General features: G+C 39.9%; 2 protein-coding genes across 3 annotated transcripts; one reads left to right on the forward strand and one right to left on the reverse strand.

The window, feature by feature from the left end:
* Positions 1 to 15,485: 15,485 nt before the first annotated feature.
* On the forward strand, positions 15,486 to 90,041 carry LOC114644497 (bestrophin-2-like). The gene is made up of 9 exons (XM_028792582.2): positions 15,486 to 15,676; positions 16,536 to 16,630; positions 64,267 to 64,500; positions 64,856 to 65,010; positions 82,509 to 82,586; positions 82,989 to 83,141; positions 83,287 to 83,367; positions 86,960 to 87,111; positions 89,216 to 90,041. The coding sequence occupies exons 1-9, from the start codon at positions 15,525 to 15,527 to the stop codon at positions 90,039 to 90,041; spliced, it is 1,926 nt and encodes a 641-aa protein (XP_028648415.1). The 5' UTR covers positions 15,486 to 15,524.
* Positions 90,042 to 90,957: 916 nt separating this feature from the next.
* Positions 90,958 to 104,253, reverse strand: fth1a (ferritin, heavy polypeptide 1a). 2 transcript variants are annotated; one of them, XM_028792584.2, is made up of 5 exons: positions 104,003 to 104,253; positions 102,988 to 103,115; positions 102,492 to 102,638; positions 102,131 to 102,256; positions 90,958 to 91,351 (listed from the first exon to the last, which is right to left on the reverse strand). In XM_028792584.2, exons 2-5 carry the CDS (start codon positions 103,087 to 103,089, stop codon positions 91,193 to 91,195), a joined length of 534 nt encoding a protein of 177 aa, XP_028648417.1. In that variant the 5' UTR covers positions 103,090 to 103,115; positions 104,003 to 104,253; the 3' UTR covers positions 90,958 to 91,192. The 2 variants fall into 2 exon arrangements, with proteins under 2 accessions (XP_028648417.1, XP_028648418.1); XM_028792585.2 differs by lacking the exon at positions 104,003 to 104,253 and having other exon boundaries at positions 102,988 to 103,158.
* Positions 104,254 to 121,722: the final 17,469 nt, after the last annotated feature.

A 121,722-nucleotide genomic window follows, 5' to 3' on the forward strand; every position in this document is an offset into this window, starting at 1 on the left:
AAATTGGCCATCTAGCTCTGTAAAGAGGATTACTTGTTTTTTGTTTTGTATATTGTTTTTACCCCATTTTTTTGACAACCATTGTACTCCAAACCTGACCAGCTGAAATTGCAAAAGGAGTAGTAGGCCAAAGAACATATCCACTACTGATGACAGAAGAATCCTCTTTCTGGTAAAGAAAAGGCCCCAACCACCCATCCGTCAAATCAGAAACTGTCTTCAGGAGGGAAGATGTGGATGTGTCAGAGACTACTATCCACAGAATACTTCCTGAACAGAAATACAGAGGCCACACTGCAAAATGCAAACCACTAGTTAGCCACAAGAACAGGATGTACTTCAAAGAGCCTGCAGTATTCCAGAAAAAGGTCAAAAGTGTGGAGACAAAAGGATCTCCCCAAGATACAAAACATACCACCTCATCTATTAAACAAGGTGGTTGGGGTGTTACAGTTTGGGCATGTACTGTATAGCTACCACAGGTATTGCCACACTTATTTTCATTGATGTAACTGCTGATGGCAATTGCTCAGTGAATTCAGAGTTGTACAGAAACATCTGCTCAAGTTCCAGAAAAAGCCTCCGACCGCTTTGGATGTTGCTTCATCTTACAACAACATGATGATCCCAAATATGCTTGTAAGGCAACACAGGAGTTTTTCAAAGCTCGAAAATTGAAAATTGTTGAATGGTTAAGTCACTCACCCGATTTAAATCCAACTGAGCGTGCCTTCTATATGCTGAAGAGAAGACTTAAAGGGACAGGCCCCTAAAACAAACAGGAGTGGAAGATGGCTGCATTAGAGGCTTGGCAGACCATCGCCAGAAAAGATACACAGCACCTGGTGATGCATATGAATCGCAGACTTCAAGCAGTCATTGCATGCAAAGGATAAGCAACAAAGTGCTAATTTTGACTGCTTTCAAATAACAACCATTGCTGTGTCAGAAATAATGGAAATGGGGGGAGCATGTACAAAAAAATCTTGTCACATATACATGGTATACCTGAAACATATGCACATACCATTAAATTTTGCAATGTGCACTTTAAACACGTCCAAATTGTTGATTTGCAATTTTAAACTGTGGAGCTTAAAATTAAGGAAAATGTCTTTGTCCAAAATGTTATGGAAGGCACTGTACCTTGACAAAACAATATAAAATCAGTACTGTATTACTATAAAGCAAAATTAATAAAACACATCAAAAGTAGAAAATGTAATTGAAATGCATTTTTATTTATATTTTATTAATTTTAATTAAAAGTAAATAGCAATCCGCACAATTAAATCAAACTTAGCAAAACCAAAATTCAACCCCCACCAAAAAGAAAGAGCAGAGCCAGACAACAGAGTCAATCTTTAAATTAGCAAGAAGGGAAGAGTATAATTTTTGCCGATATAGAAGCATATTCTAAAATGTTGATTAGATGCTGCCATATTTTTAAAATGTTTTGAACAGATCCTCTGAATGAGAATTTATATATATAAATATATATAGAACATCAGTTACCCAATGACTTAAAAGTGGTGGGGAGGGATTCTTCCAGTTGAGCAAGATAAGTCTACGGGCTAGACTGGCTGAGGTAAAGGCAATTACGATTTGTTTGTCCTTCTCCACTTACAGCCCATCTGCCCTGCCGGCTGTGATGGCTACCCCGTGGAATTTTATAAAAGACTTTCAAATAAGTTAGCTCATTACATATATAAAAGCTAGAGACAGCAAAATTCAACCTCACACTTTTTGCCAAGTATTACCATATTTTTCGCTCCATAAGATGCACTTTTTTCCCCAAAAGTGGGTGGAAATGTCTGTGCGTCTTATGGAGCAAATATTGCATCACAGACCGTGATGTGTATTACCTGACCTGACTCAGATGATGACGAGGGTTCTGTATCGGAGAAAGAATGCACGTCGCACTTTTGCCATCGCTGCACTTTGTATATGTACACGGGAAGCTCTGTAGTCTACTTGTGACTTTACGTTGTAGGAAGATAAGTAAATAAATCAAGGTAAATAGGTAATAACATTCGATCTGGCTCTTATATACAAAGTACAGAGACTGCAGCTTCCACCTGCAGCTATAGACTCTTCAGTACGCGAGTGACTCTCCACGCTAGTGTTTAGATCTGGACGGTGTGTGTGCCCAAAAAGGAAGTCTGACTGCATTCTCGTACCATTGCTTACGAACTGAAATGTCAGCGTGCACTTTTCGTGGCATTACATGTGTATTTTTTGAGCATGCCCGTGTCGATCAAGCACAGGAAGCTCTGCAGTCTACTTGTGACTTTACGCTGTAGGAAGTAATTAAATCAAGGTAAATAACATTTTATCTGGCTTTTATGTAAGTAACATATAAATGTTAATGTTTTGGGTACATGCACCGTCCAGATCTAAACACTAACGTGGAGAGTCGCTTGCATACTGAAGAGTCTATAGCGGCAGGTGGAAGCTTCCATTAGCAATGCCTTAGATGGAACTGAAGATAGTATCATATATGAAGATAGTGAAGAAAGTGATATCAGTGATTGTGAATACCTGAGCTTCATAAATTCTGACAACTAGCGATGGAGTTCTTGTTGGTTTTTTTTTTTTTTTTTTTTTTTTTTTTAGAAAACTAGAAGAGTGCCTGAACCTTAAAGTCTCTGCTCATTTGTTAATGACAGTGAGATGATGGTTCTTAATACCGCTGTTGACTTTACATGGTTGAAATATTATTCTGCTATATTTTATTAAATATATTAGTACATCATTTGGTTCAGAATATTTTTTTTTCTTGTTTTCCTCCTCTAAACCTAGGTGTGTCTTATGGTCAGGTGCAATTGTATCCGGCTGCAGGTCGCAGACTCGGCCTTCCACGCCCCCGGCCTTCCACGCCTCCTGCCTTACACACCACGCCCCCAGCATTCGCGTCCGTCCTCTGTAACATCGCTTTCGTTGAAAAACTAGTAACGTTGATTTACCATGTAACCCTAAAAGACGATATTAATATGACTTCCTGCAATCACGAGGCAAGAATCCGAGTTTCTCTTTATGGTATTCCTGTCGTGTTTACTTAAAAAACAGTTTTATAATTTATGAGTCAGGATTCGATTGTTAACAGAAAGAGGGCATAACATATTTTTAGATTAAGGAAACCCCATACTAAATTTGAATGTGGATGCTCTAACTACTATTATAGTGAATTCTATCATTCAAAATATTTGAAATTATTTTTATGGTACTTTTGTACTAAACGGCATGTCTGACATTATTTCTGGAACCTCGTTCAATAAAGGAAAATTCCGTTAATGACATTAATTTATTATATTACAAAATAAATGATGATCAATAACACAACAAAGCAATCAACAGGCATGAAAATAAAGGTCTAAACTTTCGAGTTCAAAAGAAACTTTTAAAATTGTTTATATTGAACAATTTTTTAAATGATCCAGCTTACTAATACAGTTCATACCTTCATTTCCATTGTTTGTCTTGAATTGTGTTTTCTTAATTTTGTTCTTCGCTGCTGCTATAATGTTGATAAATTTCAAGTGGAGTTATTAAACTTTCAAATGTTTACCTGTTTTTTAATTTTAATGCATAATTGTTCTCCCTGGGACCCTAACTTATAAATATGTACTTATCAAAAAAAGTGAAGCAATCTCTCAAATTGCTTAATAGATATTATATCGTTTGTTTTTCTAAAGAAATGCAAACATTTGCATTATTGAAAGTTGCACTTCCATAAACCGTCGTTTTTATTTATTTTGGAACTGAACTAACAGATTTTAAACTTAACTTTAAAAATGTTTCGTTTGGGTCGATACAATAATTACAAATAAATTTTTTAGTGATTTTAAATCATTTAATCGCCATATACCATTTTTTGTATTAGGAATTTGTCATTTATTGCATACCCCAACTTACTCTCCAAACGGAGATTTACTTTTTTGTAAATAGGATTACTGTTATTAGGTCATCGGTCTCACTGCCTGCTCAGGATTCTTCCCATAGTGTGTTCAGCTGTCTTTGACCACTTTGTGCCTGCGTGTGTCATCGTCTCTGTTGTCTGATTTGGTGTAACGCCTGAATCTTACAAAGTGCCCCCTGGTCAGTGTCCCCTCTTGATTAGTTAATGGTTTTTTTGATTCTGTCAGACCAGGTATTGTTACCTTAATAAATGCTAGCTTGATTTCTGGTTGTGTTCCTGCTGCCTTGAAACACGCTGTGGTGCAGAAACGTATTATAAAAAACAAAATAAGGACCCTCTAATGTGTCAAATTTCAGGCCAATTTCTAAACTGCCTTTTTTATCTAAAGTCTTTGAAAAAGTTGTCCTACCTCAAACATTTCTAGATGAAAATAGTATTCTGGAAAAATTCCAATCCAGATACAGATGTTCTTGCAGCACTGAAACATCCTTGTTAAAGGTTAACAGTGACCTCTTCCCAATTACTAATCCTGGAGATTCTGCCATTCTTGTACTGCTAGATCTTACCTCAGCTTTTGATGCTGTGGATCTTATGATTCTTATATCCTGCCTTGAACAGTATGTAGTCATCCAAGGTAATGCCCTGAAATGGTTTAAATCTTATCTAAGAAATAGGAATGTTTCTATTCATTTGGGTGAGTTCTCATCCTCTGTAGCTCCTCTTACTTGTGGGGTTCCATCCTTGGACCAGCTATCTTTCTGATAGGCATGTTACCTTTAGGCTCCATTGTTAACAAGTCTGGCTTCTCTATACTGATGACACTTAAATATATTTGCCACTAAAATCAAAGCGAGAAAATACAGACCCTCCATGTGTGCTTGAATGATATTAAAACCTGGATGGCAATGCATCTTCTTAAACTAAATGATAATAAAACTGTGATCATGGTGTTCAAGAGTTAAGAAAGTTTGACTGTCTCTGATATTGCTCTTGGACCCCTTTCCATATACGTATCATAAAGCTTCAGTTAGCCCAGGTGTGATCTGTGACAGCTCATTCAAACTCGACAAACAGATAAATTGTGAAGTTAAATGAAGCTTTTTCCAGCTGAGACTTTAAGGTAAAGGCTTTTCTTTCTTTCTGTGATCTTGAAAATGCCATCCAAGCTTTTACAGCATCTCGTTTGGACTATTGCAGTTCTTTGTATGTAGGTATTGGTCAAGCCCTGTTACGACGCCTACAACTATTCCACAACTTTGCTGTTCGCTTATTGAAGGCTCTCGTAAGTGTGCCCATATTTCACCAATACTGACCTCACTTCACTGGCTTCTGGTCCATTTCAGAATTGATTTTAAAATTCTATTTCTTGTTTTGAAATGTTTGAGTGGATCAGCCCCATCTTGCCTCTTGGAGCCTCTTCACTTGTATGTGCCAACAAGATCCCTGTGGTCTACTAGCCCGATGCTCTTAGTTGTGCAGAGGTCGAGGCTGAAGCAAAGGAGGAATCGGGTGTTTGTGGTGGCTACTCCTTTTTCTCTGGAATGGCTCTCCTTATTATATTAGGTCTGCTCCATCACAGGCCATTTTTAAGTCATTATTAAAGTCTTATTTCTTCTTGCTACCATTTGACCCTCCAAAAGGTTGACATGTTTTGTATATGTTGGCTCATGTACATTCAGGATTATAAATATGTATATATGGGTATTTTAAGTTTATCTTTTATGTAATGGCTGGTTATTCTTGCAGTTTTGTGATGTGTACATACGTTATATTTGAACTGCTTCTTTTACCCTTTCTTGTACAGCACATTGGTTCAGTTCTGGCTGCTGTTGTAAATGTGGTTTATAAATAAATATTGCCTTGCCCTGCTTTATAAAACATTATTTTAATACATAACACTAAGACAATGGACTGTAAAGATGAAGTTGGTTTGCAACATTTATTACAAAAAAGTTAAAGAATATATAAAATATAGAACAAGAATTGTAGGTTGTAACCGAACAATGAGGGACATGTATGTTTGTTACATTTTTTCACAAAACTCAGTCATTTTCCTTTTTCCTCTCACGTTAATCTAAAACCAGATGCATGTCTTCCATATGTGAAAAAAATATGTCTAAAGACATATTCCCTCTCCTCTTCTTCTGGAAATTCAGATAGCAAATCAAATTTCTGAAGGGCCTCCTCAGTGTCGTCTTTGTCCATTGACAGTAATGCAGGGAGTGAGATTCGCCCTCTGAACACAGAAATGTTCTCAGCACACCACTTCTGTGCCTCGGTGAAATGTTGAAGGATTCCATGCTGCTGTAATACATTATATTAAAAAAGAAAGAAAGAAAATAATTTAAATGGTCATCATAAAGCTCATAGCCTTTTCCTCCACATTTACAAGGAATGTAAGGAAAGTAAAAAAAAAATAATTTACAGTTAATTTAATTTATTATACATTATTAACATTACTGCTTTCGATCACAGATTCTACAAGTCTTCAATGTTTCTTACAATACACTATTATTAATACAGCACACAATGCATTTCAAATGTTTTAAGGCCTTTAAGAGTTGTACTAGTACTACAGTTTGTCAGAAGATATAAAACAAGCTTTTAGTCTTTTGGGCTTTGACTCCTACTGCTTAACGATTAACAGTCGGCATCTGAGACAAGCATTAAGTCTTTTTATACATTTTATTCACTATACCACAGGCATTGTAAACCAGCATCAACAAAATGTAATTTATCTTTCTTATGGAAGTTTATAAAATGATGTGTCTCTACCTGCTCATCAGTGCCCTGTGCTGGATGTTGGAGAAGGGACGCTGATGTTTCTTCTAAAAGAAAAAATCTGAAATCTGCAGAATGCAGTGCTATGGAACAGAATAGCAAGACATTTGTTCATTTCAGATGTAGTGCCAAGTCTTTACTCTGTCTTCTCATTAATGGCTCAATAAAGTCTAAACCTAAAAACATAGAAAATAATATTTACCTAAGGAAATGTTAAAAAAAGAACCAAAAGAATAAGCACAATAAATGACCCTGTCCTGGCTGTTCATTGTTTCTGTACCTTCTAATTTTTTGTTTGGTTCTTGGCCTTCATTTAGAAAGGCGTTTGCTCGCTCAGTCCGATGTGAGCAGTTACTTCAGTGATTTGAAAAAGAAGCACTAAGTTTATAATGGTAAACATTTGGACTATTTGTCTTTGATTTACAATATGGCTAAGTATATTTGCCACATTACCGCAGAACTAAATTAGAGTTATTAAAGGAAATTTAAATTTCATTTACCCCTTGGTGCTGGAGTTCTCAAGTAACATTCTACACCAGCTCTTCCACAAAGCCAGCATGTCATTCTAAAGAGGACTGAGCAGAGTCACGTTGTTAAAAGGAGTTTAATGTTACAAAAATATTTATGCAAACCATTATAAACATACATTTAAATGATCTGGATTTTGAAAGGTAGGCGTTTCTGGAACTTCAAAACCACTATGGACAGTATGTTGAAATAAAAAAAAAAACAAATATAATAATATAAGTTAAACATAACACAAATATCCAACACAAATTGTAGAAGATGACAAAAATGGGAACCAGAAACCAGATATAATCCTCCCTCTACAAATACTACAATGAAAGAAGAGAGGACTAAAGTTGAGACACAACTCATTAAAATTGAAGGGGGCCTCGAGGATGAAATACAGAGACACCACAAAATGGTCCTTTGGAAACCTGGACACAACATTAAATATAGACATACAAAAAATGATAGTTACAATATGAAATGGACATACCATCAACATGGAAATTCCACAGCCATGGCTATTCATTTGGCTTGGAAGGCCCTAATACATCCATCCATCCATTATCCAACCCGCTATATATCCTAACTACAGGGTCACGGGGGTCTGCTGGAGCCAATCCCAGCCCACCGCAGGGCGCACACACCAACACACCAACCACACACTAGGGAGGCCCTAATACAAGGGGTAAAAAAATGTAATCAAAGAAAAATATTAAATACTGACATACAATAAACTGTTGACAATGACTTTTAAACAAAAACAAGAATGGAATTGGCCACTTGGGACACACCCTGTGTTACATCTGTAAATAGTAAAACCTGCCAAACAACAGAAAATGCTCAGCTTTTTAACCTGTATTTAAAAAAGTTCCAGTTCAGAAATGTAAACGTCAGTATTGTTTGCAAGCACACACTCTTAGCATACATACACTACCTGCATACTTGACAATGTGGCCTTCATGACTCTGAAAGTGATGTAGCAGGATGCTGTAGTCTCTGTGCTTTTTACAAAGGGGGCACTTGGATTCATTTGGATATTTAATCAATGTTATCAAAGTTGTTTTTATATTCTCTGCCTTTATGGAGAAATGTGACTGTGGAAATCAAGACAAAAATAATATGTAATACTAATTTGGCAGAAAGCGCTAACGTGCTTTTATAAATAGCTAACTTAACTAAGTTAAGATAAGATATTTAACATACGTTAATGACGACGATAAACATAAATACCTTTCATATTGTACACTAACATTGCAGATTCTCTACATAACATCTCATAAATAAGTGTAAAAGTTAATACAGATGAAATAATACAGTAAATATTAAAAAGAAATAATACAAGAGGTAAAAAATAATTAAAACGATATGCCTAAAAATAGGATATGTCAGTAATGACGATAAACAGAGAACACTTGGATTCGCTATACAGTATATAATCGTACATCTCATTAGTTTTGTTTAATTGATCTAAAGTTTCTTTAAATATACTGAGCTTTTTATTCTGTGAGTCCATACCTGGTTTTGTTGTGCCATTGTTCCGTGTCGGAAAACGTTTTCAGCTCCTTTTCTTTTTCGAATTGGAAAAACTGTACAGCAGCTCTTCTTCTCTTTCTACGGACTATAGGCGGTTGTGGGGCGGACTGTGGAAGGCAGGAGGCGTGGAAGGCCAAGTCTGCGACCTGCAGCCGGACCCTTCTCGTCAGGTGCGTCATATGGAGCAAAAAATACAGCAATTATCGTCTTTCCTAAGAAAAATAAGGATTTACTACAATGTGCATCATACAGACCAGTCCAACTCCTGAATAATGACGTTAATATACTCTCCAAGGTTCTAACTAGAAGGACTGAGAAAGTGTTTCCTTCTCTAATATCACAAGACCAAACCGTTTTTTTAAAGACAGACACTTGGCTTCTAATCTTCGACGTTTAATATAATATTTTCACCCATTAAATCTAACACCTCAGAGATCTTACTATCTTTTGATACCAGAAAAAGCTTATGACGTGGTTGAATGAGATTATCTATTCACCACATTGCACAAATTTGGTATCAGCATAAACATATGTGCATGGATCACCTACTCTGTACTAGTTAAGAAGCCTTAGTTCATATTAATGTCATTATTTCAGACTACAATGCGGTACTTGACAAGGATGTTCCCCGTCACCATTGCTCTTTGCCATCGCCATTGGCTGTTCACTTTTGAAATGCATCAGAGATAAAGGGGATTATTAGAGAAGTCCTTGAACAGAAAATATCACTATATGCAGATGATACGGTACTGTATATATCTGACCCACAAAATTCCATGCCAGCACTAGCAGATTTTCAAGATATCTGGACTCAATATTAATTTCAGTTTCACTGCTTTTTCCAGTGAACTTTGCAGCACACAATACTAAACTGGACACCTTTTCCATTTATCTCAGCAGATCAGTTTAAATATATAGAGGTAAATATGAGAAGTAAATATAAAGCTCTTTTTCAACAAACTTTTGCTGTCTGCATGGAAAAAATGAAACAAGATGTGAATAGATGGTCCACCCTCCATCTCACATTAGCAGGGAGACTCAACACTATTAAGAAGAACATCCTTCCCAAGCTTCCTTTTCTATTTCAAACCATCCCCATATATATTAACAGATCATTTTTTAAGAAATTAGATTCAATCATAAACTCATTTATTTGGAATTTTAGACATCCACACACCCAAAGTGCAACTTTACAATGACATAAAGCAGGAGAGGGCATGGCACTACATAACTTTCAGTTTTATTACTGGGCAGAAAATGTCCAGTGGCCTCATGCATAAAGCCATGTGTAGAATTCGCACTATAACAAGACGTAAGCACAAAAGCTGAAATGTGCTTATGCACAGAAAAATCCAGATGCAGGAATCTGTGCATACGCAAACTTCCACATTCTTCCGCAACATAAATCCCGATCATAGTGAAAGTAACGCTCGTGCACACGCCCGCTGTCCCACCCCAACTCCTCCCAGAATTACGCCTCTTTGAATATGCAAATCAATATAAATAGCCCTTAAGCTCAGTGTTCTTTGAAAAGACAATGGGAAAATGGAAGAATTTCAGTGAATACCAAGTGGAGGCAAGGAAAAACGTACAATTTGTTGGTTTAAACAGTGATATAAACAACAAACGGAAGCTAATCGACTAACATAGCGTGTCGGAGAAACTCGAAAGCTCAAGTTCACAAAGTCGCACAGTGCCCGAAATAAAAAAGAAATTGCCAGATATCAAAGTCGCCGTGAAAAGGCGAGACGTAGCCCACCATCTGAGTGTTATATGAAAGCTTATTAGGGTACTGAGAAAAAAAAGGCACACAGAGGGGAAAAAGCACGAAAATGTCAACCTCAATCTCGAAATTTCCACTTTAATTACGTAGTTAATTTTGTCATTAAAGTAGAACATCATAAACTTCATCATAAAATCGTTTAATTAACCAGTTTCTCAAATCACATCGTAATTAAAGTAGCACGTTAAATGCTTTGTTTTGTATGTGTTCTTCTATGTACTCTATGTGTGTGAATCACTACGTGCTTCTTAAGCCGGCTTTCTCTTCCTCCGACAGGACACAGAATCCATTACATTCGTGATATTACAGCTCTCTGAATAACTAAAATACTGAGATGTATACGTAATATCATTTTCATGATGATAGGAGTTAAAGCACGTTATTAAACATGGGAATGCGGTGGCGCCGCGATTGTGCGCGACCTTCGATTAAATAATTTATTGCAGCAGTACTCAGGGGCGGCTCTAGGCTCGTGGCGGCCCTGGGCAGAGAAAGAATCAATGGCCCCTTCACCCGCCAATGTCAATTTGGTATCTTATGCACAACAGATGGCCATGTCCGTTGCGGACACTGCATAGCTGCCTCGTGCTCATGACACAAGCGTTTAACTTTTGCCGAAATTTGTCGTGGCATTTTTAGCTGTATCGTTATTTTCTCTTTCTGTTTTATATTCAATATATATTGGCGTGGCGGCCCCTGGGATTTGGCGGCCCTGTGCAGGTGCACAGTTTGCACATGCCTAAGGCTGCCCCTGCAGTACTGTCTCTTTCAAACGTACTAACCTTCAATTCCTGTCCTTCTTTTTCTTTCTCCAAGTAACCGATCGCCACACAATCAGCTCTGTAATAGACGTTAAGCCATCAGTAAGCTTATAACGCCGATTCTTCAAAACTTTTAAGGAACATTAAAATATCTTTGCAGGACATGTTTAATTATTCTATCGTTCACGCCTGTCCCAGTGAAGCATAGGCTACAGTGCTTATTATCTGTATAATATAATAAACATATTTTGCTGCATTTCATGTTAAAAATGATATCGTCATCATATGTAAATACGCACTTTATAAAGTGGCTCAGGTTGTGCAATATTATAACTGTAGTGCAAGTTTACAGTGAGGTGATTGTACTTATAAGTCCAAACAGTTCTACAAGGAGCAGTTGATAGACTGATTGAGTGTGTTTATAGTTCTTGGGATGAAACTCTTTCCGAACCGCGAGGTCCGTACAGGAAAGGTTTGAAGCTTTTGCCGTGTGAGAAGCAGTTCAAATAGGAAGCATGGCTGAGGAAGCGTGTGCTTGATGCTGTATACAGTACCGATAATTCTCTTTCCCATCAGCTGCTCCGAGTGGTGCAGTGAGAGTAATATGGAAAAAGATGATCTGCTATGACAACCCCTAACGGGAGCAACTGAAAGAAGAAGAAGGTGCAGTGAGAGTAACAACATTAAAGCAGTTATGGTATTTGGAATAGTTTGACCATTCCGTGAACCATTATATTGTTACTGGTTAATTACAATCAGATGCATTAAACTAATAAACAATATGAGGTTAATTTCAGTGTATTTATAAAGCCGCGTCAGGGATGTGGATCTGAAAAAGAATGATAAACCACACACGAACAGTAGCACTGCTTTGACGCTGGGTGCCGCTAGTCTGCAAAACCGAGCTGAGAACTTGCATACGACAGGGTATGAGGTACCGTGGAAATGTGTGTGGCTTTACGCCAAGTTTAGGTTTTATACATCGCGATTTGAATGTGGAAACATTTTTACGTAACACTTCTGTGCGTACGCACCGTTTATACATGAGGCCCCAGGTATTTATTGCCTGTATATCGACACAGTTAGATGGACATGTACAAGCCTGGTCTACCATAGACTTAAAATATTGCAGTACTACTTTATATTCCTTGTTCTCTGTTCCAGTAAATACAAACTATTGTCAATATACTAATAATCCAATTGCCTTTCATCCACTCAGAATGTGGAACCAATGTAGGAAGTGTTTTAGGATAGAGATGCTTTTATCTGTTGCACCTCTACATGATATATGTATGTATGTATGTGTATATATGTATGTATGTGTATATACAGTGCATCCGGAAAGTATTCACAGTGCATCACGTTTTCCACATTTTGTTATGTTACAGCCTTATTCCAAAATGGATTAAATTCATTTTTTTTCCTCAGAATTCTACACACAACACCCCATAATGACAACGTGAAAAAAGTTTACTTGAAGTTTTTGCAACTTTATTAAAAATAAAAAAACTGAGAAATCACATGTACATAAGTATTCACAGCCTTTGCTCAATACTTTGTCGATGCACCTTTGGCAGCAATTACAGCCACAAGTCTTTTTGAATATGATGCCACAAGCTTGGCACACCTATCCTTGGCCAGTTTCTCCCATTCCTCTTTGCAGTACCTCTCAATCTCCATCAGGTTGGATGGGAAGATCTCTCCAGAGATGTTCAATCGGATTCAAGTCTGGGCTCTGGCTGGGCCACTCAAGGACATTCACAGAGTTGTCCTGAAGCCACTCCTTTGATATCTTGGCTGCGTGCTTAGGGTCGTTGTCCTGCTGAAAGATGAACCGTCGCCCCAGTCTGAGGTCAAGAGCACTCGGGAGCAGGTTTTCATCCAGGATGTCTCTGTACATTGCTGCAGTCATCTTTCCCTTTATCCTGACTAGTCTCCCAGTCCCTGCTGCTGAAAAACATTCCCACAGCATGATGCTGCCACCACCCATGCTTCACTGTAGGGATGGTATTGGCCTGGTGATGAGCGGTGCCTGGTTTCCTCCAAACATGACGCCTGGCATTCACATCAAAGAGTTCAATCTTTGTCTCATCAGACCAGAGAATTTTCTTTCTCATGGTCTGAGAGTCCTTCAGGTGCCTTTTGGCAAACTCCAGGCGGGCTGCCAAGTGCCTTTTATTAAGGAGTGGCTTCCGTCTGGCCACTCTACCATACAGGCCTGATTGGTGGATTGCTGCAGAGATGGTTGTGTTTCTGGAAGGTTCTCCTCTCTCCACAGAGGACCTCTGGAGCTCTGACAGAGAGACCATCAGGTTCTTGCTTACCTCCCTGACTAAGGCCCTTCTCCCCCGATCGCACAGTTTAGGTGGACGGCCAGCTCTAGAAGGGTTCTGGTGGTTTTGAACTACTTCCACTTATGGATGATGGAGGCCACTGTGCTCACTGGGACCTTCAAAGCAGCAGAAATGTTTCTGTAACCTTCTCCAGATTTGTGCCTCGAGACAATCCTGTCTCGGAGGTCTACAGACCATTCCTTTGACCTCATGCTTGGTTTGTGCTCTGACATGAACTGTCAACTGTGGGACCTTATATAGACAGGTGTGTGCCTTTCCAAATCATGTCCAATCAACTGAATTTACCACAGGTGGACGCCAATTAAGCTGCAGAAACATCTCAAGGATGATCAGGGGAAACAGGATGCACCTGAGCTCAATTTTGAGCTTCATGGCAAAGGCTGTGAATACTTATGTACCTGTGCTTTCTCAATTTTTTTATTTTTAATGAATTTGCAAAAATCTCAAGTAAACTTTTTTCACGTTGTCATTATGGGGTGTTGTGTGTAGAATTCTGAGGAAAAAAATGAATTTAATCCATTTTGGAGTAAGGCTGTAACATAACAAAATGTGGAAAAAGTGATACGCTGTGAATACTTTCCGGAAGCACTGTATATGTGACATTTATCCTGATTCTATCATGTGATGCTCATAAGAGTAGGACTGAGTTATTAACTCAATTTATGTGCCATTTTTTTCTTATTTATTACAGCATTAGCCCAAAGTGGCAATTTCTTAGTATAACCAATTTTCCTTATTAAAAAAACAAACCTGAAAAAAGCCTAGGCAATGGAAAATAAAAGTTTTTCTTCTGGTTCAGACAGTAACTCCATTGACACCTACAGAATGTTTATTAGAATGTTCTTTCTCTCACTCTTACTGAGTTTAATTTTCCTAGCTCTGCGTTCCTCATCAGCTTTAAAACATAAGCCATATTACAGAATGTAAACAACCAGATTTGCATAGGGATTAGAAGGAACTGTACCATACAGTATCACAAGATTAATGGATCAGGTGACTCCAAGGGGTTGCCCTTGTGCTTCCTGAACAAGTCTTTTTGTGCTTTACTGAAATCACCTTCTATGCATCTGGAAATGTTCCTGCCAACATCTCTCTTAGGTCATGGGGCAAAATTCAACATATCCACTACCAAATGGTGGACAACACCCATCTAAAAGGTAAATATCAGATTTCAGAGGCTTCAGGGTCAAAGATCTAAATGAATGGATTGAATCCTTTAAAGCTGATGAGATGAACATTATCCTGGACTTACTAGGGGTAATCTTTGTGTTGATGATGACAACTGACTGGTAAGGTTTCAACAGAAACATTGTATAACACAAGTCACAAGAGACTTAATTTCCCCATTGCTGTTCCCCCTAATCATGAGTTATGTTTTGTCAATTAGGACAGTGAGAATAAGTCGTTTTGTTCCAGAAAACGTTGAGATAATTGTATAGTACATTGCATTTTTTGATAGTGAATTGTCAGAGAATATTTTGTAAATATCCTGAGTATAATATTTTAATAGATTTACAAGGCTAGACAAAGTGGTGGCAACCACAAGGTGTGTTTCTATTCATATGGACACTATAATAAATCCAAACAATACAATATTAACAGAGCAAAATATACATACTTGCACAGCTACTATACCTGAGGCCAGTTATAACTGTGATTAAGAACGAAGCTGTTCCTTTGTCTTTGTAGCTGTCTCTACATCATGTCCTTGAGGTGTTTCATTCTAGGTTTGAATTTGATTTGTTTTAATGAACTCTTTCATTGAATGCTTATTGTTTCTTATGGACATTACCAGATTATGCCATGTTTGTTTAAATAAAAATTGTTTTTCAAGGGTGTAATACTTTAATAATACAGTTGAAAAGTGGATCACTTCTGAAATGACCATCACGTACACTCGACATGTGGCTAATGCACGTCTCGGGACATTTTCTCGACTGTTGCTTCACTGGAGAGGAAGCATCTACAAGCTGCTATATCGTGAACTTCTTATCTTTATCACCCTCTACTGCATCCTCAGTGCTTTCTATAGGTAAGCAGACATTATATGATAGTATACTTTGCAAAAAAATTAAATCAGTGGTGGTGCAGAGGCATTATTTTAGTGTTCTTGGTGGTCTGCTTCAAATGTCAACTTGTTAGAGTCTTTGTTGTGTTTAAATGTTACCTTTTCCATATGGACCTTTTTCTGGCTAGTACTGTCTCCTTATGAACCTAAAAATGTATGGGTTTGGTTAACTGGCAACTCTAAATTGGACTTGTACGTGTGTGCTCTTTAGTACGCCCTGGACAGACTGACATTTCATTCAGAGATGCTTCCTGTCTTGTCCCAGCTAAACACCCTTCTATATCAGAGACACTTATTTTGATCAGACAAGAACCTTATCAAGCACAGTACAGACAGAAAGTGATGTAAGGTAGTAAATAACAATGGACAGGATGCCAAACATGACTATGTACATGAGAGCAGAAAAGAAATGATTTTTATAATGTGCTCATTGAGGCATGCAATGACATAGAAAGCGCATGAAAAAACAAACATACAGAAATGCCAAATGCTGCAAAAATGTGTTGCAAACATGCCCAGAAACTGACTCCTCATTTTTCATTGCCAAGTCTTCTTTTTTGAAGAAAGCTCTAAAATACACTGAATTAAGAGTTTGGAACAAGTATACTCTATTAAAATGACTGACCCTTTGCCATTGTTTCTGTGATTTCTGTTTGACATTTTATTTACATTGTTATTGAAACAGATCATGGTGCAAAGGGTCAGGTAAATGGATCCTGTCAGTCCAATTCCTGCAATGTTGGTGAAGTTGGCTTTAATAAGCTTTTACAGAGTAGACACTGAATTTAACATTCTGTTTGCTTCCACATTGATGTCTCCTTAGGGTAATTTTGTCAGAAGAGCAGAAGAGAATGTTTGAAAAACTTTCCATTTACTGCAACCAGTATGCAGAACTTATTCCAGTCTCCTTTGTCTTAGGTGAGAACAAGCTAAATTATTACACATTCAAATGTGTAACACTTGTGTAAGAATTTCAGCTGACAGCAAGTTATTTGGCACATGCTTGCCCAATAATAACCAGACTTAATTATAACTTGTGTAGGATTTTTAGGTTGATTGAAGTCTATGAGTGTATTTTATTAATATTGGAATTATGTCCAGGTGTACAGATTAATTTACTATAAAGCTTCCATAGCATATCTATTATGAGTAACTATCTTTTCCCTTCATCTGAAACCACTACTTCTGGTGTTTGTCACAGCGGTAGCATGCCAAGCTGGTCAGCCCAGACTGCCTTGTCCCCAGCTACAGATTCCAACTCTTCCAGTGGAATTCCTAGACATTCCCAAGCTAACTGAGAAACACAATCTCTGCAGATCTGTGTATCTTGGTTCCATTGTAGCCAAAAAGTGACCTTGGCTTGGAGTTTAAAGCTGCATCATGGCAGGAAGAATAATGACTCAAGAGTCCAAAGTACAGTTTGGGAAAAGGCTCACCTGTAGAAAGAAAGTAAAAGGGTTAAGATGGGGTTTTAGTAATGGAGTGCCTTGAGGTGCTCATAAGACTTTTCTTCAAGGCTGCTGTATAAGGACCAATACATTCATTTGTTTGGGGTCACCTCAGAAAGAAAATGCCTGACATGACCTTCAACGCAAAGTCAAACCAGTGGTACCCAAGGATTCTCTGAAGAGACACAGTACCGAAGGAGTCCAGTTTTCTTCTCAGGTCACTGGATTGCATCCTTATCTCACAACCATATAGCAAAACGGGAAGCAGCAGGGCTCTAAAGAGTTGGACCTTAGTCCTTTTGCAAAGATATTGGGAGCGTCACACACCCTTTTCCAGTGACTTCATAACCCCCCCCAGGAGCGGAAAAATCTCTTAGGAGATGAGTGACAGGAGAAGTTAGGAGAATAGGGAAGTTTTGAGTAGGGAATTAGGAGACAATAAGCAGGAGTGTGTGCGGTATACAGAAAGAAAGAACATGAGTGTCAGGAGATAAATTGGTAGAGAAAGCTTTCTTTTGTTGTTATGGAAGTGTGCTCCATAACCCAGATAATGAAGTATAAGACAGGGCACTGTTTGTTACAGAACGAAGACTCTTGTACCTCTGTTTTGTATTTGCTTATTACATTGGTCGTTACAATATTATATGAATTAATCTTGTTGATACTAGTTATATTTTGTTAATAGTTTTGTTTTGTAAATAAATATGACTATTTGCTAAACTAATCCACTGTATATCATTTTAAAGGTAGCTGTTCTGTTATCTGTCTTTTCTATTAATAGTCATGGCCTCTGTCCTGACCCCCGATGGATAATTGAGGTTTTACTGTATATACTGTACTTATAAATGACATCAAAACTTCACAACACACTGAAGCGCAAATTGGAACTCATGATGATGTTTTAGTTTTCTGATGCTAATGCTAAAGCTGCGTAGTAAAAATAATAATAAAAATAACAATCATAGAAATAGTAGAAGAAGAAGAAGGAAATTATATAAAGGTAGGTTACCTAAGTTGCATGTAATTGTTGCCAATTTGCTACAGCATCAAGAATAATACTGTAATGAGCACCAAGATACAGGCACAGAGTAAGAGTAAGACTGATTACGAGCATGTTTATTTAACGATGACTGCTACAAGGACTGCTCTTGCGTTGGGCCCTATACATGCTGGGATGGACTCTAACTTCCCCATGACTCTGGTCAGAATGAAGCGGGTTTAGAAAATGGATGAATGGGTTATTCACAGCCATGCTTTCAGAAGAATCACCTTCTCGCAGTTATGGCTATGGAAAAATAACATCTCATAATAGCCATAGCTGTTCTTGCACTGTTTCTCAAGTCACATTCACTCTTCTAGTGTTCCGATCATTTTCCACTGTAACGTGCTGTGCCTCCTTCAGTGATTTCCTCCTTATATCATGCAATGTTCTATTTGTGCCCCAGGAGTCTCCACCTGCCTTCTTAAACCTTCGCAGGTTTGTAAAATTGAATGTTTCAGGAATTCGTGGAATGCAGAGTTCAGTGTACCTGTGTACAATTTTGCTTTCAATAACCATCCTGTAATGCATATCTTCAGGGTAATATGCTGCTGGCTACTACAATACAGTTTGCACCCATGACCACCTGTGTTTTGATACTGTGATATCGCTTACGATTCACATATGTGAGCTCATCCACATGTGGGGCAGTGATCTTGATGTGCATGCAGATTTGCAAGAATGCAACTTCCTTTAATACTACCTTATATAGAGTTGTGGGCAAATGTATAAGTCTACATATTACCTCACATGTTGTAATGGGTATTCAAAGTTGGGTTCCCAATTCTCCCTATTGCAAAGCAGCACGTCACATGTAATGTAACACTTCCATTTTGTCTGACAGTATGTGGCTTCTCCTCATAGATGGAGTGGTCACATGATATACAAGATTTGTTACCATTCCACCTTTGGCAAATCAATATCTTTATATCAATTCTTTATTGTCCAGGGTTTCCACTTTTTTTTGTGACAGACGGTACATCCTTACACTTAGTGCTTCAAAATAATATTTGACTCATGCAAATAAAAATGAATCAATCAGCTACACCTTTAATACAATTTAACAATTACAGTTATACCAAAGAATGAAAGTACTGATGAAATATTGATACAGTTGTCAAATGAGCTCCCTTCTGTAGATATTATTTTAAAAAATTCATCGCACTCTTAGAAGCTTCTACATTTAACAGTTGTGTTGTGGGCAGCAGATGAACAAATGTGAGAAACACTGTTTATATATAAAAAAAGTATTCTCTGATAAAAGAGACCATACCTCCTGTAGATGGGAAAGAACCATAAGCCCCTTTCTTTCAAGAAAGTACAGCGTGTACTGTATGTTTGAGTAGTTTGTCCTAATAAATTCCACAATGAAGAGCAAGGAACATTAATGTTGGTGTTGGCACTGATGCAGATTAAATTTACATATCAGTTTGTACTTCTTGACAAAATAGAAGGGCAGCAGTGAAATGTAATCAATATTCAAAATGTCATATGAACTATGCATTTAATAAAGATTTGAATACCTACAGTGTCCTCCGTAATGTTCTGGACAAAGGCACAGTGCTCCACAGTTTAAAGTACAAATAAAACAATTCAGATGTGATTAAATTGCAAACCACTAGTTAGCCACAAAAACAGGATGGCCAGATTACAGTTTGTGAAAAAGTACTTCAAAGAGCCTGCAGAATTCTGGAAAAATGTCTTGTGGACATGCGAGACAAAGATAAACCTGCATCAGAGTGATGGCAAGAGCAAAGTGTAGAGAAGAAATGGTGGGGGGTGTTATTGCTATCCATGTATGGCTGCCACATATACTGGCACATTTCTCTTCAATGAAGATGTAACTGCAGAAAAGGCAGTTGCACAATGAATTCTGAAGTGTATAGAAACATCTTATCTGCTCAAGTTCCAAGAAATGTCTTGAAACTCATTGGGCGGCGCTTAATCCTACAACAAGATAAGATACCAGATATACTGCTAAGGCAACACAGGAGTTTTACAAAGCTAAAAAATGGAAAACTCTTGAATCGCTAAGCCAGTCACTCAATTTAAATCCAATTGAAGTGCCTGCAAGTGTAAAGGTTTAATTCCATTAAAATAATACTTTTGTCATGTTGAATCAAGTATTTTCATGCTCTGTGCCTTGGAGTTCTTAGTAATCTTCAAAGAACTTTTTTTTTGGGGCACATGCCATTTCCTCCATTTATTTATTCACTGTGGCTTATTCACTAGGGTGTTTGTATCCTTTTACACTCTTATTACCCAGACTGGATAAAACCAAAGTTACAGCTTGACCTTGGAATTGTTTCTACTAAATGAATATAACTAATGTTGAACTATTGTTAAACTACGGCCAATTCTAATTGGAGGAGAGATAAACAATGTCACATACAGTATTACCAAGGAGCATAAAAAATATACAAATTATGGCCAATGGAGACAGTGAAGACATTTCTATAAGAAATAATTTCTATAGTAATTAAGGGACATGTTCTGAGTACATTTATTTAGATGTTTCATATTTTTATAATACTATTATATAATATTAATCATGATATTATTAATAATACTAGGGGGCTCTGCCCCCTGCTCGCTTCACTCACACACCCCCGGATTTGGTTTACCGGATATACAATTTAAAGAGATTGTTATTTTCATGGGAATTGTTACATATGCATTATTTTCACTTTTACTTTAAAATTTTAGTAAAAACAATACTTGTCCTTTATTTCTGGTCCCAGGCGTGGTTACATCTCTTTCTCGCAGGACGTATAACGCTTGCCAACAGCAATCCAACAACTGGTAGGTTAGATATCTTTGGACTTGTTTTAAATGATGTCTCGCTGCCTTGTCTCATGTGACGTTGTAAAAACAATACTTGTCCTTTATTTCTGGCTCTGGGCGTGGTTAAATCTCTTTCTTGCAGGACGTATAACACTGCTCGCATTGTCAAGGAGGGGGGGGGTTGGGGGGTTGGTGGTTCAGTGGTTTGGGGAGCAGTTGAACGCATGCTAAGGAGGAGCCGTCAGATCATCTGCTGCTGTCGCACTGCCCATTGATCATTTTAAAGCCTGTACAGCAGCTGCCCTTTTGCCACTTTGCGTCTCTGCCGCTCGTGTTGTGAAGGGGGGAGGGGTGGTTTAGGGTGACTGAACGCACACAAGGAAAAGCGGTCGGATCATCTGCTGGGTTTCTGCTGCTGGCAAGCTGCGTGTTTTGCTTGTTGCTTGTCATTGTTTTAAAGCAAGTTAGGTATTTGTATCATGCCGTTTTTTTGAGCCTTTTGAATTCCACTGCTTTCATTATCTCTAACCTGCTCAACATGTGTATAGCGCCAATGTTTTTGAATGTCTTTATGAAATTCTACTTTGTTTTTAACTCATTCTCTTTTAATTCTGAGCCCGATTGGACGTGCTTTTTTTTCAATTCCACTTGTTCCGGGCTGATTATTACTTTCCTTATTTTCTGAATTTGCACCGATTACTCTTTTTCTTTTTTGCATTTTTTTCTCTCCAACGCTTTTGGGTCTGTTTTCTCCACACTGCTCTTTCTTCTTCGCTTAGTCGTCGACGTTTCATCTATAATGTATTGTCCTTATACGCTTTATATGCGCTGGGAGCCCTGGATCTGTGTGTGCTCAAAGCCTTTACACAACTGAGTGTTTTGCTGCTGGTAGTCTTATTTGATATTGGTTGTAGGTAGGGTGTGTCTAGGAAGAATCTTATATTCTATGTCCCTGCGAGATGGTCCTGGGTCAATCTCTTGGCACAAAGTCTCATGTTTAAGGTCCCCGCGAGACGCTCCGTGGCAAATCTCTTTCGTCTCATGGGTCTTTTAAGTGTCTTCCGTGATCTTCACATGTGTTTGGCCACATAGCGTCTCGCGGGGACCTTAATCTCTTTCATCTTGCGGGTCTTTTAAGTGTCTTCTGTGATCTTCACGTGAAGATCACGTCTCATCTCCCTAGTCTTTCCCTCCCAGGATTTTTTTTTTATAATAGAGATTTTTATTTTTTATTAGACATATTCAATTAATACATATGTAATAGAACATAAACACATTTTTTTTATTCTCAATAACAACAGAGAAAGACAAAAAAGGAAACACCAAAAATACACATCAACCCACCCCCTCATTCCAATAATAATAATAATATACAATATATTAACAATCATATGCCAAACTAGAGAAAAGAACTTGATTCTTTATCCTGTCAATTTGCTTAAAAGAGAATAATCTTGAGTCAGAATTTATCATTGCTGCTGAAAGAGTCTGCATTGCTACAAATCTGGGGGGAAAACAATTAATCTATGATGGAATCATCCAGTGCCACTTATTTGAAAGCTTGTGGGTGGTTTTAAAATTTTTCCACTGGCAGGTCATCCACAGAATCTCAAGAACCAATAATTCATTCATTTGATTCAATTTATTTTGAATTGCATTCTTCATCAAGTGCTAGCTTCAGATTGCTGTAACAATTTTACTGTTAAAATACAATTATAAGCATTGCAAATTATTAATTATGTAATGAATACACACAAAGGTAAAGTTTAAACAAATGGTAAATAAAATAGTTACAAACTAATTAACAAAAATGGGTCCTAAGAATAACAGTATACTTTATGTCCATTAAAATTATTTTTGAGCTATGGCCAAGAAAGGCATTTGTTGAGGTCTTCCATATAGAAGTTATTTATTTGGTCCAGAACACTCTGTCAATTAAACAAATTAGAAAACATACACATAGCATAACATTCAGGTGAGACTTAGTTAACTATTTTGAATTTTAGACCATTTTCTTTTAACTATTTGTTTCATCATATGTTTTTTAAATATGTTGTCATGGGGTAAGCATGATGTGTGATGAAGATTTTCTCAGACTGACAGTTGGATTCTATCCCAGCAAGCAAAGGTAACAGGCAGCAACAATCCATGGACAGGGTACCAGCCCATCACAGGTTGAACACATTCAGACACATCAGGGAACAGTTCAGCATCACCAATTCACCTAACCACCTAGACTGTGGGAAGAAACTGGAACAAACCCATGTGGAACCCATGCAGGGAACACCTAAGGTGTGATCCCCAAACTCCTTATTATGAGGCAGCTCTGTGTAGGGTATTTGTTGATTATTAACATAAACTCATTAAAACATAAAATCCACATAACTTCAGTCTGGTACATAACACCTATTGGCCCTGTCTGAAGCATTACCTAACTTTCCTTGATATTGTTGTTTAATGCCCCTTTAGTGCTCTTCCCTATTATTTCCCTATTAATCTTTTGATCATTTTCGGATTGTTCTTTTAACTCTGCACTTTTGTTTTTGTTCTTGGTTTCCCCTCATGTATTGGATTGCATTTTTTGGGTTATTTAGTACAAGTATTTAGCTTATTGCTTGGTTATTTTTGAAATTCATTCTTTGTTCTTCTTTTTTGTATTTTTTAAATTTTGCCTTTGACATGTTTTGAATTCTCAGTTTGTTTTTTGTATTTTTCTTTCTTTAATTTATTAAATTAAGCATGAAAAATTTATAGTTTCATTAATCTTCTAAATGAGTTTTGACAGTTCACCTTCCTTTTAACTGATATTTGTAAACCACATGTTTTTTTGAGGCTTGTATGCCTTTAAGGCTTACTTGAAGTATTTTTTTATCTTTTATTGAATTAAAATTTCAAATAGTATATAACATCAGATACCTTGATTTTTCCAGTTGAGCAAGATACATCTAAGTTCTCATAGTGAAGTAAAGGCAATTACTGTTTGTTTGTCCTTCTCCACTTTAAGCCTATCTCCAGGTATTAATGGATTAGGAGGGATTGTGACACCAACTTGTATTATTGAGTTTTTGATCCCTGAATCTCAACAGTACATTTACAAGGTACTAATTCATTTAAATACAAAAAAACTTTAATTGCAACTTAAGATTAGTTGTCCCTAATGCAAAGCTGGACATTAGAACTATGGGCAAGCTGACTGTGATATCATGCTAAAATTCCAATAGTAAAATACAAAGTGGAGAAATATTGTAAAACTGTGAAAATGTAGAAAACTTGTAAATAAACATATGAGGGTGAGTTAAAAATTATCCACACTCTGGTTATATTAAAAATTCTTTTGGCAGCACCATCTTATCAGCGCTTTTCGTACAAGGTCCCTGTCTTCCCAGTCCCAGGTGTGAAAGTGTTACATCAGATCATTTGTAACTGTGGTGCGAGAAACAATGGCTGCCCCACTTGTGATTTTCACGAAATAAGAGCAACGTGTAGTGATTCATTTTTGTGGTCTTACGGTGTGCCTAGTGCCGATATTTATCAAAGACTTTGTGCACAGTATGGAGAATGTGTTTTGTTGTGAAGATGTATGTATGAATGGATAGAGAAGTTAAAGGAAGGTCTCACAAGTGTCATCCATGAAGAAGGAGCTGGACGTCCATCCACGTCCATGACTGATGACAACATTGAGCGTGCATGTGAAATGATTCTGTTGAATAGACAAGTGACAGTAGATGATATGGCAAATCATTTGCAAATCAGCCATGGCTCTATCTATGCAATAATCCACGACAGACTTAAGTTTTGAAAGAAGCCTTATGAGGACGAAGATTCACATCTGGTAAAGATGTGAAGACAGTGGTGCATTGGTGGCTCGCAGCTCAGCCGAAAACATTTTTTAATGAAAGAATACAAAAGCTTGTTATCAGATGGACAAAGTGCATTCAAAAGCAGGGAGATTATGTTGAAAAATGATGCATTTCTGAAAGTTGATTAAAATAAATTGTACAGCCGCAACGCAGATAATTTTTGACTCGCCCTCATAGAAAGCTTCTTCTATGCCATGTGTTTATCTGTCTTGTATCTTGTCTTTTATGTCAATATACAGTTATCATATTTCTGTAATCCTTGTGCAAAGCAATAAATTGTATTTTTATCAATACACTCTTGAAGTTACTCTCATCTGTGGTACTCACACTATTTTTTTTTCAGAAAGTACTATTTAGCTTCCACCATTTTAACAAGAAAGGATTCAAAAACTTGGATATTTACTATAGTGTACTGCCTATTTATATTACAAAATTGGAACAATTTTGATATGAACAGGCCATTCAGCCCAACAAGGCTGCCAATCCAGTCCACCTTATTTCTCCAAAATAGCATTAAGTGGAGAACTGACAGTCCCTAAAGATCCATTGCCACACTACTTAGTAATTTATTCCATAACTGTTGATGAACCTCAATACATCATGTGACCAGCAATGAACATAGCAAGTATAAACAACTTGGCTGCAGCTGTTCAAAGATAGCTGCAAAATGGTGGCAACCATACAAAAATGAAAACAAAAAAAATGGAATCACCAGAATGGTGATAAACAACCAAAATCATTTTTGTCTTCTGTGCCTTTTATTTTGTGATTTTTATTTTCCTCTGTCCTTATGCTTTACTTTCTTCATGGTTTGAATTTCCAGGATCTCTTATTGAATTATTACTGACAGGTGCTGTGCTTAATAGGAACACAGTTACCTGAGAAGTCTTTTTAAAGGCACCTGCTTGCCACTAGCTCTTTCTGTGGTATTACCACACAAGCCGCTTTGTTATTTGGCCCTTCTCTTGTGCTTGTTTTCCATCCATCCATTTTCCAACCCGCTGAATCTGAACACCGGGTCACAGGGGTCTGCTGGAGCCAATCCCAGCCAACACAGGGCAGGAACCAATCCCGGGCAGGGTGCCAACCCACTGCAGGACAGACACAAACACACCAAGCACACACTAGGACCAATTTAGAATGGCCAATCCACCTAACCTGCATGTCTTTGGACTGTGGGAGGAAACCGGAGTGCCCGGAGGAAACCCACACAGAGAACATGCAAACTCCACGCAGGGAGGACCCGGGAAGCGAACCCGGGTCTCCTATCTGTGAGGCAGCAGAGCTACCACTGTGCCACCGTGCCACCCGTGCTTGTTTTCCTTTTACACTTAATTTTTCTTTTTTGGGAGTTTTTACTAAAAGCAACTTGAGGCTGAATTTGTGAATGGAAAATTTGGCTCTTACGACAACAGTTTTGGCATAAGGTTTAAGAGTTCAACATTTGCTGTTTGGGCTTAGAGTATTCTTTTTGCTCTGTTTCTGTTACTACCTTCACCCTTCAGGTACTTCTTTTTTTATTATTTGTTATTCAGTTTACTTCTGTTTTGGGAAGTAATTTTTCCTGTTGTTTTGATGAATTGTTGAATCATTAATTTCCTATTTGTTTTATTTTTTTACTTATGATAATTTTTTTTGTTGTTAAATGGGTTCTTGCTTTTTTCTGCTTAAAATTTATTTTTTGTCAATTGATTAAACAAATAATTAAATAAACTATTTTAAGCTAATCATAGCATTTAATGTAATGAAGAGTATAAATGTGTCTAGTTTCATTTATTAACTTGAATCATTACTATATGCAATTAGACTTGAGTGTAGCTTTTAACATAATTGAGCATAGTATTCTGTACACTGGCAGTGGAAGATTGGGCAATATTATTAAGTAGTTTAGTTCTTGCTTATCAGGTTAATCTCTTATATAACATAAACTTGTACATAGCATAACATTCTCAAATCTGGCTAATCAAATTCACTGTTTTTGGTGCCATGGACAGGGAAGGAATTGATTGCAGACCACACTCATGCACTCACTTATTCACACAGGATTTAATTGAAATTGGCAGTTAGCAATCACACATCTTTGGAGCTTTGGAAGACAAACTGGAGAACCCTGCAGAAACAAGCAGAATGTGCTAACTCCACACAACAACCAGGCTGCAAAGCCAGAATGCTGGATCTGAGGTACAAGGGTGACAACAAATGAGCATCTGTGCCAACCTCATCTTCTGTATATCCTTGTCAATTCAAATATTTCTGCTAACTCATTTGTAATTTAATCATTACTGTGACAATATTCTCATCCAGGAGGAGTTGTTAAAAAAGATCATCTTTTGCAGTTTGACCCTTCATGTATCTGAGCAATTTTACTGAAGCAAAACATAATAATCATGACATTTATTCACAGTATTTCTTCACCCCAGATGCAAAAACTAAAAAGGTTTTGAATCAGATAGTGTACATTAGTGTATTTTAGACTTATTTAAACTATTTTAATTAAAAAAAAGATTAATATGCTGATACAGATTGTACAGTATAGGAAAAAAGGTGAATTTTTTGACAATTAAGCTATGAAAAAAAACACTGTCATTTGATGAACGTGCTCAGCAATTTTCATATCAGACTCCTATATTCAGTATTATAACACTAAAGGTAGATTTTTTTTTTGTTATTTATTTTGCCTTATACAATTTCTTGTATTAGGAATTTGTTAGTTTTCGCATACCCCTCGGGGTCAGAGTGCAGGGTCAGCCACTGTACAGCGCCCCTGGAGCAATTGAAGGTTAAGGGCCTTGCTCAAGGGCCCAGTAGAGTAGGATCTCTTTTGACAGTGACGGGGATTCGAACCGCAACCTTTGGGATACCAGCGCAGATCCTTAGCCTCAGAGCAACCACTCTGCCCCAAGAGATGGTGCTTCTTTAAATGATGGTGGTGGTGGTGGTGAGTGATGGCACAATGGCAGTGGTAAACACATGAGGTTTACAGTTCTGTAGTCCTAAGTGTGAATTCAAGCCTGGGGCACACTTACCTTCAAGTCCAGCCTTTTTTAGATTCAGATGTGCCACCTTTCACTTATCAACAACTTGATTTAAATAACTAGTTATACTGGGCAATGAAGAAGAGATTAAAGGGGAATCAAAGAAACAGGGTTAAAAACAAACACATAAACATTCAAGAGATACATTTTAATGCAGAATGAACCAATACATTTCTGGAGAATCTAACCAGTTATCTTGATCAGAACTCAAAGTACATTGCAAATACTTCTCAAGATCCCGGTTAACTCTCTTGGTCTGACCATTGGCTTCAGGGAGATATTCAGAAGTAAGATTTACTTAACAGCCAAGTCATTCACAGAAAAAAATTCCAAAACCAAAGGATAAATCATGGTACATAATCAGACATGATGGAAGGAGCACATGTTTAGACAATTCTCCCTATAGCTGTGTTTATCCAAAATTACCAAAGTTCTGCAGCTTTTATTTTGCTTGATATGATTCTGGCGAAAGTGTGACATGTGTTGAAATAATTCCACAGACCACATATCTTCATTTTAAAAGTTTTAGTAAAAGTTCAAAGCAAAACAGTTCACACAATAAATATAGAAAAGATTGAGATTGCAAAATAAAGAAAAGTTCTTGTTTAAAGAAAATTCAGTTTAAGGCTTATTTATCTTGTTTCATTTCTCTAAGCTTGGTCATACACTTGAACCATTTCTAAACAGTCAGAAAACTGTATGCCAATCCCATTTGCAAACTGCAAATATGTCTAACAGTCCATGCTAGCAATGAGACTATTTCCTAACTGGCTTAATTAACACTCTGTATTATAGGTATAGCCAAGAAGGTTCTATTTCTTGTTAACTTACAAGGTGTAGAAGGTTAATCTATTGAGAGAGAGAGAGAGAGAGAGAGAGGTTGGAACATGTGCTGATAGCACGTTGCCGCACCCACCACATGACAAACCACCTGGGGCCTCATGTATAATGCCGTGCGTAGAACTCACACTATAACATGGCATAAGCACGAAAGCGGGAATGTGCTTACGCACAGAAAAATCCAGATGCAGGAATCTGTACGTACGCAAACTTTCACGTTTTTCCACTACATAAATCCCGATCAGCATGAAAAGTAACGTACATGCACGCACCTTCTGTCCCGCCCCAAATCCTCCCAGAATTACGCCTCTTTGAATATGCAAATCAATATAAATAGCCTTCATTGAAAAGACAATGGGAAAAGCACGGGAGAAAATATAAGAATTTCAGCAAATACCAAGTGGAGGCAAAGGAAAAACGTACTATTTGTTGGTTTAAACAGTCGTATAATCAACAAAAGGAAGTTGATCGAGTGACAGAGTGTCGGAGAAACTCGAAAACTCAAGTTCACAAAGTTGCACAGTGCCCGAAATAAAAAAGAAGTCACATATCAAAGTCGCCGTGAAAAGGCGAGTCGTAGCCCACCGTCTGAGTGTCATATGAAAGCTCATTAGGGTACAGACAAAAAAAATAGGCACACAGTGGGAAAAATGCATGAAATGTAGTTTATTTTGCCATTAAAGTAGAACATCATAAACTTCATCTTAAAATTGTTTAATTTACTAGTTTCTCAAATCCCATTGTAACTAAAATAGCACGTTAAATGCTTTGTTCCGTATTTGATCTTCTATATGCTCTGTGTGTGAATCACTACCTGCTTCTTAAACGGGCTTTCTTTTTCTCCTACAGGACACATAATCCATTACATTCGTAATATTACAGCTCTCTGAATAATTAAAATACTGAGATGTATACGTGATATCTTTTTCATGATGATAGGAATGAAAGCATGTTATTAAACATGGGAACATGGTGGCGCAGTGCTTGTTCATGTCTCACGCAAGAGGCTTGTTGCGCCATGCGTGACCTTCGATGAAATAATTTATTACAGAAGTACTGTCTCTTTCAATCGTACTAACCTCCAATTCCTGTCCTTACTTTTCTTTCTCCAAATACCCAATCGCCACACAATCAGCTCTGTAATAGAAGTGAAGCCATTTGTAAGCTTAGAACGCTGATTCTTCAAAACTTTTAAGGAACATTGAAATATCTTCCTAGTACATGTTTAATTATTCTATCCGTCTACCTTTCCAGTGTCGTGTCAGCACCAGCAAGAATACAACACAATGCAGGAACAATCCCTGAACTAGCTAGCGCTGCGGCACCGTGTCCTCACATGTTTAATTATTAGCAATACAGATTATTTAAATGAAGTTAAAGTTTTATCTGTGTAATATAATCAACATATTTTGCTGCATTTCATCTTAAAAATGATATCGTCATCATATGTAAATACGCGCTTTATAAAGTGGCGCAGGTTGTGCAATATTGTAACTGTAGTGCAAGTTTACAGTGAGGTAATTGTACTTATAAGTACAAACAGTTCTACAAGGAGCACTTGATGGACTGACTGAGTATGTTTATAGTGCTTGGGATGAAACGTTTTTTAAACCGCAAAGTCCATACAGGAAAGTCTCTGAAACGTTTTGCCGTGTTTCAGGCAGCGTCCGTTTCATGCTGTATACCAATGATTCTCTTTCCAATTAGCTGCTGCTGTGATTCCCCACTCAGATACAGTGATATAAATACTCAGAGTGGTGCAGTGAGAGTAATATGGAAAAAGATGTTCTGCTGTGGCAACCCTTAACGGGAGCCTCTGAATGAAGAAGAAGATGCATTGAGAGTAACAACGCTAAAGCAGTTATGGTATTTGGAATACTATGGCTATTCCCTGGACCATTACATTGTTGCAGGTTAATTACAATCAGATGCATTACACTAATAAACAATATGCAGTTAGTTTCAGTGTATTTATAAAGCCGCATCAGGAATGTGGATCTAAGAAAGAAAGGGTGACCACACAGGAACAGTAGCACTGCTTTGATGCTGGGTGCCAGCAATCTGCAAAATCGAGTGGAGAAATTGCGTACGACAGGGTATGAGGTACCGTGGAAATGTGCGTGGCTTTACGCCAAGTTTAGGTTTTATACATCGCGATTTGAGCATGGAAACATTCGTACACAACATTTCTATGCGTATGCACCGTTTATACAAGAGGCCCCTGGACTGGGACCCAAGTGCAGAGGGTGACACCTTGCTATGAGAAATTTCAAATTAAGCAAACACTGATATGAATTTAACTTTAAGGATTAATTTTCTAAGATTGGCTCTTACACTCGCCAAAAAGACACCTGCTAAATCTTTTGCCAAAGGCAGTCAATTCATAGGAATAAAGTGAGCATAATTGTGCACCCTTTAGAAGAAGGTAGATCCGTAATAAAATCCATGTTGACATGATAGACGTTGTTGTATTGGAAGAGGCTGAAGTAATCCAGTAGTTCATCCAACATCAAGTTTTATAAGCAACGGTGTAATGTTGCACATCTTTGTATATATTCTCTCACCAGAAGTTAAGTTTGAGAATGTTCAATGTTTGAATAACCCTGAAAGACGTAATATGTCTGATGTGAAATTTCTATCACTTGTCTCCTCAACCCTGGAGAGACTTATAATTTACCAGCAGATCTTTTGCTGAAGTACTTTGAGTCATCTTAATTTGGGCTAATATGTTATCTATGGAAGGTATGATCAAGATTCCAGGATCAGAATCTTGTTTAGTTTCATCTGCTTAATGAATACAGGGTAAGGCATCTGCCTTTCTTTTCTTATCCCCATGCCTATAGAATATATGAAAGTTAAAATAACTGATAAATATTGCCAATCAGGCTTGACATGCATTGATTCTCTTTAAATAAATGGGAATTTGGCACCCTCCAAATGTCTCTCATCCTCCAAGGCCAGCTTTATAGCCAAAGAATTTCTGTCCCCTATGTCCTAATTCTGTTCGGGTTGATTTAATCCTTTCTCCAAATAAAATGCACTGGGGTGAAGCAATTCTATATCAGGAAATCTTTGAGATGGTACACCTACCCCAAAACTCAAAGCATTTACTTTTGGAATAAATGGCAATTCAGGAGTAGGATGGCAAAGTACAGGAGCAGAATTGAACGTATGCTTTATAAAATCAAACACTCCCTTAGCTTATGCACTCCATGGGTCAATGAAGTAATTGTGAGATTGATGTATTAAAAGTTTGAATAAGTCTATGGTAATACTTGGCAAAACCAACAAATGTTTGAACCTGCTTAATACTTTCTGGTGGCCTCCAATTAATTATTGTCAGTTTTACATATAGGTTGCTTTGACAAAGATTATGCCAAATGTCTTTTAAATGGTGGAGTTTGGAGATCTTTTGAGAAAATTAAGATGCTATAAATGTAGAACACACAGATTCCCAAAAGATCACAAAAGATATTGTGACAATTCTAGGAGGCATACCAGACAGACGCAGGAGGCACACTGATAAAAACATAGGTGTTTTTATTTTTTCTTCTCTTGTGAGCAACACCGTCCCCACAAGTATAACACAGTATCAAGAACAAAGATAAGCACACCTTAAACACAATACTCTTCTTCTTTTCTCCTCCAGTCCTTCTCAGCAAGCTTCGTCTTCCTCCTCCTGACTCTGCTTCTTGAGTACTGTCTGCTGGCTCCTTTTATATGTTACCCAGAAGTGCTCCAGGTGCTTGATGACCTACTTCTGATTGTATTTCCGGGTGTGGTAAAACAACCACCCATTTGGGCTCAGGAGCAGTTGCACCAGATCCCAACAGGGCTGTATACAACTCCATCTCCTATAAAGCCCTGCGTTAGTCCGAGGCACCGCTGCAACCCATGAGGGCTGCCATCTAGTGTCCCGGGGTAGGTAATGTTCCATCCACACTTGCTTCCCTGGCCCTCTCAGCGAAGAGGCATCCTAGCCAGGCAAGGACTCTGGTCGTCTATGACAATATCATTAACAAATAATTGAAATATTGCTTGGGCACTGGCCAATCCACAGGGTATTATTACCCTATATTCATAATGCCCTATAGGAAACTGAATCGCAGAAGAGTACCCCCTTCTTAAGCTAGACAAAAAGACAACTCCTTTCAAACGTGTAGTAACAAATGATGATTGTATCACCTCTTCAGCTAACAAATTGGTTGAAACAGAGTAAAACTGAAATAATGAAAGTAGACATCTAAATTGTTTGTGCCATAAACCTCTTGAAATAATATAGTATATACATTAACAAAGCAAACATCCAAACTATATAGAAGTTGCAAAATAATAACCTTAGGGTGGCTACTATTATGTACTAAAGATAGCATTGTTTACAATTAGGTCTGAGCTTTTCCAGAATAAACTATGGATTTATAAATTAATATTAACATTCACAGAAAATATTAACAAATACACTGCAGAAAATACAAACATATTATTAACATTTCTACTTACAGACAGTACTTCTGAAAGTGAAATTACCTTGCATCTGTAATTATACACTCTTATTAATTAGTCTGTGTTGAGAAAGCAAAATGGCTAACCAAGGGGTCAGAGGGCAATCACCATAACTAAATTTAAATATGAAGAACTAACACCACTAGATTGCAATCAGCAAAACATTAAAATGAAAGAATAGCTCCACCACTAAATAGCACAGATATAGATTCATTTAATTAACAAGACTCTTTGGTCAATAACAACAACTGTAATCCCCTTTGACGCAGATGTTGTTTACACAGGGTTTTAGAAGCTGAGAAGACCTGTTATCATTAATGCTTCTCTTGTAGGTACTAACTGAGGTGGACTTGTGAGCACTGCTAAGACAAACATGTCCTTTTATAACCCAGCCAAGTGGTAACCTCTGTGCAAGTTCAATGACAGAAGCATCAGCAAAGGTGTTGGAGTGCTTCCAATATAGTGCCTAAGTGTGCCTCTTCCAGGTACAACTGTGTCTTTTTGACCTTTACTTCAGTCTTCTTTATGCATATAATGATTTTACAACAGCTACTTCCGTCTTATCTCATGCCTCTAATGCAGCTAAACTGGCAGATGACCTGTTGAAGCATTTGGATTTGGAAGAATGTGCACACACTGACCTGATGGGCCAGAATACAAATAGTGTAGTGTTGTCTAACTGACCTGAGCCAATAGGTCTCAAATCGATTGATGATATCTTTGGTCGGTCAGTCAGTCATTCATTCATTGTCCAACCCGCTATATCCTAACACAGGGTTGAAGGGGTGTTTGGTTTGTATTTTAATTTTACTTGTGGTATTTTTTAAAAATATCAATCAGGTATGAACTAATGAAATTCGCTGCTGCTTCAAGAGTCAAAGCAGAGACTATTACATCACTAATTATGCAAAGAATTATAACTGGTATACAATGATTTTGGTGCCAACGATGTCTGAACGGTGTTATATTAAGTTTATGGTGCTGATTAAGAATATGACTTTGGTTTTGCCAGATTGGCTCTAGTTTCTGAGATAATTAATTAATTAATGCAACACGTTTGAAAAGAATTCAGAATTGCAAGAATATTTTTATTTTAGCTACAACTAGTAAGTAAACAGTCTAACATCACACAAAAAAGAAATTGAAAATATCTAACAGTGACAGGAAAAAAGTTATGTATGATTTGATTAATTAATACAATATTAATTAGTTATTGTTATTAATGTCAATGCTTCAAAAAACACTGTTTATGCGATTTCCTTTTATGTGTGTCATCAGGACAATCATGTTGGAGACTCCAACAGTAGTCTGCCATCATGTGTATGTCCCATCTGCCTTGATATCTCTCCTCCATCATCTTCATATCCTGGTGGAACCTCTCACCTTGTTCCTTGCTGAAATCTCCAAGGTTATCTAGAAATTATATGTTTAAATGGCTATGGAGATAGTGCATCTTTATGCTCATATTAACTCCCAAATTTCTGAAGTTAGCAAGCAGATCTTGCACCAATTCTTCATAATTGTCTGCTCTGTGATTACCCAAGTAGTTCTTCACAACAGAGACAAAACTCTTCCAGGCCGAAGCCTCAGTGTCATTCATGCATTTGGTAAAATTGGAATCGTTCATGAGTTTACGAATCTGAGGACCATCAAAGATTCCAGCTTTTAGTTTTTCCATGCTCAGTCCAGGGAATGATCTACAAACGTACTTGAAGCAATTACCCGTTTTGTCCAAAGCCCTAACAAATTGCTTCATCGATCCTAGCTTAATATGAAGCGGTGGGAGAATGATTTTGTTCTTGTCCATCAGCGGCTTGTTGATGATATTCGCAGCACCAACAATCATTTCTTCCCTTGTAGGCCATGACACTTTTGTCCAATGATCTTGCTTTGCCCCCCTATCCCAGAGGCACATGAAGCATGGGTATTTTGTGTATTCAGATTGCTGTCCAAGCAAAAAGTTCACCATCTTCAGATCAATACAAATCGACCACTGGTGTTCATGATAACGGATTTTCTGTAATACGATTTTTACATTTTCATATTCTTTAAGTTTTGTTGAGCAAGCAATGGGAAGAGACACATAACAGTTACCATTGTGCAAGAGAACACATTTCAAGCTTCTAATAGAGCTGTGTATAAAAAGCTGCCAGTCTTCTGGTCGATATTCTGTTAGTCCCATTTGAAGTACAATTCCTGGGATATCATTGCAGTATACAAGTTCTTCCTCTTGGTTGAAATATGGGAGAAGCCTCTCTCCTCTTGTCCGATAGGCTGTAATTTTAACTTCTGCCTTTATAAGATTTCATTCATTAAGTCTGGACGCTAAAAGCTCAGATGCTTGCTTGGACAGATGTAAGTCTCGAATCAGGTCATTGAATTCTTTTTGGCTTAATGGTTGAGGCGTTGAAGAGCTTCCCTCAAATTCACTTCCACTGCTACTACCTGCCATACACTCCAATCCCCGCCTCTCTTCAGAGTCTGACAGTGGCTGGTTTGGTAGTCTGGTAAACACATGGTATGGGAATGTCATTGCCACGTGGAATAGGTCGTCTTGCTGATTCCAAATCAGGATAATCCCACCGAGCTTTCTTGTAATGATTAAAGCCTTTAATCTTTACAACACAAAAATAACAATCGTTATGGTGGTTTTTCGGTTCTCTCCATACCATTGGCACACTAAAGTTTAAACTTTTTCCTTTCACCTTTTGTCCAGTGTCATAGGTGCTCCACACATGTTTTGCAAACCATATGTAGAGCCCAAGACTTATCCTGGTCTCCAAGCTGTACTCCAAAATAAGCCAGGTATACTCGATTCACAAAGTCTGTGATATTTCTTCTTTGTTTTTCAACCATGTACTCTCCACAGATGTAGCAGAATACATCAGGATTGTTGATGCAGGCTCTTCTTGATGAAGTCATAATTTTTACATATACTTATATACTTATTAAGACAGAACTTTTTGGGTATAAACCAAGACTGGGTTGACAAACTTATACTGTAGTCGACTTCTTTCCTCTGCAAATTCACAGTTGAATTCTGGCTTCAAAAAGTCGCTTTTATAGCATTTTAGGCCTACACATTGAAATACAGAATAATTATATGGGATATTTCATTACCTAAGACACTGTTAAAGAGTCAAAAGACAGACCAAAAGCTATTGCATTTGTTATCACACACAAGTCACATTGGGGGAATGCATTATTTCATGGATGTCCATTATCTCACAAACTAGAACCAATTCAGCAAAAATAATGGGATTTTTGAATTCAGCACCCTCAAAATACCCTGAATCCATTCAAAAAACCTTGGCACCTGGAAAAACATTTTTTGTAGACCTGTAATTAGTAAGTTTTGACTAAATTAGGTTTGACCACAAATACTCACTTTACCATACAGTGGCTGTTTTAGTTTCCATGAAGGCTGGAGCAGGACAAAACCATATACCAAACACGTTCCTTCACCATACATTGTTTTTCTTTTAGCCCAACTGTAGTTTTCCCTAATTCCATATAATCTGATTGTACTTTTGCTTCTTTTATTCAAGTTTCCTTTCCTTTCTGGGCTGTAGCTATCAGTTCTTCCAATGTATTACCTATATCATGACTTAACTGTTCATTTTTGATTTCTGTAGATCAGCGGTATTCAACTAAAATCTAAAGAGGTCCAATTAGAAAAAAATTCTTGAAGCAATGGTCCAGAATATCATGTTGTCTAACTATTTAGTATCATATATATTTAAGTAGCCTAGTAGTTGTATCAGCATCTGCATGTAATCAATACCAGACTTTCAAATCAAATGAGTTCAGTACAACTGATGTTATTTTGATTTTTAATCTTTTACTATGAATCTAACCCACTATGGACCTCTATTAAAGGGTGAAAATGACAAATTTCTATTACATTTGAGCGTTTGCGAATACTTAGACTTTAAACATTTAAATTGAGACTCACATTATAATATTTCAAATATTAGACACAAGTATTCTTGTTTATTATGCACTTCTACCTTATGAAGTACATCATAAAATGATGAACCTCCCAAATTAGGGTGGCTTATGCCAATTCAGACATTTTTTTAGTTTAATTTAGTTTTAGATAGTGCAGGGTAAAAGTAAGGCACTAATATAGTTTAATTGAAACACAAAATAACATGTAACTATGAGGGGCTGTTCAGGAAAAATAGTTTGTAAATAAATAAATTGGATCATATATATCTTATATATAAACATCTACACGTGGAAGTGTGTGTGTCTGTCTGTCCAGCCCAGAAGTGAGAGGTGGAGTCGGGGTAAGGGTTCCACCTCCGAAGAAACAGACACTCACTTAGCCGCTATTACACAAGAGATTATAGCACGTCAGTTAAACGAAACCTCTGAAGAAAGAGACCCTTGCTTAGCCGCTAATACACAAGCAATGCAAGCACGTCAGCAAAATGAACCCTCCTAGGAGAGAGACACTCAGAGTAGTTACTTTCAATTACCTGAAATCTCTGCATTTTGTTTGTTTTTCTGTCGATTTCAATAGTTTCTAGGACCCCAAGCTTTTTACAGCATGGGCTTACACAGCTAGTATGTATATACAGTTAGGTCCATAAATATTTGGAGAGAGAAAACTTTTTTCTAATTTGGTTCTGCACATTATCACAATTAATTTTAAATGAAACAACTCAGATGCAGTTGAAGTGCAGACTTTCAGCTTTAATTCAGTGGGGTGAACAAAACAATTGCACAAAAATGTGAGGCAACTAAAGCATTTTTTTAACACAATCCCTTCATTTCAGGGGCTTAAAAATAATTGGACAAATTAAATAACTGGAAATAAAATGTTCATTTCTAATACTTGGTTGAAAACCCTTTGCTGGCAAAAACAGCCTGAAGTCTTGAACTCATAGACATCACCAGATGCTGGGTTTCCTCCTTTTTAATGCTCTACCAGGCCTTTACTGCAGCGGCTGTTTGTTTGTGGGCCTTTCTGTCTGAAGTTTAGTCTTCAACAAGTGAAATTCATGCTCAACTGGGTTAAGATCAGGGGCCTCATGTATAAACGGTGCATACGCACAGAAATGTTGCGTACGAATGTTTCCATGCTCAAATCACGATGTATAAAACCTAAACTTGGCGCAAAGCCACGCACATTTCCACGGTAACTCATACCTTGGCATACGCAATTTCTCCGCTCGGTTTTGCAGACTGGCGGCACCCAGCGTCAAAGCAGTGCTACTGTTCCTGTGTGGTCACCCTTTCTTAGACCCACGTTCCTGACGGCTTTATAAATACACTGAAATTAACTGCATATTGTTTATTAGTGTAATGCATCTGATTTTAATTAACCTGTAGCAATATAATGGTCCAGGGAATAGCCATAGTATTCCAAATACCATAACTGCATTAGCGTTGTTATGCTCACTGCATCTTCTTCTTCTTTCAGCTGCCACTGCAGATCATCTTTTTCCATATTACTCTCACTGCACCACTCAGAGTATTTATATCACTATATCTGAGTGGGGAATCACAGCAGCAATTGATCGGAAAGAGAATTATCGGTATACAGTTTCAAGTACATACTACCTCAACCACTGCAAAAAGCGTCAAAGCCTTTCCTGTACGGACCTCGCGTTTCAGAAACAGTTTCATCCCAAGAACTATAAACGCACTCAATCAGTCCATCAAGTGCTCCTTGTAGAACTGTTTGTACTTATAAGTACAATTACCTCACTGTAAACTTACACTACAGTTATAATATTGCACAACCTGCGCCACTTTATAAAGCGCGTATACTGACAATATCATTTTTAAGATGAAATGCAGCAAAATATGTTGCTTATAGTATACAGATAAAACTTTAACTTCATTTAAATAATCTGTATTGTTAATAATTAAACATGTGAGGACACGGTGCCGCAGCGCTAGTTAGTTCACGGATAGCTCCTGCCTTACGCTGTGTTATTGCTGGTGCTGAAGCGACACTGGAAGGAGACGGATAGAATAATTAAACATGTACTACGAAGATATTTCAATGTTCCTTAAAAGTTTCGAAGAATCAGCGTTCTAAGCTTACAGATGGCTTAACGTCTATTACAGAGCTGATTGTGTGGCGATTGGGTATTTGGAGAAAGAAAAGTAAGGACAGGAATTGGTGGTTAGTACGTTTGAAAGAGACAGTACTTCTGTAATAAATTATTTCATCGAAGGTCGCACATGGCGCAGCAAGCCTCTTGCGTGAGATATGAACAATCACTGCGCGACCGTGTTCCCATGTTTAATAACATGCTTTCATTCCTATCATCATGAAAAAGATATCACGTATACATCTCAGTATTTTAATTATTCAGAGAGCAGTAATATCACGAATGTAATGGATTCTGTGTCCTGTCGGAGAAAGAGAAAGAACGGAAGCACGTAGTGATTCACACACATAGAGCACATAGAAGATCAAATACAGAACAAAGCATTTAACGTGCTACTTGAGAAACTAGTAAAATAAACGATTTTAAGATGAAGTTTATGATGTTCTACTTTAATGGCAAAATAAACTACGTGATTAAAGTGGAAATTTCGAGATTAAAGTTGACATTTCGTGCTTTTTTCCCACTGTGTGCCTATTTTTTTTGTCTGTACCCTAATAAGCTTTCATATGACACTCAGACGGTGGGCTACGACTTGCCTTTTCACGCCGATTTTGATATGTTTCGGGCACTGTGCGACTTTGTGAACTTGATCTTTCAAGTTTCTCCGACACTCTGTCACTCAATCAACTTTCTTTTGTTGATTATACCACTGTTTAAACCAACAAATAGTACGTTTTTCCTTTGCCTCCACTTGGTATTTGCTGAAATTCTTATATTTTCCCCTGTGCTTTTCCCATTGTCTTTTCACATAAGGCTATTTATATCGATTTGCATATTCAAAGAGGCGTAATTCTGGGAGGAGTTGGGGCGGGACAGAAGGCGCGTGCACGTGCGTTACTTTTCACGCTGATCGGGATTTATGTAGTGGAAGAACGTGAAAGTTTGTGTGCACACAGATTCCTGCATCTGGATTTTTCTGTGCGTACGCACAATCCCGCTTTTGTGCTTACGCCTTGTCATAATATGAGTTCTACGCACGGCGTTATACATGAGGCCCCAGGTGACTGACTTGGCCATTCAAGAATTTTCCACTTCTTTGCTTTAATAAACTCCTGGGTTGCTTTGGCTGTATATTTTGGGTCATTGTCCATCTGTATCATGAAACGCCACCCAGTCAATTTGACTGCATTTAGCTGGATTTGAGCAGACAGTACGTCTCTGTACACCTCAGAATTCATTCGGCTGCTTCTGTCCTGTGTCACATCATCAATAAACACTAGTGTCCCAGTGCCACTTGGAGCCATGCATGCCCAAGCCATCACACTGCCTCCACCGTGTTTTACAGATGATGTGATATGCTTTGGATAATGAGCTGTTCCACACCTTCTCCACACTTTTTTCTTGCCATCATTATGGTAGAGGTTGAGCTTGGTTTCATCTGTCCAAAGAATATTTTTTCCAGAACTGTGCTGGCTTTTTTAGATGTTCTTTATCTAATCTATCTATCTATCTTTAGCAAAGTCCAATCTAGCCTTTCTATTCTTGAGGGTTATGAGTGGTTTGCACCTTGCAGTGCACCCTCTGTATTTACTTTCATGCAGTCTCCTCTTTATGGTAGACTTGGATATTGATACGCCTACCCCCTGGAGAGTGTTGTTCACTTGGTTGGCTGTTGTGAAGGGATTTCTCTTCACCATTGTGACATCTCATCACAGGATAAAAAGTCTCATTTCTCAAGATTTATTTATTATAATATATATATATTGATATGGTAACTTAAGTAGCAGATGGGGTTATTAATCATTGTTAATCGGTTTCAGCTGCTTTGTTGTTAATGAAATTAACAACAGGTGCACTAGAGGGGCAACAATGAGACGACCCCCAAAACAGGAATGGTTTAACACAGCGGTTCTTAAACTGTGGTAACAAAAAAGGGGGCACGAATGTTGCCATATGTGGCATGATTTTGCTATTCGTAGGGAAATTTTAAACTTGTAGCGGTGTATTGGCAGCAAAAAATATAGGAATACATTTTATTAGGGTTTCAAAAAAACGTTAGGGGAGCGCGTTTAAAACTGTTATGAAAACTCAGGTCGCAAATACTTAAAGGTTGAGAAGTGCTCTTTTCTAACTGTTTTTCACTAGTTTTGTATTTGGCTACGGTCAATGTCCTTACTGGTAGCATGAGGCGATACCTGGACCCTACAGAGGTTGCACAGGTAGTCCAACTTCTCCAGGATGGCACATCAATACGTGCTATTTCGAGAAGGTTTGCTGTGTCTCTGAGCACAGTCTCAAGGGGATGGAGGGGATTCCAGGAGGCAGGCAGTTCCTCTAGAAGAGCGGGACAGTGCCGCAGAAGGACCGGTATCTGCTCCTTTGGGCACGGAGGAATAGGATGAGCACTGCCAGAACCCTACAAAATGACCTCCAGCAGGCCACTAGTGTGAATGTCTCTGACCAAACAGTCAGAAACAGATCTCATGAGGGTGGTCTGAGGGTCCAACATCCTCTAGTGGGCACTGTGCTTAATGCCTGGCACCGTTGAGCTTGATTGGCATTTGCCATAGAATACCAGTATTGGCAGGTGAGATGAGAGCAGGTTGAGCACATGTGACAGACGTGAAAGGGTCTGGAGAATCCGAGGAGAATGTTATGCTGCCTATAACATCGTTCAGCATGACTGGTTTGGTGGTGGGTCACTGATGGTCTGGTGAGGCATATCCATGGAAGGACGCACAGACCTCTACAGGCTAGACAACAGGACCTTGACTGCCGGGACTGTTATCAGGGTGAAATCCTTGGACCCATTATCAGGCCCTATGCTGGTGCAGCGGGTCCTGGGTTCCTCCTGGTGCACGACAATGCCCGGCCTGATGTGGCGAGAGTATGCAGGCAGGTCCTGGAAGATGAAGCAATTGATACCATTAACTGGCCCCCATGCTTGCTTGACCTAAATCCAATAGAAAACCTCTGGGACATTATGTTTTTCGGTCCATCTGATGCTGCCAGGTTGCACCTCAGACTGTCCAGGAACTCAGTGATGCCCTGGTCCAGACCTGGGAGGAGATCCCCAGGACACCATCCGTCGTCTCATTAGGAGCATGCCCTGACATTGTCAGGCATGCATACACGCACGTGGGGGCCATACAAACTACTGAGTACGATTTTGAGTTGCTGCAATGAAATTTCAGCAAAATGGACTAGCCTGCCGTATCATTTTTTCACTTTGACTTTCAGGGTGTCTTTTAATTTAGCCCTCGTTAGGTTGATAATTTTCATTAACATCAAACGATGTGGCATCCTTTCGTTCCTAACAAATTACCCAGTCTATATCAGTATAGATATCCAGCATAATGTTTTTTTCCCCCATTGAGATCTGATGTGTTTTCAAAGTGTGCCTTTCATTTTTTATTTGCATAGTGGTGGGCTGCTCGATACTGAAATGTCGACACTATGTCGAGCTTTCGAAACTCAAGTGTTCGAAGTGCAGCTTCAAGGCTTGTTTCAAATGTGCCCATCACATGATTCTGAGATACGCTCGTGGCATGATGTCACTGACATCTGTGCATTCAGAACCTGATTTGGTCAGCCAGTCTCCTACCGAACCTCTTTGGCTCAATAAAGCAGAAGCAGGTCCAAGATGGCGACCAGTGCATACATGCTCTAAAGCTTGTCCAGTGCTTTTGATTTAAACTCCTTACGAATTGCAAGTTTTAATACTGTCTTTCACTATAAAACAAATGTTTTTTTTATCACCTACTACATTTAAATTGGTGAGATCTGAGCAATGTGGACTTATATGATTGTATATTTCTCTTTAAGATCACTGAGCACACCCTATAGCTAATATTTTTTTTTCTAACTGGACTGTTTTGTCTTGGTAAAGAGATATATTACTCTACTTTTCCCTTTTGTATTATTAATATGTAGCCTTTGTCAGAATGCCTCAAAAGTTATATGGTATTGTACCATATAACTTCTCCTCACCTTCCCTTCTACATCTATAACCTCAGGCAATTAGGTGTAGTAAAAGACAAGCAGGAGTTAAGTTACACATAAAATAATGTATTATTGACAATATTCATAAATAATAACAATATGCAAAGTACATTTGAATATTGGCAACCATACAACCTGATAAATGTTAATGTGTAGGTTCAGGCGGCACACAGACTTGTTTGTCACTTAAAATGTCTCTATGTTCTCATGAGACTAACCACTTGGTTGGGGTGTCTATTCTTAGAGGAGGGCATATGAGACATGTATTATATTCAAAAAGTGATTCTAAAAAAACTTGCTGATTATTTTGGATAAGTGTGATAAGCATCAGTTTTTGCTTTGCAATATTTATGGTTATAACTCAGTAATAGCAAATGTTACTCTTCATGAGGAGATTGAAAAGCATATATATGATGTTTTGAACATTTACCCTAAAGCTGAACTTGTAATAGGGAGTGTTTTTAACATGGTTATGAACATATTATAAAACAAATTACCTACAGTATTTTTGTAATAATCTAGATTTATCTGACAAAAAGTTCACTTTTAAAACAATTCACTTGGCAAAACAAAAAATGTAGCTTTCAATCTAGAATTGATATGTAGCCCATTTAAACAGAATTAGAAAACTAAAGAGGTTGAAATCTGTCCAGCTGTATTAACAGATCATAAAGTGATCAAAATTCATATTGTTATGGAGGAGCCATCGCCATCCATCCATTGTCTCCCGCTTATCCGAGGTCGGGTTGCGGGGGCAGCAGCTTGAGCAGAGATGCCCAGACTTCCCTCTCCCCGGCCACTTCTTCTAGCTCTTCCGGGAGAATCCCAAGGCGTTCCCAGGCCAGTCGAGAGACATAGTCCCTCCAACGTGTCCTGGGTCTTCCCCTGGGCCTCCTCCCGGTTAGACGTGCCCGGAACACCTCACCAGGGAGGCGTCCAGGAGGCATCCTGATCAGATGCCCGAGCCACCTCATCTGACTCCTCTCGATGCGGAGGAGCAGCGGCTCTACTCTGAGCCCCTCCCGGATGACTGAGCTTCTCACCCTGTCTTTAAGGGAAAGCCCAGACACCCTGCGGAGGAAACTCATTTCAGCCGCTTGTATTCGCGATCTCGTTCTTTCGGTCACTACCCATAGCTCATGACCATAGGTGAGGGTAGGAACATAGATCGACTGGTAAATTGAGAGCTTCGCCTTGCAGCTCAGCTCCTTTTTCACCACGACAGACCGATGCAGCGCCCGCATTACTGTGGATGCCGCACCGATCCACCTGTCGATCTCACGCTCCATTCTTCCCTTACTCGTGAACAAGACCCCGAGATACTTGAACTCCTCCACTTGGGGCAGGATCTCGCTACCAACCCTGAGAGGGCACTCCACCCTTTTCCGGCTGAGGACCATGGTCTCGGATTTGGAGGTGCTGATTCTCATCCCAGCCGCTTCACACTCGGCTGCGAACCGATCCAGAGAGAGTTGAAGATCACGGCCTGATGAAGCAAACAGGACAACATCATCTGCAAAAAGCAGTGACCCAATCCTGAGCCCACCAAACCGGACCCCCTCAACGCCCTGGCTGCGCCTAGAAATTCTGTCCATAAAAGTTATGAACAGAATCGGTGACAAAGGGCAGCCCTGGCGGAGTCCAACTCTCACTGGAAACAGGTTCGACTTACTGCCGGCAATGCAGACCAGGCTCTGGCACCGATCGTACAGGGACCGAACAGCCCTTATCAGGGGGGCCGGTACCCCATACTCTCGGAGTACCCCCCACAGGATTCCCCGAGGGACACGGTCGAATGCCTTTTCCAAGTCCACAAAACACATGTAGACTGGTTGGGCAAACTCCCATGCACCCTCCAGGACCCTGCTAAGGGTATAGAGCTGGTCCACTGTTCCGTGACCAGGACGAAAACCACACTGTTCCTCCTGAATCTGAGGCTTGACTATCCTACAGACCCTCCTCTCCAGGACCCCTGAATAGACTTTTCCAGGGAGGCTGAGGAGTGTGATCCCTCTGTAGTTGGAACACACCCTCCGATCCCCCTTCTTAAAGAGGGGGACCACCACCCCGGTCTGCCAATCCAGAGGCACTGTCCCTGATGTCCATGTGATGTTGCAGAGGCGTGTCAACCAAGACAGTCCTACAACATCCAGAGCCTTGAGGAACTCCGGACGTATCTCATCCACCCCCGGGGCCCTGCCACCAAGGAGTTTTCTGACCACCTCGGTGACCTCAGTCCCAGAGATGGGGGAGCCCACCTCTGAGTCCCCAGGCTCTGCTTCCTCATTGGAAGGCATGTTAATGGGATTGAGGAGGTCTTCGAAGTACTCCCCCCACCGACCCACAATGTCCCGAGTCGAGGTCAGCAGCGCACCATCCCCACCATATACAGTGTTGACACTGCACTGCTTCCCCTTCCTGAGACGCCGGATGGTGGACCAGAATCTCCTCGAAGCCGTCCGAAAGTCGTTCTCCATGGCCTCCCCAAACTCCTCCCATGCCCGAGTTTTTGCCTCAGCAACCACCAAAGCCGCATTCTGCTTGGCCTGCCGGTACCTATCAGCTGCCTCCAGGGTGCCACAGGACAAAAGGGTCCTGTAGGACTCCTTCTTCAGCTTGATGGCATCCTTCACTGCCGGTGTCCACCAATGGGTTCGGGGATTGCCTCCACGACAGGCACCGACCACCTTACGGCCACAGCTCCGGTCAGCTGCCTCAACAATAGAGGCACGGAACATGGCCCATTCGGACTCAATGTCCCCCACCTCCCTCGAGATGTGGTCGAAGTTCTGCCGGAGGTGGGAGTTGAAGCTACTTCTGACAGGGGGCTCTGCCAGACGTTCCCAGCAGACCCTCACAACACGTTTGGGCCTACCACGCCTGACCGGCATCCTCCCCCACCATCGAAGCCAACTCACCACCAGGTGGTGATCAGTTGACAGCTCCGCCCCTCTCTTCACCCGAGTGTCCAAGACATGTGGCCGCAAGTCCGACAACATGACCACAAAGTCAATCATCGAACTGAGGCCTAGGGTGTCCTGGTGCCAAGTGCACATATGAACACCCCTATGCTTGAACATGGTGTTCGTTATGGACAATCCGTGACGAGCATAGAAGTCCAATAACAAAACACCACTCGGGTTCAGATCGGGGGGGCCATTCCTCCCAATCACGCCCTTCCAGGTCTCACTGTCATTGCCCACGTGAGCATTGAAGTCTCCCAGCAGAACGAGGGAGTCCCCAGAAGGTATGCCCTCTAGCACCCCCTCCAGGGACTCCAAAAAGGGTGGGTACTCTGAACTGCTGCATACGCACAAACAACAGTTAGGACCCATCCCCCCACCCGAAGGCGAAGGCAGGCTACCCTCTCGTCCACCGGGGTAAACCCCAATGTACAGGCTCCAAGTCGGGGGGCAATAAGTATATCCACACCCACTCGGCGCCTCTCACCGGGGGCAACTCCAGAGTGGTACAGAGTCCAGCCCCTCTCAAGGAGATTGGTTCCAGAGTCCAAGCTGTGCATCGAGGTGAGTCCGACTATATCTAGCCGGAACCTCTCAACTTCGCGCACTAGCTCAGGCTCCTTCCCCTTCAGAGAGGTGACATTCCATGTCCCAAGAGCCAGCTTCTGTAGCCGAGGATTGGACCACCAAGGTCTCCGCCTTCGGCCACCACCCAACTCACACTGCACCCGACCTCCTTGGCCATTGCGTAACAGTATAAGGTATAATGAAGATTTGATTAAGAACATAAATGTACTTACTGATAAACATTGGAGTTTGGCAGTAGAGAGTAAGGAGTATGGGTGTCATTGAGAGATATTAAAATATGAAATTAGGCGTATTACAATTTAAAAAGGAAAACAGCTGGCTTTAAAAAAAGAAACAGAGGATTCGGAAATATCTTGAAAGAAATGTTTGCTTTTGAAAAAGTTCAAAAAGAAAACCAAATTAATACTACTGAATGTGAAAGATGGCAAAATGAGCTAGATGAGTTCTATATGGAAAAAAATAGTACATTTTTCTTTTAATTTAGAATAATGTAATTCAGAAAATGAATGTACAAAACAACTTGATAAGTAGACTGAAAATTGGTGAAACAGTTTGTAGTGATATAGGTGAATGATCAAGGTTTGTCACTAATTTTTACAGCAGCTTATATAAAGCCACTAACCACACTGATAGCTAGCTCTTAGTAGTTTGGCTCATTTAGAAATCCAGTAATTGCTAATGAGGAATTCAGAAAGATATGTTCTGAAAACATTACTTTACAAGAAGTTTAGATGAGCATTCTTAATTTGAAAACCAATACAGCTATGGAAAATGATGGGCTTCCTGCAGAATTTCATAAAAAAATCTTAATTGATAAACTTCTGCTGGCAGTTTATGAGGAGTCATTAAAGGCTGAAGAATTACCACCTAGTATGAAACAAGGCATAATTACCCTTATATCAAAACCTCATAAAGACAATGATAATTGACACACCATTACCTTGCTTAATAATGATTATAAAATTACTGCCTCAGTTTTAGCTAGACATCTTAAATCAGGCCTAGATTACATTATTTTTGAATCTCAATGTGGCTTTATGAAACAACATCACTTTTCAAATAATATTTGTGTGGTATTGGACCTTAATGATTACCATGAATAATCAGAGTGTGACCAATTAATATTATTTCTTGAATTTCTCAAAGCTTTTGATACTATTAGCCATACATTTATTTTTTCTTTACAAATTTTTAATGTGGAACATCCATTTAGACTCTATATAAAGGTATTAAGAGCTCAGTTAAGCTGGCCCACGGAATGTCACATAGACTTAATGTTGAAAGAGGTATACGCCCAGGATGCCAGAATACTCCTATACCTCATCTAGAACAGTCTTATGTGCCTCTTTCTTCCACACAGCATCCACAACAGATATCGAAGCCTCCACAAGGACAAGGGAGGTTAAGGCATTTAATCAGCCTGTACTGGATCCTAATTTACAAAGCTTAATGCAAATGGCTATTGTGTCATCATTTGGCATTCCCAAACCCAATCTCCCTACATTCAGATCAGGTAAAGAGACTGGCTTTATGTTATTGAAAAAAAAAATGATTAGACAACCTTCTGGGACATCATCCTCACCTTACAGAAGACTATAAATATCAGGTATGGCTTGATCACCTTAAGTTTCCCTCTGCACTGCAGGTTGCTAAGAGATATTTGCATGATCCTAAACATTATACCAGTGCTATGCATGCCCTACATGGTCAACCACAGCAATTAATTCAAGCAGAACTGGGTGCCATTTTGAATGTTCCTTCAGTAAGATCAGGGGATGCTATAGGCATTGAGGACTTTGCACTGTCAGTTAGTACTCTAGTGGGTTTTCTGAGCTCATTAGGTGGTGCTGCTGACATTGAGCTTCAGTGTGGATCCCATATAAATAGGCTGCTTACAAAATTGCTACCAAATTTTAGAGATGCCTTTGCAGAACATTGTGTAACATGGGGTATCATACAGAGTGGAAGTAGCCAAACATATACACATTGACTTTGCTGACTGGCTGGAAAAGAAACCACAGGGTACTACAAGTGGCACAGACAGCAACAGACTTATATCAGGCTTCGTCTCATGGAACTGAACACCTTGAAACAAGACCTGCTAAAACACCACCTATTAAGGTCTCTACAGTTTATCTTAGCAGTGAAAGGAATACCCCACAGATACAACAGGAACCTGACCACATACTTCTAAAGCCAATCAAGAGAGAGCAGTTCAAACCATTCTGTCCTTATTGTACTAATCAAGAGCATTATTTAAATGCTTGCTCAGAGTTTACCAAATTGGACACGGTCCATCGGATGGAGTGGGTAAAGGACAAAGAACGATGCTGGAAATGTGGCAGAGGGCATAAACCAGACAAGTGTACATTGAAGAAACCATGTTCCACCTGTGGGGAACAACATCTTCAGGTTCTCCATGATGTAGTACAAGTTAGCAATCAAAGTATTCTTACAATCAGTACCTCCTCCAGTATGTTGTACATTGATCAGAGCCATTGCTCCAATAAGGTTATGCTAAAGGTCATCCAGATAATGCTGTCTAACGGCAAGAAGACCTTTAATACTTATGCTGTACTAGATAATGGATATGAAAGCACAATTATCTTACCAGCAGCTGTAAGACAGCTTGGTCTTGATGGAAGAAAGGAGCTTTTAGAACTAAGAACTATTCTTCAGGATGTTGTACAATTAAAGGGTGCAACAGTGGAATTTGCAATATCAGGGGCCAGTAATCCTAGAAAACAGCACCGTATCAGCAGTGCATTTACTGCTGACCAGCTTAACTTGGCAGAGCAATCACCTCCTTTAGAATCCCTTCAGAGAAAGTATAAACACCTTAGGAGAATTCCCCTTAAGTCATATACAAAAATACAACCAATGGTTTTAATTGGGTCTGACCAACCGCACTTAATTATGTCCATTAAGTCAGTGCACCAGGGACAACAAGGAGGACCACTTTCTGTATGTACCAAATTGGGCTGGACTTTACAAGGCCCAGCTGAATTCTTTTAGCAGCCTTATGGTGAGGTTTCATGTTTGCACAGTTCCATTCAGCAGCTTATTCATGACCTCCACCATCATGTAGAGAGACTGTTGCAACTAGACACTCTTTCATTCCGTCAGTAGAAATATGTAACTAGGTCTAAACAAGACAAAGAAGCTATGGAGATACTTGAAACTAAAACGACCCATGTAAAAGTTAATGGAGTAAAGAGGTATGCCACACCTTTGTTATGGAAGAAAACCATTCCCCTCCTTCATGCATCTCCATCAGCAGTAATAAGCCTTTTGAGAAGTACTGAACGGCAGCTAACAGCAGTTCCTGAGAGAGCTAGTGAATATAATAAAGAGGTTAACAAACTTTTGGACTCTGGATATGTTGTGAAGATTACGAGCACAGAGGCAAGTGAATCTCCCAATTCTTGGTATATCCCTCACCATCTTGTTCACCACAATAATAAAGCCAGACTTGTATTTAATTGTTCATTTGTCTACCAGAATAAATCACTCAACAATAGTCTGTTCCCAGGTCCATCTCTGAGCCCATCACTTCTTGGAGTTCTTCTGAGGTTCCAAGAATACCCAGTAGCTGTCAGTGGAGACATCCGTGCCATGTTTCATCAGGTTAGACTTCTTCCAGAAGATCAGCCAGTATTACGGTTCCTCTGGAGAGAGCTGGATGTAAGCCAGACATATATGAGTGGTGTGTCTTACCTTTTGGCACAACCTGCAGCCCATGCTGTGCGATTTTTGCTCTGCAGAAGCACGTCAGGGATCATGCTGAAGGGAATGAAGCAGTCGTGGACTCTGTACATAAGGCATTCTATGTTGATAACTGCCTCCAGTCATTTCAGTTTACTCTCCAAGCTAAGCAATTTATTGAGCAGTGTCGAGTGCTGCTGGCAAAAGGTGGGTTTGATATCAGGCAGTGGGCCAGTAACATACCAGATGTGATTACTCACTTACCCCAAGACACAATGTCAGAATCATGGGAGCTCTGGCTTACCTTCAACAACATATATCCAGAAGAATCAACCTTAGGATAATGTTGGGATTGTTTCTCAGACACACTGGGATACAAATTCAAATCTGTTCCTTATGATCAGCCCACCATGAGTAATATTTAAAGGATTCTCACAAGTCAATATGACCCAATAGGATATCTCATTTCCTTCATCACTCGAGCTAAAATCCTGGTTCAGGCCCTTTGGAAAAAGGAATGAGATTGGGATGAACCTATTGCCAATGACCTTCTCCAAGCATGGAATGAATGGGAGAATGAATTGCTTCACATACCCAAGATTGTCCTCCCACACTGTTATACTTCAGGCATGAAATTAATCAAAGCTGTCGTGGACTTGCATGTGTTCTGTGATGCTTCCCAGCAAACATATGGCTGTGTTGCCTACCTCTTGGTAGAAGGTGCTCGAGGGAACATACAAGTGTCCTCTTTAATGGCAAGATCATGGGTAGCACCTAAGAAACAGCTGTCAGTGCCAAAGTGTTTGTGGGAACATGTATATCAGAGATTCAGGAACTCACAAGTTCTGCAGAATGGAGATATATCGAATCCGCAGAGTATCCTGACAATGAAATTACTAGAGGGAAGACCTTGTAATGAGCAGGTGGAATCAGGGTCCTTCTTTTCTTCTCCTGTCAACAGGAGAACCCTAACCCATTAATACCAGATATGAGGAAATAAAGAAATCCTCGTTCTGTGGTTTGACCTCCATAGCTGATACAACATTGCCTGATCTTTCTCTGTTTACAAAATGGGAAGATCTGATTCAAGCCACTCATTTAGCCATAAATGGGGTGGCTGCAGTGTCCCTATCCACAAGTGAATGAATTAAAGCTGAAATTGCTGGGACAGTTTTCCAGAAGAAGTAAAATTGCTAAGTGAAGGTGATACAGTGCAAAAAACTAGTCGTTTATACAATCTATCTCCTCAATATGATAAGACATTGAATTTAATCCATGTTGGAGGTCACCTAAGCAAGGCTGCATCAGAATTAGGAGAGGATAAAATACATCCTATTGTGTTGTCACCTGATCATACTATAAGTAAAATTATGATTCATGATTATGATGAACATTTACTTCACCCTGGGCCAAAGTGAGTATTTGCGGAAATTCTGAGAACTTACTGGATACTACTGGGAAGACAGGCTAACAGAGGTCACCAATGACAGTGTGCTGAATGTCGCAAGTGGTGTGGTCAGCCTGTCATTCCCAAGATGGTCGATCTTCCAAATGCGTGCCTAAGCATACAAAAACCACCTTTCTGGTCTACGGGAGTAGACTGCTTTAGTCCATTTACAATTAAAATAGGAAGAAGGTTAGAAAAGCGCTGGGGCATCATTTTTAAGTGTCTCACTACACAATGTGTTCATTTAGACCTCATTCCTAGTATGGGCACAGATTAATTTCTTCTAACTCTCAAAAGATTCATCGCTCATCGTGGTATGCCTTATTAGATTGTGGCTGATGGAGGAACTAATTTCCGAGGTGGGGGCTGAGAACTTAAAGAAGCTTTTGCCACTATTGAGCCTGCACTTCAAGAACAACATGCAAGGCAAAGTATAGAGTTTCATTTCAATCCGCCTCATGCTCGATATTTTGGAGGAGTATGGGAACAAGAGATTAGATCTGTGAAGAACTCCCTACATATTGTCCTCAAGGACTGCATGGTGTCAGAGGAAGTTCTCCACACACTGCTGGTGGACGTGGAGGACATTTTCAATGCCAAACCTCTTGGATACGTTTCTTCTGATATAGCTGATCCAGATCCAGTTACTCTAAATCTCTTGCTCATGGGGCGGCGAGACGCTTCCCTACCCCAAGCAGTCTATGGAGTTAGTGATTTATTGGGACGTCATTGCTGGAAACACAGCCAGATTTTGGCTGACCATTTTTGGTCTAACCTTACCAGGCGCTACTTACCTGATTTACAACAATGACAAAAATGAAAGAACTCCTTTGATTGATTGATCCACAGTTGCCTAGGGCTTTTTTGCCTGTTGGAAAGGTCACTAAAGTTATCCCTAGTGATGATGGAAAAATTTGTGTTGCTAAAGTCAAAGTGAAGGATCAAATTTATACTCGTCCAGTGAGTAACTTTATAGAGCTGCTGGAAATGCCAGACGAATGACATGGACCCAATGAAGTATTTCAAATTTGGTACTCAAATTTGGGGGCGGCCGTACAAAAGTCTGAGCACAGGTTTAGTGTGAGCATGTGCACATGTTATTTCTGTATCTGATACGCAGGAAACGCTGTACTTCCGGGAGTCTGCACGTAGCCGCATTTATTCAATTGTTTGTTGACTTTGTGTGCGTCTGTTTGATAAACCACACATAAATATTTATCTGCAAATAAATATTTAGCTCTACAAAGCCATTGCAACGATTCCTTGCTTTACAATGTTCAGCAGTTAATTGAGATCTTTCTACATTAATTCTGGTCTGCTTTATCCTTCTTATCGGGATTAGGATTTGGTGCCACATACACACCAGTTTGACAAACACACTGTTTAACAATGCCCAATCTCTTCTTTGCACTTTCTTTGGCTGCTCAGATTCTTAATGTTTTGATTGAACAAAGTTCCTTTAAAGGTATTTGTTTTAATGTTAACAAATTAAAAATTACACAATTAGCTGAAGATACAACTTTATTTTTGAACTACAAATGCAAAGTTTCTAAATCTCCTAAAATAATTAACCACTTTTCAAGCTTCTCAGGACTAAATCTCAGCATTAAAAATGTCTATTCTTTCCTTTGAAAAAAATGTGATAACACAGTTGTGATTTACCAAATAAAGAAAATATTTGTTATCTTGGCATTGACATTTCTAAAGATGTTAGAAATATGGTCAATTTAAATTACATGTCAATCTCTAATAATATACAGAAGAAATTTAATACTTGGCTGACTGGAGGTTCATCTCTCCAGAGCAGAGTCCTACTCAGTAAAGAAGAGGGGGTATCAAGAGCATCATATGTTTTTTCATCATTAGATGCTCCTATATATGTTACTGAGGAACTAGATAAGATTCTTCTTAACTTTATGAGGGTTCTACCTCCATGAGAAATTAACAAAACAAGTATTAAAAAATAGAATATCAGATGGAGGATGGCCATCATTGAGTTCTCCACACTCAACTGGAGTATTTAAATTAGCTGGATTAAAAGATTTCTTTAAAATCCCTATAGTAAATGATACTGCATATCCAATTCTATTTTTAGTAAAAGTTGATGGGTTACAGTTCCTGCCCTATAAAATTAGTAAACTATCTATAAAGTTGTCTGCTTTTCATAAGCAGCTTTTGTTGAATTGGCTTTTGATTTACAAACATAATTTTCTCCGCATAGTTTTTTATGGAAAAACCAACACATTACCCACAAAGGAAAATCATTATTATAGTTAGATAAATGGTTTAATAATAATATATTATTGGTTCACCAGTTATTTGATAATAATCATACAGTATGATTACCTGTTCTGATTTGTGCTTAACATTTGGTAATATTTCTTCAATAAGAATACAAAATAATTTGTGTCTCTATCCTAGGTGTTTTTTTTTTTCATTAATTAAAAGCAGTCACACCATGGTAGACTGTTTCTCATTAGACTGATTTTCATTATCTTTAAATGGAGTTAATATATTGGACAAGTGTTGTAATTATAATTTTATAAGGCACTTATTAGTTCATAAAATCAACCCTCCTGTAATTTATCAATGGTCAGCTCAACAAAGAAAAAATAGTCACTCTATATGGACTTTTTCTTATAAGTTTTTTATAACAAAATTAAAGAATTATTGTTTAAAATATTGCATAGATATTACCCTGTTAATAAAAAACTCTGTAGATTCCTTGATGTAAGTGATGCTTGTGTAGTCTGTAAAAGGGCTACAGAGTCTATTGAACATTTATTTTTTTAATTTTGTGTTCATTAATTCCTTTTGGTTATACCTTTTCTAGACTTGAAAAAAGAATTGGTAGAGAAATACACCTTGAAACTTCCTACATACTTCTATGTTTTAATAATTTCTCCTTTAACTTAGATGAACACTAGATTATTAACTTAATTATTATACTTCCTAAATTTTATATACACAAGATGAGACTCTCCAGAAAGCTACCATCATTTATAGCTTTTGTATGCATTGACTTATTGATTTATTCCATGACTTTAATGCAATAGCAACAAAACAAAAAGTTAAAAAAGGCTATTGCTTTGTTAAAACTTTTCAGCTTCATTTAATTTAAATATTTTATTGCAATAGCTACTTTATGTTTTTCTTTATTCTGTATTTAAAAATGTTAGAATATGCATGTTATACTTTTTTGAATGTGCAAAGTATTCAATAAAAAAAAGAAAAAAAAACTCTTTGGCTCAAAGCATAAAACCAGCGGACCTTCTGCAAGGTGTTTTAAAAACAAAAAAAGGACTTAAAAAAATGTTTGCATAGTACTTGTCTGTAAGTTAACAAATATGTTTAAGAGATGTTATGAAAGATTCACATGGAATGCCTCGTTCCTTGGTGTGGAGTCTAGAATTTGCAACAAATTGATGAGCATATTTGGTGTAAGGCAGCATGTATTGTGACAATATGGTGTCTATTCTGCCCCTTGTCGATCACATCAAAAAGGCTAAGAAACGCTTCACTTTTTAAAGTTTACAAACCTGACGTGGTCATCACAACAGTATATGCACAAGACAATGTTTTTAGTATTCAGTGATTCCCAGATCTGTAGCTGATATGTACAGTTGATTTCCAAAAAGCAATACGAGCAAAAAGCGAGAGCTGCATATCTAATTACAACTGTCTTCAAAACAGGATCAGTGCAATCGATAGCGTCTTCTGCAATTTAGGGAAAGCCTTGGATTTCTGTGTTAATGAGACAAATAAAAGTTGAAAAGAAACTTTGCAAATTCATCCAGAGGTGGACATAAAGATCACTCAAGTACTGGCAAGAGGAAACAGCTGGATATGCACATCTGGAGCCAAACTTTCAAAAAAACACCTGACTTTGTCAGCAACATCCTTCTCTTGTGAATACATTTTGTCAGAAGGGGATCAGTAAATAAAAGTTGTCTGAACTGGCACAGCATAATAAATCTTTGATGTAAATAGAATTATTTAAAGACTAAGCTATTATTGTTTCCGTATTCTTAATCCATTTTCCATTTACGCAATCCCCTGCAGTCACCAATACATTTAACGTTTCCTGCTCCTTACCTGTCGTGTTACCCAAAGCATCAACACTGAGTTTCATTCAAGGCTATACCATCCTTCCTTTAATACACATGAAATAGCACATTTCCTCAACATACGTGTTCAATAATAATAGTAATATGGAAGTAATGAAGAAAAGCACAAGATAGGAATATTTATGAGAAGAGCCTGGGCATCAGGGTAAGGAGGTGTCTTGTCTTCCGTTATGTGAGCTTGTCTGCCGCCCTTCAGTTATACTGGCACGCGTTACACCAGGACCAAATGCAATTGAAAATACTGACAATGTACACCTTCAGAAGTGGAATAAATCAACTGTATACTGAAGCATTCCATTGCCAAACATAAAAATACAAAGTAGAACATTTCAGACAAACAATGAGTTTTAATAATTATAAACAAAGCACCATAACTACTGTGTGTGTTGTTATGTTTTAATTTATTCTCACCAAACGTTACAAGTCGAGAAATTAATATGGGTAATATTTTTACAATAATTCTGATTAAATTCAAATAAAACTTTGCCAAAATATATCAATGAACAAACTGAGACACATGGGCCTTTACGGAATATCAAAAAAGCTTGTGAGCTGTAATATAGGACAGAATTCATTGTTAACGTCACTCATTCTCAACTGAGACAATGTCACGAAAAAAACAACCCAATACAGTCCATACAAATTCATAGCCTCCTTGATTTCTGATCTTATGATTAATTGTCAATATCACAGAAATTAAGTAATTTTAAGAAGATGACAAGTCAGCTATAGATCAATAAACACACCCTTTAAAATGTTTATGTACACAGCATATACAACAGAATCTTAATGAAATGGGATTTGTGATCCTACATTGATAGATTAAAGGCCAGAAGTCCACATGACCGCCATCATCAAGTTCTTCCATAAGAACCCTGAATACAATGAGGACTGATTGTGGTCATCTATGTTAGGGAGAATGCCTAGAGGGGGCTGGGCGGTCTTGTGGCCTGGAACCCCTGCAGATTTTATGTTTTTATGTCCTTTTTTGTTTTTTCTGTCCTCCCTGGCCATCGGACCTTACTTTTATTCTAGGCTAATTAGTGTTCCCTTATTTTAATTCTTATTTATTTTGTCTTTTTTTCTCTTTTTTCATCAAGTAAAGCACTTTGAGCTACATTATTTGAGTGAAAATGTGCAATATAAATAAATGTTGTTGTTGTTGTGAGTAGTAACAAATAATAAATGACACTAAGGAATTATAATGTATAATAAAAACTGTGGTAGAAATTTAACATCTTATTAAAGAAAGAAACATAATCTAATAGGACAAATCAGTTATCAGGCAGGAGAAAAGCTGTTCATTGTATCTTTCAATTACTCCTCCGCAAAATGCCAGAGAGAGCATTCTTCGAAAGCAGCCTGCTACAGCATGATCAGAATGATCAGAGAAACAAAGATTAGAGGTTGATTTTATAAAGTACTGAATTTACATACTGTGTCTATCAATGCATACATTTTCCTCTGGATCATTCACTGGTTTATATCCAAATGATTTATATAAAGTAAAAGTCTGTGATATTATATTTTGGTTCTTCTTGAGTTGAGCCACCACCTTTGAAATTTCTGTGCATATAATAACTGTCCATTCTGGTTGAAATACGCAACATCTGTTGATTTCAGTCATCTCTTAGTCATCTTTCAGTACATTTTGTTGTTCATTTGACCTTATCTGTTTTTCTTTCTGCTTGGTTTTATATAAGTAAGAACAAAGAAAAAATGTGAGGCTAATCATAAGGTTTGTTTTCAATTATTTTTTTAACCTACAGCATTAGGGCCATGAAACCCCAAATGACGATTGATTAAATGTGATCTCAAGAAAAGATGAGGGCTAATAATAATACTAATAACAGGAGCAATAATAATTATACAATGTGAAAGGGCAATATTTATCAAAAGAACTGAGGCTCAACGAATAAGGCGTCTTATTTTGTTTAACTGTTGCTGTTGTATAGTACAGGTACATTCCGCCTGTCGGCGTTTTATATTTTTTTAGACATCAGACACTACAAGCCAAAAAATATGGTTAATAAAAGTTTAACAGACCTCATTGAACTTGACCATGAGTGTGTGTTATGTTAATGCAAATAACCAGTCCCTAGATAGGTGAGTGTCAAATGCTTCGAAGCTTTGACGCGATTTCCAACACAATCGATTCAAATGTTTCAATGCTTTGCGAGGCTCTTCACCCATCACTAGCTTTATAGGCAGGCACAGCGTGGCCACCTAAGTTTAGCATTGCTGTTTCACTTTATCATTGCCTTAACATCGGTGTCATTATTGTACATATTTTATACAAGAAGCTTGTGCGAGTCGGTCACGTTTTATTTCGTAAGCCCTTGGTAGGGATGGGTCTTCGATTTCCACTTTATTTCTTTCATTATTTAAAAAACTCGCACAGATACCCACCTCCTTGCCCACTCCATCCCACAATGGCTCATTGCTCCAGCCTCATTCTCTCCCACTTTTCCCTCCAATGAGATTCTTCTTAACAGCTGAGTTATACAAAAAAAAAAAAAAGAAGCAGCCTCAGTACTTCCATTTTTTCACGTCACGAAACGTTTATTATTGACCGAAAGCCGCATGGTGATTCTGGTATTCCTTATTGCCAGCGTTTCATTAAAGGGCGATCTACATCACGAGGGATTCCTTATTTACAAGTGATACAAGTGCTTACGCCTAAAAAAAGAGCGTTCTGTCAAAATAAGAGACTGTTATTCCTTCCTGATGCAGATCATCTTTAAATGAAATGCTGCCACTAAGGAAAAATAGAAATCACTGTGCTACTTTCTATCAATGATGAACTAATGTTTTATGGGATGAAAAAAATATCGTCCTCGACAGGTATACTTAAGTAGTATGTGCGACCGATGATTTGCGAGTGTGTGGTTTTGTCACTTAGGAATAACAAAAAAAATCGTTAGATGATCTGTACTAACTGGATGCTCCAGTTCAGTAGTTGACCTTCCAAATATCTTGATAGCTGCACTGTGATTTCTGTTATTCCATATTGGCAGCATTTCATTTAAGAGTACAGTGGAACCTCAGTTCACAACCATAATTCGTCCCAAAACTCTGGTCGTAAACTGATTTGGTCGTGAACCGAAGCAATTTCCCCCCATAGGATTGTATGTAAATACAATTAATCCGTTCCAGACCATACAAACTCTATGTAAATATATATATTTAAGTTTTTAAGCACAAATATAGTTAATTAAACAACAGAATGCACAGCGTAATAGTAAACTAAATGTAAAAACATGAATAACACTGAGAAAACTAACACTGCAATAGTTTGCGCTATAGCGCTACCAACTGCTGGCTAAAAACACTTTTTTTTAATTAGTTTTAAGCACAGGAAAAAAATGAACATTTGAAAAAATCCGTAATTTAATAAACCACCAAGAAAAGTAACATTGCAACAATGCACGCTACGAACTGATCGCTGTAAACAGAAGTGAAAACAAAATCAAGCCCAGTGCATTTTTTAACTGCCTTCTTACCTTATGCGTCCAACCCCCTCTCTCTCGCGCTGCCTGTGTGTGTGCGCCTCTCTCTCTCTCGCACTGCCTGTGTGTGTGCGCCTCTCTCTCTCTCGCACTGCCTGTGTGCGTGTGTGTCGCGCTCTCTCTCTCGCACTACCTGTGTGTGTGCGCCTCTCTCTCTCTCGCACTGCCTGTGTGTGTGTGTGTCGCGCTCTCTCGCTCTCTCTCTCTTGCTCATTGCACAGGAAATGCACAGGGGGAGACTGAATATGTACAAACCGAAAGGGAAACTGGCTTGTTTGTATACCGAGTGTGTGGTCGTAAAATGGCGCAAAATTTTGGCGAACTTTTTGGTCATAAACCGATTTGTACGTGTACCGAGACGTTCGTGAACCGAGGTTCCACTGTAATCCATATCAGGAAGGAGTAAAGGGTAGACCTTCTTTGTGTGGAGAAAACTGGATCTGTGTGGTTTCTTGTGTGTGTTTGATTTTTTAATGTTGATTGATGAAAAGCGCCCATACTTTTATTTTACGAGTGATGTATGAGAGACTTATTTTTTACTTTTTAGTACTCTTTTTAACTTAATGTAAACATGGTTTTTAAAAATTTTTTTTTTATATATATTATTTTCAAATTTTTAATCTTGGGTTTGCTTTAGTATAATGTTGTAATCAATACTTTAACACCTCCTTTGACGTTTATATGCACACATCTTCATACAAGATGTAGTTATTAGTGCCATCTATTGGTGAAATCTTGAATTATTCTTCATATGAAAATTTCATCTTTTAATTAACATGGATTAATTGATCAATTTGTGAAACTGATTATTGACTTATGTATTGTCACTAGAAGTGAGTAAGTGTGCAAAATTTCAAGTCATTTGGACAATAGGAAGTGGGTTAAATATTGATTACAAGATTTGTACCAGACAACAAACAGGTGAAGTTAATATAAGTGTGGTAAAAAGATCGTCCTGTCAAAATAAGAGACTCTTATTCCTTCCATCATCTTTAAATCATCTTTAAATGAAACATTGTCAATAAGGAATAACAGAAATCACCATGCTGATTTCTATTCATGATGAATAATGTTTTCTGGGAGGAAAGAATGACAGATACGCTTAATCAGCATTATGTGCGACCAATGATTTGCGAGTTTGAGTGTGTGTTGTGTGTGTGTTGTTTTGTCACTTAGGAATAACAGAAATAATCATTAGATTACATGATCTGTACTAACTGAATGCACCAGTTAAGCAGCTGACCTTTCAATTATCTTGATAGCCGCTCGGTGATTTCTGTTATTCCGTAAACTGAAGTTAATAAAAATCGGCCTATGATTCCATTGTATGCTACGTGAATTCTGTTGCAATTTCATACCTTACAAGTAAACGATAGTAAATGTCATGGGCATGTATTAGTCCTTGCTAATGCTAACACAGGAGATCTCACTTTTAATCAGTAGTGTGTGCATCCGATCGTGTGTGTTATGTGTGCGTTTTGGGGGGCAATTTAATTATAGAAAGAGTTAAACATTGTCTATTTGTGAAGCAAGAATATTCTAATCATTCTGATCCCTGAACATTGATCAACATTGAGAAGATACAGCACAACTCGAGTGTCTTCCTCCTTAAAAATACTTGTCCTTTCAGCAGACGACATTCATATCCTTCCTGACGCAGATTACCCTTTAATGAAACGCTGCCAATAAAGAATACCAGAATCACCATGTAGCTTTTGGTCAATAATAAATGTTTCATGAGGTGAAAAAAATGGGACGTACTGAGACTGTTCCACTGCTTTTTGATAACTCTGCTTTTGAGAAGAATTTGTCATGGGAGGGACAAGAGAGAGCAAGTGAGGTGGGCGCAATGATCTGGGGCGGGATGAAGCGTGCAAGGAGGCGTGAATCTGTGAGAGAGTGTGTTTTAAACAATGAAAGAAAAAACAATGCTTTCGAATTGAGGACCCTCAACAAAGATGCGAATGACTGGCATATGCTTCTTGTATAAAATATCTACAATAATGACAACCAGAGGTGGGTAGAGTAGCCAAAAATTGTACTCAATTAAGAGTAGCGTTACTTCATAATAATATTACTCAAGTAGAAGAAAAAGCAGTCATCCAAAAATTACTCAAGTAAGAGTATAAAAGTATTTGGTGAAAAGACTACTCAAGTACTGAGTAACTGTTTGATAATAATAAATTATTTATTTTTTAAAAATGTTGTAATAAGACAGACAAAAATATAAAATAATGTGCAAATTCTGCTATTTCCAAATAATAAAATAAAAAATGAGTAAAAATAAATAACATCTTTACAAAATAAAGATGCACAAATAACACAAAGTTCCAAATCTCAGTTTTTCACAACAAAGCTTTAAAAGCCAATACCTACTGTCGCAGGTGGCTGGGGGGGCAACCCGGCCAGGACGCCCCGGAGGAGGGTTTACACCTCCCCCAGACCACGTGCGGGCGACTGCCCTGGTGGCTATGGGGACCACGGGTACAGAGCTTTGAAGCTCAACCCTGTAGGGGCCAATGCCTTGAAAGCCCTAGACCTCAGCACTTCCGCCACACCCGGAAGTGCTGGGGGGAAGAGGATCAGGGACACCCGGAGTGTTTCCGGGTGCACAGCCGGCACTTCCAGTGACGGGCATTACAGGTGTGCAGTGGGCTCCTATACACCGAGCCGTTGCTTCGGACAGACAGGATCCAGGAGGTGAATTCCCTGCTCGCTGGCAGCTGGCCCTGGGGGGCCGCGTGGGTTTTGTGTTTTACAGGCAGGGACTGCCCGATCTGCGGCGCTTTGTAGACATGGCAGTACAGGGGGTGGTGTCCAGGCAGCGTCTCTGCCCCTGTTTCTGTTCTTTGTTTAACAGGACCGGACCCTGGAGCTTCAAGAGTAGGACCCACTTCGGGGATGAGCTGCCCTCATGGAACGAGCCGCTCCGCCCGACGGGTCTTAGCTGGCGGTGAGGCAGTGTCGCAGATGGCTGGGGGGGGGGGGGGGGGGGTGGGGGGGGCAACCTGGCCGGGATACCCCGGAGGACGGCTTATGCCTCCCCCAGACCACATTGGGGCGACTGCCCTGGCAATTATGGGAGCCCTGGACCTCAGCACTTCTGCCACACCCAGAAGTGCTGGGGGGAAGAGGATCGGGGACACCCGGAGTGTTTCCGGGTGCGCAGCCGGCACTTCAGCCACACTGGGGAGTGCCGGTGGAAGATTGTCGGGAAGCACCTGGAGCACATCCGGGTGACTATAAAAGGGGCCGCCTCCCTCCATTCAGGGGCTTGAGTCGGGTGGAAGAAGGACGAGGTCTTGGAGGAGGCAAGGAGGCAGCCTGAAGAAGGAAAGGCATTTGTGTTGTGCAGTGCAAACTACTTACAGTGACAAGATATACAGTATACTGACAGTATAATACTGCATATTCACTTGCCCTACAAATAGCACAGCTGATAGAAAATAACATTAATTCTTTAATAATTCTTTGTATTTATATAGCGCTTTTCTCACTACCCAAAGTGCTGAGCAATTGCAGGTTAAGGGCCTTGCTCAAATGCCCAACAGAGCAGAATCCCTATTGGCATTTACAAGAAGTCTCACTTTACCTTGACTGTCTGTGTCTGTACATGTTTGGTTAAAACGTGCTTGTTCTTCACTCAGTGAAATGATGGTTCAGCTTCAGCAGGAGTTGGCTCTCATTTTTCATGTATTCTTTCTTTCCCTGTCCGCTGTCTGTGAGGAGTTTGTGCCGCTATACCACCATAGTTTGTGTGTGGTCATGTGACTGCATGGCTACGTCTGATTTGTGAAACGTAGCCATTTGATTATTGTTGCCACGTCTGATTGGTGAAATGGAGTCTTGTGATTATTGTTGCTACGTCTGATTGGTGAAACAGAGTCTTGTGATTATTGTTGCTATGTCTAATTGGTGAAACAGATTCTTGTGATTATTGTTGGTACGTCTGATTGGTGAAACAGTCATGCAGTAGATCCACTGGTGGCTTTTCTCTGGCAAAAATATAGCGCATATAATGGAAAAAAAGTAATGATTCGAGTGTTGTCCAATGTAGCAGAGTAAGAGTAGCATTTCTTCTTCACAAATGTACTCAAGTAAAAGTAAAAACTATGGTGCAGTAAAACTACTCTTAGAAGTACAATTTTTTAAAAAAGTTACTCAAGTAAATATAAAGGAGTAAATGTAACTTGTTACTACCCACCTCTGAACAGTGTTGAGGCAATGATGAAGTGAAATGAGGTGGCCGCACTGTGCTTGCCTTTAAAATCCCAACCCTTCCATTCAAACTGATGTATATATGTGAACCGACCTATATTTCCAAATGGATGTAACTCAACCAATATGAACTGATGTATATGAACCGATGCATATACAGTATCTAACCTAATGCATCTCAACCAACATATATATATCAGAGCGCATCTATAAAAACAATTTATATATATGCAGGAGTTGCATTCATTATCTCGTCTTAGTCTTCTAGTTTTTAATTTCAGATTAGAGCAGGTCAGAAGAAACACAGTTTGTTTTATTTTGAGGTGGATTCTTTCAAATTTGGCATACATAATTTCTGTACTTTGCTTCTTAGTTTTGTTTTAGACACTCATTTATTTCTTTCTTGCTGCTATAGGCTTCTATGTGACGTTGGTGGTGTCACGTTGGTGGAATCAGTATGAAAGCGTGCCCTGGCCTGACCGTCTTAGCTGCTTGGTGGCCTGCCACGTTGGAGGCACGAATGAGGCTGGTCGGATTCTCAGACGAACTCTGATGCGATATGCCAATCTGTCAGCTGTACTGATATTCCGCTCTATCAGCACTGCAGTATACAAACGCTTCCCCACTATGGAGCATGTTGTTCATGCAGGTATGATTTGTATCTCTAGTCCCAGAAATTCCAGTTAATGCAAGATCATATATCATAAAAACTTATATTTTACATAATTTGTTCCTTTAATATATTTCAAGTGTGACTGACTTATAAACTATCTAATTAAGACAAGTTTCTACTTGAAAAGCATTCTTGATGCTACAATTCCTTTATACCTAATAATATGTTATTCAAAACTAACAAAAAATATTCAACATAATTCAGAGATCTCAGTCAAAAAGGACATATTTACTAAAATATATCATTCTTTCACTATAGTATGAAGAGTGACATTTAGAAATATATCCAGAACTCTAAAAGGTTGTTTTGATTTTCACTCTTTTTACCACAGGTTTCATGACTTCTGATGAATACAAGCAACTTGAAAGTCTGCCTTGTTCCCATAATAAGTTTTGGGTCCCATGTGTCTGGTTTGTAAGCCTAGCAATGACGGCAAGGCACAATGGTGACATCGTCAATGATGTAGCCCTTCAAGCTATTCTCAGTGTGAGTTTAATCTGCATGATGTTATGTTCACATTGTAAACAAGGTTCACTTTAAAATGAAAAAAAACGAGGCTATGGGAGTTATTGATGTTAAAGTGAGTGACAGTGTACCAAACAATGAAGAAAAAAAACACAACTAGCTAAAATGAACTTCATATTTTAATTACTGTACTGAATGCTTATCCTGAAGACTAACTCATTCTTCTTAAAAGATTTCTCTTTTATTTTTAGGGTGCAATGAAGGACTGGTCCTATGTAGTTGTTAGTGCTCTGTTTTTGATTAATGACTTACAAGCCTAACAGATTTTAAACTAACATTTTAAAAGAAAGTTGTCCTGTCTGCTAAGAGCATCACTGCACACAGACATGCCATTCTAATGCACTATTCATGTTATGAGCCAAAGTCAACTCTTCCTAGGCTAATAAAAAAGAACATGAAATAAACTGATTTCTTTTTAACAGATGCTTTAAGACAGAAAATTGTGAAATGTTTTCATTGTTACTTTTTCTTCTTTCTGTTATGTGTCAATAATTTTGATGATTACAGCTCTATGCCAGTTAAATTTGTCATTTATACTATGACATATGAACACTTTCAATTGACTTAAAGCTCTCTTGGTCACAAGCTACTTACATACTTGTGTTGAAATTAATGTCGTTGTATGTTGTATGTGTGGCGGACCCAGCCGGGACGTCCCTTTACTATATATTCAGGGGGAGCAGCCCTGGACAGTGCAATACCTCCCCCTGGATGCTGGATGACCACCCCCCTGGGTCGGAGCGGTGCCTCAGCCTCCCGCAGGGCTCCATGGGGGATGGAGTTCTCCGCAGCCCTGTTGGGTTCCGCAGGCGCCGCCAGGGGGTGCTGCAGCAGGAGCTACTGGCCCCTTTTGGGCACTGGTTTCGCCACACCCAGAAGTGCAGCCGGATGTCGGCAATCAACCATATGGAGCACTTCCGGGTACCCAATAAAGGAAGCCAGCGACCACCACTCAGAAGCCAGTATTGGGTGGAGGAGGACAAGGTTGCCTAGGAGGAGGAGTGGTGGTGCAGGAAAAGAAAAGTGCGGTTTAATTTGTGAGTTTGTGCTTGGGATTGTGCTGTGGCTGGGGGGATTACGGGGAAGACGTGCCCTCCAGCTGAAGAAAAATAAAAGTTTCTTAATTTTATACGTGCCTCCCGTGTCAAATCTGTGTCAGATCGGGTGCAATATAGTGCCTTTCTTATAGCGGCATAGCTGGCAGGATTCCGGTCCGTCTTTTGTACCCGGGACCTGCAGTTTAAATTTCTGTATCGACCCGGCACAACAGCACAAGAGCACGCGCAGCACGGCAATGCGGAGAGCACACAGCCGAGACAACAGAGCGAGGCATGCGCACAACACAGCTGCGCAGAAGGCGCGCTTCCGGGATAGTGCACCGAAGTGCGAACACACGGCAGGGGTCACAGGATGACCACTAAGAGGCTCCTAAGAACGACGTACTAATGGGGAAGAAAAAAGCCAGGCAGACTCAAAGGTCTGCCGCCACGCTAACCAACACCACGGGTTGCACCATGAGGTAGGTGACGGGCCCAGGGGTGAAGGGCCTCGGGAAGGTTTTTCCACGTTTGTGTCTGCCTACCTCCTAGACGCCAAGGGGCAGAGTACCCATTGGTGGCCCGAGGATGTGTGTACATGGCATGATGGCGGAGCGAGCCCTTCAGAGAGTGAGACTGACCTGTGTCTTTCCTTTGGCCCTGTACATCGGCTGGAGGACGAGAGCCAGGACAAGCTTCCCAGCGCGGTGTTCCCACTGGAGGAGCAGGAGTTCCTCCCCATAGCAGGTAAGGGGGTGGAGAGTGTGTGTTGGGTCCCCGTCGATGAAAGCAGAGAGACGGGGATGGCAAACCTCCACCCCAATCCTAAGGGACCCCCGAAGGGGCCTGTGAGAGAAGCGCAGGGCCTTGATGGCTTGTGGTTGGTGGGAGGGGACAAGGTGAGTCCGAATCAACCGCCGACCAAAGAAAATAACTTCTTTCAGGCTGCACGGGAGGTGGAGGCCATCCTCCTACCCCTGCAGTCACTTGTTCAGGTTTTTCAAGTCTTGCAGGAGACGAAGGAAGGACTGGAGAAGAAGCTCGGCGCGCCGTTGGGAGCCATCACCAAATGGCTAAAGCAGCGCAGCGCGAAATCCTCCAGCCTGCAGGATGTGGCAGTACAGTGAGTGACGCCTGTGGCGTACAAGAAAGGGGAGAGCGGCGCGCAACAGCGGCAGCAGTGATCATTTCTATTTGCCAAGCAGCACCGCCTCCTACAATAGACGCAGCGCAATGACTGACAGCGCGGCAGAGGAGCATACAGGGAGGCAGTTGATAGAAATCGGCTGCCAAACAGCCTTGCCGCATCTGCCAGCACCAGTCTTGCAGACGTCTAAAGGGGTGCAGACTGCACGGGGTCCCTCTTCCTGTAAGGGGACCCAGACTGTTGGTGCACCCCAGAGCAAGAGGAGAACCTGGAGAAAGAAATGGGATCCTCCCAACAGTGCGCAGCACAAGCCCGTTTGCTTAAAGGCGGTGGAGAGCTGCTCTGCAAAGGGGCGGAAACATCAGGTGCCCTCAGGGGAGCGGGCTAGGGATCAGGACTTTCCATCCTGCTTCCGATCCCGCAGGGGTCGATTTGGAGGGGAGCGGCATTGCTATAACTGCGACTGCTATGGTCACGTCTGGCGGTGTTGTCCAGAGAGGACGTCGGATTGACATGGACGTTCAGGAAACACCCCTAGACCTGTTGCTTGTATTTCCACAGGGCAGAGCCACAGACTGGAAGACACCGACTCCCCAACCTGGAGAAGACAAGCCATCGCGGGATGTGCCGCTGAGCCCCACGGGGCTCATCTGAGAGAGGGGCAATATGGCAGACGGCCGGGTTCCATGCCCACCCGGGATGCCCCTTCACTATATATTCAGGGGGAGCAGCCCTGGACAGTGCAATACCTCCCTCTGGACGCTGGATGGCCGCCCCCCTGGGTTGAAGCGGTGCCTCAGCCTCTCGCAAGCCTCCATGAGGGATGGAGTTCTCCACAGTCCTGTTGGGTTCCGCAGGCGCCGCCAGGTTGTGCTGCAGCAGGAGCTGCTGGCCCCTTTTGGGCACTGGTTTTGCCACACTCGGAAGTGCAGCCGGATGTCGGTAATCAACCACCTGGAGCACTTTCGGGTACCCAATAAAGGGAACCAGCGATCACCACTCAGAAGCCAGAGTCAGGTGGAGGAGGACAAGGTTGCCTAGGAGGAGGAGTGGTGGTGCAGGAAAAGAAAAGTGCAGTTTAATTTGTGAGTTTGTGCTTGGGACTGTGCTGTGGCTGGGGGGATTACGGGGAAGACGTGCCCTCCAGCTGAAAAAAATAAAAGTTTTCTTTATTTTTTGTATGTTTTATTCTTTAATTTTATTGCAATCATTCATACAAATCGATCAATTTTTACAAAAAATAGGTTTGAAAAATAAGTCGACTCCCACCCCTGTTTCTTTATTTTATACATGCCTCCCGTGTCAAATCTATGTCGGGTCGGGCGCAATATAGCTCCTTTGTTACATATGAAACAATGGTATAATGAAAAGCATTGCAAGTATACAAATGTAGTATTTAAAAATGAAATAATCTAAAAGTTCACAGTATAGAACAATTGTTTAAAGTAAGGGAATAAAATAAATTACTGATAAACACGATGATTATACCGATTCTGTAAGAGAACTGCTTTTATATTAATTTAAAAGGCAGGACACAGAACAGACTGCACAGTCAAAGAGATAAAACAGAAGAAGTTGTGGTTATATCAAATAGATATTAAAAAACTGAAAACTAGATATATAATTTTCTGAGGCCTCATGTATAAACGGTGTGTACGCACAAAAATGTTCCATACACCCATTTCCATACTTGCACCGTGATGTATAAAAACTAAACTTGGTGTAAAGCCACACACAATCTCATGACAGCAAAAATGATTGCGTACGCACGTTTCTGCTCGGCTTTGCAAACTGGGGGCACCCAGCGCTAAGCAGTGCTGCTGTTCTTGTGTGGTTTCCCTTTCTTTTTTAGATTCACATTGTGATAGTTTGAGGCTCCGTGACCCCTTGAACCCTCAGACTAGACGTCAGACACCAGGTAAAAGTCCAAATAATGATTTATTAATAATAATAATTGTGCACAAAGCACCCTCCTCTCCACAATACTCAATAATAAATCAATACACAATAATCAATCCTCCACACTCCCAGACGCTTTGCCACCCTTCCATCCAGCTCAGCTCGACGTCTAGGATTTCCCATAGTCCTTTTATATTTCCTGACCCGGAAGTGTTTCCCATCCTACAGTCCATGTGATTTCTTATCACTTCCGGGTCAGATAAAAAGTCCTTTTCTTCAACCCGGAACTTGCCTACGACGAACTTCCGGGTTATAGGGCACAAACTCCTCTCTGGGCCTCCCTGCAGCGTCATCTGTTGGCCCCTGTGATATCCAGCAGGGCTGTAAAGGAAAACTCCATCGTCCATGATTCCCTGCTGGTATTCGGGGCACTTCCATGCAGCAGGGACAGCTCCATCTGGCGGCCTGGGGGTGTTGGCCAGGGTGACAGGCCGGCCATATCCCACAGTATTCCCCCCCCAGCGAAGAACCAAGGTTCGAAGCGGCCAGCCCCGCGAGGGACGTCCTCCTCCAGGAGGGTCCATGGGTCGGGCCATGGCTACGTCGTCGAGACTCCTCGGAGAACCTAGGGGGAACGTTGTATCGGAAATCCCTCTGATCCCCCGTCCTCCGAGGACAACTTCGCCATAAGTGGCCCGGCCGGCAGCAGTCGTAGCATAGCCGCCGTCCTCCCGTTTGTAACCCTCTGCGCAACTGGAAACACCTTGGGAACTCCGTCAACTCCTCCCCTTTCTCCGCCAAGGGAGGTTTTATAGCCGCCTCAGTATACTCCGCCCTTCTCTCTACTGTGTCAGGAGACCCGTATTTTATTTTGGGGATCTCCTGCTTTCTCTGGGGCTTGTGCTCAGCTTGAGGCTCTCTATGGAAAAAAGAGAGCCTTTTTGCGGTTTGCACGCCCACTGTTCTATGCAATTTAGGAGGCGGTGTAATTAGTACCACATCGCTCCGGGTAACAGCACTTTTCAGTTGCCCCGGTTTGATTGGCACTTCCTCCGCCCCTCCAGTACCTAGTGACAACTCCCTCATCACTTTATCAGGAGACTCCCGTTTCTCTTTAAGGATCTCCTTTTTAATCTGGGGCTTTTCCACAGTTTGGATCTCTCTATTAGTAAAAGAGAGCCCTTTTTCTGTCTGAACGCCCATCATTTTTACCTTAATTAGGGGCGGCGTCTTCAGCCCCGCATCACCCCGAGAGACAGCACTTTTCAGCTGCTCCGGTTTGACTGGCGCTTCCTCCGCCCCTTCTGTCATCACACCACAATCTCTTGTAGGGCTCGCAGTGGTTTGGCACCCGCTACTTATCAAATGCGGGCCCGTTTCACACTGCGTCCCTATTTCATTATATACGGTACCGGCATTTCCTACTTGTACCGCCAAATCATATAACACGGGACGCTCTCTACCAAACCGCCGTAGGTATTCATCCAGCATTTTTAACGGCGCTTCAGCTGCTGCTCCCAAACTCTCCAACAATCTTCTGTATTGTTGCCACAATCTGTAAGAAACTGTGCACGGGCTGAAGCAACTTCTCCAGCTCGTGCACGTCCAAAAAGTTATTTAATTCAGCCGGAGGTATGCTCAGGAGATCACTAGCCTTACCCTCCAGCTGGGAGCCAATGAGCATGCCCGCTCCTGGCACGTGCTCTGACGGGTTCCGCAAGGGAGCCTGGGATTTGGAGTTTTCGGAGGTCCGCGGTGCCGCTTTTGGCTGACTGCGGTCCGTCTGTCTCAATTTATCGACAGATCGCTCAGTCATTTCCCGAACCTCCTTACCTTTTTGTAGGGAGAGTGGTGCTTCGCTCGCCTCCCCTTTCCTTTTCAGAAAAACCAAGTCCGTCTTTTCCAGGGTGAAGACGAAAACATCATGACGCGTACCGTCTGTTTCCCCCACTCTTTCCGGGGTGGTCACGTGCCCTTCACCAGCACCCGACATGCGGAAATCCTTCGTTTTATTTTCAGGCCGTGATGAGCGTACACCGTCATCTTCAGGAGGTTTTCCTGCCCTCCGCAGAGTCTCCGGATGGACACCTGGGAGGTATGTGCACGGGACAAAATGGGTTATTTTAAAAAGGTTTTCAAATGCTTCCCCGGCACATACCTCTGAAGTCGTCCTCCTCCGGATGTCTCTCCCGAGACGCGTAACCGCTCCATGGCTCGTCTTGAGCATAGGCCATATTAAACATAGGACCTCCACTTGGGCTGCCGCTCTGCTTAAGTTTTTTCTTCCCCATGACGTTCTTGGAAACAGAAGGTTTTGGCGACGTTGCAGTGTGTCAGAAAGTTGTCTTCTCAGGGTTCTGTCCACAGTAAAAATTATTTAAATTCAGGTCCTCTGCCAACTGACGACCAGAGAATCCTGCCGAAACTACGCCAACTGTGATAGTTTGAGGCTCCGTGACCCCTTGAACCCTCAGACTAGACGTCAGACACCAGGTAAAAGTCCAAATAATGATTTATTAATAATAATAATTGTGCACAAAGCACCCTCCTCTCCACAATACTCAATAATAAATCAATACACAATAATCAATCCTCCACACTCCCAGACGCTTTGCCACCCTTCCACCCAGCTCAGCGTCTGGGATTTCCCATAGTCCTTTTATATTTCCTGACCCGGAAGTGTTTCCCATTCTACAGTCCATGTGATTTCTTATCACTTCCGGGTCAGATAAAAAGTCCTTTTCCTCAACCCGGAACTTGCCTACGACGAACTTCCGGGTTATAGGGCACAAGCTCCTCTCTGGGCCTCCCTGCAGCGTCATCTGTTGGCCCCTGTGATATCCAGCAGGGCTGTAAAGGAAAACTCCATCGTCCATGATTCCCTGCTGGTATTCGGGGCACTTCCATGCAGCAAGGACAGCTCCATCTGGCGGCCTGGGGGTGTTGGCCAGGGTGACAGGCCGGCCATATCCCACAACATCCATGACATGAGCTTTATCAAATACACTGTAATTAACCACATATCATTTATAAATTTAAGGCACCTGACTGTATTCAGCCTGTAAGTAATATAATGGTGCATGGAATGGCCAAGCTATTCCAAATACCATAGCTGCTTTAGCGTGGTTACGTTCAGTGCACCACTCAGTGTATTTTAACACATTATATCCATGTGTGGTATCTCAGCTGATTGGAAAGCTCTACAGCAGGTTGTGTTGAGAGCGCAGAGGATTATTGGGATACAGCTTCCAGCTCTGGAGGTTATTTATAACACACGCGGTATAAGGAAAGCGTCCAGCATCTGCATAGATTCCACTCATGTGCACAGTCTAATTGAAATTCTCCCATCCAGCAAATGCTTCAGAACATTTCCTCTATGGACCGCGAGACACAGCTTCTTTCCAAGAGCTATAAACACAATCAGTCCATCAAGTACTCCCAGTAGAACTGCTTGTACTTAGAATTACAATTAACTCACTGTAAACTTGCACTACAGTTATAATATTGCACAACCTGAGCCACTTTATGAACCATTTGCACTATCTGCACAATATGCACATGCATATTGTACTTATGCTTTCATATAGTTTATAATTTTTTATTGTATTATTTATTATTATTTTATTATTTTATATGAAAACTAGTAATTTAGCCCGTTACAATAATGGGCGCTAGAACAGTAGTGCATAAACATTAGTAGGAACAGTCTATATTAAATGGCAAGGGACTTTGACCTCATTCTTTTTGTTGGTCGTATTTTTCTCTCTTTCAGCCTTTCTTTTGTTGATGTTTACTTGCTGAGCTGACCGTTCTTCGTGGGCTGCGGCCGTGCATTGTGTCTCTTTAATTTTCTGTGACAGTAATACTGTCTTGTACGGCTCTATTCAATAAGGGCGCGCACAAAAAGGCGTGCTTCAAAAGGGCAACCTCAATTGAGAGTGGCGAATAAAGGAGTTCGTAGATAATTTAGTTCAAATGGCTCTGGAATATGTGAAGAGCAACAAAGGTGCAGATCTTTATTTACGCACGCCTTTATTTGCTGCGCCCAATTGAGGTCGCCCTTTTGAGGCTCGCCTTTTTGTGCGCGCCCTTATTGAAGGATGCCTGTGCGCGCCCTTATTGAAGGATACCGTCTTGTGCGTCCGTAATATACCTTTAATTTTCTCTGGTGGTAATACAGGCGTGAGCGTCGGTAATATGCCTTTAATCTCCTCTGACAGTAATACTGGCTTGTATGTGGCTGTAATATGCGTCACTGTATTGTGTACCTTTAATTTCCTCTCGCAGTAATACTGGTTGGTATTTCCATAAAACGCCTCTAACTTTCTCTGACAGTAATATCGCGCATCGCACCATGCCCCGCGCATGCGCACTTCACCAGAAGACACCCACACACGGACACCTGGACGCACATAGGGATTTTATATATATATATATATATAGATAAGCTTATGAAGGATTTACATATTGAAATCACATTGTACCATACAATGACAATAAAGAAATTCAATTCAATGCAATAGAAGAGAGCATGTGTTTGCAGATGATGATGACTGACTTCTAAGTTGATTTAAGTTTCCAAGCATTATCCTCTTGGAGCTGTGTGCTGTTGGAATACTAGGATGTATACTTTTTTATATTGTTTTTCAGATGAATCATGTGACCCTGGATGGATGGATAGAATAATTAAACATGTATTACAAAGACTTTTCAATGCTCCTTAAAAGTTTTGGAGAATCTGTTTTAAGCTTACAGCTGGTTTGACATTTATTACAGAGCATATATTGAGGTGATTGGTTATGTAGAAAAAGAAAACAGAAGGACAGGAATTGTGGGTTAACATGTTTGACAGAGACAGTACTGCTGCAATAAATTATTTCATCAAGGGTAACGCACGCACCACAGCAAGCATCTTGCAGAAGGAAGGAACAATCCCTGCAAGGGGAGCCAGCTCATCACTACCGCTGCGCCACCATTCCCCCATGTTTAATACACATTTTAATGCATTTCATCATGAAAATGATATCATAGTATTCTGAAATGTTCAGAGAGCTGTAATATTATGAATGTAATGAATTCTGTGTGGAGTTCAGTGCCTGCACGCTCCTGTCTAAAAAAAGAAAGCCTGTTTAAGCACGTAGTGATTCACACACATAGAACACACAGAATATGAAGCATTTAATGTGTTACTTTAGTTACTATGGAATTTGAGACACACTATTAAATTGAACATCGATTTTAAGATGAAGTTTACAATGGTCTCCTCTAATGACAAAATAAACTAAGATTAATATAGACATTTTGAGATTAAAATCGACATTTCAACATTTTTTCTTCACTCTGCCCCTATTTTTTTTTCTTTTCTCTGTACCCTAATATGCTTCCATTTGACACTCAGATGGTGGGCTATGACTAACCTTTTCATGGCGACTTCGACATATTTCAGACACTATGCGACATTCTGAACTTCAACTTTAGAGTGTGTCTACCACTCTGTATCACTTGATCAACTTCCTTTTGACGCTTATACCACTACTTAAGCCAAGAAATAGTATGTTTTTCCTTGCCTCCACTTCGCATTTGCTGAAATTCTTCTCTTTTTCCCATGCTTTTGCCTTTGTATATTTACAAAGCACTGAACTTAAGGGGCTATTTAAATTGATTTGCATATTCAAAGAAGTGTAATTCTGGGAGGAGTAGGGGTGGGGCAGCAGACGCGTGCATGTTCATTACTCTTCACACTGACCAGGATTTATGGAGCTGAAGTTTGTGTAAGTTGGCTTACACACAGTTTTGTGCATCTGAATTTTTTTGTGCGTATGCACATTTCCACTTTTATCCGCACGGCATGTTTTATTGTGAATTCTGTGCATGGCTTTAAACATGGTGTTTGTTCATTTTATAAGCTTTTTTGTTTAGTGTTTTCTCTTTTGCAACGTTCACATCAAGTCACAGTCAGCTTGATCTTTCTAGCTTAAAAGCATAGTGAGAAAGGGGCAAAGCTTTACACTGTAACTCAGCAGATTCAGTGCCAGGCAAAAGTCAATGTGTAAGAGCCATTTAGTAGTTATTTAAGTTATATTAAATATTTGCCTGTATATTAGTGCATAGTCTATGGGAGGTTCTTATAATCCCCACAAGCTGAATTGAATTGGTATATTCTAACTATTTCTTGTTTCTCTGACTACAGATTAGTTTCAGTTAGTGACCTGCCTTGCCTTGAGCAAGGCATGCAGGGAACACAGTTTTAAACTGTGCCTTAACGTGTCCAATAGTATGTGACACAATGACCTCTATTGAGTGTGCAGTGCCGTATTTAGAGAGTACTGGGGGCGAAGTAAAGCCTCTTTAAATATAGAAACAACTGAAGTTTGACAAGTAAAGCTAAGTTTAGAGAAGAAACACTTGTTTGCCTTTTATTCTATGTGTGTAACAACCTTTTTTCTTTATTCTTGTGTGGACTGTTTGCTTTGAATTTTCACTAAATCTTTTAAAATAAACTTTAGGACTGAGGGATTTCTTTCGGCACACATTTGACCTATGCTTGATCCTGCCTTATTTACCAGCAGCTACACAATACCTGCACATTTGTTTATTTGTGTACCCATCAGAGCTGGCACAGTTGTAGCTATCAGCTATAGATTAATGTCATTCCATTTCTAAGTGCCTCTTCGTCTTTCAAAGTTTGTGGAGGTTCTCAGTCTTTTTGTTCTTACGGCCACAGAGCTAGTTTTAAACAAGCAAAAAGGGCTTCACAACAAGAAATGAAAAGGACACTAAATGTTCAGCTTACACAAAAACAGAACAAATATGTTTACCTGGAAATGACATCAATATTTATTTAATAACCTTTGAGATTAAATCTTTATGAAAATCACAAATTAAGAAGAAAATGGAACAAAAAGAAACTAGAATATCTTTTTACAATTAGTACGGATAAAATCAGCCTCTCCACCTTGAATAGCTTTCAAATTTTCACTTCATCAGCCAATTTTATAGTTTGATAATCAAAAGTACTGTTTCATGTGGGTGATTTTCAAAACTCATGATGTGAGTAAGGAGTACAGAGTACTCTTTAAGGAGTAAGGTTGGAACAGATTTTTTTCGGGGGTTTAAACTATATTATCTTTACACTAATATACTCTAATATAATCTTATGGCCATATTTTTAGATCAGCTAACATAACTATGGTCTCTTTCATTAATTTATTCTTTCTTTGTCCTAGCTTATAATCAAATTGTTTTTGTTTGCATCATTGTTGAAAGCAAAAGGTGTAAATATATTCTCTTTTTGGTTGCCGATAAATCTGACTTCACTGGCCTCTTCTTGTAATTTTTTACCTATTCAGTATCACACAAAACATTGATAATTAGCCTGCTACTACTGATACCATTTGCCCAAAATGAAAATTCTCAGGCGGATTTGTTTTGGATTTTTTTCATTTTATAATTATTATTTTTCTAACCTTTATTTATTTATTTAGTATTAACACAGCACTAGGTCCAGAACTTCAAGCCTGTTGCTGTGCAGCTATGTAACAATTTTATTTACATGCTCATGTACTGCACATATATAGGGAGAATAGCTTCCATGTAAGCGAAGTAAGCAACCCCTGATGGGTATTTCAAAAGTTACAAACTTAAAAAAAAAAAAAAAAAAAAAAAATGTAAAAGATAAAGATACAGGATAGTGTAAAGGGGCATCTGGTTGCCAAGTGAAAGTGAGCCACTGTAACACGACAGAACAACTGCCACGCTGGAAGCAAGATAGGTGGAGGTGGTATGCCCAGTATTTGTGATGGATGCTGCTGGGGGCAACTGGCAAGTGCAACTGCACAAAAAGGAATGTTGCAGCCTGGGTACAAGAATACAATTTTATTGTAGGATTCCACAGTAAATAACTGAACAGTGTGAAAATGATACAACTTGACACACAGAAAGAGGTTTGAGGCAGTTACCCGTGTACTTGAATCCTGGTTGCAAAAATGCAAAATTTGTAGTACAGTTGTGTACAAAATTGAGTCCAAGATCGAACTGATTACAGAGGGAGGTTGCATCTTTGGACTACTGAGAAGGAGTTCTGGCCTGGTGACCCTGTAGATAGATTGCATTTGAATCTGGATGTGATTCTGGGTCTTGGTTAGAAATGACACTGAACAGGACATCTACAGTTGCCTCAGACAGAAGCGTATTGTGTCTAGAGTAGTGCAAAAACTGGGTAGCAAAGACTAACTTTCAGGAAGCAGCGGCTACACTCCCATGAAAGAGAGACACACACTAACAAGGAAACAGTTTTTGTTCTATTTTAGGGGTAGTAGGTAAGACAACAATCCAGTAGACATGACATCAACCATTTAGACAGACAGAGAATTGAAGTGTTCTATAAGGTTGTTCTTTTACTCTTTGGAATCTACTATATGTTCCTTGGTGTATTAAAATACACTTAAGTTTTGGAGAGGTGTCAGAAAAGTATCCTCCCTTCAAATATAGTTTATGATAAATAAACTTAAGTGGCAAATTGAGATAACATAAGACATAATTTCCAAAACTGTGAAAACAGCCCATTAGGTAATCAACCCACTGTGAAAGAATGCAGAAAAACAAGACGTCAAATAAATAATTAGCTTTCAACTTGGATGCTGCAGACACTGCCACAGACTAGCAGGACTGACATCTCTCCTCCGAGTACTCACTTACCAATTTTCACTCAACTTTTGCCTATCCTTGTAAGGATAGCTGAAACAATACTGAGTAGGATGGACCAGGCTAAAATATCATAGCATATAGTCAGGACAAATGTATGAGGAATTCCCAGATATTCCCAAGTCAGTCAAGAGTTATATTTCTTTCCTTAATGTCAACAGGCCATACTTGGTATAATGGCTGTAGGAGGTGCCTAAAGGGCATCCCTACTGTATACCCAAGGAAGTTATGCCCAAGCTTTATTACACACTGGTTAGACCTCACCTGGAGTAGTGTATTCAGTTTTCAACTCCAGGCTGAAAAAGGGACATAGCAGTGTTGGAAAAAGTCCAGAGAAGAGTGACTAGGGTGATTCCAGGACTGTAGCGGATGAATTATGAGGAGAGATTAAAACAGCTAAGCCTTTTCAGGTTAAGCAAAAGAAGATTAGGAGGAGACATGGCTGAAGTGTTTAAAATTATGAAAGGAATTAGTACAGTGGATCCAGACTGTTACATTAAAATGAGTGCGTCAAGAACACTGGGACACAGTTGGAAACTTATTAAGGGTAAATTTCACACAAGCATTAGGAACTTCGTCTTCACTCAGAGAACCATATACACATAAAATAAGTTACCAGGAAGTGTGTTAAACAGTAGGACTCCAAGGATTTTCAAAACTAGAGTTGATGTTATTTTCAAAGAATTTAGTGAATAGGACTTGTGAGCTTTATTGGCCACCAGCCTCGAGAAGTTCACCCCTGGAGAACCACAGATCTCTGCAGCCTTTCTTACCTTTAACTGGTTCACCACCTGTACAATCTTAGTGAGATTGGGTCCTTGGAATGACATTAAACTGTATCTGGCCCTGCAAGTGGTCCTCCAACTTGCAGAGAAAACTTTGGCGTTGGTGTCAGGATTGGCATTCCTGCCATTCCAGCCACTGTATAAGCTTCATGCAGCTCCAAAACAGCACTCCTTTGTGCTCTCCATGGTAGTAGCTCTTCCCAAAAAGAGTCAAAACCGCCAGAGAGCCAATGGAGTCAGGACTGTTGGGGATTGGATCTGGTATGGTGTTGAGGTGTCGCCCACTGAGCAGCAGCCCTTGGGTCCCAATTTGAAACTGCTCATTAGGGTAGACGTATGAAATGTCTGGTCTTTCTCTGCCATTGGAGGAGCTTCGTAAACTCAGCATTGCAATGCCAGAACTTTCCGAAATGTGCAGACCTGGGACTGGCCAGATCTCTGTAGGTGGGTACACATTTTCTTGGTCTGGTTGCTCTGTTGGCTGTCATATGTGGGGAGTAGCTGCTGCGGTGCTGGATCAGCTCCTTCCTCTCTTGGTGCCTTTTTTGTTGTCTCAGTGTATGCTCTGACCATGGTGAGTGATGCCTAAGTGAGGGAGACATTTTATTTGCAACTTTGTTTGGTGGTTGATGGGGGCCGAAGAGGTTATACTACTCTGGTCATGGGTGACTATGTGGATTGTGTTGGTGTCCATGGGTCTGGCAAATATGGTGAAAGTGATTCCATGTTCTTTGACTTTGCAAAAGGTCAGAGACTGCGGATCGCTGGATCCTGGTTGCAGTGCCCAGAGTGTCATTTGACTTGGTACTCCAATACCGGTGCTGCGGTGAAACAAATTGATCACACCCTTGTGGGAAGATGCTGGAGGCTCCAACAGAACTGCAGGGTCTACAGAAGTACCCTGTTTGTGAATTCTTACCGCAGACTTGTTGTTACTGAAGATCCAGTTTAGGTCCAGTAGGCTACCACCTACTAAGGGGAATGAGGCTGGACCTGGCCAGATTCCAAGATCAGGCTGTTTCTAATGTGTTTACACCCAGTTTGTGTGAGGAACTTGCAGACATGGGTTTGACTGCTGATCCTAATGTGATGTGGGAGATCTTCCATGATAATACCCTGAAGGTTGCTGAGGGTTGTGTGGGTGTTGTTGGTGTTCTCAGAAGGTGTTTCATCTTGCATGGCACTGTGGATCTCATCAAGAGGAGTCGCAGAACATGGCTTGATGGCAACTCTGGTCTGTACTGAGAACTGAGGAGAATGGCAATGAGGGCTCTATGGTGTAGTGAGCCACGTCTTGCTTATAGAGGAACTGAAACATTACGCATATCTGAATCTGTTCCTTGGAGTCAGGACAGGTGATGGAACAGTCCTTATGGATGATGCACTTTGAGCTACTTCTTTGTATGAAAATGTGCTATATGAATAAATGTTGTTGTTGTAATTGTGACCTGCTGGGCTGGCTACTTTGAGCAGCTATTTAAAGCTGATCCTCCGGCTAGGGCATTGGACATTTCTGGGTCTACGGTTCTTGAGGCTGGTGTAATGAGCTGTGAATGACCCATAAATCTTAAAAGAGAATTCTATCAATCTCTTTTCAAAATCTACATTGTTCAGTTCTGGACATTTCGCTGGAAACAATGAAGAATCAGTACAAGACAGGATACCAGTTTTGCAGTTGCAAAACAGTCAATTTGCCTCAATAACTGACAAGGCAAAAGAAAAATGCAAAGAAATTTAAATAGGATTTGTTTACACCAAAGATGTCACACTCAATGTATACACAGTGCTTGCTGGTTACTGTCCCATTCTGTTGCTTTGATTATACAATAAATGTATAACCCCTATGGCAAACACAAATAAACCTTAGTTTTATCTATACTTTATATTTTATGAGGCCATAAGATCTAATATTTTACAGTAAATAGTAATAGATATACTTTGTACAAAAGTCATAAAATGGAGGATTGTCTTGCACAAATCTAGGTAGGCATGAAATTGAATTAATATTTAATGTGTCAGTGTGGTTTGCACATTTAATAAGCTTTTATACAAAGTTCCTTATGAAATTTTACCGTTTTATATTCAATACATTTTTATTTTTTCTTTGTGAGGATTGCAGTGGACTTGCACCACAAGTCATCTTAGTTAACAGATTTGTACCGTAGTGAGCTGCTGGTAGTCAGCCTTGACTCTGCAATATTCAGCTCAGAAGCAGCCTCCTTACAGTATGGGCTAATAGGAGAACTTGTTTCAGCCGTGCGGATATCGCCTTTGAATACAGTATGCACTTTCTGTTGAGGTTAGTTGACCCCACTCTCCCTCTCTCAGCCCCCATGATATCTGTGCAACACTGTCAGCATATTCGTACTGTATGTTATATGGCTTGTTTTTTTTGTTATTACTATTCTGCTGTATCAGTCAAGAAGAGAATATTTCTTGAGCTTTGCCAAGGTTACTACTAAGAAAGTCCTTTAATTTTCAGAGATTTCTAACAAAATGGGCGAAGCTCCTAGTTAATACTGATGGCTTCAATGTACCACCATAACTACCTAGATTCTAGATTATGTTCTAGGACCTAGAACATAAATTTGATAAAAGAGAATAGACTATTCTGTCTATCAAGCCAGTTTGTTTAGCTAATAGCAATATCGCATATAGATTTTTCTTAAAGGTTGTCAAAGTTTCTGCTTCAACTACATGTCTTGGTAGTTTCTTCCAGAGTCACACAACTCTTTGAATAAAGAAGTGCTTCCTAGCTTCAGATTTAAATGCACTTCCCTTTAATTTCCACTGATGTCCTTGAATATGTGATTCACTCATACGCTGAAAAAATGCTGCTGTTATCTATTTTATTAATACCTTTGAGGATTTTAAATACCTGGATTATGTTCCCACTCAGTCTCCTCTTCTCGAGTCTAAACAGGTTTAATTCTGTGAGTCTGTCAGAGTAAGACATGACTTTGACTCCTGGGATGCACTTGGTTGCTCTCCTTTGCACAACTTCAAGTGCTGCTATGTGTTTCTTGTACTGTAGTGACGAAAACGGCACACAGTACTCCAGATGTGCGCTTAATAGTGCATTGATTGTATAGTTTGAGCATAACACACCTTAACTTAAATTCAATAGTTTTTATGATATAACCTAACATTTTATTTGCCTTTTTCATTGCTTCTGTATATTGCTTTGTTGATGAAAATGTTGCGTCAATATAAACCGCTAAATCCTTTTCAGAGGTTGCTTCCTGTATAACAGTGTCTCTTATCTTGTATTTATAATAACCCTTGACAAGCTGCACCACAACATCAACCGTTTTAACTGAATTACATCCTTCAATATACTTCCACACTCCAAACTTCTACAATATATGCTCCAACAGCACTTAGAGAAGAAAATGACCAGAGCACGGAGAGCATCTCCACTGAGAGATAAGTGTGTAAGTGGTCTAACTGCTGGAACTACATTTAGTCTGCAGATTTTTCAAATAGATAGATACTTTATTAATTCCAAGGGGAAATTCACAAGTAGTAAAAAGTGTCCAGGGAACGAGTCCACATAAAAAAGTGGTAGGAGTGAACAGTAAAACAGATAAAAAGGTAGAAAGATAAAGTTGTACACGGAGCTGCTGGAATAGATCTCCCTAGCAGAAGCTAATACTGAACAATTAATGCAAGCTTTTTTTTTTTCTCTTGTATTTTGTCTTTGAGATCACGCTGTAAGTGGCACTACATTTTACATCTCCTCATACATTTGTTCACACTATAAATCTCACTAGGGCATAACCAAAGTTTTGATGTAGTATATAAATCATTTAAAGATCACGGTTTCTGTCTCAGAACAATATTTTTGGCTATGGTGAAACTAATAAATTTTTATTATTTTTTCTCTAGGAGCTTAACAGCTTGCGGGACCAATGTGGGAAGCTGTACAGTTATGATTGGATCAGTATCCCACTGGTCTACACTCAGGTATAACACAATCTGTATTTTCTGTTTCTTTTGCCATAGATCACCTTAATAAGGGCACTTGCACCCAGTCTTACTAAACCTTAACTCACCACATGTACAATAAGACTGCAAATAAGAGCCTGACTTGGTTATAAAGGTGTAAACATAATGAAATTCTCTATAATTGTCATTAAGAGTTTAAGTGCACTTGTTTTGTGCATACAGAAACTGAAAGTGGATTATCTGTCACAGCATAAAAGGACTGCGGATTTGCCCAAGAAGTGAAAATTAGTTTTACTCAAGTCAGTACTCTATCTGGTTATTGCTGCGTCAACACTCCTCGTTACAGATAATGCCAATGAAATTATAAAATAAAAGAAAATGGTTTCTTCTTAAAGCAAAACTTTTGTTTCCTCATAACAGGTTGTGACTATGGCTGTATACAGCTTCTTCCTTGCCTCTTTGATTGGTCGCCAATTTTTGGATCCTACCCAGGGTTATCCAGGCCATGAATTGGACCTGTTTATCCCAGTTTTCACTCTCTTGCAGTTTTTCTTCTATGCTGGCTGGCTAAAGGTGAGTTAGACAACATCAAGGCCAGTGTTCAACTCTTAAAATGTAACCCACACTCCAGGCTGATGTACATTTTCTGCTTCTTAGTCTGTTGCTCTTTACATTTAAGTGTTATTGTTATTTATAGTGTTAAAACTGGCTATTACAGGTGGCAGAACAGTTGATTAACCCCTTCGGTGAAGATGATGACGACTTTGAGACCAACTGGTTACTAGATCGTAACTTGCAGGTACCCATTACCAGCATTCCACAAGATGACTGAGAATTTTATTTGCACTTAAAAAGCTGAAACTTAGTGATAACAAATAGAGGTTAATTCAACCGTTAAAACAGCTTCTTTTTTAATAACACTTTTTAAAAACTACTTTAAGTTTTATCATTCAGACCCATGGTCCATTTAACACACACAACAATAAGCTTGAAACATGCCTATGCATTGTTTCACGCAAATATTGGGATTAAAAAAAAAAAAAAAAAAAAAAACATTTCAGAGAATCTGAGAAGTGACGACACCCTTGATCCAATAGAGAAATGTAGCTAAATGCTAAGTGATGAGTCACATTTATTGTATAGTAGTTCATATTACCAAGCTGTTAAACGTGATAATCACAGTTTATTTTAGTTTCCTTTTAAGAGGATCAAAACTGAATACTAGCACTGAAGAACTTCTTTGGTTTCTCATCAGTTTATTTCAGGTACCTGTTGTCACTTTTCAGTGAACTGGCTGACTGATCAGGAATATCTCAGCCAAGCTTCACATCAGGAAGCTTATTCTGCTGGAAACCATTAACCAACGCGCAGGCCACTACAGTGGTGTGAAAAACTATTTGCCCCCTTCCTGATTTCTTATTCTTTTGCATGTTTGTCACACAAAATGTTTGTGATCATCAAACACATTTAACCATTAGTCAAATATAACACAAGTAAACACAAAATGCAGTTTGTAAATGGTGGTTTTTTATTATTTAGGGAGAAAAAAAAAATCCAAAACCTACATGGCCCTGTGTGAAAAAGTAATTGCCCCCTGAACCTAATAACTGGTTGGGCCACCCTTAGCAGCAATAACTGCAATCAAGCATTTGCGATAACTTGCAATGAGTCTTTTACAGCGCTCTGGAGGAATTTTGGCCCACTCATCTTTGCAAAATTGTTGTAATTCAGCTTTATTTGAGGGTTTTCTAGCATGAACCGCCTTTTTAAGGTCATGCCATAGCATCTCAATTGGATTCAGGTCAGGACTTTGACTAGGCCACTCCAAAGTCTTCATTTTGTTTTTCTTCAGCCATTCAGAGGTGGATTTGCTGGTGTGTTTTGGGTCATTGTCCTGTTGCAGCACCCAAGATCGCTTCAGCTTGAGTTGACGAACAGATGGCCGGACATTCTCCTTCAGGATTTTTTGGTAGACAGTAGAATTCATGGTTCCATCTATCACAGCAAGCCTTCCAGGTCCTGAAGCAGCAAAACAACCCCAGACCATCACACTACCACCACCATATTTTACTGTTGGTATGATGTTCTTTTTCTGAAATGCTGTGTTCCTTTTACACCAGATGTAATGGGACATTTGCCTTCCAAAAAGTTCAACTTTTGACTCATCAGTCCACAAGATATTTTCCCAAAAGTCTTGGCAATCATTGAGATGTTTCTTAGCAAAATTGAGACGAGCCCTAATGTTCTTTTTGCTTAACAGTGGTTTGTGTCTTGGAAATCTGCCATGCAGGCCGTTTTTGCCCAGTCTCTTTCTTATGGTGGAGTCGTGAACACTGACCTTAATTGAGGCAAGTGAGGCCTGCAGTTCTTTAGACGTTGTCCTGGGGTCTTTTGTGACCTCTCGGATGAGTCGTCTCTGCGCTCTTGGGGTAATTTTGGTCGGCCGGCCACTCCTGGGAAGGTTCACCACTGTTCCATGTTTTTGCCATTTGTGGATAATGGCTCTCACTGTGGTTCGCTGGAGTCCCAAAGCTTTAGAAATGGCTTTATAACCTTTACCAGACTGATAGATCTCAATTACTTCTGTTCTCATTTGTTCCTGAATTTCTTTGAATCTTGGCATGATGTCTAGCTTTTGAGGTGCTTTTGGTCTACTTCTCTGTGTCAGGCAGCTCCTATTTAAGCGATTTCTTGATTGAAACAGGTGTGGCAGTAATCAGGCCTGGGGGTGGCTAAGGAAATTGAACTCGGGTGTGATACACCACAGTTATTTTTTAACAAGGGGGCAATTACTTTTTCACACAGGGCCATGTAGGTTTGGATTTTTTTTCTCCCTAAATAAACACCATCATTTAAAAACTGCATTTTGTGTTTACTTGTGTTATATTTGACTAATGGTTAAATGTGTTTGATGATCAGAAACATTTTGTGTGACAAACATGCAAAAGAATAAGAAATCAGGAAGGGGGCAAATAGTTTTTCACACCACTGTACATCCAGTTTTGGTATGGTGTGGATGCACATACATAAAACATGCATCTACTGCCTTTTAGAGGCAAATAGCAGCAGTGTCTTGTTCTAAAATAATTGGAGCACTGGGCTACACTCATATTGCAATAAGAGCATCTAGCAAGAAGGTGCTTTTGTTAACTATAAGCAGTTTAAGTCCATTAAAGCACAAACCATCCATAACAATTAGGGAACTGAGTCAACAAATTATTAGTTTATTTTGAGGTAAAGTGGTGTGATAAAGTGGCACATGTGATGGTATTGGACGTGGTAGCTGGCTGAATACTCAATTTTTCCATGTGGCCTGTACTCTTCATTGTAATAGCTGTGATGTCATTACATATGCCTTTCACTTACCCCATAAAACGGAGAGCCACAATGTCATCATACATTATCTTCCCGCTTAGTTGCAGAGCACAGCCAGGAGAATGCACTACTAGCCAATGAAGTGCTGCAGCATCAAAATTGCATATATGTTTAGCAAAATCCATTTATGCCAAAAAAAAAAAAAAAAAAAAAAAAAGAAAATAAAACCTAGTATATGCACATTTAACACTTTACCCTTTATAAATCACAACCACCTTGTAAATATGTACACATGAACATGCCTTCAATACCACCCTGAAGCATGTATAGAGCATGATAATCGCCCCCAAACATATGCAATCAAGATGCTGCAGAATGTAATTTGCTGGTATAGCAGATCTCTTCCCCAACCAAATGCATCGAGATACTAGCACCTGCATTCAAGACAATACATTTGTTCTAAACTACTTTAAATGTAAAATAATGTGCAGAACAACATCTGTGTTTCCGAGGTCAGGGAAAGGTGTTAAGGTACTTAACAGTCTGAAAGAGTATTACCTGGCACACAGTGTTGCGATTGCCATTACAATAAATAGTACAAATCACATGAAACATTCAGTGTGCAGTGTTACCCTACCAATAAGCTAGCCACCATGTACTGTACCATCATGTCTGTCCAATCTACATTTCCTCAAAATAAGTGAATTCTGGGTTGATCCAGGCCACTGGGCCATAATGTTTGTCAGTCTTACCCTGGTATCACAAATGACTTGTGTTACTGGAATATAACTGCTTAAGGGTAAAAAAAGTAGCTTCTTTCTTGCTGCATTTCCCTACTTAATCAAGGGTATCACTTTTCAGTTTCTCCCAAATGTGTGTAGGGATGGGTCAGTTGCCATAAATCCACACAAGTTTTTTTTTTTTTTTTTTAAATAAATCCAGGTGTCTATGTGAGAAGTTTCATATGCACATTTTGGGACTCTGTGTGTATGCAATCTGTATAAATGACACCCTTGAAAGGTTAGTCCAATTGAGCCAGGCTGTCTGTATTGCCAATGTCACACTTAATGTTGCAGGTTTCATTCCTGACCGTGGATGAAATGTATGAGAATTTTCCAGCCCTGGAGAAGGATAAGTACTGGAATGATTCAGAACCACAGCCACCCTATACCATGGCAACAGTGGACCATAAAATACCATCATTCATGGGCTCCACATTTGACATAAAGTGGGTATCAATGTCTCTTACAATCCTTTCAAATCCCAATTCTTTTGGGTGTGTTGGTGTGGTCTGGTGGGGGAGAAGCCACACCATGTGTTAGTAGAACTGTACAGCATTTTATTTTTAAATTTTTTTTTTTTTTTTTTTTTTTTAAAGTTTCAGGGCATTATCTCCCAAAAGCTGCTTCATCACATTACCTACATTGTAGTTTGTTATTTCAATGGAAAACGAAGCTGAATAAACTCCATAGAAAAGAAAAGAAAAAAAATCTGTAAAACTCAGTAAAGTGATTAAGTGACAGCAAGTAATTTCTTTCCCATATTTATTATATACAGCTTGTTTAATGGTAAATTTGGAACGTAAAATATTAGAATGGAGTATGCTGTTAAATCTTTTGAAAATGCCAGGGTTCTAGAATGTATGTCATAACATTAGTTCCCTTGTCACTTTTCCACTAAAGTATATCTGCAGATTACGTTGCCTACCTTTGACACACTAAGTGATCGAAACAGGTCACCTGAACTACTTTAATCCATTTCAGGGAAGAAAATGCCATGTTGAAAACGGAACTATAGTCATATATTAAAAACTGTAGGTATCTGGCTTTTGGGGGGGGGGGGGGGGGGGGGGGGGGGGGGGGGGAAAGTACACAAACAATACAGGCAGGGAATTCTTGAAAACTGCTGCAATGCCATGGCAGGCATGGACGCTTTTTTCAAAACATCTCTAGTGCAAGATTCAGATCTACATTTAAGACAAATTGAACAGATGCATAAGTATTCTTTACGGACCACTGTTTCATCTTTCAGAGTAACAGGGGATATTCAGTTATTTTTTCTAACTAAAGGGCAAATACTGCTATCAACGCAACATTATTTGAAGAGATGGCCTGTAATAGGCCATTGTCAAAATAAGACAAACTCCACAAAATGTGACTTCTCTAGAAATACGCTTACCGCCATTATATTTGTGTGTAGAAGTTTATTTAATCCTTGACAAGTATTAAATGTTTTCTGGAGCAATCTAGGCAGCCAAAGTGAAGCAACAACATTTGTATCTTGTGTAAATGTAACACATTAATATCATTAAGTAAATATTCAGAAATAGTCACTGACAGGATAATTAAGAAAGCAAGCAGGAACAAGCATCCTGTGTAAACTTGAAATATTAGCAAGATCGGACATAAAAGTAGAGCACACCCCCCACATTTTGACTAGGGAGCTTTGTTATGTTGAAAGAGGCATCCTCAATTTTTGTAATTTTTTAGCAGAACATCTCAAAGTACAACTTCTTGTCCCCACCATATTGTACACATTGTGGACTACTGATGTGGCACAATAAACCATTAAGTATGGAGGCAGTTATACAATAAAATAGGAGACTAAAGCCAGTAAGAATTTTTTTTGCATGTACATAGGCCAGCTAGCTTAGGCTTTAAAAGGAAAACAGTGAAATCAGTTGGACTTCAATACTGCATCTAGTCTTTAACTGCCAATGGATTTCAGAGTTGAAGATAAATAAAGCAAAAAGCGATAGCTTAGAATACATACAGGATATTATATAGATGGACATAGATATCTATACACATACATATTTACAAATAGAGATATCTAGTGGTAGGCTACATTATCTTTCATCATAAGCTACAGTGAACTGTACCTTTACAAATAGAGATATCTAGTGGTAGGCTACATTATCTTTCATCATAAGCTACAGTGAACTGTACCTCATTTGTACAATTTCGTAGGATGTGCAAATGAACGAGGATCATGAGGTCTACACCTTCCAAGTACAGTGAACGTTTTCCAAGTAATATTCAACATGCAACACGTCACCACACTTCAGCACTATGATCAGTGATGACCACCTTACCTTGATTTCAGTCTTCCCTATTTGAAATTACTATCTTAACTCAAAGTTAGAATTCAAATTATACAGGGCTTATCAGTCATTGGACCAAACCAAACTGCGGTATGTGCTAATCACGCCATATGAAAATGTTAAAATGTTAAGTTCAAAAAATGGAGGAGATGCAACTTGAGCATGTTAATTGGGGGGAGGGGGGTTATAGAAAAGTCAACAGTTGTAACAATTTTTTTCCTCCCCCAAGCATACCAAAGGAGGACATGGAATTTGAAATGCTAGGACAAATTAAAGAGCATGAAGAAGCAAACCACGCCACCAATCTGGGTACTCCTGGACGACTACCCGGAAAGCTGTCGCCCAGACATCCTTGTACTAGTCCGAAGGCAAACCTACTCAGATTACACAGTGGGACACCTATGAGCCACATTCAACTATGTTTGCACCAGGAATCACCTCCCTCCTCCAATAAAAAATCCTATACCCCAAATTCATCATGGACGGGGGTGGTGGACAGCCCAAACCCAGACAAGACTACCGATTTAGATTTTGCCTTCATGTCTGTGCCCTTCTGCAACAGGCCTGGTTTCTACAGCTGCCCTCCGACACCAATCCACTCTGTGCCAATGTTTCCATGTTCTTCAAGATCCAAGCATTCTACAGCAAGTGGGAAAGTAGGGCAAGAATTACAATGCAGTACTGGTTCTCTCTGTCCACCGATTTTAACACAAACAAGTTTCATTGATATTCCAGATACTACAAACATGGGGCTTAATTCTTTGATGCTAAATGAAGAGAATGAGTCAATATCAGGCCAAGGAACTCTCCATTTCCTAAAAAAGACTCAAGCCAAGGATCCATCATCATGCACTCAAGTAAGCCCAACAATTGTAGAATTACAATCTGATGAAGTCAACCTACAGTTTTGTTTTCCTGAAGGCCCAAAAAATCTTGAAATTGAGCACCCCAAAGGGCTAATGGCTCGCAGACAACCTAGATGGACACTGGAAAACCTACCTTTAGAGAAGAAGTCTCTGTCCACCAGGGGGTTTCAAACACAAGCTTTGGTTTAGGTTTTGGGGTACCTGCTTTTTCTTTCCCATCACCGAACTTTACCAATATCCAAGCTCCTCTGATACAGCCTCAGACGGTGAAAACAGAAAGTTTACAAGAGTGAACAAACTGAACTGGTTTTAACTTGGAGCCTCAACAATAAAGATGCACTCTTAAAAAGTATGCTGGAATTTCACATAAACATCTACTGGTTATAAAACCCTAGGGCAACAACCCTTATGTATCAGTCTAATAGTTCAAGTGAGTGAATCACTGCCATGTAAAAATTACTAAAACCAACTAGACTCAAGGACTAGGACATTCTAGTTACAGTCCAAGCCCAGTGTATACAAAATACACTCACTTTCCAGTATCTATGACAATTGCACCTGCCTGTACCTCAGTAAACGCTAAACTTATTTGTCCACCAGCTATATTCCAAGATACTAATCATATTTTTAATCCCGACAACATTGATATGATATAGCTTTCTGCGAGAGGTACAATGTACTCTTGAAATTTTGCACCTTTAAAACATTACATATCATCAACATACTTCAAGAATTAAGTCAACTTTGTCAATCTAAAAGACTACTGTACATTGTTGCTTAACTTTAAGATGTCCTTTAAAAATTGTACCAGCTTTAAGTGACCTTGTATCTGGATGAAAGCAGATTAATGCATTCCTGAAACTTGTTTTAAAAAAAATTAAAAAAAAAAAATTAAATAAACCACTCCTAACCTGTGTGTTTAAACCTCACATACCACCTTTTATGTTGCAATATCATTTCCAAAGCATAATGATTACAAAGAGCACTTTTTTGGCAAAACTATTTTTACATAGTGAAACACTTCATTTAAGAAACACTGCTTTAGCATAATAATTTTACTGCACAGAACCTATTTTCTTCGTAAAACACACACAGGTCAAAGATAATTTAGAACATCTGTAGTTTATTGAAGTTTAATATACCAATATCCACAGTGATCTGCACAAAGGTGGAAATGAGACTTCACATGCTATTCCAGGTATAATATTTTGTTCAATAAAAGTGAGCGAGACAAAGCATGGCAAATAACTAAACTACACAAGCAATATATTAACCATCAAATGGGGACAAACACCAGTAATAAAGGTGCATACACCAAATGCACTACTTGGGAAAGTAGTCTAACTTGAACGAGAGCCAAGGGTATGCTTGTCAAAGAGGTATTCTGCCAAACCATTTTGGGGTGCACCCATATGCCGCAGGTTGGTAACCCAGTCACCTAGCTCCTTAATTGACTTCACCTGTTCCTCCAAATAGTGGGTTTCTATGAAATCACACATCTGTATAAAGAAAAAAAAAATACAGCATATTGTAAAATAATGACTCCTTATGGGGGGGTGTGGTGTGGGTTTTTTTTTTTTTTTTTTAAGAATTGGAAGGCAACAATTAAAAACCAAATGTGGTGAAGGAAATTCACTACTTTTCACATGAAATCATAACTTCGTTGGAACCTTGACATTGGAGTTTCTCATGTCAAAGTAAAGCACTCACTCATATGACGACTTGTTAAAAGATATCACCTTGCAACATATTACTCTACTGTAACAGGACACAGTGCATACTATGCAATGGCCAATGCAAAAAGTACAGACCTTAACATGCAGAAGGTATAATTAGCAAAGAGTTTACAAATGATTAATATACCCAAATGTAAACAAGCTGAAACAAACACTAAAAAATGTGTTTACAAAGCAGAGATGTGTGTTTTAAAAAAAAAAAACACGTGTGCCCCAGACACTTGCTTTAACTAAAGCAGTGCTTGGAGATTAATGAAAATACTCCAGTTGCTGCTTGTAGTGCTATAGTGCAAATGTCAAATTTAAGTGTTCCAATAATTAGTTAAGTGTACCTAATGAGCTTTCAAATAAACCACAATTTTCCTTGTGTCCTCCAATCTGTCAGCTGTCATTGTATCAATTTTACATTGCATATCCCATAGAAAAATGTAACAATATTTTACCATTTGTTCCCCTTTTTGAAAACATTTAGTCTCTTGGACCTAAAAAGTACTGCAATTCACACTTACATTAAATCACTCTGCAGCAATATGGGAACAATTTGTAAGTATAATTATGTACTGATCCAAAAACTTAAATTGTTTAAAGCACTCGCAAAAAAAAAAATTAGTGTACACTAGATGCAGTGAAATCTTCCATTCTGTATAATTTTTTTTCTGCAACAATTTACCCATCTTCTCTGGTCAGCTGTTGCCCCACAGAACGGTTGTGCGATTAGTTACTTTTGGGGGGTTGAGGAGGGGAGAGAGAAGAGAGAGAAAAAAAAAAAAAAAAAAAAAAAAAAAAAACCACACCCCACAAGGAAATTTCATAAAGATAAGCCTTAAGCTCAAACAATTACTGAAAGAGGTGATGGATTGCTCTGGACAATCATCCACTTGCTGTTGTAGAACATAAGGGATCTTGAAGGCCGGATGAGCATCTTGGGTGCCGTTACCTTTTTTGACATAGCGCTTCCACAGTTACATAATCCATATTACTAACCGAGAATGCTAAACCGGATGATGGACGCAGGCACATCCGGCAATGGGCCGTAGCTGCAAAAAGACGTACTGTGCAGGCGCAAAAAGAGTCCGCGAGAGTCGGCTGAGGAGCCGAGAAAGGCGGACAAAAGAGGGTGAGAGAGGCGGATGAGGAGAAAGGCAGACAAAAGAGGGCGAGAGAGGCGGATGAGGGGCCGCGAGAGGCGGACAAGCAGCACCGAAAAAAGGAAAAGGCACATAAAAAAGTAGTCAAACGCGGCCAAAGCACGAAACACATTGCACACGAAACTAAACACACCAAAAAAAAAGAACAGACGAGCGCACAACAGCAAGGCACGACCACACCCCCCCCCCCCCCCCCCCCCCCCCCACCCTACAGGCACGGGACGGGACACACACCAAGAGGGGGATTCAACAAGCCCATGGATGACAAAAAAAGAACACAAAACCGCCCCACAGACCCTACAAGCAAAGGACGGGACACACACAAAGAGGGGGATTCAAACAAGACACAGGAACACAAAAAGAAAGAAGACGCTCGCGCAACAACAATCCCCCCCACACATCCATAAGAAGTGACACCCAAAGCCACATATTCTAAAGTGAACGTCGACACCTTCACACTAGGCAGCATAGGTGTCGGCATAGGTGTCAGCATAGGTGGATGTCCTTTCAATAAAGCACTATTAACCGTTCAACTGCAGAAAAGGATACATATTAACAGTGAGTGCGATCCTCCTTATTACTTATCCATATTTCGCATGCTGAGAAAGAAACAAGTCATGAATACACGGTCACGGGTACAAAACGATTCGGAAAGGATAACGGGAACAAACACACGAACACAAAAGAAACAAGAAAATAGACGGCGGCGCATAAAACGCGCTTCTGAAACACCGGGAGAAAAAATGTCTCGGATCAAAAAACGCCAAGCACAAGTGACACCGTTACAGAGACGTGCCCAAATGGACAGACACAATGAACGTTGACGCATTCAGCGCGCGTGTCAAAGTGCTGCATCGAAAGAAGCACGATTTCAAACCGAAAGAGCTCGCGTATCAGACATACAAAAAAGGGAGCAAACAGACAGAATATATGAACGGAGATGTGAACAACGCGCAAATGAACTGACAGAAAAAAAAAAAGCAAGACGCGAAAAGCACCAAGCTCAAATGACCGACATACAAAAACGGACAAGGCTCGATACAAACAATGCACGGCGTACACTGAAACGGACTTTGCGCAAAGCGGAGGCGAATAAAAAAAAAAGAGAAAAAAATAGCGCGTCACAAATAATGGACATGCAACAAAAAGGCAATCAAACGCAAAAAGCGAAACATGCCCGTCGCGGACATCAACGCCACACACCTGTTAAACGCTTACGCAAAATGGCTGAAAACGCCTTCAATAAGGAATCCACTATTGAAGAAAATTCATTGGGATTAATGAATGTCATTTGCAATCATTGTCATTCACTTAACTTCACAGAACAAACAACTGGCAATACAAATAATGAATTTACACGTTGTTGTCAAAAAGGTCAGATTAGACTGCCTCCTTTACATTCATATCCTGAATATCTAAAGAAGCTTCTAACTAACGATGTGCCTGAAAGTAAAAACTTTATGAACTGCATTAGATCCTACAATAGTTCATTTGCTTTTGCATCTACCAGAGTACATAATCAGGCCACCAAAAGGCAATGGCCCATACTGCTTTCGCATATGTGGACAAATATTTCATCGCATTGGAACAGTGCACCCTGAAACAAATCAACGCAAATATGCACAAATCTACATCCTAGATCCAGATGAGGCAATCTATCAACGCATGAACCTTCCTGAAAACAAACAATGCACAGAGCTTATAATGAGAAACGTCACTCATGTCATAAACAATCACCCATTAGCTAAGTCTATAAAAATGCTACATGAAGTTGAAAAGGAGGCGAATACAAAAGCAAATGCAGAAGGTATAGCGGCAACTACAATTGCTTTGGTCTTGATAAAGGACAAAGAACAAGATCCAAGACGATACAATCTGCCCGTTGTTAATGAAGTGGCAATTGTCTTTCAAAGTAAAGATGGTGAGCCTCCATTTCACAGAGATATTGTTCTACATTTACGTCCTGATAAAAACAACACACCTACATTCCAACGCATAGACATTTGCTTTCCGCTTCTTGATACTTTATTTCTATGCGCATCATCCACAGCTGCACACTATTCTATATCTAATTCATACATCTCACTCTTTGTCATGTCCCAACGCCAGGGGTTGGCGAGCGAAGCGAGCAGGGGGCGGAGCCCCCTAGTATTGTAGAAAGTCATATGCACCAACTCCTTGCTGATGATGTAACAGCCATAAGCTTTACTACTGATCTATGGATATCTGATACAAGTCCTAGTATGTATGCTTAGTTTAACTGCTCCGTAGATAAACTGCAGTTTTGAATTACAGAAAGCAATATTGCACGCCCCAAGAAGCTCTGAATCACAAATGGATGCAGCACTCTCTTGACCATGGGCACTCATACTGACTTTGTAGTAAAAACCAGTAAAAGCACTCTTAGAGGCTGTAAACATTTGTTTCTTTGACATGTACACAGAAGAACCCGTGTACTGTGTTGCCATTATTGTAGATGTGAGATACAAAGACCACTGCTTCGATGCAGAGGTCCAATCACTGGTACACGTAATGTTGCAAGCACCGATGGAACTCGCATCGAACAAAATGCAAACAATTGACTCACATGTAGACTGTCCAAAACACAAAAAAGCCAAAATAAAATGAGATAAAATGCACGCTCTTCGAAATGCACAATGAAAATCTTTAAGAGAACACAATGACACCTTAGGAAAACAGCAGGGTGGCAGGAGTGGGGGTGTTTATATAAACCCCACACACAAAGGTACAGTAAATGGCCCTGGGGAGACCTTTACCGCATCATAAGTAACAACAAGGGCTGTCTCACTGAATGTGTATTGTAGTAAAATTTCAATGTACACACACACAAAAAAAAAAAACTCAACACCACCACCACCACCACCACTTGAATGTAAGGGAGTAGCAATCGCTTTTACCTTGCATTGACTTCTGTATCATGTTACGTAAGATGTGCTGTGCAATATTTTAGGATCAGCCTAGATGGTTTATAAATTTTAACCTGCACTGTTTATTCATAATTAAACAGTCCGTATCCTCTGTGTTAAACACATCCCTTTTAGAGTGCACTCGTCTTCATCTAATGACTGAGCTATCTATATCCTATGCTTTTTTTCCTTCAAATTTTTGTTCGTTTATTTACAAAACTACTCTTAATATGTACCAAAGTAAATTTTACTGATTTTTAAGTTACTTTGAAAAATGCTGTGCTATATACATGATCATTATACACAGAAAATAAGACCGCAAAGCAATATTTGCTACACGTTTCATTTGTAAAACACAAAAGGATCATAGCACTTCAGTTTATTTACTAAAAATGTCACAGGGATATAAGGTTGAGGGGCCTCTAGGGAAAAAAAACACTACGGTTTACTTTGTTTGAGCAATTGTGGACAAATTGTTTTCATGAACATTGTAGTTTGAAAATGCCAATGCAGCATGTGCCTTTGCACTGCTTTTTGCAAGAGAGGCAATCGCGTTCTTTGAAATTGTGGCTTTAAACACCAAATGCTTTTACGCACTGTTCAAATACCGTATACAGTAGAACTTCTGGTTACGAACGTTTCCGAACATGTACAAATCGGGTTACGATCAAAAAGTTTGCCAAAACTCTGGTGGCAAACAAAAACACTGGCGGCCAGTATTCCTATGCGCCTTCGTACGCACCAATGATCTGCCATCGTTTCCCATTTTATTTTGTTTGCGTATACAGGGCCTAACAAAGCAGCTGATGTTGTAAAAAAGTTACAATGTTAACCAAGCAGAGGGCTCAAGTGCTGGAAGAGGTGGAAAAACTGGCTAGTGTGGTTGAATGAGAAGCAACTTGCAGGGGATAGCGTAAGCAAGCCAATCATATCCGAGAAAGCCAGGAAGATTCATGGCGATTTGCTGAAAAAAAAAAAAATCCTTTGAGCGGCGAAGGTGAGGAATTTAAAGCCAGTAGATGGTTTGAAAAGTTTTGCAAGTGGCATTTAATTTTTTTTTGCTGTGCTTAAAACTCATTAAACAAAAAAAAAAAAAAAAAAAAAAAATTTACAGCGAGTGGTTCATATGGGGGGTGGCACGGTGGCGCAGTGGTAGCGCTGCTGCCTCGCAGTTAGGAGACCCGGGTTCACTTCCCGGGTCCACCCTGCGTGGAGTTTGCATGTTCTCCCCGTGTCTGCGTGGGTTTCCTCCGGGTGCTCCGGTTTCCTCCCACAGTCCAAAGACATGCAGGTTAGGTGGATTGGCGATTCTAAATTGGCCCTAGTGTGTGCGTGTGTTTGTGTGTGTCCTGTGGTGGGTTGGCACCCTGCCCGGGATTGGTTCCCTGCCTTGTGCCCTGTGTTGGCTGGGATTGGCTCCAGCAGACCCCCGTGACCCTGTGTTCGGATTCAGCGGGTTGGAAAATGGATGGATGGTTCATATGGGTCTAACGCAAACTCTTACAATGCTAATTTTCTCTGTTGTTCAAGGTTTTCTCAGTGTTATTCAATGTTTTTACATTTAGTTTAGTATTACACTGCATTCTACGGTATAATTATTTTTGTGCTAAAAAAAAATATATATATTTACATAGTTCGTATGGTCTGGTACGGATTAATCGTATTTACGTACAATCTTATGGGGAAATTACATTTGGGTCGCGTCCAGAGTTTTGGAATGAATTAGTCGTGACCAGAGGTACCACTGTACTCATTTTTAACAGATACTAATCTTGGTGTTGGGCAGTATACCAGTTCATACCGAGAACTGTTTATTTTTGTTATGATACGGATTTTTCTTATACCGCAACACCGGTTTAAATTGTCTAAACAACGTTTGGAACGTGGCGCAGAGGGAAACCGTTTAAAGGGAACCTTTATCACTGCTACACAAGCATACAACGCAGTACATGCATTAGTGGAAGTACTGCACGGTGAAAATGGACAGAACATTCCGAAACAACCTGTAGCAGACGATAAAGTTGAACATGATGACACAGAAGAACTTTTGCTGGAAAAAGGAGTCACGTCTGTTGTCTGTTGATACTTTGGATTTAAAAGGTTGGATGTGGACCATTACGTTCAAATGTGTGAATACTGCTTCTATACTACTGGATAATACTGCAAGCCAAGTTGTACTTCAATACTGTGTAATCTACCTGGGTACTGTTTAATAGTGTGACGACATGTTGACTTTATTCTTGACATTTCCACTTTAATCTCGACGTTTATGACGAGAATAAAGTCGACATTTCTACTTTATTCTCACAGTTTGTCGAGATTAAAAGTCGACATGTTGACTTTACTCTCATAATTTATTAAAGCAGAACATCTTAAACTAAACTTCATCTTAAAATGAATATTTACTAGATTTTATCAAACCCAGTCATAAGTTATGTACCACACTAAATGCTTTGTGTTGTGTTCCCGGAGCCATGTTAATCGCTACATGCATCTTAAACGGACTTCCTCTTGCAGTGAGGAGGAGCAGACAGCACACAATATATTAATTTCATGATATTCCTGCTCCCTGAACATTTAGAATGCCAACATAAATACTTTAATGCATTTCATCATGAAAATTATATAAAGCATGTATTAATCATGTTGGGGCACGGTGGCGTGGAGGCTGCACTGCTGCCTTGCAGCAATGCGGTTCCGGGTGTTCCCGGCTTTGAATTTGCATGTTTTTCTGGTGGGTTTATTCGCCGTGCTTCAGTTTCCTTTCAAAGTCATGTAGGATGGCGGGTTTTGCTATGCTATATTAACCCTGCTAGTGTATGTATTGCTCACATTCACCCTGCGATGTGCTGGTGCCACGTTCAGGATTTCCTCTTGCCTTGCACACAATGCTTGCTGGGATGGGCGCAACCCTGAATGGATGGCACAATTAAAACATGTATAACGAAGATTTTTTTTTTTTTTTTTTTTTTAAAAAGGTTCTGAACACTCCATGGTCTAAAGTTTATAACTAGTTTTAATTTCACAAGGACGTTTATCGTATGACAATTAGTTATGTGGAGAAAGAAAAAAGGGATAGCAACTGGGGTTTTGGCATGTCAGAAAGAGACAGCACGCATACAATAAAGAAAGTCCCCTCAGAAGAACATCAATTGAATTCTGTGTTTGTGTCTTCGACCACCAGATCACGAACCCAACATTTACACAATATTTAAGTTAAACCTGTGCGATACCCATTCATACACACGTTTTTTTGGAGCCTCGTCACACCTGCGATACACAAATGGATGCAGCACTCTCTTGACCATGGGCACTCATACTGACTTTGTAGTAAAAACCAGTAAAAGCACTCTTAGAGGCTGTAAACAATTGTTTCTTTGAGATGTACACAGAAGAACCCGTGTACTGTGTTGCCATTATTGTAGATGGGAGATACACCGAACGTACACCTGGGGACCTCTTACTGCGAGGGAGCAGCACTACTACCACACTACCGTGCATGTTTAATACTTGCTTTAATGCATTTCATCATGAAAAATTAATCTTCGCGTTCTACATTTTCAGAGAGCAGGAATATCATGAAGCGAATGTATTCTGTGTGGCGATTGCTGCCTTAGTGCAAACGGAAGTCAGTTTAAGAAGCGTGTAGCGATTAACAAATGGGTCAAGGAATACAATACAAAGCATTTAATGTGCTACATAACTTATGACAGGGCTTGAGAAAATCTAGTGAATTAAACATTGATTTTAGGATGAAGTTTAGTTTACAACATTCTACTTTAATGACAAAATAAACTACGAGAATAAAGTGGAAAATGTTGACTTTAATCTCGACAGTGTCCCCCCCTCCCTTCACTGTGTCCGTATTTTTCCTTCTTCACCATGGCCCTAATTCGCTTCCGTAAGGCTATACCACAAATAGCATTATAAATGCTAGTTGCAGTTTTTTTTTTTTTATTTATGTATATAGCTTTGCTTGAAGCAAGGTCCATATTAATGCAGTTTGCCTTAATGATGATTCAGTTGGTAAAGATGTCATCACAAAGCTGCACTTGTTTTATTTTAATTTGGTGAATACTGTTTAATGCACCTGGGCTTGAAGTCTTGGAAGTAATAGTATTATTACTGGAATGTGCACTATTATTGGTATTATTTATTAGTTTAATGATGGTAAATTTGTTTAAAAAGTCACATGTCAGTGGACAGAGATTGTTAACATTAACAGTGTAGTTGGTTTACTAAAAATATTTAATATTTATTCCTTTTCTAAGACATGTTCAGTGCAATACAACTTTTGACAAGCACCTCTGGATATTTTACCAAGTCTAAATGCCTCTTTGGATGGTTGAAAATATGTTGTAAAAATTTTAGTTTAAGTTGTTTACAAACATTGATCGATAAAAAGGCTCTATATTTTGACTGCATCTGTCATGCAATGCGATTCCTTCTCTTCATTAGTGCCTCACCCTTGAAAACTATCACTTTATGGGGCCATGCAAACCTGTATTAATACTTGTGTGCACATTAAAATGTTTTTTTGTACAATGTACAATTCTCATGACAGTGGAATAGGTTATTCTTAGCCAGTAATTGCATTCCACTCACGTATAGCGAAAAAAAAAATACCATCCAATACCGTGAAACCGGTATAAATTTTAAAAATAAAACCGCAATATAGAATTTGTGTCATACCGCCCAGCACTAAGCTTAATCGGACATCCCTGGTAAATAGCAAAAACGCAGGTCTATCGTTTGGATGTGAAAGATGACACTGAATATAATGCTGTATATGTATGCTTGCTATGCAGTAGGTGCAGGGATTTCGGTCAGAAGCACCAATCCCAAGGAATGAAAATCCACAAATACTGGAAGAACTAGAGTCAGGTTCCTACCATTGCCAAAGTAGCAAGCAAATTTCCTGTCAGCCCCATGTACTAGTGTGGACAACATGAGATTATTCAGTGAAGTTTCTAATTTAAGGAACAAAAAAAAAAAAAAAAAGAGTTACATGTGACAAGCCAGAGATGCTCAAAAAAAATAAATATATATATATAAATTAGTTCTTTCCCCACCCCCATTTTTAAATATTTTAATTCTCTCAGTTGTGGTTATTTATTCCATATAAAAAAAACAAAAAACAAAAAAAAAAAAAAAACTGCAGCCTGTAAAACCGAGAATCAGATAGCCAGCTAAACACGTTGAGCAGAAGCCATGACTGTAAATCTGCAAAAGTTATGGTTATTCTGAAGTGGTATTGTGTATTACATTGTCATTGTATATTTTATCATCATCTCCCCCCCATTATTGTTGAATTGTTTCCATCAAAAAGAGAAGTGTTATTTAAAGCAAGACCCTGCAAAATTAATTTCCCATATAACAAACAGATAGCCAGCCAAATAGGGCAAATGTCATTTGGTTTTAATGATTGAACATGGTATGCAAAATTGTTATACAAATAAATGTTACATTTCTCTGTAAATTCTCATCCAGACACATCAAGTCTCATTGTTTTCTGCATCTTGTAAATGTGTGTATCGGCACCAACAGATATACACCGACATTATGAATATGAAAAATTAACCTCACTATCCCCAACCCAGTTTTGTATATATATATTTTTTTTTTTTTTAAATCCTGGCTGTTCAGATTTCAGCACGTATAGTTACAAGTTTGTGACCAATTTAATTTTCTTCGAGTGGTCTCAATTCTAAGCCTGCAAGATCCATCTAATGTACCATTTATGGACATCAATAGTTTCATCACTATTCTTCCAAATCATTGGTGTGAAAATGAGACAGTGGTTTAAGTGGGAATATTCAAGAACTTAAGACTTACCATAATTTAACTGCTGCCCTGTTGTCTGCCCAAGCAGATGAAATTTGAAGCCAGTATTTTTACAACAAAGAAAGCTTCTCTTAACAAAAGCTTGAGTTGTGTAAAACCATAAATCAGGATCATATTATGGTGTAGTAATTCCCAGGTTTGATTCCTATCTCTAGTCACTTACTTTGAAGTATTTTCAAATTCTAAATATCCATGGAGACAGTTTTAAATGGAGAACACTTTTTCTTCAGTATTCCAAGAATGTGCATGTAGAAATAACTGGAATTTCTAACTTGGCTCTATGGGTTATTGACAGGCACCCAGGTTTCATGCTTGTTTGTAGTGCTGACCCAGGCCTGCATAGCCCCAGAGTAGGATTAAAAAGTGTTTCTAACAAAGATGTCCTGATCAACTGCTTTAAAGGAATTCTTTCAGTAAATGTTAAAACCATGCAATATCCGACTGAAGAAACATGTTTATATAATAAAAATAAAAACCACAAGTACTATCATGTGAAAGAAGAAGTCGGGGCTGAGAGGGGATATAAATATTTAGCTTAACTGCTGGAGGGCAGATTTAAAATTAAACATGCTAAATAGTCCCATTTAAAATGTCCTGTCATAAGGAAGTGTTGTAATACTTACATGAGGATCACTGTGCTCAGATGCCACTTTATGGAGGTCCAACAAAGACTGATTGACATTTTTTTCCAGTTGTAGAGAACACTCCAATGCTTCCAATGCATTACCCCATTCATCTCTCTCTGGTTTCTAAAAGAAAATACAGATGATTAAAACAAACGACTGTTGGGTGGTTCAATCTAGCATACTAGGCTCTCCAGAACTAAGAGCAAGATAACAGGCACAAGTGAAAATATACTTAAGGGAGGGACCAAACACTATGAAGAACAGGAGGTAAAAATTCATCAGCAAAACCCCCACACACACACACTTCACTCCTGAAGAAATGAGAGCACGTTACTAACAGTTATACAGTGACACTCACGCGTATATCCTGAAGAAATATACGACCACCACGTTCATTTTGCAGTCTCATCAATTTCTCAGCATGTTCACGCTCTTCATGGGACTGGTGTTTAAAAAACTTTGCAAAGTTCTTTAAGGCTACATCATCTCTGTCAAAGTAATAAGTCTGGGGAGAGATGCAACGGTAGAAGATTTAGAAGAAGTCCAAAAAAAGTACACTGGTGTGTTATTTCTTCTTAACTCCTTAATGTTTTGAGATACAAAGCTCAATCATTAATTACCATAAAGGCCTAGCCTTCTTTACAAAAAAAAAAAAAAAAAAAAAGCGCACACATTCAAGACATTTTCCCTTTAGATAATGTTAACAATAATTGTTAATTTATTCTGAAAATGATTGTAAAATGCAATGAGATCAACATGGCAATCTCACATATTTTGACCAGCCCCCCAAAAACTGATTTAACAGAATAAAAAAATTAAAACCATTACAGGAGAACCTGTCTGGATTTACTTACCATTGACAGATAGACATACGAGGCGTACAACTCCAGGTTGATCTGTCGGTTGATAGCTGCCTCACAGTCCTGGTGGTAGTTCTGTCTGACTTGGGAACTCATGATTAGTTAACTTTAGAAATCAAGACCTTTGAGGAACCGAAAATGCACATCGTGATAAGAATTTGATGAATTAATGTAAATAACATTGCACGTTATTGGTTTATCTCCGATTTTTTTGCCAATTCTTATTTTTCTCTCTTTAGTTACAGAGCCGTGCAATCACTACCACTTTAAACGACAATTTAAAAAGGAAGGATTTAGCAATATACTACAAGGATTGGTTTTAAAGGAATTAAAACTACATACTTTATAGTTTTATGCACAACACACATTCTGAACTTGACAGTTACAAGGCGTCAGAACCTGCGGTATTATATCTTCGCCATAACATACGGGTTAATTGAGTTCACGATTTATGTGTTTTAAAAAAAAAAAAAAATTACGCCTGTGCCCGCGCCACCATTAAGGCAAATTAGTAATTCGGCTAGGGCGCAGATCATAAGGGGAGTGGTGGGGATCGAGCCGCATGGATTAACTACCATACTGTCGGTTGGCGCACGAATAAGCTTGGCCTAGGGCGCAAAATAACCTAGCACCGGTACTGCCCACAGCGCGTAAATCGTTTACTTACGTAACTGACCTCTAAACAAGGAGAAGCACACCGATTTATTTTATAGGTCTTCACTAACAACTGCTGTACAGTACATGTACCTTCGCAAGTACTTGAACATGCTTTTCGCTATTACGTACAATGTTCAGCTCTTCAAAATACTGATTCCATAAAATACACTTATTTTCGTTCCATCCTTACTGTTTAAACGAATGGCGTCTGGCCGTCTACGATGTTAACTCCCACGAATTAAACCAAAAACTCGATACTTATCAAATGTTAAGTACGGCACAGTTATTAGACGCGGAACTCTACAATTGGTTCATAGAGGACTAATCTGTAAATTTATTTCTTGACACTTACCCAAAATGTTTTTTTTCAACAAGGTTCATAAAAGATGGTTATATCTTTGTTAAGGTTTGCCAAAATAGTTTCTCTTTCCTCGTTAAAGAAAAACAGACACTTAAACAAAACTATAGATGAGAATAATTAATATTCTGAGAAATAAGGGCTTAGGCTATGAGTTCCGTTCAATCACTGTTGAAGCGGGAACTCGTGAGGCATCACCCTTAAAATAAATAACACAAACAATCCTTTTCCTAACTCGGCTGCTATTGCTAGACTATGTAATTGACTGAAGCTTTTATTCAACGGTTGCACCACTCAAAGGGGCGTTGACATTCCCATACTAAGGCGGGACTAGTTTTTATTGGCCAAATCTCAAGTCAACCACAATGGAAGGATTCATGTTCCAGCGACGCTCTTTATGGGGGGTTATTTTTCATAAAAAAGAAAATGAAAAATGCTAATTAAAATTGGAAAATGAAAATACAATATCTCTTTTGCAATTTCATTTTCAAAGTTTACGCGTAAGAATGCTGCAGAAATTACATTAAAAAGAAAAAAAAAACATTTGCGATTTCATTTTCAAAGTCCACACGCAAGAATTCAACAAAAATTAAAATGAAATAACCCCGTTTGCAATTTCTTTTTCAACGTCTACACGCAAGAATGCTGCAAAAATTAAAAATAAAATATAATAACCGCATTTGACATTTTGTTTTCAGTTTAAACAGCAATGATGCTGCAAAAATTAAAAGTAAATCTCATTCACACTGCATTCTCAATTTCAAGTTCTCAACATGCAAATAGAGCGGGTCAATGGGCGGGGCTTTGCACCTTGATTTCCCGCAATTCTTTGTGCTTCATATCTGCAGAGCCACTTCGATCGGATTCTGCACAGTTGTTGTACGGGCTTTTCCAACTAATGCGGCAAAAAGCAAGTAGTCCTTTTAAGGATAACGAACCACTTAAAAGCCCATGTAAAGAGCAGCGAATCCATCCATTGCGGCGCTCGGCGCAAACTACAAAAATACAAAGCGTCACGTCCCCCTTTAGTGCAAATAAATGTGAATTATGACATAGTAAAAGGTAATTTCTGTCATGATAAAAATGTAATTAAATAGCACATTAAATACTTCAGAACTACAATTATGTGAGGTCTTCGGATTTTATGAGACGGTGTCGCTGACAGCGACTCGCTGTGAAGATCAAAATCACGTGACTTAAACACCGTCGAAATGAAAGAATTGAGGGAAATCGAGGTGCGAAGCCCCGCCTATTGACCGCGCTATTTGCATGCCGAGAACTTGGAAATACAAAGTGGAAATGCGTTTTACTTTTTATTTTTGCAGCTTCATTGCTGTTCTGGCTGAAAATTAAATGCAAATGGGGTTATTGAATTTTGTTTTTAATTTTTTGCAGCATTTTTGGCGTGTAGACTTTGAAAACGAAATTGCAAATGGGGTTATATCATTTTAATTAGATTTTTTGCAGCATTCTTGCTGTCAGACTGAAAATGAAATTCCAAGAAAGAGATTGCATTTTCATTTTACAATTTTAATCGTAATTTTCTTTTTTGCAGAAAATCCCTTCCATAGGCTCTTTAGTTAATTTACTGTCAACATGTCTGTTGAAACTGGAGACTTTGGACTGCAAATTATTGTCAATCTTTTTTCAACTAATTATCAGTACAGGAGACAATCATATCATTATTACATACCATTAAATCGTTGAGGGTTATTTTTGGAGCTGCCAATCATTTACAACAGTTGTCAATTGTTTTATGTGGCTCATCTTTAACTCAGAGGACAGAAGGAATCATTTTATTTAAATTGTTATTAAATTGGTTCTGTCTTTTATATTTTGTGAGGGCAACATGTCTAAATCATAGTGCATTTTAATTTATGTTACAATTCATCTCAAATATATACAGTACCTTATGCATTGTGTTTTTATTTTATTTATTTATTATTGTATATTTTTTCTTTTTGTGGAGCTTATTATGAACTATTGGAAACAATGAATTCTATAGGTGGAAAGAAAACAAAGTTTTTCCGAGTAATTATTACAGGTATAAAACATACAAATAAAGGTACTTGCATGGCTGAAATGCAGAAGATATACGAAAAAGACTTAAAGAGAAATATCTTTGAAGAAAATGTCAGGTTTTGAAATGCAAGACTTTAACAGAAGAAAATGCAATTGATGTGAGAAGTTGCATGGTATTATAATAAATTGCATTTCAAAATGAAATTTTCTCTTGAGTATGAGGTTCAGTACCATACATAAAAGAGATGTAACAAATATTGAAATTAAGTACGTTAATTTTTCAAACTGAAAAATTAACTGATTAATTAAGTTATTGTCTAAACTTGTATTTAGAAATTTAATGATAAATGCTTCAAGATTGCCTGTGCCAGATGCAGATTCCATCATACGTACATCTGTCCTCTAAATCTAGGTTGATGCAGTATACCTTATGCCAGGGGTAGACAATGTCGGTCCTGGAGGGTCGCTGTGGTTACAGGATTTCGTTCCAACCCAATTGTTTAATTAGAAAGCAATGATTGCCTATCTCAGACCTTATTTAATTATATGGCATGTTAGTCTACAATGTAATGTTCTTATATCGCAGATTTGTTCCTTTTCAGTGAAATCAACCAAATGATGTGAAGCCTAACACTTTTTCTCTGAAGTGTTTTATTAAACCAAATAGTGCATGATGAATCCACACTGGTGTAAATGGAACAAGTTAGATAGAGAACTGACTCCCTTGTCATTTGCATCTTATCGCTAATAAGGAGCCATTAAAAACACCAAATGCAGCTGTTTAAAATTGAAATAAGCAATTATGGGTGGGGTACCTTAACAAGCAAGAGCACTAAAATAAATCAGAAAATGTCACTTTAGCAATAAGAGCTTCATTATTAATAATTTACTTCTCATTCTGAAACTAGGTTGGAACAAAAACCTGCAGCCACTGCGGTCCTCCAAGACCAACGGTGGCTACCCCTGCCTTATACAGTCCTATTAGAAGGGGGTCAATACAGTACAATACACAGAACAGAACAAATCCTCAATACAGTATAAAAATAAAAAATTTACAAGTACGGAGCAGAATTTAACAGTAGATCATATCATATAATATGAATTGGAATTTGTTTAGAGTCCTGGAGACCTCGGCCATCAAGCTGCCTCCCCCATTTGGCCATTCCACAGCTGAAACAGCGCTGGGCCTGCCAATCTGATGAATGGACCCCTCTATCCCACAATTTCTGCGATCCTCCATCAGGGATGACTTTACCTTAGGCAGGCAAAACAACTTGGTAGGTGGGCCGTGGCACCAAGTGCCACTTTTGAGTACCGAGAAGAGAAACAGAATAGGTGAGGGTTAGTATCCAATTATAACTATCATGTTACTTATGTTTTAGTGCTAATGACTAACAACAGAGATGCAGTATATACAGTTAATCTGCAGCTCTAGTCAGCAACATTTTGCATTAATTGGAGGCTGTATAAAGAACAATTTGAACGTCCGGTGAACATTGCATTGCAGTAGTCAATCCTACTAGAAATAAATGCATGAATTAATTTCTCAGAATAGTGTTTATTTAGAAGGCGCCTTAATTTCCCAACATTTTTAAAATGGAAGAAACATGATTTGAACAGCTTTGTAATCTGCGCTTTAAATGATATGTTAGAGTCAAAGATAACTCCTAGATTGCGGGCTGATTCAGTAAAATTAATGGTGATTCCTACTGAGTTAAATGATGACAAAATATTGTTGGGATCAGTGTCATTCCCTCCAACAATTAACATCTCTGTTTTATTGGTGTTTAAAGATAGGTAGTTCTCATCCATCCTCTCCTTTAATTCACTAACACAACTAATTTAAGACAACATTGGAGAAACTTCATTTGATCTAAATGAAAGGTATAACTGGGTGTCATCTGCATACGAGTGAAAATTAACATTATGTTTCCTAATGATAGATCCCAGTGGAAGCATATAAAGTGAAAACAGTAAAGGTCCCAGTACTGAGCCCTGTAGGACACCATATCTCACTTCTACGTATAATGATGGAGTACTGTCAGCACATTTCTGTACATATTGGAATCGATTTGATAAATAAGAACTAAACCAAGCGTGCACAGTGTCTGTAAGCCCAACATCATTTTGTAGCCTGTGCAGTAAAATAGAATGGTCAATGTTGTCAAATGCTGCGCTTAAGTCTAACAACATAATTACAGTGGAGTTTCCGTCATCAGAGGATATCAGAATGTTGTTTACAACCTGTGTTAGTGCTGTTTCTGTACTATGACCAGTGCGGAAACCAGACTGGAATTTCTCAAATAAATTGTAATGCGTAAGGTGTGTCTGAAGCTGATTGGCGACTACTTTTTCTAGTATTTTAGAGAGAAAGGGTAAATTTGAAATAGGTCTATAATTATTAAGTACAGTATAGTATATGTGGGTTTAGGTCCGACTTTTTAAGTAATGGTTTAATGACTGACACTTTTAGTGCATCAGGTACTGTGCCATGCAATAATGAACTATTGATAATGTTTAGAATAGGCGCTGCAAGAACATTCATTGCACATTTTACTAGTTTTGTTGGCACCGGATCTAGGGAACAAGTAGTGGGTTTCATTTTAGAAAAGTTAAGACTTCCTGCTCAGTTACAGGATTAAAATTACTAAAGTGCTGAATGCAAAGTGAGATAGGGTCTGTTAAGCTTTATATGTGGTTTGCACTGTGATGCTCAGATCTGGGATCTTATATTTTTAATTTTCTCATTGAAGAAGTTCATAAAGTCTGTACTGCTAATATCTTTTGGTATTTTGCACTGTAGATCTAAACTCCCATTTGTTAATTTAGCCACTGTTCTAAACAGTACCCAAGGATTTTTATTATTGCTACCTATTATTGTAGAATAGTATTCTGAGCGAGCTTTAAAGAAAGCTTTTTTATATTTTTTAACACTCTCTGTCCATGCAATTTGAAAGACATGTAGCTTTGTTGTTCTCCATCTGTGCTCCAGTTTTCAAAATAAACCAGGGAGAGTTTCTGTGTCCTATATGTCCTGTCTCCCTGCAACTGTGTAATAATTTAAATACTCACAAAGGTAGACAGTCTGCTTTGTGGAGGTAAGGCAGACAACAAGACATAACATGCAATTTGCTCTGATCTTGTAGACTGATCTTTATGCCCTTGACGAAGAGAGAAACATTTTTAGCTTAGCTTATGCCCAAGACATTCGTTGTAAAGTTACATACACAAGTTGAAGACAAGAGACAGTAAGAGATGTAATGCAAAGCAATTATAAAGTAGGTATTTTGTAAGAGAGTATATAGGAACCGAGACAGAAAAAAAAAGTAATGAAGGAATTTGATCAGTAAGTCTCAGGAATGGGGAATTTATAGATATGTATGGAGAAATATACCTTATTCAGGTTTATATTTTTGCATATGTTGGTGTTTGCAGTTTACTGTTCATTGCCACATTCCAAGCATTTCCACTGTGGAACACTCTAGGAGAATAAACTGAAAGTTATTATAGAGAGCATCTGGTGACAGCAAGATACAAATGGTGACAAAACAGAAGGGCTTTAAATATCATCAATTCTTTTGTTGAATGCAAAGTGAATGGGTATGCTTGTTTACTTATATGTTCTTATAATCTTCTTGTTCTAACCTTCTGTGTATGCTGATGCTATCTTGGCTATCAGGTACAATACTGCTGTCATTCAGAACTCAAATGTAATTGTAGGTTGTAAAAACACTGTCTAAGCATGGAACTTTCTTGATATAGGCCTATACACTCAACCATCCACAAATCGATTTCCACATCTACTTAATGCATTGAAAGGGGCATAGAGAGCCAGAGTCTATGATGGCAACACCAGGCAAAATCAAGAAACAGCTGTGGACAAAACATCATTCTGTTGCTGATCATGTTCACACTCGCATCCCCCATCATTCATTCTAGACCAATAACAAATTACTAATTAACTTAACACATTATATGCCATATAGTTCCTTCACCATGTATATTGGCATCTTGAGATTCACATTTCACAATACAGCTTTGTTGGCTGAATTACTACGTAATGCCTTCCCAATGCTTACTTTTCAGTAAAGTTTTTTTTCACTGCTGTTTGTCTATACTGATATATCATGAAACACTTTCTGGACTTCCCATGAAGAAATAGTTACAAAGCATTAATAACTCTTAAGATACAGTACTATTAGTTAAATATACATTGCAAGCTTTCATCAGTGAGGTGTTGTTCTTTCCATACTGAACTAATTTGCAAAGCCAGTGGTTATGCTGGAGATGTGGAGCAGTATCTGCTGTCACAAACTTGACCACAAGTCATAGCAAGGTTTGGGGCAGCCACCCATATAATTGGTATCATGGCTGCAAAATTGTAAAAATATTACACAGCACTGATGTGCAGAAAACAGAACTGAGGGAATAGGGCAAAGGTGGAGGTTTTTAAAGGGGAAGACAGGAAGTGAGGTCAAAGGGGTCAGGCTCATAAGGGTCTTGGTCTTCAACCATAGGGTTGAGCTCGGATGTGACATCACAGGGGCCGGAGCTGGCAAGGTCTTCTTCCATAGGCTCGGACCCGGAAGTGATGTCAAGAGGGCCAGGTGGAATCTCCCATGAATGGTCTGCAGGAAAGGGAGAAAAAGAGTCAGTGCACTCTGCCACATCCTAGTGTGATTCAGAATTGCCCTAACTCAAGCCCTTTAGCTGCCTCCCATGAGCATGTGTGTGACACTGCAAAATATATGTAAAACATGTTTATCAATCTCCGTTTATAGCACAAACATCACTGTACTGTGCTATTATGGGTGAAACCTTGGGGGGCAGTTTTAAATGTGCTGTAAACAACATTTATTGGGTGGGGTTCATTTGGGAAGTCTGCTTTGTGGGGGTGGGGGGACAGACAATAAGACATAACATGAAATTTGCAGTGATCTTGTAGTCTGGAGAAGCATGCTGGGATCTTAAGGGAGGATCCAAAATCTGAGAGACCTATCAATCTGAATACATATTTATGAAGGATTTTCTGCTTTGAGCTGATTAGAGCGCTACATTCATTGTAAGAAATGTCCTAACAAATACAAAAAAACTCAGAAAACAGACTTTTGAGCATGTCTGCTTTTTAGTGAGGCACTTGTATCAAAGACACAGCATAACACAATGTTTGTAAATCCTTATTGAGTCCTTAAAAGCCATTGATTGAACACGTGTAAAGGTATTCTTTTATAGGTAAACAGAGCATTGTCCAATCATATGTCATTATCAAATTTTAACATCGACACATATCAGAGAATACTTTTTGTAGTAATAAACACACATACATCAAGTGTAGCATGAAAAATAGTACAAACCTAAAAACAATTCCATCCATCCATTTTCCAACCCGCTGAATCCGAACACAGGGTCACAGGGGTCTGCTGGAGCCAATCCCAGCCAACACAGGGCACAAGGCAGGAACCAATCCTGGGCAGGGTGCCAACCCACTGCAGGACCCTAAAAACAATTATTTTATAATTTCTAATTACTTGAGAAAAATATATCATAATTAAATAACAGCCAATTCATTCAGACTGCAAAAGCTGAAAGAGAAAAAATAAATTACACAGCCAGACAGATGAAATTATATTTAAACCAACATGTAGGAGACAATCTTTTAACATATGTTACAATAGTGTATTTTTAGAGTAAATGAGATCTACTCTGAACCTGTTATGCATAGATTTTGAAGCTCAAAACATACCTAACTGGTGGCACATGAAGAGTCAAGCACTGAAGTAAAATTAACAGACTTAACTTAAATGTATTGTTCTGAATTGAATTACCAACATTGTGAAACTGAAAAAACATACACAAAAATTAGCTTGAAGTAATATTATAAATGAAGCACAGTCACCTTAGATAAATTTAAAGTGTGTATCTGAAGAATCACATGTGTATTGTTTAACCAGCTGCATCTTTTAGAGCCAACTGACATAAGTTTCAATTTGCCTGTGCTACTTATCACAAACACCATGTGCAAAGACATAAATGTATATAGCAAACATTCAAATATTAATAGTAATATGTCAAACTATAAAATAAACAGTATAAACAATAATAAACTCACAAGCAAACCTTGTCACACACGTATGCATGGGAGAAAGCTAAAGGGCTCAAAAGAAGTTAATTCCCAATCAGACCAGGGGGTGACAGAGTGCATTAATCCTTTCTCTTATCTCCCTGCAGACCAAATGCGGGAAATTATGCTGGTTCCGCCCCAGAAGATGTCACTTCCGGCCCCACCCCAGAAAATGTCACTTTAGGCTCCACCTCTTGGGCCATGAGTTCACCCTGGTTACGGATTATGTGCCTTTACAGTGGATGGCCATACACAAGGAATTGAACCCATGGGTCATGAGGTGGTTTTCAGACCTACAGCCATACAAGTTTTCGGTTGTTTATCACTGGGGCTCTCTCAAAGCCAATGCCGATGCTTTCTCTCGGGTTCTCAACCTCTTGGTTAGGAATGCCCCACATGACGAGTCTGTGCTGGGGGAGGTGGGGTGGGGAGGCGTGTCACACACTTGAACATGGGAGGCAGCTAAAGGGCTCAAAAGAAGGTAATTTCCGATCAATCCAGGGGTGGCAGAGTGCATTAATCCTTTCTGTTATCTCCCTGCAGACCAAATTCCTCCTGTTCCGCCCCAGGAGACGTCACTTCCAGTTCTGCCCCAGAAGACGTCACTTCAGGTTCTGTCCCAGAAGACATTACTTCCGGTTTCACCTTCCAAGAAGTCGCTGCCCGATGACCTCACTTCAAGATCCCTCCCCTTCCTTCCGTTCCATTATATATCCACCTTCTTTACTAACCTGTACAGTTCTGTTTTGAACTCTTATCTTTTTCTTTTTTTTTGAATTTTGCAGCCAATTCTCAAGTATACGGAAGGCTGCCCCAAACATCTTTGTGTGTCAAGGCTTGCTTATTTACCACAACCTCCTGAAGTTCATTGCAGGCAGAATGAACGAGACTGCATCACATTGTGTGAAGGTAATGCTCTTTGGAGCTCAATGTAGACATATGAAATGAAATTGCATCATTGAAGAGGTAATGAGATTAAATCATTTCAGCTTCCTAACAAGTGAATAAATACTCATTTAAAATGTTTGCCACAAATAAATTAGACTAGCTCTAAATCAGCAGTGAAAGGGGGTGGTGCAATATAGCAGCCTGGTTAGATGTTACAGTGCATGTGGAAAGTATTCACAACGCATGACTTTCTCCACATATTGTTATGTTACAGCCTTATTCAAAATAATAATTTATTTATTTAAAAAATAATAAAATAATTATCTTATTTATTCACCACCTATGGGAGGGGCCAAGGAGGGCGGGTGCAGTGTGAGTTGGGTGGTGGCCGAAGGCAGGGACCTTGGCGGTCCGATCCTCGGCTACAGAAGCTGGCTCTTGGGACGTGGAATGACACCTCTCTGAAGGGGAAGGAGCCTGAGCTTGTGCGCATGGTTAAGAGGTTCGGGCTAGATATAGTCGGGCTCACCTCGACGCACAGCTTGGACTCTGGAACCAATCTCCTTGAGAGGGGCTGCACTCTGTACCACTCTGGAGTTGCCTCCATTGAGAGGAGCCGAGCAGGTATGGGCATACTTATTGCCCCCCGACTTGGAGCCTGTACATTGGGGTTTACCCCGGTGGATGAGAGGGTAGCCTCCCTCCGCCTTCGGGTGGGGGGATGGGTCCTAACTGTTGTTAGTGCGTATGGAGGGGGTGCTATAGGGCATACCTTCTGGGGACTCCCTCATACTGCCTGGAGACTTCAATGTTCACGTGGCAATGACAGTGAGACCTGGAAGGGCATGATTGGGAGGAATGGCCCCCCCAATCTGAATCCGAGTGGTGTTTTGTTGTTGGACTTCTGTGCTCGTCACGGATTGTCCATAACAAACACCATGTTCAAGCATAGGGGTGTTCATATTTGCACTTGGCACCAGGACACCCTAGGCCTCAGTTCGATGATCGACTTTGTGGTCATGTTGTCGGACTTGTGGCCACATGTCTTGGACACTCGGGTGAAGAGAGGGGTGGAGCTGTCAATTGATCACCACCTGGTGGTGAGTTGGCTTCGATGGTGGGGGAGGATGCCGGTCAGGCCTGGTAGGCCCAAACGTGTTGTGAGGGTCTGCTGGGAACGTCTGGCAGAGCCCCCTGTCAGAAGCAGCTTCAACTTCCACCTCCGGCAGAACTTCGACCACGTCCCGAGGGAGGTGGGGGACATTGAGTCCAAATGGGCCATGTTCCGTGCCTCTATTGTTGAGGCGGCTGACCGGAGCTGTGGCCATAAGGTGGTCGGTGCCTGTTGTGGCGGCAATCCCCGAACCCGTTGGTGGACACCGGTGGTGAGGGATGCTGTCAAGCTGAAGAAGGAGTCCTACCAGTCCCTTTTGTCCTGTGGGACTCTGGAGGCAGCTAATAGGTACCGGCAGGCCAAGCGGAATGCGGCTTCAGTGGTTGCTGAGGCAAAAACTGAGGAGTTTGGGGAGGCCATGGAGAACGACTTTCGAACGGTTTCGAGGAGATTCTGGTCCACCATCCAGCATCTCAGGAGGGGGAAGCAGTGCAGTGTCAACACTGTATATGGTGGGGATGGTGCGCTGATAATCTCAACTCGGGATGTTGTGGGTCGGTGGGGGGAGTACTTCTCCTCAATCCCATTAACATGCCTTCCAATGAGGAAGCAGAGCTTGGGGACTCGGAGGTGGGCTCCCCCATCTTTGGGACTGAGGTCACCGAGGTGGTCAAAAAACTCCTTGGTGGCAGGGCCCCGGGGGTGGATGAGATACGCCCGGAGTTCCTCAAGGCTCTGGACATTGTAGGGCTGTCTTGGTTGACACGTCTCTGCAACATCGCATGGACATCAGGGACAGTGCCTCTGGATTGGCAGACCGGGTTGGTGGTCCCCCTCTTTAAGAAGGAGGACTGGAGGGTGTGTTCCAACTACAGAGGGATCACACTCCTCAGCCTCCCTGGAAAAGTCTATTCAGGGGTTCTGGAGAGGAGGGTCCGTCGGAAAGTCGAACCTCAGGTTCAGGAGGAACAGTGTGGTTTTCGTCCTGGTCGCGGAACAGTGGACCAGCTCTACACCCTTAGCAGAGTCCTGGAGGGTGCATGTGAATTCGCCCAACCAGTCTACATGTGTTTTATGGACTTGGATAAGGTGTTCGACTGTGTCCCTCGGGGAATCCTGTGGGTGGTGCTCCGGGAGTATGGGGTACCAGACCCCCTGATAAGGGCTGTTTGGTTCCTGTACAACCGGTGTCAGAGCTTGGTCCGCATTGCCGGCAGTAAGTCGAACCGGTTTCCAGTGAGAGTTGGATTCCACCAGGGCTGCCCTTTGTCACCGATTCTGTTCATAACTTTTATGGACAGAATTTCTAGGCGCAGCCAGCGTGTTGAGGGGGTCCGGTTTGGTGGACTCAGGATTGGGTCACTGCTTTTTGCAGATGATGTTGTCCTGTTTGCTTCATCAGGCCGTGATCTTCAGCTCTCTCTGGATCGGTTCGCAGCGGCTGGGATGGGAATCAGCACCTCGAAATCCGAGACCATGGTCCTCAGCCGGAAAAGGGTGGAGTGCCCTCTCAGAGTTGGGAGCGAGATCCTGCCTCAAGTGGAGGAGTTCAAGTATCTCGTGGCCTTGTTCACGAGTGAAGGATTCTGGAGCGTGAAATCGACAGGCGGATCGGTGTGGCATCCGCAGTGATGCGGGCTCTGCATCGGTCTGTCGTGGTGAAAAAGGAGCTGAGCCGTAAGGCAAAGCTCTCAATTTACCAGTCAATCTATGTTCCTACCCTCACCTATCGTCATGAGCTATGGGTAGTGACCAAAAGAACGAGATTGCGAATACAAGCGGCTGAAGTGAGTTTCCTCCGCAGGGTGTCTGGGCTCTCCCTTAAAGATAGGGTGAGAAGCTCAGTCATCCGGGAGGGGCTCAGAGTAGAGTCGCTACTCCTCCGCATCGAGAGGAGTCAGATGAGGTGGCTCGGGCATCTGATCAGGATGCCTCCTGGACACCTCCCTGGTGAGGTGTTCCGGGCACGTCCAACCGGGAGGAGGCTCCAGGGAAGACCCAGGACACGGTTCTATTCAATAAGGGTGCGCACAAAAAGGCGACCTTCAAAAGGGCGACCTCAATTGGGCGCGGAGAATAAAAGCGCACATAAATAAAAGTGATCTTCAAAAAGGCGACCTCAATTGAGCGCCGAATAAATGCGCGTGCAAATAAAGGAGCGCTTCAAAAGGATGACCTTAGGAGCGAATTAAATTAATTGTCCTTGATTATGCTAATAGACTGCATCTCGAATATCTACGTGGCATTGCACATAATCTACAGCTTCAAGTGTAACTTGCTTTCACCTTTTTATACATTCAGTCATTGCCTTAATCTAATTTTCTGTAATTTTGAAAACAACGAAATATAGAGAGCTTTAGAAATAGTTCGTTAGAAGTAGTTCGTTAGAAGTTCATGCATTAATTAATTGGATGTTTTAATATTCTTGCTTTCACCTTTTTATACGTTCAATCATTGCCTTTATCAAATAAATTTTCTGTAATTTTGTTGCGTTTGCCTTTATTCGCTGCGCCCAATTGACGTCACCCTTTTGAAGCACTCCTTTATTTATGTGCAGTTATTCGGCGCTCAATTGAGGTCATCCTTTTGAAGCGCTCCTTTATTTGCGAGCGCATTTATTCGGCGCTCAATTGAGGTCGTCCTTTTGAAGTTCGCCTTTATTTGCGCGCACCTTTATTCAGCTCTCAATTGAGGTTACCATTTTGAATCTCGCCTTTATTTGCGCGCGCCTTTATTCAGCGCTCAATTGAGGTCGCCCTTTTGAAGATCGCTTTTATTTATGTGCGCTTTTATTTGCCGCGCCCAATTGAGGTCACCCTTTTGAAGGTCGCCTTTATGTGCGCGCCCTTATTGACGGATACCCAGGACACGCTGGAGGGACTATGTCTCCCGGCTGGCCTGGAATCGCCTCGGGATTCTCCCGGAAGAGCTAGAAGAAGTGGCTGGGGAGAGGGAAGTCTGGGTATCTCTGCTCAAGCTGCTGCCCCCGCGACCCGACCTCAGATAAGCGGAAGAGGATGGATGGATGGATTATTCAAAAATGGATTGAATTCATTTTTTTCCTCAGAATTCTACACACAACACCCCATAATGACAACGTGAAAAAAAGTTTACTTGAGGTTTTTGCAAATTTATTAAAAATTAAAAAACTGAGAAATCATATGTACGTAAGTATTCACAGCCTTTGCTCAATACTTTGTCGATGCACCTTTGGCAGCAATTACAGCCTCAAGTCTTTTTGAATATGATGCCACAAGCTTGGCACACCTATCCTTGGCCAGTTTCGCCCATTCCTCTTTGTAGCACCTCCCAAACTCCATCAGGTTGGATGGGAAACATCGGTGCATAACCATTTTAAGATCTCTCCAGAGATGTTCAATCAGAATCAAGTCTGGGCTCTGGCTGAGCCACTCAAGGACATTTACAGAGTTGTCCTGAAGCCACTCCTTTGATATCTTGGCTGTGTGCTTAGGGTCGTTGTCCTGCTGAAAGATGAACCGTCGCCCCAGTCTGAGGTTAAGAGCGCTCTGGATCAGGTTTTCATCCAGGATGTCTCTGTACATTGCTGCAGTCATCTTTCCCTTCATCCTGACTAGTCTCCCAGTCCCTGCCGCTGAAAAACATCCCCACAGCATGATGCTGCCACCACCATCCTTCACTGTAGGGATGGTATTGGTCTGGTGATGAGCGGTGCCTGGTTTCCTCCAAATGTGACGCCTGGCATTCAGACCAAAGTGTTCAATCTTTGTCTCATCAGACCAGAGAATTTTCTTTCTCATGGTCTGAGAGTCCTTCAGGTGCCTTTTGGCAAACTCCAGGCGGGCTGCCATGTGCCTTTACTAAAAAGTGGCTTCCGTCTGGCCACTCTACCATACAGGCCTGATTGGTGGATTGCTGCAGAGATGGTTGTCTTTCTGGAAGGTTCTCCTCTCTCCACAGAGGACCTCTGGAGCTCTGACAGAGTGACCATCGGGTTCTTGGTCACCTCCCTGACTAAGGCCCTTCTCCCCCGATCACTCAGTTTAGATGGCCGACCAGCTCTAGGAAGAGTCCTGGTGGTTTTGAACTTCTTCCACTTACAGATGATGGAGGCCACTGTGCTCATTGGGACCTTCAAAGCAGCAGAAATTTTTCTGTAACCTTCCCCAGATTTGTGCCTCGAGACAATCCCGTCTCTGGGGTCTACAGACAGTTCCTTTGACTTCATGCTTGGTTTGTGCTCTGACATGAACTGTCAACTGTGGGACCTTATATAGACAGATGTGTGCCTTTCCAAATCATGTCCAATCAACTGAATTTACCACAGGTGAGTAGTATAATGAATGCACCTTCTGTCAAAATGATTGATGAGTTAAGCCCCACCCCTTTTGGATTGACGTCATAAACTCCCGCCCCCTTCCGGTTTTCCCGGCCGGAAGTCCGTCACTTCCGTGACCCTCGCCCATGCTGTTTTTACCCCAGGAAACGGCCAAGATCCGTTTGGCGGATGTCCGGTCCTTCCTGGAACCCTCCCATCCTGTTTTTAAACCAGGAAACATCTGTCCCTTCCTTGAACCCTCCCATCCTGTTTTTACCCCGGGAAATGGCCAAGATTTTATTTGATGGATGGGTGCCCCCTCCTTGAACCCGCCCCCACCTCTCTCGAGGACAAGTTCAGGCAAGTCTGTAGCAGACCCTGCCGTCCGCACCTCTTGGTGGTCGCAGGCCTTCTGACTTAGAGTTTCCTGCCCACGGTCGGTTAACCCTGAGGACGCCCCCTTCCGCTTCCCCGCCCCTAGAGGAAGAGACCGCCCACACACACACACACACACACAACCACACAAATGTTTCAGCCTGTCCATTCTGCCTTATAGCCATTCCTGACTCTAGTGCTTTGGGTAAGAAAATCTCTGTATCTATTATTTAAAATGTCTATCTAACCTTTTATCTAAGTCAAAAATGATTTCTTCACCTCACAGACCGTCTCTAAGCTGAAAAAGCCTTTACTTCACCCCAGCCGGGTGCTGTCCGGCAATCTGTCTCGGAGCAGGAGGCCTCTGCCTGTAGCCCGAGGAGAGATCGCCTCCACACACACACACACGCACACGCACACGCACACGCACACACACCCCAACATATTAAGGAAGGGCCCCTACCATCCATGCCTCTTGGGGATCATTCCTGTCTCTAGTGCTTTGGGCAAGAAACTCTATGATTTAAAATATCTATTCCTTTATCTAAGTAGGGGAGACTGGGGACGGTTGCAACAAGGGACGGTTGCAACAAGTCTTATTTCTCCAATTAGAAACATGCTAGAGTGATGATACTCATACTGCACATGCTCAGTTAGGCCCTCTCTCCACCAGAGAGAAACTATACAGTTTCATCATCTGCTGCTGCATTTATTGAAAAATAACTGTTTTGAAGGTATGAAAGTAATTTTTTTTGCAAGTTGTTTTTTTGACTTACTGTCCATAGCTTTTATTTTAATTAATCAAAACATATCTACTTCAAATCATTGTGGTGTTGACTTTTAAAAAGTATTATTAGCATGTTTCCCTGACTCTTTGAATAGCTAGCACATGGTGTTCTGTCATGGCTGGCAGGTCAGGGACGGTTGCAACAACTTGTTGCAACCGTCCCCAAGTCTACCAGCCATATTGAAATAGACTACATATCATTACTTTGTAACATTTTTAGTTCAGAACCAGCACATTTTTTTCAGTTTAAGTCCGAAGTATTCTGCTATACAGCTTAACTGTAGTTTATGGATCTAAAAATAGAAATAATCTGTTTTTTCCAGTATGCCATGAGTGAGGAAGAGAGTTACTAACAGAGGGGTTCCCCTCGAAATTTTGGAACAAGCTTCAAACGTAATTAGGAATGAGAGCAGGACAGTCAGGGCAGTCGCCAAGGACTTTTCCATCTGTCATACCACCTTATTTCGATTCCATAAGAAAAGAGAGAAGCTTGCAAGTGAGGGATCAGATAAGTTACCACGTGCAGGGTACTGGACCATCAGAAGAGTCTTCTCAGAAGACCAAGAGAGGAGTCTAAAACAGTATTTACAAAGGGCAGCAGACTTAGATTATGGGTTAAGTCCTAAAGAGGTAAGAGAAATTAACAGAAATGTATAAAGAGAGTAAGAGGGTGAGAGGGTTAGGGTAATATCGGCAAAAAGTGAAAGATAATAAAAACTATTTACATTTTATAACATTTTATTTCAGGTTCGTAGGCTTGCATTTTCAACTCGCCTCTCACTATACGTGCAACTTTCCCTCACAGTGGAATGAGGCCTGTATGGCTGGTGTTGACTGGTTTAATGGTTTTTTAAAACAGCACCCAACTCTCTCAATAAGACGTCCTCAAGCCACAAGCCTTTCGAGGGCAACCAGTTTTAATGAAACAAATGTTTACAATTTTTTTAACAATTTAAGCTAGGTTTTGGACAAACACAAGTTTCAGTCACAAAACATATGGAACATGGATGAAACTGGGATAACAACTGTTCAAACTCCCGACAGGGTTGTGGCAAGACGTGGTGACAGACAAGTTGGTGCAGCTACCTCAGCAGAAAGAGGCACACTTGTCACACTAGCTTGTACAATCAATGCACTTGGTAACTCCATACCCACAACTGTGAATCTGACTAAAAGAGTTGCATTATTTTGTTCTTGTTGTTTGTAGAAAGGTTCACTGGAAGCCAGTTCCCAAAATTGTTCTGCTAACTGGCAGATTTCTACTGTTAGTCAGTATAGATGTGGGGTACTTTATATGAGGGGTGATTAGCCACTGTTTAGGAATATCTGTGCAACTTTATTTGGGTTGTATTTGATATTCTCAATATTGTACAATAAATGTATGTTTAAATATTGTTAATTAGTAAGAATTATATTATAATTGTTCTAGTAACTGGCAGATTTATCCTGAGAGCCAGTAGAATTGTTGGGGTGACTTTAAATTCACTTTGTATTCAATATTTTTTGACTTGTTTTAAAGCAGATCCATGTTTGGACAATAAATGCATTTTTAAAAAATCCCGTGTGACATAAAAATACAGAACTTTCAATATGAATAAAAATCTACTTTAATGTTAGTGCAAGTTCAGAGAAAAAGCAAAGGTTAATTATTGAAATTTAATATATGTTTAACATGTTGCAACCGTCCCTTATATGTGTTGCAACCGTCCCCAATGTTGGGGACGGTTGCAACATCTGACTTCTTCAGTTCAAATTAATATTGTGCAGGATATGTAAAATATAATTAACTACAAGTACTATGGGTAATTAGCAGACAGATGTAAGTTTATAGTATACAAATTTGGCTGGTGTAGTCCAAACAGTCCCTGAGTAAATGAGGGGAATGCAAAAAGTGTTGCAACCGTCCCCAGTCTCCCCTAAATGATTTCTTCACCTCACAGACCGTCTCTAAGCTGAAAAAGCCTTTACTTCACCCCACAGGGTGCTGTCCGGCTCTCTGTCTCGGAGCAGGCTGCCTGTAGTTTCCAAATACAAGCTGCCCAGTTCTCTTCGTCTACACACAGAGCCTCTTGGAGCAGACCGCTGCGCGTGCACGCAGAGAGCAGGCAAA

Source organism: Erpetoichthys calabaricus, chromosome 2, assembly GCF_900747795.2.
Source record: "Erpetoichthys calabaricus chromosome 2, fErpCal1.3, whole genome shotgun sequence".
In the NCBI taxonomy this organism is placed as follows: domain Eukaryota; kingdom Metazoa; phylum Chordata; class Cladistia; order Polypteriformes; family Polypteridae; genus Erpetoichthys; species Erpetoichthys calabaricus.

What these genes read in the sequence shown, in the direction of transcription:
- fth1a (XM_028792584.2), bottom strand. Translation starts at nt 103,089, where the DNA reads ATGAGTTCCCAAGTCAGACAGAACTACCACCAGGACTGTGAGGCAGCT. An exon ending in TATTTCTTCAGGATATACGC is followed by an intron (nt 102,257 to 102,491) that starts GTGAGTGTCACT and finishes ATTTTCTTTTAG; the next exon opens with AAACCAGAGAGAGATGAATG. An exon ending in CTGAGCACAGTGATCCTCAT is followed by an intron (nt 91,352 to 102,130) that starts GTAAGTATTACA and finishes TTCTTTATACAG; the next exon opens with ATGTGTGATTTCATAGAAAC.
- LOC114644497 (XM_028792582.2), top strand. Translation starts at nt 15,525, where the DNA reads ATGACCATCACGTACACTCGACATGTGGCTAATGCACGTCTCGGGACA. An exon ending in CCCTTCAAGCTATTCTCAGT is followed by an intron (nt 65,011 to 82,508) that starts GTGAGTTTAATC and finishes TTTTTTCTCTAG; the next exon opens with GAGCTTAACAGCTTGCGGGA. An exon ending in GGCTCCACATTTGACATAAA is followed by an intron (nt 87,112 to 89,215) that starts GTGGGTATCAAT and finishes TCCTCCCCCAAG; the next exon opens with CATACCAAAGGAGGACATGG.